The sequence below is a fragment of the Talpa europaea genome (assembly GCF_964194135.1).
Source record: "Talpa europaea genome assembly, chromosome: 2".
NCBI lineage: Eukaryota > Metazoa > Chordata > Mammalia > Eulipotyphla > Talpidae > Talpa > Talpa europaea.
This window is the reverse complement of record NC_140068.1, coordinates 121,106,804-121,250,982: the sequence shown is the minus strand read 5'-3', so window position 1 is coordinate 121,250,982 and position 144,179 is coordinate 121,106,804. Positions and strand designations below refer to the sequence as shown.

General features: G+C 47.2%; 1 protein-coding gene and 1 pseudogene across 2 annotated transcripts; one reads left to right on the top strand and one right to left on the bottom strand.

Moving 5' to 3' along the window:
- Positions 1-24,685: 24,685 nt before the first annotated feature.
- LOC311167582 (large ribosomal subunit protein eL21-like) lies at positions 24,686-25,299 on the bottom strand (annotated as a pseudogene). Its single transcript has one exon. The product of its transcript is annotated as a large ribosomal subunit protein eL21-like (transcript).
- A 36,299-nt stretch (positions 25,300-61,598) lies between these two features.
- On the top strand, positions 61,599-111,361 carry LOC311167661 (patr class I histocompatibility antigen, A-126 alpha chain-like; the record flags this gene model as incomplete). The annotated part of the gene is made up of 5 exons (XM_084228723.1): positions 61,599-61,836; positions 62,048-62,323; positions 62,899-63,174; positions 63,295-63,414; positions 111,294-111,361. The coding sequence occupies 5 exons, from the start codon at positions 61,599-61,601 to the stop codon at positions 111,359-111,361; spliced, it is 978 nt and encodes a 325-aa protein (XP_084084849.1).
- Between the last annotated feature and the right edge of the window lie 32,818 nt (positions 111,362-144,179).

Below are 144,179 nucleotides of genomic sequence, written 5' to 3'. Positions count from 1 at the left end.
ATCTGAGGAGAAGGGACAAAAAGTTCACACTTCAGGTTTTTCCTTCCTGGACACTGAAGCAGCCTCACTGACCATCCTCAGAATGAACATGACAATTGGTTTGGAGGGAGGAAGCACAAAGCCCAGAAACCAGCCTAGTCTGAAGAATCTGGGATAATCCGGTAGGAGCCCAGGGTAGGAGGATTCAGGTCTCTAAGGAGAACACAGACTTTTGCTCCTGACCTGGGTGGAGGATGAATAACAGAAAGGCAGGAGTCAGATCCAAAAATGTCCTCAGACCAAAAACAAGGCCTTGAAAGAGAAACTCATGGTTCCCAGGATGGCTGCTGGGTCAAACGGATCCAGGAAGAGTTATTTCAGGACAGCCTCCCCTCCCTCAGGAGAGACTGGATTCCTTAACCATCCAGAAAAGTGGTGTCTTCTGGGCGAGTCTCTCTCTAGCACAGAACATGCAACCCAGGGGGACTCTCCCTCTCTGCCCAGAAAGCAGCTGCTGTTCTGCCCATTATTCCATGTTCCCTGTGGGGCGCCAGGAGAGGGGAGGTCCGAGGCCTCGTGGCCCCTCTTACCTGTGCGCTGCAGCACCTCCTTCCCCGTCTCCAGGAGTTTGTGGAGCCACAGCTGTTATAGAGCAGCCCCGATATTAAACGGGTTCCTGGCTGTGGGTCCTCACCCGCGCGCTTTAAAGGGACTTATGAATACTCTACTACAGACACACACAAAAGGGTTAATAAAAGGTTTATTTACAAGAGGAAAGGAAATAAGGAAAATGTACAACTCAGGGAGAAAATAGGGAAATAAAGTCTTTAATGCGTCCTACCCGATCCGACGACCTGGAAACCCCAAAGTCACTCTCAGAGCTGACCGGACGCTGCTGCTGGCCAAGAGCCCAAAATGGAGAGAGACCCCCAAAGCCCACGTGTCTGCCTTTTGTATCCACCTGGCTGCTTAACCCCACCCTCAGGTCCCAGCCACCTTCCCTTTGGTGGTGATGGGATTTGGAGTTCCCAGTGTCTTTGGCTTTGACCTGGGGTGGGGGTGGAGTCCACAAAGCCTGTATGGAATTTGCTTTGGACCGCCTTTTCCCCCTAACAATTCCCCCCTTTCACTTTTTGCCACCATTTCCATGGTGATGAAGATCAAATATATGGAGGTTGGGATGGGAAGCACCTGCTCTGCACACTGTGCCTGACGCGCTCGGCCCTGCCCGCCGCCTCCCACGTGCGCTGGGTGATCTGAGCCCCCGAGTCCGCGGGGTCCAGGAGCGCAGGTCCTCGCTCAGGGAGATGGAATCCGCGCCGTCCTAGGCGAACTGGTCATACCCACCAAGGAGGTTCCCGTGGGGCCCCACTTCACAGCCACACATTTTCTGAGAGTGTGAGACCCTGAGCCCCGCCCAGCGGTCAGCCCCGAGGTCACTCCCTAATCACTCACCCCCTACCCTGAATAAACCTAAACTGAAAACGAATGGGCAGGCAGGAAAGTCCCGCGGGCTCTTCCCGGTGGAGGGTCCTGGCAGATCCACCAGCCTCGAGGGGTCAGTGGACCCTGAGACCCGGGACACCCTGGCCTTAGGGTGGGAATGGGGGTGACCTGACCCTGGCCCCGCTCCGCGAAGCTCACCGTCCTCGCTCTGGTTGTAGCGGCCGCGCAGGTCCCTCAGGAGCGCTTTGAACCACTGCGCGTTGTCCCTTTGGTTCTGAGTCTCCTCGTCCAGGTCCTCCTGCCCCACCTGCCCCACCCAGGGCGCCCGCGGCTCCGCGCTCTGGCCCGGAGAGTCGCTGTCGAACCGCCCGAACTGCGTGTCGTCCACGTAGCCCACGGCGATGTAGCGGGGCTCCCCGAGGCCGGGCCGGGACATCGTGGTGTAGAAAAGCCTCAGGGAGTGGGGGCCTGGGGGCGGGAGGGGAGACCCGGGTTGACCCTCCTCTCAGCGCGGGCCCAGGGCCCAGGGAGATGGGCCTGGAGGGGAGAAAGGGGCGGGGCCGTGAGAGTGAAAAGGGGCGGTGGGCCAAGAAGGGCCCAGACTCAGGGGCCCAGAGCACTCAGGGGAGGCGGGAGGGACAGAAGGGGCCAGAACACAAGGGGCCTGAAGGGGGTACAAGAGGTTGGGGAGGAGATGAGCCTTTCCTGGGGTCCTGCACCCGCGGGGGCTCCTGGCTCCTCCCTCCTGGGGCAACAGTGTCCAGCTGGACACGCACTCACCCGCCCGGGTCTCCATCAGGGCCAGGGGCCCCCAGAGCAGCAGCAGGAGGGGGAGGGGCATCACACCCCATCCAGGGGTCAGGGGAGAAGGAGTCCAGGAGAGTCCTTGGAGATTTTGTAACTGGAGCAGGATGATGCTGATTGTCTTCCCTTGACACCCCCCAGGAAATGGAGAGAGAGAATGGGGGTGAGTGTGGGGTCATCAAGGCTGCCCCACCCCACAGAGCCTGTGAGAGGGAGACATGATGCTGTTACAGTGTGACATCCACAGACAGGGGAGGCTCCAAATTCCCTTCCCCACCTTAGGGGGGAGTGGATTTGGGCTGGGAGAGGCAGCAGCCTGGAGGAATGAAGAAAACTAGTAGTATTTTCAAATAATTGTGAATATTGATACTAAATTAAAACTGTACACACGGTAGTTTCTCAAAGGTTATTTGCAAAGTAAAACCTGAAATAATATCAGGGAATATTTCCTATTCTGTTAAATGTCCATGGGCCTCTCTTGCATATTGGTTGGGACTTGTGCTAATGTATGATTTTTTAAGGTGATATGTTGTTTCACTAAGTTACATAGATTTTTAGTATTAATTACACTGGAATCAAATGATCAAAAAAGTTTTATTTTTTTAATCACAAATCCCAAAAGAAAAATTTGTGCTGTAAATTGTCAAGTAGTGATGCACTCAGTTTTTCATAATTCTGGTTTTCCCTGAGAGCTTATATTTTATCAGGCAAAGTTACTGTCATTTGTCGATTGTTGATTTTCTTCAAGAAACAGACACTCATTTTGAGGAAAGTGTCTGCTAATTAACCAAATTTAAATAACCTTAGTTTGTGTCATTCATCCCTCAGGTAAGATTGGTGTTGCCCACAAATAAAAAGAGTCTAATTCATCTCGTAACAAATATTTTCCTCAAGACACAGGGCTTGGGATGCCACAGAGGTGCTCTGTGTGTCCTTCCAGGTCAGCACACTAGATAATTTCAAATGTGGAGTTGAGGATGATGCAATAATGAAGACAACTTCTAATGCTTTTTTTCAGGACATTTTCAAGTGAAACTGGCTTTGATTTTGTTCCTGCAGGTAAGTGCTGGTGAAGAATTACTACTTCTGCAGTGGTACTATAAGCTCCACTCTTTTTTTTTTCTATTTTAAATATTTTATTTTATATAATTCTTACATCTTTTTTCATTTTTGCACAATGTGTGCATTTTCATTTTGGTTATATTCCCCATACAATTGCATCCCCCCCCTTATTTTGACTCTAGCTCCACTCTTACGAATTTTTACCTCAGCAAATGCCAAATAGTGAAAAGACAAATGGTGTCTAAGTGATGTTTTGAAACTAGTTTTACCTCATGGATCCCATGAAAGATTCTGGGTGACGTCAAGGGCTCCACAACCACACTTTGAGAAATGCTTTTCTCAGTCAACCAGGGAGCATCTCCCAAGTGTTCTCTGCCTTTGCCTCCTCTTCACTTCCCAGCATCCCTCTCCCTGGCTGGCTCCTGCCTCCCCAAGCTGCCTCTCCTGCAGATACAATGGGGAGCAGAGAGAGGACCCTGGAGACGTGGAGCTTGCACTGTCATGAGATATGGTCACTGAGCAAAGGTGACAAAGACACGTGTATACCCTACCTGAACCCTGTGCTGGGAGGAAGGAGTGTGTTTATTGTGAAAGCAGAGAAGCAGGAGCCCTAACAGGACCCGACCACTACTATCAATAGTATCAATAGTATCAAAAAATATATATGTTAAAAACAAATTAAGCATAAGGAAAAGATTTTATCTCTTCCCATAACTGTTACTCCCGCCCCTGACACACATGCTCTGGCCTCATAGAACCAGCCTGTCCCCTCTTCCTCAGCCCCCCTCCACGTCCTGCCCCAGCACCCAACCATACTGAGGAGGCCTGTAGCCTAATCTACAGCCTGGTCCTGGCCCCATCCTCCCCCTCATCGGCTCTTCCCTCATTTATTATGCGCTGAAGGTCAGGCCTCCCGAGATGTTCAGAAAGGTGTCCCCAAGACAGGCCACTTGGTGTGTGAATTATTTCCATCTGAGGTTCATCAGGGGTTCATCTTAAGAAACGGTTACCACTTCTAGAACTACCTAGTATGAAAATTGGTGCTCTTACCCAAAATTAGGGTTATTACCAGAAATAAGCTTTGTACCCGAGAAACTTCCCTATGTGTCAGTGCAAACATAGAACATCTGATCTTTGTCATGAGTCATCCTTTTTTTTTTTGAGATAAAACTATCTGGAGAAATGCACAAATCTTTAAGTACACTACTGTACTTTGTCAAGAACATTATGTATATTGTGCTTTTCTTCTCTTGGAAACAACGAACATTTAAATAATTGAATGATGTGTCTCACTTACCAGTACAATTTATCTGCCCTCCCTCCTTTTGAGTAACTGCCACAGTTCAATCTGAAGCCTCTCTGGCCCCTCCATTCTCAGCACGTTTCTGTGGCCACACGCTCCTTGGAACAGAGCCCAGGCCTGAGTCATCTTCATAGTTATTTATTTTTTATTGTATTTATTCAGATAACTTTGATTTTTCAAAGTTATTTTTCATATTTTTGGGGGGGGCTATAGGCGCAAAACTCCAAAATACATCTTATTGTCCCATATAAATGTGATATATCAATATATATATAAGGCTATTCATCTTTAACCTTTCAACATATAAGTTTATCTAACTCTCCCTTTTCCTTTCATCCACAAAACTATAAGTCAATCATAAGCAGCAGCTTAGCTGTTTTCATACCTTCACAGCCATATACTACCTTTTATATCCATGTTAAATATTCTAATTATCAGTTTTATTAGAGAAACTTGTATTTACAGAAAATGTCTGAAGTATAATTTCATTAGAGCAATAAATGATCGTTTCTTCTAGAAAAAAAAATGTCTGGAGTTAGATGAAAGACAAGGAAATAGAGCACCCCTGGTAGCACAGGATTTTAAGTCGCAGCACTATCAAGCTATCAGCAGCCACAATGGCATGAATTTGATCCCCAACCAGGGAGCTGGTCCACATGGCACAGCAGACCTCTCCTGTCTCGCATGCTGCTCCCCTCAGCAGTGTATTTCAGTAGATCTGCCTGTACTGCTCCCCCACTCTGTATCTAGTGACTCTTGTCACCCCTACACTTCTGGCCTATTCCCTGGTTCTTGTATGCATAAATAAATAAAAATAAATCTTTCATGAAAAAGAAAGACAAGAAAATAATGCTTTTACTTTATAATTATCCTATATGCAGTCACCCAAATCACATCAATTCCTTTATATGAGTACTATCTTAACATTGTATAACAAGTTATTCAACAGAAAATACACAAGCCAGAAACTTATAGCCTTAAACATCAAATTAACCATCAACTTTTCTTAATTTTTGAAGACCTAAAAATAAAAATCTTTCATATAACAGCATGAAAATTCCATACCTTTGTAAAGTGGTGAGACAGTCAAATTATTTCCCAGGTTTTAGCTGAAATGACCATCAAGAGTGCTCACATTGTATCCAGCTTGTTTTTGGGCAATTTGCCTTCTTGAGCCTAAGCAGAGGACAATATTAAAATACCTGAATGATTCCCACTGACACTGTGGTGTAGTGAGTGTCTGATTTTTTGTGACTCAAATAGAAAAGAGGAAACTTTCCACGGGGTGGGGAGAGTAAGAATCTCCCCACGAACACTGAGGAAATGAACTGGACAGAAAATCTCATTTGTAATTAATTACTGTTACCACAGCTCTGCAAAAAATGTTGGTCTGTGGTCAGATTTCCCCACACAAACTGAGAACATAACAGTTGAAACTGCTGCGTTGTACCAGTCCACCTCAGAGTCTGACCTCACAGATTTTCTGTCCCCCCTGGACTGGCCCCTGGATCCCCTTCTTGGTTTCCCTGCTCCTCCATTCAGTCACCACAGACATCGTCCTGGAAGCTGGGAAAGGCTCCTCCTCCATGTCCTGGAGTCTCACCAGCCACTGAGACCTGCCCTCCAGGCAGGTGCCCGACTGCGTGTTCAGACTCCTGGAAAGGAGTAGGAGCAGGACGAGAGATGCTGGGCGTGGGTAAGGGTGACTAAGCCACGGATTCTGTCCCATCCAACTGGTGGGTGCAGGTCACCTCCCCACCTGACAATTCCGAGACAAAAGGGGTGCCTTTCTGCTACAGTTAAGAGATGACAAAAAAGAGGAGTGCTTTTCCTGTCATTCTCTTGCAGGTGGGTAATGAGGCCTCCACTGCCTGCTCATCCCTGGGCTGTGTCCTCACATCTTCTGAACTCCTGCCTAGCCAGCTCGAAAACTAGAGAACAAAGAAATCCTGGCCAAAATTGGGAGTATAAATTTCAATTCTTACGCCACGACTGAGGCAGGAGGGAAAATGCTGGAGACTAAAGTGAGAGACTTACAGCAGCTGATGGGGAAGCTGCCTCTGTTCTCATGAGACCAAGTGAAACACAAGGACTTTGGGAAAGTAATGTAAACCTTCTGTCTCTCTAAAAGGGCCTGAAGCAACCAGGACATTTCAGCCTCAAGTGTCCAAAGAGACCACCCAGGGCCATGCCCTCTGTGCCGTCACACAGGGCGCTGGAAGAGGGACTGTCCCACTCTCTATAGAGGGAGGGGCAGCCCAAACCATAGGCCAGACTGCAGGACAAATGGACCATAAGCGTCTCTGGCTGTGAAGACCCCAGTGCAGGAGGAAAAGACCTTCTCTAAAGGAGCCAGAGGTGAGACAGGCTCCCCCAGGTACTATCTCTAAGGACAAGCCTCGGTGACCCCATAAATCACAAAGAGAGAGACACCTTCCTGGTGGATACAGGGGCCACTTGTTCAGCCTTGCTCTGATTTTCCACCCCAACCTACTGGTCAGCTGTCCTTTCACTGGCATCAATGCCAACCCAGGCCAGGCTGCTTGACAGTGCCCTCCCCTGCTCACTGCAAGGCCAATGTTATACACTGAGGGTTGATCTTGACTTCCTGTCCCATTCCTGTGGCAAGATCACATAACCACATTCCAAGCCAGCCTCCAATCAGTCGTCTACACAGCCAGTGTCCACATCAGGCAGACACGGCCTCTGCAACCACAGTGAGGATGGACTTTAAGGGCAGAGATGCCTAGAGACCCCTCTCCCCATGTGGACACTGCAGACATGGGGTAAGGTCACCCCAGGGCCCCATTAGAGCTGCTCTTCTATCCGAGGGAGCAAGTGACCCACAGACCCCCCTCCTGAAACCCACTTCTCTCCTGGGAGGAGAAGCCACACTTTCCCCTTTGCCTCCAGAGTGGCCATGAGAGGTAAAGAAGAGGTAAAGGAGCTCTGTGCGTTGTAAGATGGTGATAAATTGTTTCAGTACTCCTCATGAATAATAATGGCATGGGCCCCCCTGGTAGTGCAGGGGTTCAAGTATCAGCACTATCAAGCTGTCACCAGCCACTGCAGCACGAGTTCAATCCCTGGCCAGGGAGTTGACCCTCATGGCACAGCAGACCTCTCCTGACTCGCCTGCTGCTCCCCTCAGCAGTATATTTCAGTCAATCTACCTGTTCTGCTCCCCACTCTGTCTCTAGTGAATCCTCTCACCCCCCACACCTCTGGCCTACTCCCCAGTTCTTGTATGCATAAATAAATAAAAATAAATCTTTAAAAAATAATTATAACAAAAGGAGAAACTAAGCCACAGGTAGCTAACATGATCTGCCCCTACCTAAGGGCAGGGCCTGGGACTCCTGTTTCCATGAGTGACTCACTGACCTCAGTCTTATCTCTAGCGAGGGAAGAGGTCCTGGAGGGATGCACCTCACTCGAAGCTCTGGGTCCCCACAGGTGGGAACTATGGGAGTCTCTCTACTGAGTTACATGCTGCACCCTAGAACCTGGACAGCAGGCCCCTGTGCTGGGGCAGAGGCTGCTCCTCGCACACACCACTCATGGCGACACTGTGTTATGCACCCTGGGGTGACTGGAGAGTCCTTGAGTGAAAGGGAAAATTCTCTCTCTGCAGGAGGAGGGCATCTGGGTCCTGCGGATCACCTTCCTGTGAGTCAGTTCTGGGCTCTCACACCCCAGAAAAATCCCAAATTTAGAGGTGAGCTTGGATTTCGAAACGGACAGGTGACCATCACTAGTGCAGAAAAACAGGCTATTATATTTTTTCTTTTAAGAAATTTTAAAGAGAAAAGAGCCCCAATCTTTGGTTTTGGAGGACTCAGGCAGACCTGACCTTGTCTCCCGCCAGAGACACAGCTTTCCCACAGACGCTCATTAGAACCTGCTGAGAATTGGGCATCAGGGGTCCTACCATATTAGTCCAATGTTGGCATCAGTGAAGGGACAGGTGTGTTAGCCTCCCTGCATCACATCATGTGGGTCATGAGGGTAGAAGGTCTCTGTTACCTGCGGGTCCCCCAGATCTACCCACTGACGCCAGTAGGAGCCATGGCAGGTGCTCCAGGTCCTAATCACTGTCCATTTCCAGCCACAGCCCTCCCTCCCCACCCAGATCCTGGCCGTGCAGGGCGTCCTCACATAAGGAGCCTGGGTCTCTGGGAAGGGCCTATGAGCACCCTGAACCCCCAACAAAAACCTGGGTGCACGATGCTGTGCTGAGGAAGGAACTTCCCTTCTCACAGACCCAAGAACAGATGAAAACCCTGAGCTCAGGGAAAGGACTAGGCCAGGGCCCGGCCAGGCTAAGGAAGCCACCAGATGCATGTGAGCCAGCCTGTCTGAGTCTCAGCTGTCACCAGAGTGTTAGAACTTGGGCTCTCAGCAGAGGCAGCTGAGTACTGTTTTATGCTCTTCTTTTGAATTCTATTTCAAGTTCCTTCCCAAAAAAACGCCCTAGGAGCCCTCAGGTTCAAGCACGCCCTGTGCTGGGTCCCGTGCTGTCTGCACACGTGCTTGGGGGCTCACTAAGCACATCATCCCCAGGAAGGAAGACATGACAGGACAGGTCTCCCTCCCCCATGACGTGAGTCCTCTGCTCACTAGAGGAGGCAGCAGAGGCCCCTGAGGAGACACTCGGGGACTCTCCTTGGGCCGGGCTATGAGGGAAGGGCCTGCATGGACACCACCACCTTTCCCTGACATGTTACCTCCAGTTTCTTAAGATACAGCAGAAAGTAATCCAAATCTTTTCCTACATTTTCCAAATAAAAACACATGCTTTCAAAGCTTTGTGCTTTCCGGGGCTCCGGGCTGAGCTGAGTTGCTGGAGGCACTGATGGTCCCCCGGCTCAGCAGCCAGGCAGCATCTTCTTGAGGAAGCCCCTTGTCTCTTTACAGTTGAGGGTGCACAGACACCCCCTGGGAATGCTTCACCGGAAGGCAAATTCCTGGATGAGATCTTCCAAACAAAAGACCCCAATTCCCCGGGTGCCTCAGTCACGGTGTTGTCTGTGGAGACACAGTCTCATCCTGACCTTGGCTCCTCACCTTTGAGGATGATCCCCAGACAGACCTCAGTGTCAGGGAGCCCCAGTGACATAAGAGCCTGCGGTGTGAGGATGTGAAGCACTTTCATGGGTTGGGGGTCACCCAGCCGTCTCCCACCCAGCAGCACTGCTGCCCTCAGACCCATCAGGAAGTCCAGGTTCATCAAAAGGAAACCAACAAGTTCATGCTGCACCAGTCAGACTGACAGGTCAAAATCAAGGCTAATTGGAAGCAACCAGGGGCATGGATGGAACAAATAGAAAGCCCAGAAATAAAGCCACATATAAATGGACAACTAGTCTTTGACAAGGGAGCAAAGAATATGCAATGGAACAAGGACAGTTTGTTCAATAAATGGTGCTGGGAAAACTGGACCATCACATGCCAAAGAATGAAGCTAGACCACTACCTCTCACCGTGCACAAAAGTCAGTTCAAAATGGATAAAAGATCTGGACATAAGACCTGAAACCACAAAATATATAGAATATAGGTAAAACAAGGCATCCATCTCAGTAACACCTTTAAAGCCTCATCATCCAAAGCAAAGAAAGTGAAGGAAAAGATAAACACCTGGGATTACATCAAACTGAAAAGCTTCTGTACAGCAAAAGAGACATTAACCAAAACAAAGAGACACCCCACTGATTGGGAAAAAAATCTTTGCACTCCATACAACTGATAAGGGAGTGATCACAAAGATCCACAAAGAACTCACAGGACTCAACAAAAACAAAGTAAACAATTCAGTCAAGAAATGGGCAGAAGAACTTAAAAGACACTTCTCCAAAGAAGAAGTGCAAATGGCCAACAGGCATATGAAAAAAGGTACAACATCCCATATAATCAGGGAAATGCAAATTAGAGCTACAATGAGATACCACCTTACACCAGGAAGAATGGCACATATCAAAAAAACTAACAACAAATGCTGGAGAGGATGAGGTGAAAAAGGAACTCTCCTACACTGCTGGTGGGAGTGCAGATTGGTCCAACCACTGTGGAAAGCTGTCTGGAGGGTCCTCCGTCTGCTAAAAATGGAGCTACCATAAGACCCAGCAATTCCACTCCTAGGGATCTACCCAAAGGACACAAAAACATTGATTCAAAAGAACACCTGTACACCTATGTTTATTGCAGCACTATTTACAACGTGTAAGATATGGAAACCACCCAAATGCCCAAAAATAGATGACTAAATCAAGAAGATGTGTTATAGATACATAACGGAATACTGTTCAGCAATCAGAAAAGATAAACTCATGCCCTTCGCAGCAACGTGGTAGAGCTAGAAGGAATTAGGCTCAGTGAAATAAGTCAGAGGGAAAATGAAAAGTACCAGATGGTTTCATTTATAGGAGGAATATAGGGGAACCAAATAAGACATGGGGGGGGGAATAATAACAATACAAATGAGTATTGTATTTTTTTTTTGTGTGAGTCACACAAAAAAAAGAGAAACACACACACAAAAAAGAGAAACATACTGACACACACACACAAAAAAGAGAAACATACTGACAATTATAAACCAGAGACATCCTGCAGGGGAGGGAGTGGGGGAGGGATCAGAGGGAGGAAGGGAGGGAGTGAGGAGCACAGGGGACTGTGGTGACAGGGCACGGGTGCATTGGTGCATTAGTGAAGGAAATTTTATGGGGATTACACCTGAGGGGGAAAAAAAGCAAATTTTTCCATTTTAAAAATGGAAAAATTATGTAAAATATATGTAAATTAATTAATTTTAAAAAATAAAAATGAAAGTATCTTTACAGTAAAAAAAAAATCTTACCTCCAATCCTGCTAACAAATACAGTATCAATGCTTATCTGTCTGTGCTCCCATCCAGTGTGGCCATGAATACAAGGAGATTCATCTTGACACTATAGTGGGGAGGGAGGTGGGGAACCAGCCTGAGTTTATCTGAAAGCCTCTCCCTGCTGCACACGGAGGGTTACCCTGGGGAGATGGGAGAGCCCCAGAATGAGAAAGAAACAATAATTTCACCCACTCTAACATTACATTTTCTAGCAACTGAGGTAGACCCTGCTCCATCTCGCCCTCCCTTCCTGGACTGTGGTCAAAGGCTCAGCTCAGTAACTGGGGTGACCTGGGCCAATCCTGACCCTGGGCCAGGCCAGCAGGGCACACACTCCTCCCTCCCCGTGTGGGACTCCCTCCAGCTCTGCTCTAGAGAGAAGCTGCAGCCTACAGAGGAAATGAAATAGAGGAGCTTCCAGGCTGGAACTCCATGACTCTGAGGCCTGTTGGTTTTCTACAATGACCCCAAAGGAGAAAAGCTTGAAGTGAACATTGGGTACTGGGGGAGGGAGCTGTCAGGTGCAACCATATCCTAGCAGGGGACCTTGAGGGGGTCCTACCCAGCTCCTTCAGTTCCGTCCAACCATGACATATTTCTAAACTTCCTCTATTCTTGAGACCCAGTGCTTCTTCACATCCTGCTCAGAGACAGCTTCTTCACGGAACTGTAGTTACTGAGGTGTTGTGCTGACATTCTCCTACTCTGTGAGGCTTGAATTTATTTATGCTGGGACTTGATGTATAATTCTCCCCCATTTTCTTGTGTTGTGTGTCCCTTCTCTCCTGTCTCTCTCTCTCTCTCTCTCTCTCTCACACACACACACACACACACACACACACACACACACACCCCTCTCCTTGGGTACCAGACCCTCACTCAGCACTGGGGATACTCTGTCCCTCTGTCTCTGGTCCCCTCAGAGCCACCCTCTCTGCAGTGTCTCTACTCAACAGTATGTCCCTGCACCTCCTGCCTCTGACCTTGTGGGAAACCAGCCCCTCAACCTGCATGACAGTGAGGAGGTGAAGGCAAAGTCCTGAGGTCAGTGATTGATGGAGGCGACAACTTATCTTTCTTTTGCTGAAGACAGTTTCTTTCCCCAGCCCCCATTATTGTATTATTTCCATTGAGGAAACATCAGTTTACACACTGTATGTGTTAGAGGCACAGGGTCACACCTCCTCAGATGTTTGTTACCACTTCACACCCACCTAAGGGCACCCACAGTCTTCACTACCATCACCGGGCCCTCTTCTCACTTTGTTTCCTACATCACACCCACTCCCTCCCCTCCCACATAGCCTCATATTTCTAGAGTATGTTTTGGTTTAGTTTCATCTGTCCCTGCTTGGTTTCTTTATATTCCACTAATGAGTGACATCACTCAGCATTTGACTTTCTCATTCTAACTTATTTCATTTAGCATAATCCCCTCCACATCTGTCAATGTTGTTGCAAATTCAACTTTTTCACAGCTGAGCAGTATTCCACTGTGTCTGTCTAGGACCTCTTCTTAACCCACTCATCTGTTGTTGGGCACTGAGGTGTTTCCATAACTTGGTTATTATGCACAGGCTGCAGTGAGCACAGGGGGCTCATATCCTTTGGAATTAGTGTTTTTACCTCCTTTGGATAAATACCAAGGTATGGAATACTTGACCATATAGAAAGTGTATTTTGGATATTTTGAGAAATATATATATGCTTAGGGGCAGGACTGTGGCAGTGTGGTATCCATAGTAAAAGGAGGTTCTGTTACCAGGCAGGGTAAGGAAACCCAGGAGCCCCAAACCTGCCCACGCTAAATGGGTTCTGCCATCAGCTGCATCGAAACAAAACAAACAAGACATTTAATGGAAACAAACTTTAATACAATCACTGTGCAAGAGCGAGAATGAAGGGAAAGAATAGAGACTATGGTTTCCCAATCAAGCACCCAAAGTTACCCATCCCCTTGTGGGTCACCTCAGCCAAACAGTTTGGCCCAAAATAGGGACACTAAGGCCCAAAAACATGTCAAAAGTCTAAGGTGCCTTCCAATGGGGACTCATGGAGAGGGACAGAAAGAGCCAGACAAGTCTGGAAGGAAAAGAGCAAAATCAAAATCAATATAAATGCTGCCATTGTAATCTCCCCACAGGTCTCTCACCCACATCTGTTTCACGTGTCTCCTCCCATGTCTCCCAAGTCTCTGGCACAAGCCCAAGGCTGAGAAGCAATCACAGATTCTTCACCTGTTCCCAGCTTTGCTGTAGAGCCTAGAAGGGAAGGTGAAGACCCAGAACTGGGCATCTCACTGAGCTGTGTGCGATGTGGGTAGTTTGTCAGGCCATTTGGCTACAGCAGCTGTGGTTTCAATGCTGATTGTCTGGTGTTGTGCTGGCCCCTCTCAGCAGCTCCACTGACCATCTCGTGTTGTGACTTCTGCTACCTTAGTGAGTTGGATACTGGCCTATTATCTGGATGTCACAGCCTCCAGGCCATCAGTGGCAGGAAGATGTCCATTTGGGAGCAATGCCTTTTTTCAGGATAGTTTTGAACAACTTCAGTGGCAGGTGGATGCCATATTAGATGCATGTTGTTTAGGAGTTCAAAACACTGGACACTGCTTGGGGTGAGACAAACTGCCCTTATGGCCTCAGAGATTCTTTGTTTTTCCTGTTTGTTAAATAAATCCCATTATTATTGTTCTCTGAACATGAGTGATGTTGCAGTTGTGCAACCTCTGTGACTCTCGCCAGGTGCCAGCCTAGCAGAATGCCTTGTCTGTACCATTGGATCTCCTGGATGTCCATGGGTCTAGGAGCCATAGTTCAGTCATCCTGAGCACCATCAGAGTCCATGGATGATAGAGAAAAGCAAGGAATCAGTGACAGGAGAATCCTGACATTCCCACTCAGAATGTGAGGGATCAGGAAGCCTTGTCAACTGAGCAACGTGTCACCCTAGACTTTAAGATTGGCTTTTACCAGGCTGACAGGAGCCCATTAATTTTTCAGCCAAATAAAGGACAGAAAGTTTGTGAAATGTCTACAGCCTGTCTGAAACCCCCTGGGTAACAGAGAAATAAATCAGCTACACTGGAAGAGAGGGATGAATGGGGAGGAGAGAGAGAGAGAAAGGGAGTAAGGGAAGATAAGGGGAACCATTTAAATAATCCTGATGGGGATCTGAAGCTAGAGTGGGGTTCTGTGTCGGATCCTGTGTAGTGCTTAGTGAGAAATGATCCCAATGTCACACTTGGATCATCCATCTTCTACTGGGTCTCGGCATCTCCTCCACTGCTGAGGGTGGGGGATGATGGACCCAGCTGCTGGGAGATCAGCCCTTCTGTGCAGCTCCCGCATGGCCTCCAGATGATGTATGTGCCCAGCTCTTCACAGACCGCAGTCCCTCATACGACAACGATGACAACCAGACTTTTATTTTTCCAACTGGCAGATGGGCTAATCCCCTTGTGTGGTGTGGTCACCATTTTATCCTTCTGTTACAGGGCAGGGAGATGGGCACCCCAAACCTGCCTCCTCTAAATAGGTTCTGCCATCTGCCACATCAAGACAAAACATAGAAGATCTTTAATGGAAAGGAACTTTAATACCATTAGGAAACAATACAGAAAAGAAAAAAAAATACAGTTTCTAAATCAAGCACTCACAGTTACCCATCCCCTCGTGGGCAAAAGTCCACTCAAATGGAATTGGCCCAGAGCAAGGCCCAAAAGCCAGACATAAGTCAAAGGCATCTTCCAGTGGGGATCCACAGGAAAGGATCAGAAACTACCACACAAGTCTGGGAAGAAAAGAGCAAAATCAAAATCAAGCTAAAAGCTGCTGTTGTTATCCTCTCCATAGGTCTCTTGCCCACATCTGTTTCAACCAGTCCATGACCAAAAGGCAAGTGCAGGTTCTTCATGTGTCTCTCTGCTCCATGTGCCTCCTCCAGGTCTCCTACTGGTTCCATACTGCTTCCTTCCTTCCTCAGTCTCTTCTCTAGCTTCCTTTTTCTCCCTGCTCAGCATCACCCTCCTTTGGGTGGGGCAGGGAACCCAGAACTTCCCCTTTTCCTGGCGACCACCCTGTTACAGAACCAGGCCAGGGAGGGGCAAGGAAGCCCAAGTGGAGTTGGTCCTCAGGGAATATAGACCTTCGTTCCCTGATTACCCTAAAGCTCCACCTGTCTCTTTGTGATTGGTTACTTCTCTGTGGTCTCATTCACTGCCTGAATGTCTCTGTGCCCAGAACTGAGTGTCTGTGTCCCAGCCCTTATCTTTTTCTTTATCATCCTTGTTCAGGAATGTTGCCCTGGTGTGAGATTATCCCCTTGGAATGTGTTGCCCTTATCTCTGGAGCCTTCCTTAACTCTCCTGCACTGCCCTTGAGGCTGCCTAATTATCCCTAACTTTCCCTAGGACTCAGTAGCAGGCTGCTCTTGCTCTCAGAACTATTATGTTCCATTCCCTCTATCGTAAGTAATATTGTAACAGGGTGGTCCCCAGGAAAAGGGAAGTTCCGGGTTCCCTGCCCCACCCGAAGGAGGGTAGAACTGAGTAGGGAGAAGAAAGGCTAGAGAAGAGACTGGAGAAAGTAGGAATTAGGATGGGGAGCCAGAAGGAGATCTGGAGGAGGCACATGGAGCAGAGAGACATATCAAGAAACTGCACTTGCCTTTTGGTCATGGACTGGTTGAAACAGATGTGGGTGAGAGACCTGCAGGGAGGTTAACAATGGCAGCTTTTATCTTGATTTTGATTTTGATCTTTTCTTCCCAGACTTGTCTGGTTGTTTCTGATCCTTTTCTGTGGGTCCCACTAGAAAGTGCTTTAGACTTGTGTCAGGCTTTCAGACCTTGCTCTGGGCCAATCCTGTTGACTGGACTTTTACCCATGATGGGGATGGGTAGCCGTGGGTGCTTGATTTAGAAACTATATTCTTTATATATTATATATTATAACAATATATTCTATATTGTTCCCTAATTGTATTAAAGTTCCATTTCGTTAAGGTCTTACATGTTTTGTGTTGATATGGCGGATGGCAGGCACATTTTGATCAGGCACATTTGGGGGGGTCTAAGGTACCTCTTTCCCTGCCCTGTAAAAATATCACCTGTTGAACACGTAGGTGTGTTTAGTTTACTCCCATGTTGAAGTGTTTAGTTTACTCCCATGTTGAAGGTTTGAGGGAGGTAAAGGCACCTATTCTGCATGAATTAATTACTTTACTGGAGGGAATTGGCTTCCTCCTGTGGGTCCACTAAGAAATCATGGTGCTATATGCAAGAAGGTTTTCAGGGTGGATGGCATTTCCTTGTTCATGATTGGTTTTTCCTCACAGTAGATCTGCCCATTTGCACCCTTGCTCCCCACAGCTCTGGTCATTATGCATTCCTTTTCACCTCAGTGGTACATGAATCACATTTATCTAGATACAGATGGTGAAAATCATAGAAAACTATTGAAACATCAAATTTTCATTCAAACAGCAGGAGTAGGAGGCACATCAATATTGGGGGAAAACTTGCCTAAACCTAATGTCCCATCTGTTCTCCTCCTGGCTACCTCTTGGAGAAGACCTGGACCTAAATTGGGTCATCTGTACATCAGCTAATCTTACAGTAAATTCTTTGTTTGCTAACCAGTCCCTAGAAACTGGGGATCTTGAAATATATTGGTCCAGGAAACTAACACAACCTGGGACTGGGCCCTTCCATTTAATTATTATGGCTATTCTGGACACTAGAATCCAGGTTTAGCTGGTCCTTTATTAAGAATCAGATATCACTCTCAAATGTCTCCCTTAAAAAAGCATTTTGGACCATCACCTTAACCTTCCCACCCTCCCTCAGTGATGTTGAGGCGCTTATTAAGGCTAGATGTCTTGTATGGACCAGTAATGACACTACAGCTCAGGTCATGATCTGTACTTCTAGACCCTATATTTTTATTATGACCTCCAGAACACCTAACATGATGGTGACTACTTATTCTGCTTCTACCAGCAAAGGGTTAAAGGTGTTAACACCACCTTTCATGCGGATGCCATATGGTTAACCCCTCTCTTCACTCACCATAACATCACTAGCCTTAACATTACTCATCTGTTCCTTCTAAAACAAAGAGCTGAAGTCTGGCTGCCAGTTAATCTTACCCGTGAGTGGATTGAGAATCTGCTCTTGAACAAATTACCAGTGCTTTAGAACATGATCTTTCGGGTGTCCTCATAGCTGCTGTTATTGCTGCCACTGTTATGGCTGCTGCTGCTGCTACTGCTATAGTGGCCCACCTCACTCCATTCACACTGCACAGCAAATGAATCAATGTTTTCAAAATGTTACTTTGGAACTCCTGACTCAAACCACCAGTGATCAGGAAATCTTACAGTGACTGGATGCCTTCAAGACTGCAGCGTCCTGGCTTGGAGAACATCAACAAGCCCTCAGGACTCGCACCAGGCTTAGTGGTGATGCCCAGTACCAGTCAGTGTGCGTTACTCCTGTTCCTTTTACCACCACTTCCTCTTGGGAAGACGTCCAATGGCGCCTTCACGGTGCCGTCCACGATCATCTGGGATGAGATACTCAGAAACAAACTTCAGCAACAAATAGCTCAACTCCAACAAGAGGCAAAAAATGCCACCGTAAGCCATCTAAATCATCTAGCCCACTGGCTAAACCCAACAAATGGATTTCAGGTCTCAATATCAGAATATGGGGTCTGACTGGACTGGGTATATTATGTTTTCTTTCAGTGCTAAAGGCCCACTGTCCCTTGCTCGGGCAGACCCCAGACAAGCTGAGGCCAGGCTGACCCTTCTACAGCCATCACCATATCAATCCCTTCCTGACTCCTCTCCTGATTCTCATAAAACAAAAGGAAAGGACATGTGGGAACTTGGATTATTCTTTGCCTTGACTAATTTGTGCTTTTCAGAATATGAACAGGGAGAGTTTGAGATAAGGAACCTCTCTGGGCAAAAGTCCCGAGAGTCCTGTCTCAGCATGTGCTGAAAACAGCAATAGATGTTGTGCTTAGAAAAGCAAACCACTGACTCCCTGATTTCCCAGCCTTGGCTGGGCCAGCTGGTTACTAGTCCCCCTACATACTTGTGCATTCCCCATTTGTCTGCTTGCTTCTTTGATATTTTTTATTTTCTGTTTGATTCTAAATTAAAACGAGTCTGCCCTTGGAGCTGGGCTGCTCCTTCATGGTGTGGCCCCTCTAGGCTTCTCATTGTTCTGCACATGGACTCTAGGTAATCCTTTTTCATCCTGCCACACGTCATAATGAGACACACATTCACTGCTCAGTCTGTGATCTCTTATGAATATTTTCAAGCACAAAGAAAAACGGAAATAACAGTGCAGAGCACACCGCCTAGACCCCAGCATTAGCATTTGCCACATTTGCTTTATCACTTATCTTTATCCATGGATCTGTCTCTCTATTCATCCATCTTATTACTCTGATGCATTTCTTTTTTTTTTTTTTAAAGACAAATTCCTATTTATTTATTTATTTATTTTGAAGAGGCAAGCTTTATTTATTTATTAATTATTTATTTATTTATACAAGCACTGGGTACAGTCAGAAGCGCGGGAGGGTGAGAGAATTCACCAGAGCCAGAGCGGGGAGCAGAGCAGGCAGAAGGACCGAAGTACACTGCTGAGGGGAGCAGCGGGCGGCACGAGAGGTCTGCGTGCATTGCGGGACCCTCCTCCGGTGGCCAGGGAGCAGCCGGGGATCGAACCGGCGCTGTGGAGGCTGCGGGCAGCTTCGCAACCCAGCGCTCAACCGCTGCACCACCGGGGAGGCCCTCTGATGCATTTCAAAGTTAGTTGCACATGTCAGCACCTTTCATTTCTCAACATTTGAGCATTCCAATTAACAACTAGAGCTCAAATTGGGTTAAGAGTTTTCTTTGAGATAAATATTTGGAGAAAGGCACAAACCTTAAGTATACTATTAGAGGAATTTTGACCCTTGTCAAGAACATTATGTATATTATTCCGTTCTTCTCTTGGAAACAATGAACATTCGAATAATTTAATAATGTGTCACACTTAACAATATAATTTATTGGTCCCCCCATCTTTTGAGTAACTACCACAGTCCAATCTGAAGCCTCCCTGACCCCTCCATTCTCAGCACATTCCTGTGAACACACTCTCCTTGGAACAGATCCCAGGCCAGATTCATCTTCATAGTTATTTATTCTTATTCTATTTATTTGGATAACTTTGATTTTTCAACCATATATACATTTTTTAGGGTTTATAGGTAAAACTCCAAAATATATGTTATCACCCAATATAAATTGATATATCAATATATGATGTTATTCATTTTGATCTTTCAACAAATAAGTTATCTAATTCTCCCTTTTCCTTTCATCCACAAGACTATTTGTCAATCATAAGAGCAGTTTAGCTGTTTTCATATCTTTACAGCCATATATTACCATATGTATCTATGGTAATTTTTATTATCATTTATATTATTTTATTATCAGTTTTATTAGACAAACTTGTATTTACAAGCAATACCTGAAGCATCATTTCTTCTAGAAAAATGAATGTTTGAAATTAGATGAAAGACAAGGAAATAGGGCCTCCCTGCTGGCCAGGGGTTAAAGTGTCAGCACTGTGAAGGTATCACCAGCCACTGCGGCACAAATTGGACCCCAGCCAGGGAGCTGACTCACATGAAGCAGCAAACCTTTCCTGTCTCACCCACTTCTCCCCTCAGCTGTGTATATTACTAGATGCACCTGTTCTGCTCCCCACTCTGTCTCTGGTGAATCTCATCACCCCCTCCCCCCACACATAACTCTGGCCGACACCCAATTTCTTGTATATATAAATAAATAAAAATAAATCTTTTAGGGCCTCCCCGGTGGCGCAGCGGTTGAGTGCTGGGTTGCGAAGCTGCCCGGGACCTCTGCGGCGCCGGTTCAATCCCCGGCTGCTCCCCAGCCACCGGAGGAGGGTCCCGCAATGCACGCAGACCTCTCCTGCCGCCCGCTGCTCCCCTCAGCAGTGTACTTCGGTCCTTCTGCCTGCTCTGCTCCCCTCTCTGGCTCTGGTGAATTCTCTCACCCTCCCGCGCTTCTGACTGTACCCAGTGCATGTATAAACAAAAACAAACAAACAAACAAATAAATAAATAAAACATGCCTCTATAAAAAAATAAATAAATTTTTTTAAAAAAGAGCAGGAAATAATGATTTAATTTTATAATTAGTCTGTATGCAGTCACCCAAGTCACAGCAATTCCTTTATATGTGTAATACTTTAACATTACATAACAAGCTATTAACAGAAAACAAACAAGCCAGAAACCTTATAACCTTAAACTTCAAATCAACCATCAACTTTTTTTAGTTATTTGAAGACATAAAAATAAAAAGCATTTCATATAACAGCATGCAAATGACATACCTTTGTAAAGTGTGGGACAGTCAAACTATTTCCTAGGCTTTCACTGAAATGAGCATCAAAAGTGTTCAGATTGTATCCACCTCGTTTTTAGGCAATTTGCCTCCTTGAGCCTAAGCAGAGGACAATATTAAAATCCATAAATGATCCTCACTGACAATGTGGTGTAAATGGGGCTCTGGGTCTTTAGGCCTCAAATGGAAACGAAACACCCCCTGTACAATGACTGAGCGTGAGCAGTTGCTTCATGTCATTTCCTGTGGTTTGTTACTGCACTTTCTAGAAAAACAAATGAGTTTACTTTGTCTCAAGATTCTTTCTCTCAGCCTTGAGGAGATGCTCCCTGCTTTCCTGAGCCTCCCCGTCCAGGACCCCACAGATCTTCATGCTGGACAGGATGGTCTCTGTCCATGTCCCTGACTCGCGGTCATGGCTTTGCATCAATAATCTGTGACTCTTAAATCTGTCCCAAGTCCTGAGTCCCACCCACCTTTCCCCACACACCACTTGGGACATAACCCTGGAAACTATACTAGTCCTAGCCAGCCGAGTCTGCCCTCACAGATTTTCTGACCCACCTGGACAGGCCCCTAGATCCCCTCCTTGGTTTCCCTGCTCCTTTATTCAGTCACCACAGATATTGTCCTGGAAGCTGGGAAAGGTTCCCCCTCCGTGTCCACCAGCTCCTGAGACCCGCCCTCCAGGCAGGTGCCCAACTGTGTGTTCAGACCAGTGGAAAGGAGTCGGGACAGGATGAGACCTCTGGGCATGAAAAAGGGTGACTAATCCAGAGGATCTTTCCCCTCCAACTTGTCAGTGAAGGTCACCCTCCCCCCACAATTCTGAGACCCAAAAGGGGGTACTTTTTGGCTACAGGTCAGAGTTGACCAAAAAGAGGGTGCTTTTCCTGTCATTCTCATCCAGGTGTGTAAGGAGGCCTCCACTGCCTGTTCATCCCTGGACTGTGTCCTCAGATCTTCTTCTGAACTCCTGCCTGGCCAGCTCATAAACTAGAGAACAAAGAAATCCTGGCCGAAGTTGAGAGTGTAAATTTAAATTCTTACGCCACAACTGAGTCAGGAGGGAAAATGCTGGAGACTAAAGTGAGAGACTCACAGCAGCTGCTGGGGAAGCTGCCTCTGTTCTCATGAGACCAAGTGAAACACAAGGACTTTGGGAAACTAATGTAAATCTTTTGTCTCAATTTAAAGTCATAAAACAATAATTTATTTTAAATGCAACCTTAAAACAAATGTTTTCTTATTAAAGAAAATTACCAGGATCCTAAGATTACCAGGGCCCTGTGGGCCAGTTAAAATCCATTAGGGTGTCCCGTATACTCTGGAAAGTTTTGTCCTCATTGTCGTTCAACTCAAAGCATTTTTTAATTTCTTCTTTGATCTCCTCTTTAATCCAATGGTCTTCTTCCCGTAGTGTGGGTTTCAATCTCCATGAAGTGGGCAGGTTCCTTGCTTTCTTTTCATGGTTTCTTTCTTTTAAAAAAAAAAAAAGATTTATTTTATTTTTACAAGAGATGGGGTACAGGCCAAAGTCGCAGGAAGGTGAGAGGATTCACCAGAGACAGAGCGGGGAGCAGAACAGGCAGACAGACTGAAAGTACTGCTGAGGGGAGCAGCAGGAGAGACAGGAGAGGTCTGCCTCACGATGTGGGAATCTCCCTGGCCTGCCGGCAATTGACCCTCGCTGCAGAGGCTGAGGCAGCTTCACAGCTCTGTGCTCAACCAGCTGCACCACCGGAGAGGTCCCTCTTTTCATAGTTTATTTCTGGTTGATACCTTTATGATCAGAGAAGATAGTTGGAATGATTTTTATCTTAATGTATCTGTTGATGCTTGTCTTGTAGCCAGTATGTGATCGATTCTGAAGAATGATCTGTGCACACTTGAGAAAAATGTGTGCTTGGATATTTTTTTGGGTGCAGAATCCCATAGATATCTGTTAAACCCATAAGGTCTAGGTCTTTATTTAGGGCTCTAGTGTCCTTGCTCATTTTTTGTCTCTTCGATATGTCCATTGATGAGAGAGGGATGTTGAAGTCTCTATATATGCATTTTCTGTAATGTCTGTTTTCAGAGCTGGTAGTAATTGTCTTATATATGTTGGTTCTCCTTCATTTGGTGAGTATATCTTCACCCCCATGTTTATGGCAGCACTTTTTATAATAGGGGCTTGGGTTTGGAAACAACCCAAATGCCCAAATAGATGACTGGATCAAGAAGATGTGCTATATATACACAATGGAATACTATTCAGCAACCAAAAAAGATAAACTCATGCCATTCACAGCAACATGGATGAAATTAGAAGGAATTACGCTCAGTGAAATAAATCAGAAGGAAAAAGAAAAACATCGCATGGTTTCACTTATAGGAAGAATAAAGGGTAACCAAATAAGGGATCAGAGAAAAAATGATAACAATGAAAAAAAAAAAAACCAAACAAACAGGCGACTATAAGTCAGAGACATTCTGCAGGGGAGGGGAGGGCGAGGGATCAAAACAAGGGTGTGAAGAGCAGAAGGGACTATGGTGATGGTGCATAGGTGAATTGTTGGTGGGAGTTTTATTGGGACCACACCTGAGAAAAGAAAGCAAACATTGTACAAAAATGAACAATGATGTAATATATATATATATATATATATATATATATAATTTTTTTAAAGACCACTGGGGTAGGGACCTCCCTGGTGGCAAAAGGGTTAAAGTCTCAGCACTACCAAGCTATCAGCCACTGTAGCATGAGTTCAATCCCCAGTCAGGGAGCTGACCCACATGGCACAGCAGACTTCTCCTGTCTCGCTTGCTGCTCCCCTTAAGCAGTGTGTTTCAGTAGATCTGCCTATTCTGCTCCCCAATCTGCCATGGGTGAATCCTCTCACCCCCCACACCTCTGGCCTACACCACAATTCTTGTATGCATGAATAAAATTTAAAAAAAAACAACAACACTACAGTGACTGTAGGCAGCAAAGTCTCAGGGTAGGCTGTGTGCTGTAGAGTAGAAACTCCTGGAGTCTTTTGAGGCGGGAAGTTGTCCTCTCTTGCACCACTTTCTATTTATACTCTGACTGTCCATCTTAACCACAGGCCCAGGGCTCTGCTACTCCTGATCTCACTCATCATCTTGGAGGCCGTCCCGTATCCTAGACCTAAATAAAATCCTCAAGTCAGTAAAAACTGCTTAAAGTTAAATTAATAAAAGTTCTCCATGCTTCCACAAATAAAAAAACAATTCAAAATTTAGTAGTTTAATTAAAAACATATTTGCCTTAAAGTTATGATGTTGAGAATTAGTACTTGATTCTGTGTTTAAATGTGATTACTTAAAAAAAAAAAAGCTCATGGTATTCAGCAAAAAAAAAAAAAGTGATTAACCTGCTCTATGTCGACAAAGATAAATTTGCTTTTTGATGTTAATACCAAAACTTCTCTTTATGAAATTATATTCCAAAAGACAAATCCACTTATCATTACGTAAAGTTGTATTGAGTTATAAAAATTTGTTAAATATCTAAAATTATTTTATTTAAAATTACTAAAATTTCAGGTTTACATTTTGCTCCTTATTTTAAAGAAGCTGAAATTTTAATGTCATGTAACTGAAAGGACAAAACTTAAACCATGTGTTTAAGTGTAAGACATTCAGTGCAAAGGGATGATAGTACAATCATTGCTTCAATATTTTACAATCTAGAAAAAAAAAAACTAGGGTGTTATAAATTTCAACAGAGGTAAAGTAAAATGTGTGTTTTTAAAAAAAGGTTTATTTTTTTTCCAATGAATTACGATATAATTAAAAGTCTGCTTTAAATATTTTTTTAGAGAGGGGACACCACACCTCTGCTCAATTAGGAGAAACATTTTTATAGTCCAGATCTCTTTTATTTCTTTTTGCACACCTATCATGCCATGAATTCATAGGGAATAGGTTCTAGCAGCTCAGGCTCCTTCCCACAGGTTCTCACAAAGTGTGCTTCTCCAGGTGGCGCAAGCACCCTTCTCTTTGGCTTCCTTTTTCTTCTGATCATTTTCTTTCACCCGTTTCAGGAAGCTATCTCGGCTCTTAGAGTGCTTAATGTGCTCTGTACGAACATTAATTCTCTTTGCAAGAATCTTGCCCTTTACTTGCTTGTTTACAACAATGCCAACTGCATGCTGGGCAACATTATAGACTCTTCCGGTTTTGCCATGGTAACACCTGTGGGGCATTCCTTTCTGAACAGTGCCCATCCCCTTGATGTCTACAATTATCATCTTTCTTACAGATTCGCATGTATGGGGCCAGAGGAACAACTCCATGTTTTCTAAAAGGCCTAGAGAACATATAGTGGGTCCCTGTTCTCTTTCCCTTTGTGTTAGTCATTTTGGCGACTTACTGAGAGATGGCGGTTCAGGCTGAAAAGCTAAAAAAGGGTTTACTATCAAATTAAAACTCATTATCTTTGAAATAAAGTCCCATAAAACAGAAAAGCAAAAGAAAATATTTAAAGTTAAAGGCATCCTAAAAAAAATGTTATGTGGTCCTCTAACTCACTATAATAGCAATTAAATTAAACTTTAATATTTCTAGTGTGCTTATTGATACCAAACTTAAATTTCTGATTTGCAAGAAGAACTAAAGTATTCTTGGACTGTCTTTACTAATTTTTAATAATCTGGTCAGCATTGCTAAGCCTTGTCAGAAAAATAAGATCTGCTCTGGAAAATCTTTGTCACTCCAGGTAATTAAATATGTTATAAAAATCTGTACATTTCTTAATCCTATGCAGACTGCCATAATATCAAATATTCTAAAATAGTAAAGATTTTCTTTGAAAGTCTTGAAAGGACACCTAAGACATCTGATAAAGTAGTTTTTCTTGTGAAAAACAAATTGGATCAATTTGAGTGTATTAAAACCAGTAAAGAAACATTTATTACCATTTAAAAAATGGTTACATGGGCCTCCCCAGTGGCGCAGCATGTTGAGCGCAGCACTATGAAGCTGGCCGCAGCCTCACCAGTGTGAGTTCGATTCCCCACTGGCCAGGGAGATACCCATATGGCGTGGCAGACCTCTCTTTTCTCACCCGCTGCTTCCCTCAGCAGTGTTTTCGGTCCGTCTGCCTGTTCTGCTCTCCTTTCACCTGCCCATGCCTCTGGCCTATACCCCAAGTTCTTGTATAAATAAATAAATATTTTTGAAAAAAATGGTTACACATTTTCAGCATAAAAATATCCGAATATGAGTGATTCTAGAATTTATGAGTTCTTAAAACTTCATACTTTCTGGTGGGTGGTCCCTAGAACTGGCCTTAAAGCAGCGACCAAGTGATCACCTGCCTCCTTCAGGGAACACAAAACAATTGTTAATTTTGATTTTTACTTTATTATAATTAGTCTTTTTCCTGGTCCCTTATTTAGGTTTTCTAAATTCCTGCCATGAGTGAGACCATCTGGTATTTTTCTTTTTCTTTCTGGCTTATTTTGCTGAGCATGATCCCTTTCCAGCTCCATCCATGTTGCTGCAAATTGCATGAGTTTATCTTTTTGAATGCTGAGTAATATTCCATTGTGTATATGTACCACATCTTCTTGATCCAGTCATCTATTTTTGGGCATTTGGGTTGTTTCCATAAATCAACGAGCAACTATAAACCAGAGACACACTACAGCGGGCGAGGTGAGGAGGGAGTACAATCAAAATAAGGGGTGGTGGGAATTGTAAGGGGACTGTAACCAAGATGAAAATGCATACATTGTGCAAAAATGAAAAATGATATAAAAACATATAAGATTAAAATAATAATAATAATAATAATAAATGCTACTTTAAAAACAATTGTTAAGCCCTTCAATAATAACAAATGGAGCAAGGTTACTCAGGAGCCTGATAAAAATCCTGCATTATTTCAGGCTAGACTTGCTGAGGCCATAAAAAATATATACTAATCTGGCCCCAGGGACTGTAAAAAATGAAGCCATTCTAGCAGCCCCTTCATTAGCCAGTCTTGCCCTGGATCAAGAGCCTCAAACCTCTTTCTCACACTTTTGGGTATAAACTTCAAGGCCAATAGTAACAGGGAGACCAGGCAGACTAAAAAAGGAGAGGAAGAAAGAATCAGTATGTTGGCAGCCATTGGCAGTACCGCCACCTTAAACACCCCACACCCCATGTGTGCCCAGGGTGCTCAGGACCTCACCCGCTTAAAGAGCCTGAAGCAACCAGGACATTTCAGCCACAAGTGTCCAAAGAGACCTCCCCAAGGCCATGCCTTCTGTGCCATCACACAGGGCTTTGGAAGAGGCTCTCTCTACAGAGGTCAGACTGGAGGACAAATGGACCATAAGCTGCCTCTGGCTGTGAAGACCCCAGTGCAGGAGGAAAAGACCTTCTCTAAAGGAGCCCAGAGGTGAGACAGGCTCCCCCACATACTATCTCTAAGGACAAGCCTCGGCTTGACTCCAATGAGCCCCGTGAGAAATCAGCTTTAATTCCGAATACATGGAAGATAAGATTTAGCACATCTGGAATCTATGTTACTTTCCTGGGGTACATTTCCCTCCACCCCACCCCCCATGGACCCTTGCCTGGACCCTAGGGAAGCCTGCAGTGTGCGCAGCTGCTGTGTTCTCTCCTCCAGGGTCCACATGCTACGCCTTTATCCTGGGCTTGAAGGATTTAACCGCATCTGTGAGATTGAAAGGTCAACCGAGGTTTGGGCAGTTTCTACTCCAACCGTGTCGATCTCCCTCTCAGCGGTTGCCTTGCTCCTGGCTTTTACCCCAAATTTCCAAATGTCTCTCCATAAAGTCCCACCCTCAATATCTCAATCCAGTAGGATTTTTGCTTTTGACAGCCTGAGCTTTGCGGGAATGGACAAGTCATTAGTGAAAGGTGGAAACTCACCGATTTCACCAGGATCACTCTGTCTCTTTCAAGGCAAAAATACCTCTTGGTGTTGTGGCTTGGTATTGTGGTATTGTGGCTTTTCTAGCAGTTTTCTTGAGGCCCCCACACCTGGGCACAGTTTGTATTCAGATTTGGTTTCAACCCTTCTGCTCTCTCAGGTTTGTATTTCCCCTGGAATGTCTGGCTGCTCTGCTCTGCCCCTGAGACACTGGGCTGCAGTGTCTGTGGGAGAGGAGAGCACCCTGGGGTGAGAAGGCTGCACATTGCTGTTTCTACTCATTGCAGGAGCTCTTCAAGATGAAATTTCTTCCCATATTTCTGCTGTGTTGGTTTATTTTTCTGGTTACTTCAAATATTTATTTTTATACTTTTGTTCAATTGTAATTATTTTCTGTCAAAGACTTGCTCAAACTATTGTTTTGTACTTTCACATATCGATTTTCAAAATGTATTTCATACAAGGTTGTTCATTTTTGTGCAGTTTCTTCCCTCAGGTGTAGTCCCCATAGCTCTCCCACCACCCCAGCATCTGGGAATGCTCACCATAGCCGTGTGCTCTTCCTTCCCCTGTTTTGAAGCCCTCCTTACCCTCCCCTGCTGTATGACTCTGGTCTATAGTCAGCTTGCAACTTTTGTCTTGTTCTTGATGTTTTGTTCAGTTTCTCTACATGCCACATGTAAGTGAAGCCATCCTACATTTATCTTTGTCCTTTCTACTTATTGTGCCTAGCATAATCCCTTCCAGTGTCTTCCCTTTTGCCTCAAATAACATGAGTTTGTCATTTTTGATTGCTGAGTAGTATTCACTTGCGCATATATACCACACCTTTTTTATCCATTCTTCTGCTTGGGGTATTTGGATTGTTTCCATATCTTGACCATTATAAATAATGATGCAACAAACATAGGAGTGCAGGTTTCCTTTTACATTAGTGTGTCCTGGGTATTAGTGTAAATTCCTAAGAGTGGAATTGCTGGATCATATGGCAGATCCATTTTTAGTGTTTGGAGGAAACTCCCCACAGCCTCCATAGTGGCTGCACCAGTTTATATTCCCACACTTGCTGAACCTCTCTACCCTGCCATCAGCAGTCCCACTTGACAGAGGATTTGGGGGAGAAGGTCACAGTCCATGATTTAATTGTGTGAAACTAATGTGCATCCAGGCCTTAGGATCCCTGCTCAAGTTCTCAAACTGACATGAGACTGGACCAGGGACTGGGAAGCACCAAACCCACTCAGGAACCACTGACCGTGCACAGCCAGAATGACAGTGGAGGACAGTCCCTCTGGCCTCACTAGTTTGGAGGCAGCACCTGCAGACTGAGGATGTCCCTGCATTATCTAAGTCACCAGAAATACAGTCAAGTTTGAAAGGAGCCCTGGAAGTGGTTAGCTCACATCTGAACTGTCTCTGCATTTGTCTCATCTTCCCCAAACCATGAAATCACATGTGTCTCATCAATCTGACAGATGCTTGTGGGCTCTGACATTGAGAAGCCCCATTACTCATGGATTCTGGGCCTCTTGAATAGGGATCCCTCCACCTCTGAGGAGCACAGGCATTGAGAAGTGACTGCATAATCCCATGGGTCAGGAGCCTAATGAATACTGTAGCGCCAGGAAGGCACAGAGCAGTTTCTCTATGACCCAGACAGATGGGTAGAGGAGGAGTCTGGAGTCCTCAGTGGCTTCCTCAGGCTTTTACTGATCTTTCTACATCATTTGCAGTGAGGTGTACAGGTGCAGGGCTGGCAGGGGAGCCTTGGGGCCAGGAAGCTGGTAGGTGTCCCAGCCTCTGGTGAATCTTTACTGTTTCTGGGCTCTCTGGCATTCTCTTGTGGTCTCTCGGCTGGTCTCTACTGCCCTCTGCTGCATGGTCCTCTGTGACGCTGCCTTTATATGCTCAGTCTCGGCTCAGGCACTCATGCATGCCTGCACCACATTCCAGGTGCCACCATCAGGCACGTGTAAGCCCACAGGTGTGGATCACGAATGCTAATGGCAGGAGGGCGGGGAAAAACCTGATCCCTCCCATTCACCCTACAATCTACCCCCTCAGGGTTTTCTCCGTACAATCTACACAATAGTTTCCCTCTGGCGAATATGAGCACTGCAGCCATGACCCACAAAAGTAAACAATACAACTGAATATAGGAATGCAACTAAGCCCAGGGAGGGCACCAACCAAGGGGTAACAAGACAAGATTATTGTCGTCAGCAGATGATCCACCAATTCTGCTGCCAAAGGTTGCTGCAGACAGGACAGCTGATGAAGTTCTCTACCATTAACGCAGACTCAGAGTCTAAATGAATTTGCAGTAGGGGAGGCAGGGGAGAGCCATCGAGAGCAACTCTGCCTCTCAATCTCCAGCCCAAGCTTCATGGAAGATATGAACAAAGGATCAAGAAAATAGCACACAATTATGTTTGTGCTTATACAGATCAATAAGGTACTGCTGAAAACAAATTTCCCTGGTTAGCAGGGAACATGCACACACCCCAGCACGTCCTCAGAGAACAGGAGTCAGTTCCAGAGAGAAGGAATCAGTCATGGGAAGTTCCATTTACAGCACTTCTAATGTCCTGAAACTCCGTGTGCAGAGCAAGCAGGTGCTCTCCAAAAACTTCAGCTCCCTTTGAGGCAGCAACCTCCAAACAGATCCTCCTTTTTGTTTCCAAAGCAGAGTAAGCATAACTAGTTTCGGTAAAGCTTGTATGAATCTTTTGGTGTGGTGTTTTAAGTGATGCAGCAACTCTTGTATGAATGTGATAGAAGGGTCTGTTGCAACAGATCTGGAGTTCAACTGTAACCCAGGTGGCTACCAGCCGTTTGAGTATTAAGAATGTGATAATTACCCAATATGTCCAGTTAATACATTGTTGCAGATAAGAGACACTACAAGTAACATGATACTTGGAATAGGATGCATTGTAACTAACATGAACTTTTCCTGACAACAAAACATATGGATGAAGCACACAGGCAGAATCAAAAATTTTCTGTTGGGAAGGTCATGTTTATACGAGTTTGGGACCTTTTCCCGGATGCTGTAAGCCTCCCACACATGAAGGGGAGGTTGTACCAGACCCAGCTTTTAGATGGACTCTTTTTGCATAGGCCCGTGTTTCAGCCTTTATGGTTCCCCAAGTTCTCCTGGTTTCAGATTTTCTCAGTCCCCCCAGAGAGAGCAAGACACCGAGCAGTCCTAGGGAAGGGGGCGTTCAGTCTATCTGGCTACTTCCTCCTGGAAGGTGCGGAGTAGGGCAGGGCAGCCGGGTCAGAGCGGGTCTGTCCAGGGGGCCGGTGCATAGTCAGTGGACTGGAGATACCTGCAAGCTGAAGGTTTGTAGCTTTTAACCTGTGGGAGACAAAACTAACCAAGAGGTTCAGAATGCACAGACCAAAGAGAAGGAGGGCAGGAGTGTGGCAAGGGGCCAAGCAAGTTGGGAGTGAATTTTGGAGGGTCCTCCAAGGCAAAAAGAAACCATGAGTCTGGATGTAAGGGAATAAAAAAAAAATACATCTTTTAGGTCCAGGACTGAGACGAACTTTGAATCTTCTGGCACCTGGGACAGCAGCGTAACTTGATTTTAAGGGGAATGCTGGAAACTGCTCTCCCCAGCTGTGACCCATCAGACCAGACCTATGGGTCAATTTCTACACTTACAGGCAAAATAAGGGTGCATAAGGGAGCGGCCCGCTGTTCTGGCTGGTGAACAGAAAGTGAAGCACCCCCCTTGGCCAAGATATTTTGGCCCAGAAGCAGGGTTGGGCATTTAGGGGTCACTAGGAAGGTTGCAGAAAACAAAAGGAGTCCCAGAGGCACCCGGCAGGGGTAAAACACCTAGTAATAGTTTTTTTGGCTACCTCCTTAACTGTCACCCCATTAGATGTTAATGACAAGGGACAAGGTTGGAGGGCGGAGGACGTGGCCCAGGAGCCGGCAGAACAGCAGAAAGGCTGCTGCACGGTCTCCACCGCAGGGCGGGCCTGGGCGCGGAGGAGGAAGCGGGGAGGGCGGGGCCCTCAGAGCCTCCAGGGCCATCTGCGTTCAGAGCAGCCTGGGCCAGTGTCTTCCCCAGTGATGACCCTGACACTCGGGCGTGTCTGAGAGGCAACTGCCCGCTCTCCGGAAGCCACCGCTTGGCCGGGCGCTCTCTGGACACGCCCCGAGCAGCCGCACTGACAGCTCTTGCCCCCGCTCGTGAAGCCCCCCCTGAAGTTCTGAGAGCCGCCACCGGAGCCTCCACCTTGATATGGGCCTTTTGGGTCTTTTTCTATGCCTCCTCCTGATCCCTGCTGTGAAAGACTTGGGTGACAACAGTAAGGAGATTTTCCAATGGTTGTTGAGGGCCTACAGCCATTTTTTGTTATTTTTTCCTGATATTAGGGGCTGCCTGTAGATTAATTATCTTTCAGTAAATCTGGCCCTCATAGGACTCTGGGTCTATGTTTGTATATTTACGCAGTGCCTCCCAGTGGATCCAAGATCACCACGTCCCTTTTTTTTTGTTTTTGTTTTGCAAGAACATGTGAGTTTTATTATTAAAGTTTTAGCCTGGGCCTACCGAGGGAACTGCCTGGGCTCCTGCAATATACACACGAAAGAGCAATCCGGTGTTCTGGGTTGAGGCAAGCTCTGTCCATCTCCACCTGCTGCTAAAGTGACCTGTTGATATGCCTGGTGGTCAACTCGCCCTTTTTTTTTTAATACTGGAAAAGTCATCAATACAGAAGCCATTTTCGGGCCATCTGCAAAAATTGTCTTTTGTTCCTTCATTGCTTTGGCTAAGGAAGTTGAACCAACAACGTATTCCTTCTGTAAAGGATGATTGTGGGACCATTTATTTCTAGGGATTTTGCTTTCAGAGCAAGTTTCCCTTTCATTTAGTGTTGCTGAAGGTGTGGAAGGCTGAGAAATATCAGGTACCTCATATTTATGTTTAGTTTCCTTTTTTAAAGTTTCCTAGAAGGGTTCCAGAGCCATTCATACCAACACCCATGTTGAAAAATCTACAGTAGGGATTTTCATACCTTGTTCATGATGACTTTTCAAAGTGTCACCGATTCGTTGCCAAGTTCTACATCCAAAACACCTTCACCCGGGAACCATGGAGGGGTCTGAAGGACCCAATCTAATAGCTCATTTAAGCTATCGGTGGAGACAGCGGCTCCACTCTGTTCTAATAGGTATTTTAAAAGGCTTATATAATGACGATGAGCCGAATTCGGCCCCATTTGTTACCCAACCTGAGATAATCCCCTCTCGGTCAGTTGCGACCCATGACTATAGAGGAGCTAGAGAACACACTTACCACATGCACCTTCCTTGAGGTTCCAGGGTCTGTGACCCTGTTCAGATGCCACTGCTGCAGACAGGACAGCTGATGAAGTTCTCTGCCATTAACAAAGACTCAGAGTCCAAATGAATTTGCAGTGGGGGGACCTGGGGAGAGCCATCGAGAGCAGCTCTACCTTTTACTCTCCCAGCCCAAGCTTTCATTAAAGATACAAAAGAACAAGAAACCAGCACACAATAGTGTTTGTGCTTACACAGATGAATAAGTTACTGCTGGAACAAGCTTTTCTGGTTAGTGGGGATCATGCACACATGCCAGCACGTCCTCAGAGAATAGGGGTCAGTCATGGGAAGTTCTGTTTGCAGCACTTCTAACATCCTGGAGCTCCGTGTGCAGAGTGAACAGGTGCTCTCCAAATACTCAGGCTCCCTTTAGTGCAGCAGACTCCTGATAGAAGGTGCTGCTTATGTGATGGGGAACCACTCTTCACTCACGGCATCTGCTGTCACACTCCAGAAGCCATCAGCTTCCTGGCCTTCTCTGACTGTGGTCTCAGCCACAAGCCACACACCACATCAACCCCCTGGATGCGCTCATTCTGAGACTGATGACACAATCTGTACTCTTTTGTGGGTAACCACAAATCCCCAGGGGTACTCATTGCTGTCACTCCAACACTTGGCCTTCATAGCCACCAGAGTGACACGCAGACCCCTGCACTAAGGCCAGCCCATCGCACAAGCACATGGGTCGGGGATCCATGTATACAAGCTCCACATGCAACTTCTCTCTCGAGGCCACAGTTCTTTGGCCATGGACTCCACTATAGCCTCGTTCCCCATCCATCCCCCAAGGACGGTTCCTCAGCTCCTCACCCTTATTCAAAACAAACAGGGCATCAACCACAGGTGATTTTAAGAGGCCCCCCTGCCTTCTTTAGCATCTTTTTGGCTACTTAACAACTGTTCAGGGCTTCCCAACCTTCGCACCATTGGGCTCTCCACACTGGATTTTGAAGGACACATTATAAAGTGAACACTTTTATAAAGAAGGTTAAATGGGGTCTCCCTGGTGGCACAAAAGGGTAAGCCTCAGCACTATGAAGCAGTCCTCAGCCACTGCAGCAAAAGTTTGATCCCCGGCCAAGGAGATGACCCACATGGTGCAGCAGACATCGCCTGACTCACCTGCTGCTCCCCTCAGCAGTGTATTTCAGTAGATCTGCCTGTTCTGCTCCCCACTCTGTCTCTGATGAATCCTCTCACCCCTCACACCTCTGGCCTATACCCCAGCTCTTTTATGCATAAATAAGTCTTAAAAAAAAAAGAAGAAAGCTAAATGAACTAGAATAAAACTTAATCTTTATGATACAACTTTCATGCCATGATAATGGATTTCAGGACCAGCCCCCAAGTCACAGGATCAGGCTTTATATTTTAACAAGATCCTTCTTATTTGCATAACTGCTAGAGTTTCAGAAGCTCTGCTCTAGGACCATGATTCTCTAAAGTAGGATCCCCAGACATCTGGAGCTCATCTCAGAGAGAAGATTCTCAAGCTCTGTCCAGAGGTGCTGCATCTGGTTGGGGAGGTCCAGGAATCTACATTTTGACAATCATCCTAAATTTTCTGAAACCTCAGGTTTCAGAACCACTTTAGATGGTGGGGAATCGGGGTGAGATCTGTGTGGACAGTGATTAGGACCTGGAGCACCTGCCATGGATCCTACTTTCATCAGTGGGCAGATCCACTGACACCAGATGACACAGACCTTCCATCCTCATGAACCACACAGATGTGATGCAGGGAGGATGCCACACCTGTCCTTACACTCATCCAATGTGGGACGAACATGATAGGAGCCCTGAGCTGGTAGTTAGTTAACTGAGCAGGTTTTCATGAGAGGCCGTGGGAAAGCCGTGTCCCTGCCAGCATCACAGGCTCAGCTGTGCCCTGGTCCACAGAGGCCAAGGAATGGGGCTGTTTTCCCTGTGAAATTTCCTGAAAAGGAAAAATGATGGCCTGTTCTTCCTGCACTAGTGAACGTCACCTGTCCTTTTTGAAATTCAAGGTCACCTCTGTCGTTGGGGATTTTCATACAGGATCAGTTTGGTTTCTGGGGTGTGAGAGTCCAGACCTGTCGCCTGGTGACCCTCACAGCCCAGATGCCCTCCTCCTGCAGAGGGAGAGTCGGCCCTTTATTCTTAATGACTCTCCAGCACCCCAGCTTCAGTGCTCTCCTATGACAGTGTCACCACAGCAGTGGGACCCTGGCAGGGAGGGACCCTCACACCCAGCAGGAGGAGGTGAGTGTCCAGCTCCTCTGGACACTCACCCTCTGTCCTCCCTCAGGAATCAGGGGACGAGCAGGGACGGGGACTCAGGGTCCCAGCTGTGTCCAGGTTCTGCCATCACTGGCCCTGACAGTCTTTTCATTGATCACCCTCATGGGTATAGTGAGAATTACAGTGAAGGTCTATTTACCTGAAATCCTAACACTTTCTGGAAGTCATGACTTACATACCTTCACTTCTGTATTTAGTGTCACTTTCTCAGGACTGAGCAGAGAAAGAAAGTGTCAGGTGGGTGCAGGACATCACACCCTGCAGCAGGACAGTCACCAGTTCCAATTTCTGGTCATGTTAAAACAGCACAAAGGTGGGGGACAGGTCACTGTTTCTGGTCCTCACCCATGCGTTCACAATTGCAGGACAGCTGTCAGGTTCAAGGTGCAACAACAGGGTCTGTTAACAAAGAGACACTGCAAAAGGGAGGAGTGTCTAAGGCCATAAATGACCATCTGTCCTAACTCAAATAGTGTCCACAGTGCCCAGCTGTCCAAACAAATGCTACTCAGGTTTGGTGGTGCTGGCCCTTCAGTGAGAGCATGGAGCTCATAGGTAAGCAGTGGACAAGCTGGAGGTGATCACAGTGGCAGCAGGAGGTGGGGCTGTTCAGGTGATACTGCAGCAACCACAACAAAGTCCAAAGGCCAGGAGGACAGCACCAGACACTGGACTGGACAGTGCCAGATGTAACAGCACCAAGCGATGGTGCCAGAGGATCAGAGGTGGTGGACAGCTCTCAAAGGTGGCCAGCTACAGGTCAGCGGTGCTGGTCAGCAGACAATGGTGCTAGAGATGCCAGTGTCACAGCTCATAGAGATGCCACTGTGCCAACAGCAAACAGCCTTAGAGATGTTGGGCATAAGCCAACTCCTTTAGAAGCATGAGGGACAGGCCAATGATGCTCTCTGCAGGCGATGTTAGAGGCAGGGCTGTAGGCATGTGCAAAGTTCAGGTCTCAGCAAAGGTCTCAAAGGCATCAATATATGAGGTCTCAAAGTCTGCGGAGGTCTGAGCAGGTCTTTCTAGGTGTACTGACGAATCTGATCTATAGCCTCAAATCAAGTAACTCAAACTGGCTTGTATCCTCTTCAGGGTCCCAGCTCTTCAAGATGGATTGGTCCCTTTATAATCCCAGCTGTTTGATTGGTACCAGTCAAGCTCCAATCGGATTGGTCCATTTATGGCCCTGAATGGTCTCAAAAACTTTGAATGGCACCTGTGAGAGCTCGAATCTGATTGGTCTATTGGGAGCTTGAACTTGATTGGTCTGTTTACAATTCTGGCACCATATTCATAAGTGAAATGCCTGCCTGTATGTCAGATACCTGAGGTCAGGTAGTCTCACCCTGCAGTGCAGGCTGCTGCCACTCAGAATCCATCAGATGGCCCCACAGGCTGCAAACAATAAGGTCCCCTCTACCTACAGGAATCATAGTGGGAGGGGGCTTCAGGAGGGCCAGATGCTCACCTGAGCACCCAGGCACCCCTCCCCTCTATCACAGCCCACCAGGCCAGTCTCCCACCTGCAGCAGCACAGCCCAGGTCAAGGCTGCCAGAGCTCAAGCATGTCCACAGGCTGCACACTGAGCTTGGGGCCTGATACACCATGGGCCTCTTCTCCCGTAGCTTGTGTCAAACCTTGCTGCTGAAGCGGCCTCAGCAAAGCTGGTCATACCCCACTGCTTACAACAGGTTGCAGGGATCCTCACTTATGTAGCTCCTGGAAAATGATCACTGGCCAATTCTGCCCGCAGAGGACAATCTGCCCCCCAGAGGACAAACCCACTGGGGCTGCTATTCCTCTGGGGTGGCTCCTGCCAGCGTGGACAGCATGTGGCCCTCTGTGGGACAGGCCTGGCAGAAGCTGTGGCCACAGGAGGTGCTCCCAGGGGCCCCTGTCTCCAGGCAGATGCTTCAGGCCACCTCTGTCAGGGGTGTCCAGTTGTGGCCCCGAGGTCACTAGTGTCCCGCAAGATGGGTGAGGAAGGGGAACAAATGGAGGGCAGAGGAGACGCTCAGGGAGGAGGTGACCACACCTGCCCTGGTCAGACCACAGGAGCCTCCTCCCTGCCCCGCACACTCTCACCCTCTCCAGTCTCTGCTCCCCACAGCGGCCCAGGCCTTTCTCAACATGGACCCTCACCTGCCTTCTCTGCTCCCCACACCAGGCAGGGAGGGCTCACAGGGCCTGTCATCACCTCCACTTTCCCCCCCACCCCCTTTCCCTGCAGCCAGGGGAGCAGACAGGGGCTGAGCGTCCACGATGTGCCAGGCCCTGAGCTGAGACTCACAGGCATCAGCTCCCCACCCTCACCGAGTCCCTAACCTCACCACACGCAGGTGAGGAAACTGAGGCTCTGGGGGGGAGTCCCTGTGCAGGTCCCACCCGCGTGCTGGGGGGATGGGCTGGAGTGTAGGCCCAGAGAGAGGCCCACACCCCTCAGCACCTGCTGCAGCAGCTCCAACTCCTGCCCAGCCCAGCCCTGGACCCGCCCCGTGCCCAACACCAACACCCTGTCTCCTCAGGATGACTCACCTCCCTGTCACCTCCCGCTCCCCCTGGGGCTCAGGTCACCTGTCACCTCCTCAGGGAGGAGGCCCAGTGGCTCCCAGGTCAGGGGCCCCTCGCTCTGTACACCCTGGGTCCGTCTCCAGCTGGACTCTGAATTACAAACACAGAGTCCCAGGACGGCTCACTCTGTCTGGTGGATGGCACCCCAATATATGTCACTTGAGTTAAGAAATTAATAAGGTTATGCAAAGAGCAGCTCAGGAGGACTCTTGTTTCTGGTCATGGCGGGTTAGGACTTTCACACCAACCAACATGCTGAAAACAACCATGTATTTTGTTGCGATTTGCCCTGCTTATGCACACAGAGATTTCAGACATTTCCAGGGCTATGATGTGAAAAAGTGTCCGTATTCTGTTTGAGGAGAGGTCAGAAATTGGTCATTCTGTAGGTCTGCAGTCCAGCCTCTGTCATCACCTCCCCTCTCTCCCCACCCATCTCCTTCCACCACAAGAGCAACATCAGGAGGAATTTTTAAATTCAACTTAATAACATATGGCTACCTCGGCAGGTAGTGGGCCCTGGTCACTGAGAGGACCCAACCCTCACTCTGGATGTTTCCAGTGGATTGTGATGATGAGAAAATGAGAAAGGAACAATAATTTCACCTCCTCTAATGTTACACCTTCCAGGAGCTGAGGTGGACCCTGCTCCATCTCCCCTTCCCTTCCCGGACTGTAGACAAAGGCTCAGCTCAGGAACTGGGGTGACCTGGGCTAATCCTGCCCCTGGGCCAGGCCAGCAGGACACACACTCCTCCCTCCCCCTGTGGGACTCCCTCCAGCTCTGGTCTAGAGAGAGAGAAGCTGCAGCCCGCGGAGGCAGTGACCCCCTGGGAAACAGAGGGGCTGCCAGGCTGGAGCTCCCTGACTCTGAGGCCAGTGGGTTTTCTACAGTGACCCCAAAGGAGAAGAGCTTGAAGTGACTGTTGGGTAGTGGGGGACGGAGATGTCAGGAGTGGGGGTGCCACCACAACCCAGCAGGAGGCCTTGAGAGGGGTCCCTCCTTACATTCTAACCAAGAGAACAGTTATAAACTTGCTCCTTTTTGCCAGTCCTGCCTTTCCAAGCCCTGCTCAAAAACTGCTTCTTTTTTGAACTGTACCTGTTGGGGTGTTGTCCTCACATTCTCTACTCTGTGGGATTTGAATTCATTTATGCTGGGCTTGATGTGTAATTGTTCTCCCACTGTCTGTGCTGTGTGCCCTGTCTCTACACACACACACACACACACACACACACACACACACACACACACACACACACACACACACACACACGCTGCAGGGGGCCTTGTTGCCCCAGCCAGATAAGACACTGGCAAGCAGCGAAACTCAAAGGGCCTCACTCTGTGGAGCGAAGATTCCTTGTGCCTCACACAGTGGGGCTGAAGATTTAACATCCCTTCACTTTTTGTTCTTGGTCATGAAAAGAGAAAAATTTATCAGAAAAGTAAATTAGGCAATAAATTATAAGTATCAGCAGACTGCAAGCAATTGGCACGGAAAATTACCTGTTTAGAAATTAGTTACTACACAATTCAGCCCACCTGACAATGGGAGATGACTTATTGTGCATGCCTGACAAGCAATCCAGCACAACTATTATAGTAAGTCCTTCTTTTGCTTTTTTAGAAGTTCCTTTTTATTTAGAAGTTTCTTAGGAAAGTTTTTAAATGAAGTTAACTGTGTTAAGACGTTTCTAGGTAGAAAAAGTTCTGATAGCTGAGCAGCAGCTGGTCTCTGGCTGAAGGCCATGCGAATAGAAAAGTCTTTTGATGCTTAGGCTGTAGCTGATAGGCGCGTACTGGCGGCTATCCACTGTCTTAGGTAATTGTCTAGCTGAAATAATAAGTTTTAGTGTTAGGTTTGGTTTTTTATCTATTAACCTTGAAGGCTACTGTCTAGCTGGGACCCGTAGGAGCCTGTAGTCCATGGGAATAAAATATACTAATTGTTCCTGCTTTACACATGATAATGTATTTTTTTTCTGCTTACTAAAAATGAATAAAGACCTGCTGAGTCTCTCGGCAGAAGATACTTGCACCTCATCCAGTGTCAGTGTCTCCTCACTGCCTCACCCCCTTCCCCTCAGTCCTTAAGTTTCAGCCCCTTACAGGTCGCCGAGGCCATCTCATCCTTTCAGGAACCCCTGACACGACATTTTGCCAGCAGCTGGTCCCCGCCACATACACACACACTCCCCTCTCCTTGGGAACCAGACCCTCACTCAGCACTGGGGTTACTCTGACCCTCTGTCTCTGGTCCCCTCAGAGCCGCCCTCTCTGCAGTGTCTCTACTCAGTGGTGTCTGAGCAGCCCCAGGTGTCCCTGCACCTCCTGCCTCTGCCCTTGTGGGAAACCAGCCCCTCACCGTGCATGACAGTGAGGAGGCGAAGGCAAAGTCCTGAGGTCAGTGATGGATGGAGGAGACAATTTACCTTTTTTTTTACTTTCTTTTTTCCCTCATTACTGTATTATTTCTACTGAGGCAACATCAGTTTACACACTGCATTTTTTCAGAAGCACAGGGTCACCCTCCTCAGATGTTTGTTACCACATCACACCCACCTAAGGGCACCCACAGTCCCCCACCATAGTCCATGAGGCCCCTTTCTGCTTTGTATCCTGCTCTCACCCTCCCTCACCCATAGGGTCAATTTTTCATTAATAGTTCTACAGTTTTTTTGGTTTAGTTTCCTCTGTCCCTGCTTTGTTTCTGTATATTCCACATATGAATGAAATCATTTAGTATTTGACTTTCTCCTTCAAACGTATTTCACTTAGCATCATCCCCTCCACATCCATCCATGAATTGCAAATTCAAGGCTTTAACTTTTTCACAGCTGAGTAGTATTCCATTGTGTCTATCTACCGCCTCTTCTTTGTCCACTCATCTGTTGTTGGGCACTTAGGTTGTTTCCACAGTTGGTTATTGTGCACAGTGAACACAGCAGGCACATATCCTTTGGAATTAGTGTTTTTACCTCCTTTGAATAAATACCAAGGGGTGGAATGCTTGACCATGTGAGAAGTGTATTTTGAATATTTTGAGGAACCTTCATTCTGTTCTCCACAGGGGCAGGACTGTAACAGTGTGGCATCCATAGAAAAGGAAGGTTCCAGTTTTCCTGCCCCACCCCAGGAAGGGTGGAGCCCACCAGGAATGGAAAGCTAAAGGGGAGGTAGAAGCAACGAGGTGGGGAAAGGAGACTGGAGGAGGCACATGGAGCAGAGGGACGTGGAAAGAAGAAACCATGCTCTCTTCTGAGCTTTGGGCTGGGGCCGGGGACCTGGGGGACATGAAAAGAGACACGTGAAAGAGACAAAGACGTGGGTGAGAGACCCAGGGGAGGCTGACAATGGCAGCCTTTATCTTGATGTGGATTTTGATTTTGCTCTTGTCCTTCCAGACTTGTCTGGCTCCTCCTGCCCCTTTCCGGGGAGTCCCAACCAGAGGCGCCTTAGACTGTGGCAGGCTTTTGGGCCTCAGCAGTCCTGCTTTCGGTGAACCCTGTTTGTCTGGGCATTTCCCATGAGGGGACAGGTAACTTTGGTAATTTGGAAACTATTTTAACTATATTCTTTCTCTTCTCTTTTTCACCCTAATTGTCTATTGCACACTAATTATATTATCATTCTTTTCTATTAAGGTTCTTACACACTACAGTATGTTTTATCTTTATGCAACCAATGACAGTTCCCACTTAGATTGATCCGGCTTGAGGATCTGGGGAACCCCTTGTTCTGCCTGCTAACAGGAGCAGTCTCCACCCCCACCCACTATGTCCCAGAGTTCCTTCCCCGCCCCCACAATGGGTCATTGTCACAGGTGTGAGGTGGTATCTCATTATGGTTTTAATTGGCATTTTCCTGACAGCACATGGTAACACTGATCCATGTACTTATTGGCCACATGTGTGTCTTCTTTAGAGAAGTGCTTTTTTAGCTCTTGTTTTGATTGGGTTGTTTGCTTTCTTGTTTTGGAGTCATTTGTAGATCTTGGCTATTAATCCCTTGTTGGATATAGGATGTACAAATATTTTCTCCCACTCGATACTGTCTTTTGATTTAAACGATACTTTCCCTCACTACTTTCCCTCACTATGTAGAAGCTTTTTATTCTGATGTGACTCCACTGGTGATTTTTTTTTTTTTTTTGCTTTTGTTTCCTTGGAGCACAGAGGACATTATGGGCAGTGAAAATACTCTTTCATGAAGTTCTCACGATGGACACAGGTCATTATACGTTTGTCCAACACCCCGAGAACGGACAACACTAGAGTGAACCCAAAGGGAAACTACGGACTCTGAGAGGGGATGACGTGCGGGCCCCTCACTTGTAACACACGTGCCACTCTGGTGTTAACACGTGGTTTGGACGTGACTTGTGAAGTGTTTTATAAGTTGAGGAATTTAGCGTAATTTACTTTTTAAAAAAAAAGATTTATTTATTTATTTATATAAGAACTGGGGTACATGCCAGATGTGTGGGACGATGAGAGGATTCACCAGAGACAGAGTGGAGAACAGAACAGGCAGACTTGACGAAGTACACTGCTGAGGGGAGCAGTGAGCAAGGCAGGAGAGGTCTGCTGCGCCATGTGAGACCCTTACCAGCTGGCCGGGATCTAACCAGAGCTGCAGAGGCTGAGGACAGCTTCACAGTGCTGTGCTCAACCACCTGCACCACCAGGGGAGGCCCTAGCATAATTTACTTTTGAAAACATTACTTCTAGTGCATGCAAGAACATTTAAATCACACTCAAGGATTCACATAGATAAGTCATTCCCCTTCCCCAATCAGGTAGTATCTGCTCAAAACTAGTTGACAATTTATCACATTTCTTCTCAAAACAGTATATCCATGCTTCTGTCTAGACAACAGTGTTTGTTTTCCTGTCACCACTGGAGTTCAGGACACAAAGTGGGAGAAAACATTGCAAATCATGAATCTGAGAAAGGGCTAGATCTAGAATTTACAAAATAGCCCTTAAAATTCAGTATCAGAAAGAAATAACCCAATTTAAAAAAAGACAGTGAAGTAAATCAATGTTTCCGCAGTAAAAATGTGGACAAAAGGCCTTAACAGACATTTCACCAAGAAGAGACACAGACGACAAGAAAGAACATGAACAGATGCTCAGCATCACAGGGCACTAGAGAAAGACAAAAAGAACAACAGTGATGCCATCGCACCGAGGAGAGGCTGAAAACGCAAACCCTGCACAATACCAGGTGCTGCCCAGGGTGTGGACAACAGGATCCTCATCACCACTGGAGGAATACAAAACGGACCATCACTGTGGAAGGTACTAGACAGTTTCTTTGAAAACCAATGTAGGGTAAAGAGAATGTCAGGCTTTTCTGCCCTTCGGCCATCAGGATAGATGATGGATCCTTGTCCTGAATGCATGCCTGATGGCGGGCACCTGGAATAGGGTGTGGGCATAGGTAGATGGGATTCAGCTGAGCTAAGACTGTGCTTTTTAAGGGCGGCGTCACGGGAGGACGCCAGCAGCACCAGTAGCAGCAGCAGCAGCAGCAGAAGTCACAGCAGAAGCCGAGAAACAGCCAAGAAGCAGCAGAACGAACGCCAGAGAGTCCAGATAGAGTGAAGACTTGCTGGGGGCTGGGAGGCCTGCCAGCCTCCCAGCCCCCAGCCAGCACCCCTGCCTGCCATATGCCTGGTGAACCCCAAATAAAAAACCTGCAAAACTACTGAGGACTCTGACTCCTCCTTTACCCGGTCTGCATGGGATCAGAAAACCTGCACTGTGCCCAGTCCGGCCTTTACAACCAAAAAACCCTGATTATACAGCCCTGTGATCCAGGCCCCACTAGTTACCCACTAGTTACCTAATTTAAAACTTATATTTGCACAAAACCCTGTATGCATGTAAATGTTTATAGCAGAACACCCATAAGTGTGAGCTGCCCACAGTGACTAATTTCAAAAGACAACGGTAACTAAAGAAATGAAACAAAAAGAAGCTTTGCAGGAAGAAAGCTGGGAGACTCTACCTAAGCCTGGTGTTAAAGGTAAACACCCTCAGTGATCAGTCAGGGGTGCATGACTGCTTGGTGACTGACGTGACTGACGTGTTGAGTGGACAGTGGCCTGCATCTCTGTGGTCTGCTTTCCCAAGCCACAGTCCCAGTCAGAAAAAAAAAAAAAAAAAAACCACTTAAGTTGAGTGACAACATTCCTGAGCAGTGCTCTTTGATAGAGGCTAAGAGCAGAAAATTGAGGATGGAGGGGTCACAAGACCAGAAAGTGGAGGTGGGGGGGAGAAGGGATTAACATAGGCATTAAACCCAGTATAGAAAGGAATGATGCTTAGGGCAGCTGCTCAAGGGAGCACCAACTGCTCTGGAAAAGACCCAGATGCGCAGACCAGAGGTGGGATGTGGGGATGGAGCCATTGCAAAAAATCACACGTCCTTACAAATGAACCAAAGGAACCTTATTGCACCACAGAAGTAATTAATTTAACGACAAATGACAATTGCACAAAGGAAGGAGCCCTCCCAACTAGAACACTACCTCAGGGCCCTTTCTGCCCTGGGAAGACGCAGCTCTGCTCCCAAGTTTCCACCTGGGGCCTGCAGCCTTCTCCTCACACACCCGCCCTCCCCAGGGGCAGCTCCTCCTGCCTGCTGGTGTCTGCACAAGCAGCTACTTCTCCCCCCTCCTTTTTTTTAAAATATAATAACCTTCTTTTTTGCAGAGACTAAAAAGGGAAACACACTGTGTATGTGAAAGGGGGAATCTGGTGAAACTTTTCTCAGAGGTGACCCAAGAACCCCCAACTGTGACCTCAGCACCTCTCCCAAACATCACTCCTCCCCACTGTCAATGTTATATAAAAACAAGGAAAGTCAGAGAAACTGTCAGCCAGAGGCACATCAAGGAGACCTGGTTGGAACTGAATGAGGCAAACTAGATGGGATTCTGGAACATAAAATGGACATTAGGAAAACTAATGAAATTAAGCATGGAGTTTGGTGATTGTGTCAACATTGCTTCATCAGCTGTAAAAAAAAAATGACAACTTTAGTCATGTAAGATGTTAACCAAGTGGAAATGGTGTGGGATAAACAAGAACTGCACTACCTTTGCAACTTTTCTGTAAATTTAACAGTATTCTTAAAATGTTATTTTTTAATGTCCTCAATACTAAATAGGTTGTAGAAGGAAAAAACGATCTATTTTCCTGGTTCCCCAGGTTTTGTTATCCAGGGACAGGAGAGAGAGGACCTGGGGAGAAAAGCTGGAAACCTCACACCCAGGGCAGGCTCCGGAGTCTCCTCTCCACTGAGTCCTGCTGCTCTGACTCCTCACAGAGCATCTCACCCCAGGACAGGACGCCGCCCTCCAGGACCCCCAACTCTGCCCACCTCAGCCCCCGCCCCGTCCTGGCGGCTCCACCAGAATCCGGAGCAGCGCGGCAGCGCCCCCGTGTGGCCACAGGGCTGAGCACAGGAGCCCAGAGCCGCCCTTTCTCCTGCTCAGCCAGGCCCTCCCCAGGCTCCCTGGGCCCCCAGCGGCAGGACAGGGATCTGCACACAAGGGGGCGCCCAAGTCCAGTGTCAGTTTAAGTGCCCTTATTTTTAGCCTCCACTGGTCTCCTGGACATAACAACTGGCCCCTAGGTTCTGGGCAAGTACCAAATATATAGGTCGCCTCAGTCTCTTGGGATGGAAACTTAGATCCCAGGGTCCCTGTAATTTGTTTCTGCTTCTGCTTCCAAGGACCAAAGCCCCTTCTCCTGGGAATCACCTGACATTCTCCATCCTTGGATGAGGGGAGGGCCTAGCAGAGCCTCAGGGCACTGGCTAGGAAGATGGGGAGACTCCTGGAAAGAGAGCAGAGGATGGAAATGGGGACTTTAGGGGACAGAGGTGGAAAGGAGTGCAGGGGGAGCCAGAGAGGACCGGGCAGGGAAGGGGCAGCATAGGGGACGCTGTGGAGGGAAGGTCTGTGTGGGTGACACGGGCTCTCACTGGGGGGCTGGAGCCTCTGTTTCACCTTGGGGGACGCAGCAGTGCTGGCCTGTAACTGCCCAGGGAACTACGCACATCCGGGGCCTTGCCCGTCCTTGCAGGGCTGGTGACGGAGAGGACTGTAACGGGGGGTCCCCAGGGGAGGATCTGGGTTCCTGCACCACCCAAGGAGGGTGAAGCTGAGCAGGGAGAAGCAGCTGGAAAGGAGGCTGAGGAGGGAGGAAGCAGGATGGAGCCAGAAGAAGACCTGGGGGAGGCGCATGGGGCAGAGACACGTGAAGAAGCTGCACTTGCTTCTTGACCTTGGACTGGGTGACACAGACGTGGGTAAGAAATCCATGTGGAGGTGACAATGGCAGCTTCTATCTTGATTTTGCTCTTTTCCTTCCAGACTTGTCGGCCTTGTCCACCCCTTTCCTATGGGTCCTGCCAGGAGGTGCTTTAGACTGTGACAGGCTTTCAGGCCCTGCTTGGGCCAACCCTGTTTGACTGAACATTTACCCACGAGGGGATGGTGACTTTGGTGCTTGATTTGGAAACTTTATTCTTTCCTTTTTCTTTGCTGTACACTAATTGTAGTTAAGATCCTTTCCATTAAAGGTCTTACATATTTTGTCTTGATGTGGGGGATGGCAGAGAGATGGGGGAGATAGATGGTTAAGGGGAGTCCCCCTCCTTATCCAGAATATCCCCACTCAGCTCCTGAATGCTGGGTCATCAGGGAGATTCAGGGAGCCAAGAGGAGGGCAGAGCTAGGCCTGTGCCGCCCTGGAGGACCAGCCCTGGGGGCTGATTCTGGGCCTCCAGGGCCCCCCTCCCTGCAGGTGGGTCAGAGTCAGCTCCGCTCACAGCTCCAGGCTGCTGACAGCCCCTCTGTGCAGTGACCCTGCAGACACTGCTCTGGAGACAGTGTGAAAAATAAATGAACAGCAAAATTAAATGGAATCTGAAAACAGTAGAAATAATTTTTTAAAATCACATTCATTTTGAAGAACACTTCAGGGAATGTGGAATTTCCTCTGACAGCTCATTGCTATCAAGACTTGACTGTGACATGAGCTACTCTGGTCTCCGGTGTTTCTTGTGAGAAAACAGCCACTAATCACTTTATTGCTTAATTTTTGAATGGTTTGTACCAAATCACTTCCTACTTTGCACCTAAAACAAAGATCTGGCATCTCCACAGTCTCTGAGGGGGAGGCAGCAGGAGGGGCCTCACTCAGAGGCTCCAGCTCTGGGTCCCACGAGGCTGCGATGGGGACGAGATGTTGGCGGATCTGAATGGCCGTGATCAGCGTGGAAGGACCTGCCTCAGAGCTCATGCATGTGGCTCCTGGAGAAAACCCTCAGGTCCTTGTCCTGTGGGCGTCCCCTTAGCTGAGGGTCCACCGTGTGCAGGGAGTCACCACAGAGAGGGACCGGGGTTGGGGGGAGCCTGGTCGGGAAGTCTCAGCCCCTGTGAGCCTGACTCTGTGACGTGGCGCGTCCCTTCTGCTTCATTCTCCTCACGAGGAAGAGCCAGCAAGTCAGACACACTCACGGGGGGAACTGTCTCCCCTCCTGTGTATCCCAGAATTGGTGGAAAATTGAAAACCAACACAGTAGACCTTCTGGACACTCATTATTTCCATTCTGCCCACATGAAAAATAAGCTGCCTCCCACCCAAGGCCCCTAAAAGTCGCTCATATCACAGAAGCAGCGTGACGTCAGCATCTCATCACGTGACTCAGGACCACTCAGAGGAGGTGCCTTGAGAGCATCTGTGCAGTGAAGCCGTCCGTGCTCAGCTCCTCGTGGGCTGAGGCAGTTTCCTGCCCCACAAGCCCTGGATGTGGATATAGTGGAGGACAGACACAGGATACCTTGCAGACACATTTTTAAATATGTTTCTAAAGAGATATAACTTATGACCATCGAGTCACTTGTTGAAGGCTCAACCTCTCATGTCCTTTTGGTAAACACAAAACAGGGCAACCATCACGTTTTCTAGCTTGAGAACATCTCCGTCACCACAATAACCTTGTTTCCTGGGCCTGGACCCATGGGCACCACCCCCATCTCTCCCTCCCCAGCCCTGGGCACCCAGGAGCCCACTCTCTGCCTCTGGGGACAGACTGGAGAACTTCTCTCTAAACACATCCCAGGTGACTCTACTGACACAGACCTGCAGTTGGGCATTTGGGTTCCCCTAGCCCAACACATACTGGTACCCAGTAACGTACACCACTGGGTGCTGGGGTCACAGAGAACCACATGACCCCACCATGGAGGCCCTGCTGCCTGGGGTGTGTGAGGAGAAAAGGGCTGCAGTAGCTGCCTCAGAGGGGGCCAAGGACAGAGCCAGGGAGGTTCCTTCCTCACCAGGAAGGGGACATGGGAGCTGGGCCTTGAAAGCCAGATGTGGGCACAGGAACAGAAGTGGCTCAGGTGCTGAGGGAAGACCAACTACGTGACCTCAGCAGTTACTTTCTCTGTGTGACCTTGGAGATTCCTCCCCAGCACTCTGAACTGGGAAGTGATACTGTCCTGACACCCCTCCCCCACACCCTCTCAGAAACAAGGACATGGAGACTGAGGGGTTATGGCAGTGCCCAGGTCTGAACCCCAGCCACCTGGCTAATGCCTGGGCCTCTGGACCGACACCATCCTCCAAACGGACCAGGGGACCAAGGAGGCAGTGACCCTGGAGCCCTCACCACCCGCTCCAGATACCACACATTTCTTGCCTGGATTTGACTAAAGACAAAATGGCAATAGTAGCTCATCATTTAGTCACTTTTTTGTAAATGAATTGAACTTACTAAACAAAAAGGCACAGTGCCTGATTGTACCAAAAAATAAAACCCAACTTTATGCCTCTCCAGGACACCCATTGGAGCTACTAAGATAAACAAACAGGATTGAAAAGTTCTTAGGAAAAAACACAATTTAATTGGGGCATCCCCAAAATTGCAGGGGCTGCTCTATAAGATAAAATAAACTTCCAGCTAAAAAGGATAACAAGAGACAGGGATGACCATCATCTGATTAAGGAATCCTACATCAGGAAGACATAACACTCATCAATACACGTGCACCAAACAAAGGAGCAGCAAAATAGATAAGGCAACTATTAACAGATCTGAAAACAGATATGAGCAGCAACACAATGGTGGTAAAGAAATTCAAGACCCCACTTTTATCCAGGACACATCACCTGACAGAATCAGGGAAACTATAGCTTTAAGTGAGGAATTAGACCATGTGGGCTGAATAGATATTCACAGGGCGCTACACTCCAAAAAAGCTGAATACATATTCTTGTCAGGTGCACCTGGAATAGTCTCCAGAATACACCATTTGTTTGGTTATGCAAGTGTCATAAATTCATGATGACTTAAATGATATTGAAAGGTTCAGCACGGTAAAGAAGAGCCAGGCTAAGTTTCTCAAAGACAGGCAAAATTTGTTGTGCGCCAGGGGAAGCTTCATGGACCCAAGGTGGGGGTGGGTCGGTGAAGCCACACCCATTGTCAGGGGAAGGCAGGATAGGGGGAGGGAAGCCAGGCTTGCAGTGGGGGGAACTGGTTTGAGGAAGAACAGAGCTGTTTTCTGATGGTATCAGCAGGCCCTCATTGTCTCCCGCCCCTAGGTGGGCTTCCTCATTCTTGCCCCTGTATTGACCTTTCAAACAGCAGGGGCCCCAGCACACTCAACAGTGGCTGCACAGGAAGGCATAATGCATAATGCATAGACCCCTGCGGAGGGGGAGGAATTACTTGTACACCACACCCCTAAAAGCACAGACAGCAAATATCTACAACTGTTGGTGGGATAGGCCTGGGCGCTGCTGCCATCAGCACCAGAAAGCCACAAGCAGTGCCAGGAATGGAATCTACAAGCACTTTCACTTTTCAGATCACTGGCCATTGATCTGAGAGAATGGGGGCTGTCGCACCCTGAAGGCCCGTCCCCCCATCTCATCTCCAGCTGGCCTTGTTATAATCAGTTACACACAGACAGTCACAGCAAACAGCCGTCAGAACAGCGCATCACAACTGGTGCTCCTGTATCCAGCATGTTCAGGCCTCCAGACTGTTATCAGCCCCGGCCTCACCCAGACACTACACCGCCACAGTCAGTTTGCATGAATTCAACAGGAACAGAAATTATTATGCAGACCTTTTAATTTTGATTTGTTGGAACTTATACGAATCCTCAGACTGAGAGGTCCTAAAAGCCACGAGTCAGGGCTCAGGACCACGCCAAGGTCTCACCATCAGACGTGGCCTGCAGTACCTGTATCTTAGGGGAAATCCCTCTTGAGGTTTCCAAGACATCTGGGGTTTCTGGGCCTCACAAGGGATTGTTCTTTACACTCATGACAGACCTTTTGTATCTCTAAAACAAGTGCCAGGTTATTGTTTCCTTGTAGACTCTGAGATCAGTCTCGCTTCTGAAAACACATCATCCCAGACAAAACCTTGGTAAAATACCCATATTTCCAATTATCTATTAAAGAAAAGGGGAAACAGAACTTTATTGGATTTGTGAAAACAAACACTTTTTTTTTTTTTTTTATAAATTTTATTGTTATATTCCCCATACAATTGCAGCCCCCCATTCTGACCCCAATCCCTCCCCTCCCGCCCCCGCCCCCCTAAAAGTGTCTCTGGTTCATAGTTTTTTGTTGATTTTGATTTTCACTTTCTTATAGTTATTCATTTTCCTGGTCCCTTATTTAAGTTTTCTAGATTCCTGCTATGAGTGAGACCATCCGGTATTTTCCTTTTTCTTTTTGGCTTATTTCGCTGAGCATGATCCCTTCCAGCGCCATCCATGTTGCAGCAAATTGCATGTGAACAAACACTTTTTTAAGATATATTTATTTATGTGTAGAAGAGCTGGAGTGAAGGCCAGAGGTGGTGGAGGTTGCGATGGTGAGAGGACTCATCAGAGACAAAGTAGGGAACAGAACAGGCAGATCTACTGAAATACACTGCTGAGGGGAGCACCAGGCAAGACAGGAGAGGTCTGCCGTACCACGGGGGTCAGCTACCTGGCTAGGGATCCAGCTCAGGCCATCACGGTGTCTCTTCCAGGCGTCTCCTTCTATATCTCTAAGTGTTAGGGGGAAGGGATGTTCTGAGCTAATCCCACACAGGCTTTGTGGACTCCACCCCCACTCCAGACCAAAGTCATCAGGACATTGGGAAAGACAAATCCCAGCACCACCAAAGGGAAGGTGGCTGGGGCCTGAGGGTGGAGTTAAGCAGCCAGGTTGGGTAGAAAAACCAAACACGTGGGCCTTGGGGTCTCTTGCTCTGTCACTCGCCTCCTGGTTTCCTGGCTGCTGGCTCATGGCCAGCTCTCAGAGTGCCAGTTGGGATTCCAGATTGGTGGATCAGGTAGGACGCATTTAAAACTTTGTCTCCCACTTTTCTCCCTGAGCTGTACATTTCCTCATTTGCCCTTCCCTTGTAAATAAACCTTTTATTAACCTTTCCTGTGTGCCTGCAGTAGAGCATTGATAAGTCCTTTTAAGCGCGCGGGTGAGGACCCACAGTCAGGCACCCCGTTTTGTATTGGGGCTGCCCTATAACGTAAGTTCCCAGTTCCAAGTACAAAGCCAAGAAGCAAGGCAGTTTCTCCACACGTCTCTCTCCTGTGTGTCCTCCCGGTGCTCTCTGCTCTGAGAAACCTTCATGTTCTGAGCAAACAGTCCATCAGAACAGCCCGACACAGCTGACACTCCCAGTGTCCGTCCTGTTCAGCCCCAGAACTTGTCGTCAGCCTCCCGGTAATACTGACCCTGGTACATCAGAGGCAATCAGTGTCCAGCCTCCTCCTCTTTGGGGCATCAGCAGGGCAGGAATCTGTGTCAAACAAGAGCTTTAGTTCAAAGAAAACAGATCATGAGTCATATAGCATGTGCGTGCAGCCTGTGTGTGTGCAGGTTCCTGTACTAGGTATGGGCCCCTCCTCCCTGACCCCCTCTCAGAAGGACAGAGCTGAGGTAGAGCACAGGGCACTGTCTGTGGTTCTCACCCATGCGCTCAATTGCAACCACTCAGGCTCAGAGAACAACAATGAGGTTTCTTTAACATACAGGAGAGCAGGGAAATAAAGAGTTTCTAAGGCTTCCGTGACCAGCTATGTCACTCCAGTTAGTGTCCGCAGTGTCCAATAGTCCTAAATTAAGGCTGCCCATGTAGGGTGGTACAGTCCCATCAGGGAGGGCCTGGAGCTGGTGGCATAGCTGCAAGCACTGGGCCAGGCTCCAACTCACAGTGGCAGCGGGAGGTGCTCCCAGGAGGTGCTCACCTCTGAGGAGACACCCCAGCAGGCACAGCCACAGTCTCAACACCGCGGGACAAGAAGGAGGCAACAGCACCGTGAGGTGGTGCCGGACAGTCAGCAGCAATGACAGGTCTCAAAGGTGACCTTGCTGCTGTACCCCAGTGGGCAACATGCCCTGGGGTGGTGTGGTGGGGACAGAGAGCCTCTGCTGTCAGATTGGCTGCCACCTTTGTCGAAGACACTGATGGTGGCTGGTGGTAAAGTGCCCACATACTGTCAACCACTGCCATTCCCGCTGCTGGTTGCACAGTGGGCACAGCTGTCAGGGAGGACTGGGCCCTGTCCTCAACAGTGACCTCCTGCAGCCTGCCAGAGTGGGTGGGGTTCCATTCAAACCCAGCTGATGCCCCCCAGCTCTCATGCCTAGCCCAGGGAGGTGGCCTCAGTGAAGCTGTCTTGTGGCACCCACTGCAGGGCAGCTTTGGGGCTGCCCAGAAGCAGCTCCTCTGGGGGGCAGGGGAGGAGGAGCTAAACCCTAGGGGTTCTTTGCTTAAACCTGGCTTGCTCAGGGGGAGGGGCCATCTGAAGTCTGCCTGGCCCCTGGCAGGAAACCCCCCTCTGCCACTCTCTCTAGAGCTGTGCCCACCAGCTCCCACTTGCACACTCAGGGTGCCAGGGCAGGAGACCACCACTGCTGCTGCCAGTCCTTTCAGACTCCTGCTCCCACTGGCCTCTGGCTGTGCCCCCTGGGGCAGCTCCACCAACAAAGCCCGCATTTTCCCAGCACTCAGGGGGCAGGAAAGAGCTGGGTAAGCCACAGGGGTCTGGAGTCAGTGTCACACACTATACTATTATATACAAACATACACACATTCACACATATCTATTAATGCCTTTAGTAAATTTTACTTGAATAATTTCTGTTGTAAATTTGTATCAAATGAGTGAGAAATCCACTCAGGGATAGTGTCAAGCCCTTCATATCTCTACTTCACAGTCTGAAATGTTGGGTGGCATCCTGACCCCTTTCTCACACTCCAGATGTTACATTAGGAAATGCTGTAAAGTCTGTCTCTAAAAATATGCAGCTCCAATGACTTCCTATTATTTTCCTGATCACACCCCAAAAAGCTACCAAATTTTCCATCCTAGAATCTGTGCTAGTTTCCGACATTTATCTTCCACCTCTCACCTTCACCTCTTGATTCTGCACAGCAGCCAGACTGAGGCTTCTGAAGAGAAGTTGCACCATGTCACTCTGTCCAAAAAGGTCCATTGATAACACATCTTACTCAGAGAAAAGATTATGAAATCCAAACCAAACTTCAGTGACAAGCCTAAATATTTGTCAATTATTTCCTTTTATAGAAAAGGATAGGTTTTTCACTTTGAAACATAGCAAAAGCGCAGTTTAGTTAAAAATCCAGCAGCCAAAAATACTACTTGGCCATCAGGTTTCCCTTTCTAAATTCACTTATATTCACATAATTCTATGCTTATTACATAATGCTTTTAAAAATAAAAACCATCAAAATCTTTAGTTAAATAATACCACATCTGGACTGAATCATGGTAGTATGGATATTTTTTATAAATTCCAGTTTATTTATTCATTGGTAAAATGTAATATTTGACAATATTACCAGAGAAGAAGCTTCCTGTGTGTAGGGCGATGACAGTGTCATCACACCTGCTATGAAGTGGGTCATTTGCACAGTCACTACTAGATTATGGCAGAACTGCTCTCATACTAAGGCTTCCCCATGAACAAAGTATGACAAGCGGTCATTTCCAGACCAGTATGGAACACGGAGCTCACTCCTGACACCAGGCACCACCTGAATCCTGTATTTATGTTTCCATGTTAGGGTGTTGAGACTTGGTGCTATTAAGCACAAGGAGTTTTTCTTAATGAATGTGGTAGGTTGAAACAAAAGGTCCCCTCAATCATTTACTTTCCCTCCACCTTTTAAAAAATTATTATTTTTTTTTTAGATTTTATTTATTTATTTATTTATTTACACAAGCACTGGGCATAGTCAGAAGCATGGGAGGGTGAGAGAATTCACCAGATCCAGAGCCGGGAGCAGAGCAGGCAGAAGGACTGAAGCACACTGCTGAGGGGAGCAGCAGGCGTCAGGAGAGGTTTGCGCGCCATGTGGGGCCCTCCTCTGGTGGCCGGAGAGCAGCCAGGGATAGAACCAGCACTGCAGAGGCTGTAGGCAGCTTCGCAATTCAGTGCTCAACCGCTGCGCCACTGGGGAGGCCCTCTTATTATTATTTTTAAATATTTATTTTATTTATACAAGAACCGGGGAACAGGCCAGATGCGTGAGAGGGTGAGAGGATTCACCAAAGACAGAGCGGGGAACAGAACAGGCAGACTGACAAAATACACAGCTGAGGGGAGCAGCGGGCGAGACAGGAGAGGTCTGCCATGCCATGTGGGCATGTGGGTTGCTCCAAGGCCGATGGGGATCTAACCCACACTGCAGAGGCTGTGAACAGCTTCACAGTGCTGTGTGCTCAACCGCCTGTGCCACCAGGGAGACCCTTAAAAATTATTATTATTTTTTTAATTTTATTTTTTATATTCCCCATACAATTACAACCCCCTTATTTTGACCCCAAGCCCTCCTTTCCCAGCCCCCCACCCGCCATAGAGTGTCTCTGGTTCATAGCTGTTTGTCGATTTTGATATTTTCTTTCTTATAGTTATTCTTTTTCCTGGTCCCTTATTTAAGTTTTCTCGATTCCTGCTATGAGTGAGAACATCCGGTATTTTTGTTTTTCTTTCTGGCTTATTTCGCTGAGCATGATCCCTTCCAGCGCCATCCATGTTGCTACAAATTGCATGTGTTTATCTTTTTTGAGTGCTGAGTAATATTCCATGGTGTATATGTACCACATCTTCTTGATCCAGTCATCTATTTTTGGGCATTTGGGTTGTTTCCAAAGCTTAGCTATTATAAATAGTGCTGCTATAAACATAGGGGTGCAGGTGCTCTTTGGAATTGATGTTTCTGTGTCCTTTGGGTAAATACCTAGGAGTGGAATTGCTGGATCATATGGAAGCTCTATGTTTAGCAGGTCCAGAAATCTCCACACAGCTCTCTATAGTGGTTGGTCCAGTTTGCACTCCCACCAACAGTGCAAAAGAGTTCCTTTTTCTGCACAACCTCGCCAACATTTGTTGTTGCTAGTTTTTTTAATATGTGCCATTCTCACTGGTGTAAGATGGTACCTCATTGTAGTTTTGATTTGCAGTTCCCTGATAACAAGTGATGTTGAAGATTTTTTCATATGCCTGTTGGCCATTTGCATTTCCTCTTCAGAGAGGTTTCTTTTTAGCTCTTCTGCCCATTTTTTGACTGGATCATTTTCTTTGTTTTTGTTGAATCTCATCAGCTCTTTGTAGATTTTTGTGATGAGTCCTTTATCATTAGTGTTGTGTGCAAAAATGTTCTCCCAGTCGGTGGGGTTTCTCTTTGTTTTTGTTATTGTCTCTTTTGCTGTGCAGAAGCTCTTTAATTTGATGTAGTCCCAGCTGTTGATCTTTGCCTTCACTATCACTGCTTTGGGTGATGTGTCTGTAAAGATGTCTTTGATGTGCATATCACGTAGTGTTTCGCCTATATTTCCTTCTATGTATTTTATGGTCTCAGGTCTTATGTCTAGTTCTTTAATCCATTTTGAGTTGATTTTTGTGTATGGTGTGAGGTAGTGGTCAAGCTTCATTCTTTTGCATGTAGCGACCCAGTTTTCCCAGCACCATTTATTGAACAAATTTTCTTTGCTCCAATGCATATTCTTTGCTCCTTTGTCAAAGATTAGTAGACCATAAATCTGTGGATTTACTTCTGGATTTTCTATTCGATTCCATTGGTCTGTGTGTCTGTTCTTGTTCCAATACCATGCAGTTTTGATGATTATGGCTTTGTAGTATAGTTTGAAGTCTGGGAGTGTGATGCCTCCATTCCTTTCTTTTTTTTTTTTTTCAGGAGAGCTTTGGCTATTTGGGGTTTTTGATGATTCCATATGAATTTCATCAACAATTGTTCTATTTCTTTGAAGAATGACATTGAAATTTTTATTGGAATACCATAGAATCTGTGTATTGCTTTTGGTAGGATGGCCATTTTAATAATGTTTATTCTTCCAATCCATGAGCAGGGGATGTGTTTCCATTTTTTTGTGTCTTCTTCTGTTTCTTTTAACAGTATTTTATAGTTTTCTTTGTATAGGTTCTTTGCCTCTTTTGTTAGATTTATTCCCAAGTATTTGATTTTTTTTGTTTCAATAATAAAAGGGATGGTTTTTTTGATTTCTTCTTCTTCAGATTTATTGTGTGTGTATAGGAAGGCTACTGACTTTTGCATGTTGATTTTGTATCCTGCCACTTTACTGAGCTAATTGATTAGTTGAATTAGTTTTTCTGTGAATTTTTGGGGTTCTCTATGTATATTATCATATCATCTGCAAATAGTGACAGTTTGACTTCTTCTTTTCCTATTTGGATTCCTTGCATGTCTTTCTCTTGTCTTATTGCTCTGGCTAGGACTTCCAGTATTATATTGAAAAGCAGTGGTGAGAGTGGACATCCTTGTCTTGTTCCAGATGTTAATGGAAATGCTTTCAGCTTTTCACCATTGAAAATGATACTGGCTGTTGGCTTGTCATATATGGCTTTATGATGTTGAGGTATGTTCCTTGCATCCCGAGAATTTCAGACCCTTAATAATTATTGATGAGACAATATAAGTTATAGATTCACTGTCCGGAAAGACACAGTCACCTCTTATGTCACCCCTGGTATTTATGCAAGAGGTTGGTTTCTCTTGGTCTATCAGCATGACCAAGATTAGGAAGATACAAGGAAATAGATTTTTTTCCCCACAGAATGAACCAAAATAGTATCTCAAGGTGGACAAAGGGAGAGTTCAGTTTAGCTGGAGAGGAGTGTCACAGCTCAGGATGCTGGGCTGGATGTTTTGTACTTTTGTACTGGGGCCAGGAAGTATTTACAGACACAATAGGTGCTTTTTTTTTTTTTTTTCAGAGCCTGAGCCAATTGGGCTAGTTTTCAAAAATGCAGCTCAAGGGCATGTCCCATGGAATTGAGATAGAGCATTTTATGATTTCTGCAGCAATAAAAGAAAAGTACCCACAAGAACGGTGCAGAGACGAAGCAGGGGCATCCCCGTAGCTAAGTCGGAGGCCCTCCAGTCAGACCAGGACCATGCACCGTGGCCTCTTGATTGGCTATGTCAAGACTCAAGTCTAAGTAACTTACTAAGTAAGAGAAGCAACAGGTGCAACCAGAGAAGACTGCACCTGAAAACTGGTTTCAACTTTAGCATGCAGGAGAGAGGTGCACCCTTTTTCAAGACAAAGAGGAAGTTCCCATCCACAACAGGAAGGCGGTGTCCAACACCAACCCCTATCTACAGGAGGCGTCCCTCCTCTTAAACTCTAGCCGTGGGTGATGAACAGTCTCCTTGCTCACAGGGGTCTATTGGGCTTAATCACTCCCTTGCCAGCGTGACTGGAACACAATATATGGACCTATCTGTCTCACACCGAACACAAGGGGAGGGGTCCTGGACTTTGTGGGACTCTACTGGTGACCCCGACCCTGTCTTTCTACAAAGGGCACCCATTCCCAGTGTCTAGCGAGCTTATAGTAGCCACTCTCCTTGTCTGAGCATCACTGGGGAGGGGATGAGATGCCCTGTGAGCAGCCCTGGCTGCAGGCTGGGGTGGGGGGAGTGGAGGAGAGGAGAGGAGGCCTTGGAGCTGCCCTGTGTCTGAGGCGCCATCTTCTCTCCCCACAGCCTCTCTCTGCAGCCACTTGACCACACCCTGGAGACTGTAAAGCAGATGCTTTTCCTTTCCACTCCCTGTTGCTGGAGACCAGCCCCAGCTAGAAATTGTGTCATGGGTCTCAGAGAGGAGAGGACGGCATCGGCCAAGTTTCTCTCGCAGGGCTGAAGGGAAGTGGAGCGAGGTAGAAGTGAGGAAGACACAAGTATCGTACAAGTATCTCCTACTGAGGGTCTCAGTGGGTCTCCCCAATGCCCAGACCTTGTCAAGAGACAGTATGGGAGGCGCAGCCTGCTGCACCCTGTGCCACACTTCAAGTATTCAACAGTTAGAGGCACCATATTGATCAGTGCATATGTAGAACATTTCTTTCTTCCTGAACATTCTATTGGACAGCACAGCTCTTCATGCTTTGGGAGCATCAAGTCAGATGCATTAAACACATATAAAATCAAGGGGCCAATATTATCTCTCTTAAAGATGAGGTGAGGTCCCTGGATGGAAATACATATTAAGCAGGTGAAAAACAAAATAAAAAAAGATTATCAGTGGGTCTGGTGCCTCCAGACACTAACAGTCCCAGTTCCAAAAAGAAGCACCTGTCTCTCCACCTCCCTTCTCAGACTGAGCACTCTCTCATCATCTCTGAGGAATGAGTGCTCTTCCAGGGAGTCCAGGGGCAAAGCTCTAAGAAAAACTTAGGAAGCTGGAAATCCAAACCAAGGAGATGGCAGAGACTCTCCCTGGTTCACTGAGAAAAGCATTTCCAAAGTAGGTCTGTGGAGCTGTTGAGGTCACCCAGAACCTTTCACGGGATCCAGGAGGTCAAAACTATTTTTATAACATCTCTTAGACACCATTCACCTTTCACTATTTTGACATTTGCTAAGGTAAAACTTAGTAAAAATGGAAATTATAGTACCAACTGCAATAGTAGTTATTGTTCACCCTACTTTCTTGCAGGAAAAAAAAATCCAGACCAGTGTCACTTCAAAATGTCCTGGTTAAATCACAAAAGCGTATTTTCTATTTATCATCCTGAAATCCACATTTTTTAAAGGTCTGAAATGATGACAAGGAAGTGCACATAAGGCATGTCTGCTACAGTCCAAAGGGCCGTGTCCCAGAGGGAAAAATGTATGAAGTGAATTCACCTCTTCTTTTAGGCAATATCTTTTTTTTTTTTTTAAAGATTTATTTATTGATTGATTGATTGATTTATACATACATATATACAAGCACTGGATACAGTCAGAAGCGCGGGAGGGTGAGAGAATTCACCAGAGCCAGAGCGGGGAGCAGAGCAGGCAGAAGGACCGAAGTACACTGCTGAGGGGAGCAGCGGGCGGCAGGAGAGGTCTGCGCGCCACGTGGGACCCTCCTCCGGTGGCCGAGGAGCAGCCAGGGATCGAACCGGCGCAGCAGAGGCTGCGGGCAGCTTCGCAACCCAGCGCTCAACTGCTGCGCCACGGGGGAGGCCCCAATATCATTTTTAATTGAAGGAAGGAATGGCTAAAACCATGGTTACTTAGACTAGTTGAATTGGCAGAGACTTTCCTGAACATGAAGGTGAGTCTGTCCCTTTTAAAAATCAACTGATGCCACTTGTTGCCTTGATAAAATGTAAACTCCCAGAGAAAATCAGAAATATGGAAAATTGAGTCCTATCACTATAAACTTGACAACTTACAGTATGGACTAATTTTTCTTTTGGGATCTGTGGTAAAAATAAAACATGTGATTTTTGATAACTTGACCCCAGTGTTATTAACACTAGATAGCTGTATCACACGCAGTGAAACAATAGGTAACTTTTTTTTAAAAAATCATACAATTGTAAAAGATCCATTAATAAACAGGAGAAGCCTAGGGAGTTAATATAACAGAATAGGAAATATTCAATGACATGGTTTCAGGTTTCACTTTGCAAATAACCTTCGAGAAAATATTGCTTATATAGTTAAGATTTCGTATGAAAGTTGTAACAAAGTTGAATATTCATAATCTGAAAAGGTTATTAAAATATGCTAATATTAAAAAGGTTATTAAAATATTTAAAATTCCTACATATTTCCATGAGATTGTATATTTTTTCATAGATTTCAAACAAAACATTAAATGTAGAAGAAACTATGAAAATAAAAGATCTTCTAATGAGACAAAAATGACACAACAATATAAAATGTAAAATTTCCCCTCTTTTAATTATCCTTATATTGACAGAAAGTTATTTTCTTAAAAATGCTTTGTTAGGGTCTCCTGGTGGTGCAAGGGGTTAAGACTCAACCTAGGAAGCTACCTGCAGCCACTGCAGCATGAGTTCAATCCCTGGCCAGGAAGTTACTCACATGGTGCAGCAGACCTCTCCTGTCTAGCCGGCTGCTCCCCTCAGCAGTGTGTTCAGTACATCTGCCTGATGTGCTCCCCTCTCTGTCTCTGGTGAATTCTCTCACCCCAAGCATCTCTGGCCTGCAAGGCAGCTCTTGTATGCATAAATAAATCTTTTTAAAAAAATGCTTTGTTAGCATACATTGGTTATTAATATTCTAAAGTAAAGAAGTAATACCATCTTAAAAAGCCTCTATTCTAGTAAAGCAAATATTTAAAGCTATAACCCACGAAAAAATTATACGTGGGATCCTTAATAGTTTGTGAGACTGTAGAGACATCCTGAAAGAAAAATGTTTTGAGAATCGCTGACCCAGTTCCTGGGCCAGGACTCGGGGAGACGGTGTGACAAAGGTTTTGGTGCAGGAGAGGAGGGGTGTCGGGGTGTGGCTTTCAAAGTCTCACTACCCCAGGCGCTGTCTGTGGCGGGAAGGTGACTGTTGGGGCTTCCTCACCTCCCCAGTTTCAAGTGTCACAACCTGGGCGGGTCCTCCCTCCTGGATACTGGTGCGTCACCCCAGGGCTCACTCCCCATTGCCTGGAGGTCTCCAGAGCAGCCAATCAGCAGCCCCGCGGCTCCCGTTCCAAAGCCCTCGCCCGCCCGCCGGGACTCCGTCTCCCCAGCCCAGGTGGGGGCGCGTCCTGGGGGATGGGGGGCGCAGCCCTCCTGCTGCTGCTCGCGGTGGCCGCGGCCCGGAGGGAGACCCGGGCGGGTGAGTGCGGGTCGGGAGGGGACAGGGCGCTCCCAGAGGCGGGAGCGAGGGCGCGGGCGGGCGTGGGAAAGGCGCGACCTCGCCGCCGCCCTAGGTGTCCCCCCACCTCGGCCCCGCCCCGCCCTGGCCCCTTTCCGTCCCCCTGAGACCCCAGCCTCCTCTGGCCCCCCGAGTCCCGGCCATGTTCGTCCCGCAGCCGCTTTTCACTCTCATTCGTCTTTCACCCACTTTCTGTCTCGTGGGCGCCCCCTGGGACTCGAGCCCCCGAAGGGGAGAAGAATAGCCCGGGTCTCCCCTCCCGCCCCCAGGCCCCCACTCCATGAGGACTTTCGACACCACAATGTCCCGGCCCGGCCTCGGGGAGCCCCGCTTCATCGCCGTGGGCTACGTGGACGACACGCAGTTCGGGCGGTTCGACAGCGACTCTCCGGGTCAGAGCGCGGAGCCGCGGGCGCCCTGGGCGGAGCAGCTGGGGCAGGAGGAGTGGGACGAGGAGACGAGGATCCTAAGAGACCAAGCACTGCGGTACCGAGCGCAGCTGCACACCCTGCGCGGCCTCTACAACCAGAGCGAGACCGGTGAGCTGGCGCGGGTCCGGGCCGGGTCAGCACCCCCATCTCCACGGACGGGGGTCGCTCAGGGTCTCCCCCTCCAGGCTTCTCTGCAACCTGCCAGGGAACAGCCCGCGGGACTTTCACCCCGTTTCATTCTGTTTAGTTTATTCCCGGCGGGGGGCGGGAGGTCGGGGTGACCGCGGGGTGATCACGGGGTGACACGGGCCTGGGACAGGCTCTCACACCCTCCAGGGGATGTTTGGCTGCGACATGGGGCCCGATGGGCGCCTCCTCCGCGGGTACAGTCAGTTCGCCTACGACGGCGCCGATTACCTGGCCCTGAACGGGGACCTGCGCTCCTGGACCGCGGTGGACACGGCCGCTCAGATCACCAGGCGCCAGTGGGAGGAGGAAGGTCGGGCAGAGAGATTCAGAAACTATGTGGAGGACAAGTGCTTGAGGTGGCTGCGCACATTCCTGGAGCACGGGAAGGAGACTCTGCAGCGCACGGGTAAGAGGGGCCTGGAGGCCTCCCGGTCCCCCCCTGCCTGGAGTCACTGCGGGAAATGAGTCCTCTCTCTAGTCCCGAGAGGGGGACTCCCCTGGGTTTCATGTTCTGCACTAGAGAGACTCCCAGAGACTCCGGCTTCTCCTGAAGGGCAGTGAAGGGATCCAGTCTCTCCTGAGAAAGACAGACAGTCCCTGACACCACAAGTCACCGGGTCCTTTTGACCAGGGGCCTGTTTGAGAACCACGAGTTTCTCTCTCAGTCTTGTTTCTGGGCTGAGAACATTTTCAGTTATGTGATTCCTGCTTTTCTGTGTCATTCACCTTCCACCCAGGTCAGGAATAAAAAGTCTGTGTTCCACTCCCTCTGCTTCATCCTACCCTGGGCTTTCATCCTCATTCTAGAACTTTCTAGGGAATAGGAGAAGCTCATAGATTCCCCCAGATTAGCCTGTTTTTTACATTTTATGCTTCTTTCTGCCACACCAGTTGTCTTGTCCATTGTGAGGATGGTCTCATGAGGATTCTTCAGTGTCCGTGGAGGAAACACAAAGTTAGTTTTCTGATTTACCACCTCAGATCCCCCAAAGACACGCATGACCCACCACCCCACCTCTGAGGATGAGGTCACCCTGAGGTGCTGGGCCCTGGACTTCTACCCTGCGGACATCACCCTGACCTGGCAGCGAGATGGGGAGAACCTGACCCAGGACATGGAGCTGGTGGAGACCAGGCCTGGGGGAGATGGAACCTTCCAGAAGTGGGCGGCTGTGGAGGTGCCTTCTGGAGAGGAGCAGAGATACACGTGCCATGTGCAGCATAAGGGGCTGCTGGAGCCCCAAGTCCTGAGATGGGGTGAGGAGGGGGTCGTGGGCACAGAGGCTGTTCTCAGGGCCATTAGGAGCCCTTCTGGAGACCTTCAGAGAGTCAGGATAAGGTCTGGGGCTCAGGGTATGATCTTCCCTTCCCTTCCAGTGCCCCCTCCTCAGTCCTCCATCCCCACCACGGGCATCATTGCTGCCCTGGTTCTCCTTGGAGCTGTGCTCACTGGAGCTGCGGTGGCTGCAGCTGTGATGTGGAGGAAGAAGCACTCAGGTAGGGAAGGGAGTGGGGGATCTTGTCCACTGGGGGCTTTCATGTCCCAGGGAGAACTTGCCCTGCCTGGTTAATGGGAAGTACCATCCACACACATGTGTGTTGCCCAGAGGGCATTTGGTCCAGTCCCCCCTCACCTCCTTTCTTCATTTTTCTGAGTCCTGACCTGGGTCTTTACTCACAGTTCTAGAAACTCCCCTCTTCTGTAGGATTAAAAGATTCCTTTAGGTCTTCTGACCTGACTGCTCCCTGAACTCACATGATGTTTCTTCCCACAGAAGGACAAGGAGGAAGCTACACTCAGACTGAGGTAAGTGTGGATCACTGGTTTAATCCCTGAGCCCCTGGGACCAGTATAAATGGACTCCGTGGGGGAGTCACCCTCATCTGTCCTTCCTTTGGTCTCATCTCTGACCAGTTTCTGTTTTGTTCCCAACCAGGCAGCAGCAGTGCCCAGGGCTCTGACGCGTCTCTCAGCCCCTAAGCATGTTTTACAGTGAATCTGATGAGGCTCCTGTTGTGCACACCGTGGACAGCACCTGTATTGTGCAGAATTTGCATTTTCAGTCTCTCCTAGGTGTGAAGGTATCACTGTTCTTAACTGTGATATTGAGCATTTGTTCATATTTTTACTTTTCTATCACTACAGTTGCTGTTTGTATGGAAGTTTTGTACATTTTTACAGCTGAAGTACTGTTCATTTATTACATTATTTTTATCCTTATTAAAATTGGGTTCTTTCTTTCTGATCATTGAGCTTTAGGCATTATTTGTAGTTTAAATCCTTTATCAGATTTGTGATTTGCAAATGTTTCCCCCCTACTCTGTGACCTGAACTCCTTTACTGATGGGAAAACAAACACTATTGCCCAGACAGGAGCATGGAGATATATATCTGACTGGGGTGTTGGGGGTGGAAGGGAATGATTTATGCGTATCCTTGAGTGTTATTTAAATGTCCTTGTATGAGCATGAAATATGCCTTGTAAAGTAAATTACACTTCATTCCTCAATTTGTAAAACTCTTCACACATCACGTCATAAGACCAGACTGGCACGTGGGCTACAGGTGAGGGACCCGCATGTCATAGTCGCACAGTCATGGCTTCTCTCAGGGGTCACTCTGGTACTGTCCACTCTGTGGGTGTTAGACAGATGTATAATGACCTGTGTCCATCATGAGAATATCATGCAGAGTATTTTCACTGCCCCTAATGTCTTCTGTGCTCCAAGGAAGCAAAAGCAAAAAGAAACCAATGGAATCACATCAGACTAAAAAGCTTCTACATAGTGAGGGAAGCTATCGTTAAAATGAAAAGACAGTATCAAATTGGACAATATCAAATTTGCACATCATCAATCCAACAAGGAGTTAATATCCAAAATCTACAAAGTACTCCAATACAAGAGAACAACTCAAAACAGGGGCAGAGGAGCTAAATAGGTACTTTTCTAAAGAAGACACACATGTGGCCAATAGGTACATGGATAAATGTTTGTCATGTGCTGTCAGGAAAATGCCAATTAAAACCACAGTAAGTTACCACCTTAGACCTGTGACAATGACCCGTTGAACGGTATGAAGGAAAAGGAATTCTGGTACATGATGGGTGGGAATGGAGACTGGTCCTGTTAGCAGGCAGAAGAAGAGGTTCCCAGGACCCCCAAACCTGCACACTCTACATGGGATCTGCCATCAGCTGCATAAAGACAAAACATACTCTAAAGCGTAAGACCTTCAGTAGAAAAGAACTTTAATACAATTACTATAAAATAGAGAATCAGTGTGCAATAGAGAAAGAGAAGAGAAAGAATATAGTTAGAATAGTTCCCAAGTGAAGCACCCAAAGTTACCCATCCCCTCATGGGTAAATGCCCAGCCAAACAGGCTTGGCCCAAAGTAGACCCACTGGGACCCGAAGGCCTGCCACAAGGCTAAGGCACCTACTGGTAGAGACCCATGGGAAAGGGGCAGGAGGGGCCAGGTGAGTCTGGAAGGAAAAGAACAAAATCAAAATCCACATCAAGATAACAGCTGCCATTGTCAGCCTCCCCATGAATCTCTCATCCACGTTTTTGTCTCTTTCACATGTTTCTTTCCATGTCCCCAATTCCCCGGCACAAGTCCAAGTGAGAAGCAAGTGTGGTTTCTTCACAAGTCTCTCTGCTACATGCACCTCCTCCAGTCTCCTCTCCCCATCTTGCTCCACGTCTTCCTCCTCTTCCTTAGCTCCTCATCCCTGCTCAGCTCCACCTTTCCTTGGGCGGGCAAGTAACCTGGAACCTCTCTTTTCTATGGATAGCACATTGGTGCTGCCCCTATGGAAAAAAAAAGAAGGTTCCTCAAAATAGACCTGTCCCATGGTCAAGCATCCCATTCCTTGGTATTTATCCAAAGAAGGTAAAAACACTAATTGTGAGGAATATGCACCTCCTACAGTCACTGTAGCACTGTCACCATAACCAAGCAATGGAGACAACCTAAGTGCCCAATGGCAGATGAGGGGATAAAGAATACAAGCTATATACACAGTGGAATACTACTCAGCCATGAAAAAGAAAAATACTGACTTTGCAACAAGGATAGATATGGATGGGATTATTCTAAGTGAAATAAGTTTGAAGGAGAAAGTTAAATACTGGATGATTTGATCATATTTGGAATATAAAGAAACAAAGCAGGGACAGATGAAACTAAACCAAAACAGACTCTATATATATGACTGCAGAATTGAAGTTATGGGCTGGGAGTAAGAGTATGAACAAAGTAGGACGAGGGCTCAATGGACTGTGATGAAGACTGTGGTGCCCTTAGGGTGGGTGTGATGTGGTAAGAAACATTTGAAGAGGTGTGACCCTTGCCTCTGAACACATGCAGTGTGTAAAACAATGCTAGCCTTAATTGAATAATACAAAGAGGGGAAAAAGAAAAGAAAAAAGTAAATTATCTCCTCCATCAGTCACTGACCTCAGGACTTTGCCTTCACCTCCTCACTGTCATTTAGGCTGAGGACCTGGTTTCCCACAAGGGCAGAGGCAGGAGGTGCAGGGACTCCTGGGGCTGCTCAGATACTGCTGGGTAGAGACACTGCAGAGAGGGTGGCTCTGAGGGGACCAGAGACAGAGGATCAGAGTAACCTCAGTGCTGAGTGAGGATCTGGTTCCCAAGGAGAGGAGAGAGTGTGTGTGTGTGTGTGTGTGTGTGTGTGTGTGTGTGTGTGTGACACAGGAATGACAGTATACACAACATAAGATGATGGAAAGTCAATTAACGTCAAGCCCCAGAATAATTCAAATCGCACACAGAGTAAAGAGTGTCAAAACAACACCTCAATAAATACAGTTCCATGCAGAAGCAGCTTCTGAGCAGGACTGAAAAAGCATTGGACCTGAAGAAGAGGAGGAGGTTTAGAAACATCTCATGGTTGGCTTGAAGTGTAAGGAGCTGGGTAGTAACCCTTCCCCCACCCTCACCCCTGCTAGGATGTGGTGGCACATCCTGACAGCTGACAGCTTCACCCCTGACAGCTCCCTCCCCCAAAACCCAACGTTCATCTCCTTTGGCATCACCTGTATATGTACATATATGTATGCACGTAATCCCAGCTTCTTCTTAATTTCCCACCTCTTTGGAGGCATGTAGGAGGTTCCCATAGCTTGGCTACTGTAAATAGTGCTGCAGTGGTGACGGGAGTGCAGGTCCCTTCACAGGAGAGTATTTATCCTCTGTGAGGAGATCCTCAGTGTAGAATTGCTGGGTCCAATGGCAGAACCACATTCACTCTTTTAAGAAACCTCCGTACTGTTTCCATAAGGGCTGGCTCAGTCTATATCCAAACACAATGCAGGACTGCCCCCTTTTTTCCACATCCTTGCCAGCACTTGAGTTTCTGGTCTTTTGGATATGGGCCATTCTCACAGGTGTGAAGGTTTAAATCAGGAGATCATAAAGCCAGAAAATGTGGGCAAAAAGAAATCCTGTAACACTCAGGCCAACACAAGGCTGTATCACACTGTGAAAAAAAAATAATGATGAAGAAATTCAGGTGAACGACCTGAGTGTTAACATTATCAATGGTCCACTGCCTTCTCAAGATGTCCTCCTGAAAGCATCCCCATCTCCTAGTCCCAGCCTCTCTGTCTCAACCCCCACCCCACTGCAGTCCTCCAGGGTCTCACCTTTAGGGACTGAGATACACTTCGGAGCACTGGGACTGTGGCTGCCTGGGGGAGAACACAACAAAACTTGGTCAGAGATGACACCGGGGGAGGAACTAATGAAAGTGACTCCCCCATGGGTTCCATCTACACTGTCCCCAGGGGCTCAGGGACCAAACCCATGTTCCACACCTACCTGCAGCCTGAGTGTAGCTTCCTCCTTGTCCTCCTGTGGGAAGAAACATCATGTGAGACCAGGGAGCAGTCAGGTGAGAAGCCTAAAGGAATCTTTTAGTCCTGCAGAACAGGGAAGTTTCCAGAACTGTGAGTAAAGACCCAGCTCAGGACTCAGAAAAATGAAGAAAGGAGGTGAGGGGGGACTGGACCAAATGCCCTCTGGGCAACACACGTGTGTGTGGATGGTACTTCCCATTAACCAGGCAGGGCAAGTTCTCCCTGGGACATGAAAGCTCCTAGTGGACAAGATCCCCCACTCCCTTCCCTACCTGAGCACTTCTTCTACCCCCTCACACATGAAGCCACCTTTTGTCCAATGAGCACCTCCAAAGAAAGCCGAGCCGGAAATGAGGACCACGGCAAGGATGGAGAACTGAGGAGGTGGCACTGGAAGGTAAGGGAAGGTCAGACCCTGAACCTGAGGCCTCAGTCTGACCCTCTGAGGGTCTCCAGAAGGGCTTCTGATGCCCCTGAGTCAGCCATGTGCCCACATCCCCCTCCTTACACCATCTCAGTACTCGGGGTGCTATCAGCCCCTCATGCTGCACATGGCACGTGTATCTCTGCTCCTCTCCAGAAGGCACCACCACAGCCGCCCACTTCTGGAAGGTTCCATCTCCCCCAGGCCTGGTCTCCACCAGCTCCATGACCTGGGTCAGGTCCTCCCCATCTCGCCTAGGCCAGGGTTATGTCCACAGGGTAGAAGTCCAGAGCCCAGCACGTCAGGGTGACCTCATGCTCAGAAATGGGGTGATGGGTCACATGTGCCCTTTGGGGGCCTAGGTTGGAAGAATTGGAAATTTCATACCATGTGTTTCCTCCATGGACACTGAAGCAGCCTCTTGTGACCATCCTCCAGTGGACAGAACAGTATGCTTGGAGGGAGGAAGCACAAACCCCAGAAACCAGCCTGGTTCTGGGAGTCCGGGATAGCAGGTGAGAGCCCAGGGTGGGATGCAGGTCTCTGAGCATTTTGCTGCTGACTTGGGTGGAGGGTGATGACACAGACAGGCAGGAGGGAGATCTCCAAAAATGCTCTCTGACCAAAAAACAACATCTTGAGAGAGAAACTCATTGTTCCTACGATGGCTGCTGGTCAAAAGGATCCAGTGAAGGGTGATTTCAGGGATGGTCTCCCCTCTTTCTCAGGAGAAACTGGATTCCTTAACTGTCCTTCAGAAAAAGTAGGAGCCTCTGGGCCAGTCTCCATCCCAGAGCTGGAAAACGTGGCCGACAGCTCCCTCTCTGGCCAGAAGGGGGCGCTTCCTCACCATGATTCCATTGCCCTGCGGGGTGCGCGCCTCAGGGAGATCAAAGCCCCGCAGCCCCTCTTCAGCCCCGCCCTGCAGTCACCCCGTGGTCTCCCGCCCGCACCCGATCTCCCGCCCTGAATAATCCTGAACTTAAATAAAACCTAAAGGGGGAAAGTCCCGCGGGCTCCTCCCTGGTCAAGGGTCCTGGCAGGGGCCACGGCCTCGGGGGTCACGGGGCCCCGAGACTCGGGGCGGGGGGTGGGGCGGGCCCGCGCTGCTCCCCGGCCCGGCTCTGGCTGCGGCGGCCGCGCGGGGCCTCCAGGAGCGCTTGGAGCCTCCGCGCCGAGTGTCTGCGGAGCCGCGTCTCCTCGCCCGACACTCCCGCCCCGCCCGCCCGCCCAGGGGCCCGCGGCTCCGCGCTCTGGCCCGGGGAGTCGCTGTTGAACCCCGAACTGCGTGTGGTCCACGTAACCCCCGCGATGCACCGGGGGTCCCCGAGGCCGGGCGGGACATCACCATTTCTAAAAGCCTCAGAGAGGGGGAGCCTGGGGGCGGGGAGGGGTGAAGCCGGGCGGACCCTCCTCCCGGGGCAGGTCCTGAGTCCCGGGGAGATGGGGCAGGGGAGAAAGTGTCCAGGAGGGAGGGAGCTCCAGAGACTGAACAGGGGCAGCGGGTCCAGAAGGGGAAAGACTCAGGGGACAAAGGAGGAGGCAGGGTGGGGGGGCAGAAAGGGACCAGGACTGAGGGGGACACGGGGGTGACAGAGGGGCCTAAGGCAGCAGCTTCCTCTGCAGAAGCCTTTTCCCTCCACCCTGCTCTCACCAGCCCAGGGGTCTGTCTGGGCCAGAGCCCTGGAGAAAAGCAGCAGGAGGAGGGTTGGGGGCCCCATGACCAGCACTGCTGGGGTCTGGGGAGCCTCTGACTCTAGGCTGGTGGGTGGAGACTTACCTGGGCAGGCAGTGATGCTGACTGGTTCTCTGGGAACCTCCAGGCACTGGGGCCTGAGAACTGGGGAGGAGTCACAAGTGTCCAGGGCCCAGCACAGGTGGTGGAGACAGAAGTGAGGCTAAGGGGGCAGTGGGGTATCCCCAACAGTAACCTTCCTGCCCTAGACACAGCCCTGGGGCCTAGAACTATGAGAACCAGACTAGGGACCTGGGGCTTTGCTCTGGCCCCTCCTCTCCTCACCCAAAGCTTTGTCACCCTGTCTCCCTGATTCCAGGGCCAAGGACTGGATCAGTGATTCTCAGTTATTTTCCTTTCCAGATCCGTGTCCCGTCTTACAAATTTGGGAGGACTCCAAGTATAATCTTGTTTAGGAGGTATTGCTACCTATATTTACCTCACTGGGAATAAAGCTGTGTTTAATCATGTAGCTATTTCATTTAGAATAATAGTAATAATCCAATGCATGGTAATAGAAGTGTTCTTAAGAAAAATAACTTATATCTTAAAATAATCATGGCAATAAGAAGAGTGGATATTTTACATTTTTTTTTTATTTTTGCAATTGTCTTTCTTGTCTGTCTCATTAGAAAGTAGGATTTTCATGTTTCCTTCTGCATTTATTTTTTTTTAAGATTTTTTTTTTTATGCATACAAGAGCTGGGGTACAGTGCAGAGATGCAGGGTGTGAGAGGATTCACCAGAGACAGAGTGGGGAACAGAACAGGTGGACTGACTGAAATACACTGCCAAGGGGAGCAGCAGGCAAGTCAGGAGAGGTCTGCTGAGCCATGTTGGTTGCTTTCTGGCTGGCCTGGAATCGAACTCTGTGCTGCAGAAGCTGCGGACTGCTTCACAGAGCAGTGCTTAACCCCCTGTGTCACCAGGGAGGCCCTCCTGTATTTAGTTTGTGATTCTGGTTGACGTCTATGAAAAATGTATACAGCTTCACACAAATATGTTGTAGTAGTATTTTCACATAATTATGAATTTTCCACTTTGATACTAAATTAAAACTATACAGGCGGTATTTTCTGGAAGGTTATTTGCAAAGTGAAATCTGAAACAATATCATTGAATATTTCTTATTCTGTTATATTTCCGTAGTCCTCTCTTGCATATTGATGGGGTCTTGTGCTAATGTGTGATTTTTTTTAAAGAAATATATTGTTCCACTAAGTTATAAAGCTCCTCAGTGTTCATTACACTGGAATCAAATTATTTTAAAAAATTCATTTTATTTTTCACCACAAATCCCAAAAGTAAAGGTAGTGCTGGAAATTGTCAAGTTAATGATGGGACACAATTTTCCATAATTCTGTTTTTTTCTGAGCACTTACGTGTTGTCAAGGCAAAGTTACCGTCAGTTGGGCCTCCCTGGTGGCGCAGTGGTTGACCGCTGGGTTGCAAAGCTGCCTGCAGCCTCTGCAGAGCCCTTTGGATCACTGGCGGTTCTATCTCCAGCTGCCGGGGCGAGGGTCCCACATGGCGGGTCCCACATGGTGCGCAGACCTCTCCTGCAGCCCCCTGCTCCCCTCAGCAGTGTACTTCGTTAGTCTGCCTGTTCTGATCTCTGCTCTGGCTCTGGTGAATTCTCTCACCCTCCTGCGCTTCTGACTGTACCCAGTGCTTCTATAAACAAACAAACAAATAAATAAACAAATAAATAAATCTTTAAAAAAAAGTTACTGTCAATTATCAATTGTCAGTTGATTTTTTTAAAGGAGCACACATTCATTTTCAGGACGATGTCTGCTAATTAACCAAATCAAATAGCCACAATTTTTGTCATTCCTTCCTTCATGTGAAGATGGTATTGCCTACAAAAAAAGAGAAACAGTCTAACTCATCTCATGCAAATATTATCCATGGTAAATGGTAGTTGGGACACAATAGAAGTGCTCTGTGTGTACTTGTGTGTCATCATGTCAGGAACTGTAAAATGTGGATTTGAGGTTAATAAAATAATGAAAATAATTTTCAATGCCTCAGCCAAGACACATTGAAATGAAACTGGCTTGGAATTTTGTTTCTGAGGTAAGAAGTGGTGAAGAATAATTACTGCTATAGTTAGTAATATAAGCTCCATTTTTACGAAGTTTTACTTCAGCAAATGTCAAAATAGTGAAAAGGCCAATGGTGTCTAAGTGACGTTTTGAAAATAGTTTTACCTCAAGGTTCCTGTGACAGGTTCTGGGTGACTTCAAGGATTCCACAACCACACTTTGAGAAATGCTTTTCTCAGTGAACCAGGGAGCATCTCCTAAATGTTTTCTGCCTTTGCCTCCTCTTCACTTCCCAGCATCCCTCTCCTTGGCTGGCTCCTGCATCCCAAAGCTGCACCCCCTGCAGATGCAATGGAGAGCAGATAGAAGACTCTGGAGATGTGGAGCTTGCACTGTCATGAGAGATGGACACTGAGTAAAGGTGACAATGACACGTGAAAACCCAACCTGAGCCCCATGCTGGGAGGAAGGAGCATGTTTACTGTGAAAGCAGAGAAGCAGGAGCCCTAACAGGTTCCCTTCTATTATTTTAAATAATATCAAAAGATGTACAAAATATATTAAAAACAGGACCTCCCTGGTGGTATAAGGGTTAAGTATCGGTGTTATCACTGGGTAGGACTGAGTTTGACACCCTGCCAGGGAGCAACCCACATGGCGCAGCAGACCTCTCCTGTCTCACCCACAACTCCCCTCAGCAGTGGATTTCAGTGGATTGGTCTGTTCTGCTCTGTACTCTGTCTCTGGTGAATCCTCTTACCCTCTGCACCTCTGGCCCGCACCTCAGTTCTTGTATGCATAAATGAAGAAAATCTTATAAAAACAAAATAATAACCTGCAGCATCAAGTACAAGATCCATCTCAGACCCAGCAAACAGCAGAGGCTGGGGACCCAGTGGTGGAGTGGCTGCAACAAGACAATATGAGGGACTCAGTCAGCGGGAGTAAGGCTTTGTCTTCAAATGAGTTTGATGCCAAATTAGAGAGGGTCCGTCCACCACCCAGCACTGCTGGGCCATGAAGTCTGGGCTGGTCTGCGGCCCCAGTCAGCAGTCAGGCACTGCCTGGGAGACTCAAGGGATAGCTTTTAAGTTTGGCTTAATCTAGCCCTTTGTTTAATTTCTCTATATCTATACCTAAGTGACACATTTGTCTTTCTCCTTTAAGCTTATTTCAATTAGCTCTGTCTATGCTGCCCCAGATGGCATGAGTTTATGTTTCTTCATAAATAGTATTCTATTATCTATGTTCCACTTCTCCCACAGCTTGGCTATTATAAACAGTGCTGCAGTTATCACTGGAGTGCTGCTTTCCTTCGAAGTAGTGTAAAATCCTCTGTGGGTGTCCTGCCGCCCTAAAAGAAGTCAGAGTCTCTAAGAGCACCTGCTTACTCTACAAGGGGGGTCCAGGAGGTTAGAAGTGCTGCAAACAGAACTTCTTCCCCAAATTAACTCCTGTTCCCTGAGGACATGCTGACTTGTGTGCATGATCCCTAATTAGAAAAACTTGTTCCAGCAGTAACTTACTAATGTGTATAAGCATGAACACAATTGCACGCTATTTCCTTATCCCTTTGTTCATATCTTTAATAAGAGCTTGGGCCAGGAGAGTGAGAGGCAGAGCTTCTCTAGAGGGCTCTCCCCAGCCTCCCCCTGCTGCTAATTCATTTAGACTTCGAGTCCAGTTCAAAGCTGAGAACTTCTCATGGGCCGTCTGAGGCAGGTTAGATACCTTGGAATGGGCCTGCTGGGTCCTATGGCAGATGGTCAGTTAATTTTCTAAGAAACCTGGACACTGTTTTCCATGAGGGATGAACCAGTCTATATTCCCCAAATCAGTGCAGGACCTTCCCTTGTCTCCATGTCCTGCCAGCTCTTTTTGTGACTGGTCTTTTTGATATGGGCCATTCTCACAGGTGTGAAGTGGTTTCTCATTGTGTTTTAAATCAGGGGATCTTGAATGGATCAAGAAGATGGGGTATACTTACTCCAATGAGAATGCCCACGTTAAAAATGAAAAAAAAACAGAGACAACAAATGCTGGAGAGGATGTGGAGAAAAAGGAACTCTCCTGCATGGCTGGTGGGAATGCAAACTGGTCCAACCATTATTCAGAGCTGGGTGGAGGACTCTCAAATCACTAAAAATAGATCTACATAATGATCCAGCAATTCCATTCCTAGGAATCTACCCAAAGGACACAAAAACACTAATTCAAAAGGAAAACTTCACTGTTATGTTTATTTCAGCAATATTTACAGTAGCCAAGCTATGGAAACAAACTAATGCCCCCAAATCAACAAATGAGTCAAAAGGTTTTGGTATATTTAGACAATAGAATATCACTAAGTGATGAAAAAAGACAAACTCATCCGATTTGCAGCAACGTGGAAGGAGCTGGAAGGAATTATGCTCAGTGAAATAAGTCAGAAGGAAAAAGAAAAATAACAGGTGGCTTCACATATAGGAGGAATATAGGGGAAACAAATAAGACATAGGGGGAAAATAACAACAGTACAAAGCACAACAAAGCAAAGCAAAACAAAACAAAACAAAAAAGACAATTATAAACCAGAGACATCCTGCAGGGGAGCCTGAGGGAGAGGGATGGGAAGGAGGGAGGGAGGCACACAGGGGGCTGTGGGGATGGTGCACGGCTGCATTGGTGGAGGAACTTCTATGGGGACTACACCTGAGGAGGAAAAAAAAAAGCAAACATTGTTTAAAAAGGAACAATGATATAAAATATACATAAATAATTTATTTTTAAAAATAAAAATAAAAGAGCTTATACAGCAAAAATAAAAGTCTTATCTCCAATCCTGGTAACAAATACAGTAACAGTGCTTATCTTTCTATGCTCTCCTCCAGTGTGGCCATGAGCACAAGGAGATTCATCCTGAACACTATAGTGTGGAGGGAAGTGGGGGAAGCAGCCTGGGTTTATCTGAGACCCTCTCCCTTCTGCACATGGAGGGTTACCTGGGGTAACATTACATCTTCCAGGAGCTGATGGACCCTGCCCCATCTCTCCCTCCCTTCCTGGACTGTGGATAAAGGCTCAGCTCAGTAACTGGAGTGACCTGAGCTAATCCTGCCCCTGGGCCAGGCCAGCAGGACACACACTCCTCCCTCCCTCTGTGTGACTCCCTCCAGCTCTGGTCAAGAGAGAAAGTAGCTGCAGCCCATGCAGGCAGTGACCCCTGGGAAACAGAGGGGATGCCATGCTGGAGCATCCTGACTCTAAGGCCTGTGTGTTTTCTACAGTGACCCCAAAGAAGAAGAGCTTGAAATGAACACTGGGGGTTTGGGGAACGAGCTGACAGATGCAACGACATCCTAGCAGGGGCCTCGAGGGGGTCCTACCCAGCAACTTCAGCTCAGTCCAACCGCAACATATTTCTAAACTTCCTTCTATCCTGAGACCCAGTGCTTCTTCACATCTTGCTCAAAGACAGCTTCTTCATGGAACTGTACTTACTGAGGTGTTGTGCTGACATTTTCCCTCTCTGTGAGATTTGAATTTATTTATGCTGGGGCTTAATGTATAATTCTCCCCCATTTTCTTATGTTGTGTGCCTTGTCTCTCCTGTTACACACACACACACACACACACACACACACACACACTCCCCTCTCCTTGGGAACCAGACCCTCACTCAGCACTGGGGTTACTCTGACCTTCTGTCTCTGGTCCCCTCAGAGCCGCCCTCTCTGCAGTGTCTCTACTCAGCGGGGTCTGAGCAGCCCCAGGTGTCCCTGCACCTCCTGCCTCTGACCTTGTGGGAAACCAGCCCCTCAGCCTGCATGGCAGTGAGGAGGCGAAGGCAAAGTCCTGAGGTCAGTGAGTGATGGAAAAGATAATTTTTCTTTTGCTCAAGATAGTTTCTCCCCTCCCCCATGACTCTATTATTTCTACTGAGGTAACATGGGTTTACACACTGTATGTGTGCAGAGGCACAAGGTCACACCTCTTCAGGTGTTTGTTACCACTTCACACCCACCTAAGGGCACCACAGTCCTCACCACCACCAGCGGGGGCCCTTTTCCCACTTTGTTTCCTACATCACACCCACTCCCTCCCCTCCCACATAGCCTCAGTTCTGCAGTCATGTTTCTAGAGTATGTTTTGGTTTAGTTTCATCTGTCCCTGCTTGGTTTCATTATATTCCACTAATGAGTGAAATCACTCAGTATTTGACTTTCTCATTCTAATATATTTAACTTAGCATAATTCCCTCTACCTCTACCAATGTTGTTCCAAATTCAACTTTTTCACAGCTGAGTAGTACCCCATTGTGTCTGTCTACCACCTCTTCTTAACCCACTCATCTGTCGTTGGGCACTGAGGTGTTTCCATAGTTGGTTATTGTGCACAAGCTGCAGTGAGCACAGGAGGCGCATATCCTTTGGAATTAGTGCTTTTACCTTGGGATATATACCAAAGAATGGAATACTTGACCATATGGAAGGTATATTTTCGATATTTTGAGAAACCTTCTTTTTTTTTTTTTTGCTTAGGGGCAGGACTGTGGCAGTGTGGTATTCACAGTAAAGAAAGGTTCTGCTACCAGGCAGGGTAAGGGAAAACAGGACCCCCAAATCTGCCACTCTAAATAGGTTCTGCCATCAGCCGCATGAAAACAAAACATACTCTAGTGTATAAGATATTTAATGGGAAGGAACTTTAATACAATAACTGTGTAAGAATAGAACGAAGGGAAAGAATAGAGAACATGGTTTCCCAATCAAGCACCCAAAGTTACTCATCCCCTTGTGGGTACCTCAGCCAAACAGTTTGACCCAAAACAAGGACACTGAGGCCCAAAAACCTGTCAAAAGTCTAAGGCACCTTCTGGCGGGGACCCGTGGGAAAGGGGCAGAAAGAGCCAGACAATTCTGGAAGGAAAAGAGCAAAACCAAAATCAAGATAAATGTTGCCACTCTAATCTCCCTACAGGTCTCTCACCCACATCTGTTCCCAGTGTCTCCTTCCATGTCCCCCAAGTCTCTGGCACAAGCCCAAGGCTGAGAAGCAATCACAGCTTCTTCACCTGCTCCCAGCTTTGCTGCTGTTGGAGCCTGGAAGGGAAGGTGAAGACCTGGAACTGGGTGCCTCCTGAGCTGTGTGAGATGTGGGCAGTTGATCAGGCCATTTGGCTACTGCAGCTGCTGTTTCAATGCTGATTGTCTGGTGCTGTGCTGGCCCCTCTCAGCAGCTCCATGGAGCATCTCGTGTTGTGTTTTCTGCTGCCTTAGCGAGCTAGATACTGGCCTATTGTCGGGATGCCACAAGCTCCATGCCATCAATGGCAGGAAGATGTCCTTTGGGGAGCAATGCCTTTTTTCAGCATAGGTTTGAACATCTTAGAACACAACTGGACGCCATCTTAGATGCTTTTTTTTTAGGACTTCAAAACCCTAGACACTGCTTGGGGTGAGATAAACAGCCCTTGTGTCCTCAGCGATTCTTTGTTTTGCCTGTTTGTTAAATAAATCCTGTTATTGTTGTTCTTTGAACGTGAGCGATGTTGCAATTGTACATGCAGGTGAAGAACTCGCACAGTGACCTGTAAACTATGTGAGTACTGACCTTGGCCAGTTTTAGTGCCCCTTACCACCCAGTGTCATTTTTATTGGCCTCTTTTCCTTCCAGACTTGCCTGTCCCCTTCTGCCCTTTCCTATGGGTCGCCACCAAAAGGTGCCTTAGTCTTATTGTAAGCTTTCAGGCCTTGGTGGTCCTGCTCTGGGCCAACCCTCTTTGGTTGGGCATTTACACCAGATGCGATGGTGAATTTTGGTGTTTCATTTAGTAACTCTTTAACTACAGTCTTTCTGTTCTCTTTATTGCTCACCAAGTGTATTAAAGTCTTTTTCTTGAAGATCTTATGCATTAGAGTACATCTTTAAGCAATGGGTGGCAGAATCCATTTAAATGTGCAGGTGTGAAGGTCTTGGGTGCCTCTCATGCAGCTCACTAGCTGGACTGATACGGGGCAGCAAGGGGCACTAAACCTGGCCAAGGACACTGCCCAAATAGTTTAACAGTCTGAGTTCTTCCCCCATGCACACAATTACAAGACCACCCAAGTTCAGAGGACAACAATAAGGGGTTTATTTAAAAACCAGGGAAAACAAAGCGTTATTGGGACCATAAATGGCCATTTACTTCACCTTAAGCAGTGTCCAGGTTTTTAAAATCCTAAACACAAATGTTCCTAAGATGGCATCTTCCTGACACTGAGGGCCTGGAGAACGTGGCCACCACACTATAGGCCGGGATCCAACTCATGAAGACAGCAGAAGACACAACAGGAGATGCTCAGTGGAGCTGCCGAGATGCCCCAGCACAGCACCAGACAAGCAACACTCAAAACAGCAGCTGCAGCAGCCAAAAGACCTGACAAATCTCCACACTCAAATCTCAGCAAGGCGCCCGGCTTCAGGCCTCTCCTTCCCTGCCAGGCTGTAACAGCAGCAATACCAGGAATAGTTTCAGTCACTTGGCTACTTGCAAAGCCTCCAAACATTTCCTCTCTGAGGTTGGCTGCAGAAAGCTTCTCCAACATTCTTCAGAGACTTCTGGATGATCGATATGTGGGAGCAGAAATCACTGACCCTAGAATAGCTAATGATCCAAGAACACTGAAATCCCAGTTGTTGTCCTGGAACACTGACTGCCCAGGGCTGCTTCTGCAGTCCCTGATGTTCCTTATCAGAGTCTCCACCCCCACCCATACTTGGTATGCATTGTGCCTGGGCCACCCATCCTCACCAGCACCTGTAACAGTCTTGCTTGTCAGCCACGGGTCACAGGACCAGTCTCCATTCCCACTATAATGCAGCAGAGTCCTTTTTCCCACACCCTTGCAATACCTTTTGTTTCTGGTCTTTTTGATAGAAGCCATTGTCCCAGGTATGACAGGGTATCTCATTGTGGATTTAATTGGCATTTTCCTGATGATACATGATGATAATGATGGAGGCTAAGAGTAGAAAATTTGGAAAGGAGGCATCACAAGACCAGAAACTGGATCACACAGGGCCAAAAGCTAGAGGTGGGGGTAAAGTGATCAACAGAGTTGGTAAACTAGCTATAGATAATATCCAGAGCACAGATTGTGGGAAGGGATATGAAAATTGAGGGCCATTGAAAAAAAATAAAATCTCCTATCTTTTCCAATCCACTCAGTAAAGCCAATTAAAGAAATTCTTTAGTTGCCAACTGATAGCCAACTTCAGACTGCTATAAATCCCAAAGCCATCCGCTTAGGCGAACCAACTGAAGAAATCTCTAAAGCTCCTACTGATAGCAAGTGCCAGACTGCTGTAATTTCAAAGCCCAGATAGGAGGAGGGGAAACAGATCAGAGGAGGGGAAACAAAGATTGCAGGCGGGGAATGGGGACTGAACAATTAAAGAATCTCAGGTTCTTTCAAATTCCTCCTAGTTATTCAAATTTTAAAAAGCTAACAACTCCACAAAGGAGTGAGCCCTCCCAAAGAGAAGACTAGATGAGCACAGTCTCTGCACTGGCAAGAGGCAGCCCTCCCTCTGCCCACCTGTGCCTATGCAGGTAAGGTTTTTCACCCTCTCTCTCCCCCTGCAGGGCAGCAGCCTCCTGCCTGCCTGTGACCTGCACCTGCCAGGGCTTCTCCTCACTGACCTCTCAGCAGGAGCAGCTCTCCTCAATGCCGCCCCCCTGTGACCCCGCAGGCCTCCCTCAGCAAACCTGTCCCTTACGGGGTTGCTCCTTCTGCCCGCGAGTATCTGTGCAAGTGTCCTCTCCTTCCCTTCTGTAATAAACCTGCCCTTTTGAATAGAACTAAATGGCGCTGCCTCCTGGGGAAACTCCTCCTGTGCCACTGAAAGGGGAGCTCTGAGGAAACTTGCTCAGAGGTAACCCACTGGCCCCACTATCTGAACCCAACAGCTCTCCAAACCAATGTTAGCAGTAAGAAATCTGGGAAACTCCACTTTAGGTAGTGGAAGGCCAACACCATCAGTGATCCATCAGGTGGACATTGTCAGGTACAGTTCAGTAAGGTTAAAAGCCAAGTCCCTGCTCCTGGCCCAGCAGGGAGGTGTCAGAGGCGGGGATAGGTGAGGGAATGGATAAGGCTGCCTTGGGGATAGGCCATAAAACTGTCCACCATGGCCAGAAAAACCAGCCCAGCTCCAGGAAGGCAAACACACAGGCAGGATTCATTCTGTGTCACAGACCAGTGCCCGCCCAGACATCCCAGCAGACAGCTGGTGCAAAGTGCACCCCAAGTTAGAGAGCCCACACACACAGGGTATAGAAGAGAGTCTCAAATCCTCCTTCACATGCAGACCTCTCCTGTCTCCCCCTGCTCACCTTAGCAGTGAATTTCAATAAATCCCCCTGTCTGTTCTCCACTCTGTCTCTGGTGAAATCTTTCACCTCAGTGCCTCCAGCCTTACCCTGATTTTCTCCCACAATAGACATTATGTGCACTTATGGAGACTGTCACTCTCCTCTGTGGTCTTCTTTCCCAATCCCACAGTCCCATTCAAAAAAAAAAAATCTGAACCTGAGGGACAATATATCTGAGAGTACTCCTTGATGAAGGCTAAGAGCACAAAATATAGGATGGAGAGGTCACAAGACCAGAACCTGGAGGTGGGGTAGAAATGATGAACATTCTTGTTAAGGCAGCTATAGAAATTTGAAAAAATCCTTAGGCATCAACTGCTATAGCAAGAATGAGCACCAACCGCTAGAGAAAGTATCTGGAGGCTCAGACCACAGGTGGGGTATGGGGGTGGAGGCCACTGAGGAGACTCACCTGTCCTTACAAATGAACCCAGTCACACCATAGAAGTAATTAATGATAGATACAGTCCCACAAAGGAATGAGCCCTCCCAACTAGAGCACTACCTCAGTGCCCCTTCTGCCCCGGGAAGAGGCAGCTCTGCTCCCATGGCTCCACCTGGGGCCTGCAGGCTTCTCCTCACACACCCGCCCTCTCCAGCGGCAGCTCCTCCTGCCTGCTGGTATCTGTGCAAGCATCTTCTTCCCCCCCTTTTTTTTTCCGTTATAAACCTGTACTTTTGGCTATAACTAAAGATCTCTGGCTCATGTGGTAACCCACTATGTGCAACTGAAAGGGAAGCTCTCATGAGACTTTACTCTGAGGTGGCCCAACACCCCTGAACCCAACCCCTTTCCAAAACAGCATGACTTCTCAGCAATGGCGATGGTGAGAGGAGCATCAGCCAGAGAGGTGAGGGGACATGCTGGGAACTGAGCAGGCACCTGCATGGGGTTCACCATAAAATGGCATTAGGAAGAAGTCATGAATTAACTATGGGGTTTAGCAATTGTGTCAACATTGCTTCATGACTTGTAAAAAATATGTTAGCTGTGTAAGATATTACCCAAGTGGAAATGGTGTGGGGTAACAAGACTTCTACTACCTTTGCAACATATCTGTAAATGTAACATTGTTTTTAAATGTTATTGTTTAAATGCTCTCAATAATTAATAGGTTGTAGAAGGAAAATATAATCTACTTTCCAGTTTTCCCAAGGTTTGTAATCTAGGGACTGGAGAGAGGGGTTCTGGGAGAAAAGCTGGAAACCTCACACACAGGGCAGGCTCCGGAGTCTCCTCTCCTCTGAGCCCTGCTGCTCTGACTCCTCACAGAGCATCTCACCCCCAGGTCGCCACCCTCCAGGACCCCCAACTCTGCCCACCTCAGCCCCCGCCCCGTCCTGGCGGCGCCACCAGAATCCGGAGCAGCGCGGCAGCGCCCCCGTGTGGCCACAGGGCTGAGCACAGGAACCCAGAGCCGCCCTTTCTCCTGCTCAGCCAGGCCCTCCCCAGGCTCCCTGGGCCCCCAGCGGCAGGACAGGGATCTGCACACAAGGGGGCGCCCAAGTCCTGCGTCAGTTTCAGGGTCCTCATTTTGGGTTTCCATTGAGTGACTTTGGACCTGGGACACAACCAGGCCTTCAGGCAAAACAGCTGGTTCTTCGGTTCTGGGAATCCCAGATGCCCAAATATACAGGTTCCCTCAGTCTCTCTCTTGTGATGGAAACTTGGACTCCAATATCCCTGTAACTTTTTCCTGCTTGGGTTTTCAAGGATGAAAGAATCTCCCCCACCCCCCCAACCCTCCCCACCCAGGAGAGTCCCCAGTCTTAGAAGTACATAACCTGGTGAGGCTGAATCAGAAAGAAATAGAAAACCTGAACAGACCAATTCCAAGTAAGGACATTGAAATAGTAATCAAAAATTTCCCCCCAAAAACAAGCCCAGGAGCGGACATTTTCACTAATGAGTTCTGCCCAGCCATCGCCTGTTCTCAAGTCTTAAAAAAAAATGGAGGCCAAGGGAATCCTTCCCCATACATTTTATGAGGCCAACACTATCTTGATACCAACAAAAAGACATCACCAAAGAGAACAATATCCCTAATGAACATAAACACAAAAATCAACGCTATCTTACAAACTAAATTAAAAAATACATGAAAAGGATCACACACCATTATCAAGTGGGATTTATCCCAGCAACACAAGGCCCCAGTTGAAAGGGGCCCAGACTGGGATTGGGAGGAGAGACTGGTCTGCCGTTTCCACACTTTAAAATCAATCAGTGAGATTTCTGCTCATACAAGCTAGAACATCTATTATCAATAAGTCACAAAATAATAAATGTTACTGAGGATCAGGGTATAAAGGACCCTTTTGCACTATTGGTGGGAATGTAATCGGTGCCACCATTTTGGGAAACAATAAGGTGGGTTCTCAAAAAAATAAAATAGAATTTCCAGGTTATCTAGTAATTCCACATTTTGGCATTTATATGAAGAATATGAAAACACAGATTCAAAATGAGACAAGCCCCCTGTTTTCACTATAGCACTATTTACAATCGTCAAAGTATAGAACACCCTAGGTGATGGAGGGCAGATGAATGGAATAACAAAATGTGACATGTTATCACGGCTGTACATAGATATATGTATACACATGCACATACATACACCAGCAAGGGGGGCTTCACATGCCCTCTCCTGTGTTGTCCCCGTGGCCTCTCTCCAAGTGTTCTCTCCTCCAACAAGCCTGTGTCTTATGACTGATGCTCCTAAGTGGATGTTTCATAGCTGAATCTGTGTCCAGAAAGGTCGTGTAGCCCCGCATCTTACTCAGCAAAGAGGCAAAACCCTTCCAATATCAAGACCTACATGATGAGGGTGCACAGCCTCATCTCAGACACACAGACATTTCCATCCTGCTGTGTATGGGCTGGAGGTCGCCATGCCTGGACATCCCCACACATCTTCATGGGCATGTAGTGTCCATCAAGTCTCTTCTCAAAGGTCACCTTCTTAGGCCCACGCTGACCACTCAGGAAATAGCCATTTTACCTGTCCCCACACACGCACTCTGGGTCACTTTCCCCACCGTTCTTACCAAAAACTGGATGAGTCTGAAAATTCTTCTCTGACCAGATGCTCGTGTGAGCAGGGTCTACGCTGGGCCTTGTGGGGACAATGACAGATGCCTTTGTAACAGGGTGGTCCCCAGGAAAGGGGTTAGTTCTAGGTTTCCTGCCCCAACCAAAGGAGGGTGGAGCTGAGCAGGAGAGAGAAGAAACTGGAGAAGAGATTGAGAAGGAAGGAAGCAGGATGGAGCCAGAAGGAGACCTGGAGGAGGCACAAGGAACAGAGAGACATGCGAAGAAACTGCGCTTGGCTTTTTGTCGTGGACGGGGTGACACAGATGTGGGTGAGAGACCCATGGGGAGGTGAAAATGGTAACTTTTATCTTGATGTTGGTTTTGCTCTTTCCTTCCACACTTGTCTGGCTGTTTCTGATCCTTTCTGTGGGTCCCCACTGGAAGGTGCTTTAGACTTGTGACAGGCTTTGGGGCCTTGCTCTGGGCCAGTCCCGCATGGGTGGACTTTTACCCACGAGGTGATGGGTGACTGTGGGTGCTTGATTTAGAAACTATATTCTTTGCCTTTCCTGTGTTGTTTACTAATTGTATTAAAGTTCCTTTTCATTAAAGTCTCATATGTTTTGTGTTGATGCGGCAGATGGCAGAACCTATTTAGAGCAGACAGGTTTGCAGGGTCTGGGGTGCCCCTCTCCCTGCCCTGTAACACCTCCTGCTGCTGTCAGAGACAGGGGCTCCCAGAAAACATGAATCTTGATCTTTACACATGAGAAAGAACAGGTGTGCTCCAATAAAGCACAAAGAATAAAAGATAAACTATGAGACCTGAAGACCCAGCCCTGGCCTGAGGCTAGGTTGATCCAGCCACATGCAGCCTCCACCCACATCCTGGAGACAGGACAGGCTCTGAGACAGGTGGGCTCTGAGTCCCTATGATCACAGGTCCTGCTGGGACAACTTGCAACCTGATCATAGATCTGAGGCCTACAGCAGGGGGAAAGGAGAGAGATGGTTCCAAACAGGGAGGGAAGAGCACAATGGTGTAGTGATGGATAATGGGTGCTGTGGTGGCGAGAACTGTAAGGACTACATCTGAAAGAGAAATCAAATATTATACAAAATTTTAAAATGATGTAAGAAAACAAATGAATGGATTTAATTAAAAAAATTATCAATCATTGACAGCTAGAAAACAAAATTCAATAAACCAGAGGATATTGAAGTTACAAAATGGGGGTGAGAGAAATCCTATTGTTAGGGGGAAAGGATGTCCTGAGCTAATCCCATACAGGCTTTGTGGACCCCACCCCCACTCCAGACCAAAGCCATCAGGACATTGGGAAAGACAAATCCCATCACCACCAAAGGGAAGGTGGCTGGGACCTGAGGGTGGAGTTAAGCAGCCAGGTTTGGTATATAACCAGACACGTGGGCTTTGGAGGGCCCCCATATTGGCTCTCCACCAGCTCGCTTTGCCCAGCCAGCTCTCAGAGTGCCATTGGGTTTCCAGGTCTGCGGATTGTGTGGGACGCATTAAAGACTTTATTTCCCTCTTTTCTCCCTGAGTTGTACATTTCCTCATTTCCTCTTCCCTTGTAAACAAACCTTTATTAACCTTTTGTGTGTGCCTGCAGTAGAGTATTGATAAGTCCTTTTTAAGCGCATGGATGAGGACCCACAGTCAGGCAACACATTTTATATTGGGGTGCACAGTTTGGCACCCAATGTGGTTTCCAAGCTACACCAGTGGTTGACCAGCCCAAACTAATTTTCCTTGCATTGGTCACCAAAAGTGGAGTAGGTCTACAGTACTCACAGTGTAATCTTTGTCTCAAGTCTTGAAAAGTGCTTTTTCCCCATGCGTACAGCTCTTGTGGGTGTGTTTTTGACCCAAACATGGCCTCAACCATGAGCTTACACAGTTTTATCCCTAGCTTGAGTTCTTTCAGTTTTTTCAGGCCTTGAGTTTAAGTAGTCTTTTTCCGTTAAAAATTACCATCAGTTTTATAAATGTAAATAATTTGATAAAACCTGGTGTATGGCACATGATTTGACTTCTATATACATACATGGGTGGTTTACAAGCCATCCCTTTACAGTCCGTGCTTCTGGGTGTTTTTTTTTTGTAATGTGTGTAAGCGTTATTTGCTACATTCCTTGCTCTATGGGAGGTAGATGTTCTACTTCACATACTGAGAATGTGCAACAACAAATTCAGGCTCTTGATTTAACTATTAAGAAGAGTATGAGGGATGAAAACCGTAACATTTTTGAGTCAGCTTTTAAAAGCATGCAGGATCAAGCATTTAAAAGTATGCAGAACCAGATACAGGCCGCCCTCCATGAACTGGATATGGTGGAGTCTTGGCTGATGGCACAGAGAAGAGAAAAACCTTCCCCTTCCCATGAGGACTGCAAGAGGGCAGAGTTAGAAGAGGAGGAGCATCATATGTTAAATACCTTAAATACATCAGGACAAAGTCCTTCTCCATGTGAAAAGGCCCCTCCCAGGCAGACTCCTGAGGCTTCACAGCCTCCAGTGCTCTCTGGGGAGGAAGCTAAGATGGCGTCTCCTCCCCACACTAGATATGCCACCCATTTTGGCAGGAAGGGTCACCCTGAGGCAGGACAGTTTCCTCTTCACCAGATGCTGATTGGTGGCTTGAATGAACATGGGCGACCTGTTGGGTACTTTTGGTTGTACCATCCTTTTAGCACCACAGACCTCCTAAATTGGAGGAGCTCTGTCCCCTCATACTGGCAGGTTCCTAAGAGGATGGCAAACTTGTTTGCCTCTATCTTCGTCTCCCACTGCCCTAACTGGGCAGGCATACAGTCAATGTTACATACTTTACTAACTCTGGACAAGCAGAGAATGGTTTTCAGGAAAGCCTGGGAGGAGGCTGACCATCTCCACCAATAGGATAGAGAATCTCCAGAGCCAGAGATGGTTGTCCCAGTGGTAGATCCTGAATGGGACCACAACAATGGAGGAATGGCAATGTTAGAACTGTATAAAAAATATTTATTGGTAGGAATGCAACAGGGAATCTCCAAACAAAAAAATTTTAACAAAATATTACAACTTGAACAAGGAGCTAATGAGGATCCATCAGAGATCCTTGAAAGAATTATTCAGACATACACCAGCCACATGGATATAAACCCAGATGCCCCAGAAAATTCTCGTCTGATCACTATGGCATTCATCACACATAGTGTCCCAGACATAAAGAAAAAGTTAGGAAAGGTGGGTGGCATCACAGAGATGAGTCCGTCCCAGGTAGTGGACTTAGCATTTAGGGTTTATAATAACAGAGTGGACAGGAGACTGAAACCTGCGACTGCTTTCGTAAAAAGAGAGCACAGGAAAGAATTTCAGGGAAACAGTAATGGGCTGAGGCTTGACCCTAGGAAGAAATCAATGTATTTTCTGCAGGGAAGAGGGACATTGGAAGTATGGCTGTCTCACATTACAGGGAAGCGACAGACGCAATAATTACATAAGGCAGGATAGAAGACTGAGGACACCACCATATGATGATTCATGCAGGGGTTACAGGAGGGAATGTAGGAGTACACAGAACCAGGAATGAAGGAGAGAGGAAAGAAGACAAATGTTAGCACAGAGTAGAGCCTCAGGTGAAGACAGGAGGGAATATAGACAGAGTGGAAGGAATCTAGAGTCATGTGCAGAAGAAAGGAGACAAATGATAGTTCATGGAGAAGGTTAAGATGAAGAATAGGGGTTCCCGGGGCTCCCTTAGATCTGAAGAAGCCCATTAGAATAACCCACTCAGAGCCCTGGGTAACACTCGCTGTGGGGGATCATCTGATTGATTTCTTGGTGCGACATATTCAGTTTTGAATTCTAAATTGGCTAGAGTGAGCAAAGAGACTGTAGCAGTCACCGGGATTACAGGAAGGCTACAACAGAAAGCCTTCTTTCAACCTCTGGAGTGTCATCTGGGCACCACACAGCTCCAGCACAGCTTCCTGTCCATGGAAGAGTGTCCAATCCCTCTACTTGGTCATGACCTTTTAAGTAAGCTCAACGCAAGAATTATATTCTCACCCAAAAATCAGAGGCTTCACCTATTGCATGCTCTGCAGTTCCAGATGTTACTTAACAAGATGTTCCAACCGAAAGGTGAACTTTTACCTTCAGAAATTGTTGAATGAGGGCCACCCCAGTGGCGCAGCGGTTGAGCGCTGGGTTGGGAAGCTGCCCGCGGCCTCTGTGGCGCCAGTTCGATTCCTGGCTGCTCCCTGGCCACCGGAGGAGGGTCCCACATGGCGCGCAGACCTCTCCTGCCACCCGCTGCTCCCCTCAGCAGTGTACTTTGGTCCTTCTGCCTGCTCTGCTCCCCTCTCTGGCTCTGGTGAATTCTCTCACCCTCCCGCGTCTTCTGACTGTACCCAGTGCTTGTATAAACAAAACAAACAAACAAATAAATAAATAAATAAATATACATGCCTCTTTAAAAAAAAAAAGTAAAAAAAAAAAATTGTTGAATGAGTAAGTAAATGGGTATGGGCTGATGGCACCCCAGGACATGTGATAAATACAGAGCCTGTAAAGACAGAAGTGATAGAGGGGAGCAGAACCCCGAGGAGGAAGCAATACCCCTTAAAGGAGGAGGTCTTGAGGGGAATTGAGCCAGTCCTTCAATCTGGACTCATTCGGCCCTGCCGCTCACTATACAACACTCCGATTCTTCCAGTGAAGAAACCCCATAAAGGTGAGTACCATTTTGTCCAAGATTTAAGGGCCATTAATGACATTGTTCAGGATTTACATCCCACCGTGCCTAATCCCTACACCTTATTAACTGCCATACCTGGTGACTTTGGTTGGTTTTCCGTATTAGACCTGAAGGATGCCTTTTTCTGTATCCCAACAGATGTCCAGTATCAACTGCTTTTTGCCTTTGAATGGCAGGACCCTAAGTCCAAGAGCACTCTCCAGTATTGCTGGACTGTGCTTCCACAGGGGTTTAAGAACTCCCCAACTATTTTTGGGGAAATACTAGCCAGGAATCTCAGGAAGGTTCAATTAAACCAGGGTGTCTTATTGCAATATGTAGATGATTTATTGATTGCAAGTCCGGACTACGAATCTTGTCTGGAAAATACCATAGTGGTACAGTGGTACCATAGTGAACCACCTGGCAGAATGTGGCTATAAGGTGTCACCTAACAAGGCACAAATAGGTAAACAAATTGTAATGTATTTGGGGTTTGAAATTAAGAAAGGCAGACAGAGCCTGATGACGGAAAGAAAACAGGTAATTTCAGCCCTTAAAGTCCTCAGCAAACCGGTGACAGTTGCGCGGATTTTAGGTATGGCTGGGTTTTGTAGGATTTGGATTCCCAACTTTGGATTAATAGCAAAACCTTTATATGATGCTCCCAAAGGCCTGGACTCTGAACCTTTATTTTAGACTCCAGAATGTCAAAAGGACTTTGATGAAACAAAAGTAAGGTTGATCTCAGTACCAGCATTAGGGCTTCCAGATCTTAGGAAGCCATTCAGACTTTATGTACATGAGAGACAGGGCGTTGGCCTAGGAGTGCTAATCCAATTTTTGGGGCCAGACATGCAGCCTGTTGCATATCTGTCCAAACAATTGGACCACACCACTAAGGGATGGCCTCCATGTTTGTGTGCTGTGGCTGCCACTTGTGACCTTCTATACCATAGACACAGTGTATGCCAGCCTCTGTCACATCCAGAGTGGGAGCTATTTACAGATGGCAGCAGCTTCATGGACCAAGGCCATCGATGCACGGGATACGCAGTGGTGACGCTCTGGAACACCAGGGAAGCCAAGGATCTTCCAGCAGGTATATCGGCGCAAAAAGCCGAATTAATAGCCCTGACCCATGCGTTGGAACTCTTGAAAGGTAAAATAGTCAATATATTTACTGACTCCAAGTACACTTTTTTGATTCTCCACATGCACGGGGCCATTTGGAAGGAGCAGGGACTCCTTACCGCCAGTTACAAGGACATCAAATATCCATTAGAAATCCTGGCCTTGTTAAAGGCAGTAGCTTTACCATCACCTGTTGCTGTGATGCATTGCCCTGGCACCAAAAGGGTGGGTCTGACATGGCAAAAGGCAACAGGACAGCTGATCGTGTGGCTAAGGCCGCTGCCCATTCTGCCCTCCAGGGTGCACTCATCCCTCTTGTGGACCTGACTCAGTATGCTCCTGAATACACCGAGCGGGATGAGGAGAGAGCTCGTGCATGGGGATTTACTGAGTTTGACCCCAGCTCCACTTGGAGAGTAAACTCCCATGGGATGATACTCTTCACGGAGGCCCTGGTATATCCGATGCTAAAACATCTTCACGAAGGATCTCACCATGGGAGAGATGCCTTATTAGAAACAGTGCGCCCATATTGAAGGGACCATATTTGCATAAAATAGCACAACGGATCACCCGAGGTTGTCAACTGTGTGCCAGGAATAACCCCAAGACTGACTCCCACTCTAAAACCTTTGGGGTTCAATATCTGGACAAGAGCCCTTTTGAGGACTAGCAGGTGGACTTTACACAAATACCTAGAACAACAGGCAATTTCAAATACCGACTGGTTTTCATGGACACATTATTGGGATGGGTGGAAGCATTTCCCACAAAGACGGAAAAAGCTTCCGAGATGGCAAAACAGCTGCTGAAGGAGATAATCCCTCACTTTGGGTTGCCCGACTCTGTCCAGAGTGATAATGGGCCAGAATTTTTCTCTGACATTACTCATGCAGTAAGCAGTGCATTACAGATCAACTGGAAATTGCATGCTGCATGGAGACCACAGTCTTCTGGACAGATGGAAAAAATGAACCATACCTTGAAGAAAACCTTGGAAAAACTGTGCCAAGAAACACACCTTCATTGGGACCAGGTACTATCCCTTGCCCTCCTTTGGATAAGAGTGTCACCTAGAAGTGGGCTACAATTAAGCCCCTTTGAAATTGTGTTCGGAAGACCCTTCCAGGTCTCAGTTCTGAAAGCCAGTATGGATATAGCACAAGATTGCCGGATCACACAATATGTGAAATATATCCAGGAGGTTCTGGCAGTAATCCACAATTTTGCAACCTCAAGGATCTCTATGCCTCCTGATCAACCATTGTATCCCTTCAGACCTTGAGATCAGGTCTTACTGAAGACCTAGCAGTAGGGATGCCCAAAACCAGTTGTCAGAAAAATGGACTGGTCCCTATGACGTTATGCTGAGCACACATACTGCTCTGAAACTTGCAGGCATAAAACCCTGGGTACATCATTCCAAAGTTAAGAAAGCCCCAGGAGGAACTGACCCAGAGACTAAGTCCCACTGGTCTTGTGAACCCATTGAGGACTTGAAGATGTTTATTTAAGAAAAAGACAAGAAATTGAATGTTACTGACTCTTTTCCAGTTATTGTTACAGGATGCCCAAGGATTCACTTTGCTGAAGAAACCCTGAGAAGACTAACATGTTCTAAGCAGCCTTCTTCCTTTCAAAGTCTAGGAGACATGAAATAACATCTAGAATCACATATATGCTGGCAGTATTTTTTTTTTTCACACAGAAATGCTTTTAATCTTGATTTTGGTATTTCCTTTTAACTTTTTGTGTTTTTTTTTTTTTTTTTGTAACTTCGAGTTTTTTTCTGCTTGTTTTTGTTACTTTGGCCTATGAATGAAACTGCAGTTATATGAGATATCCCACGCGTGATACATGGCAACTAAAGAGCTCTCTGTGTTTATATGTTGTATGTCTGTATGTCCTTTCCTTGTGTCCTTGTCTTGGCCTCTAGTGGTTGACAAATTGGTATACATGGTACCCATAGACATTGGGGAGAAAAAGAAGAGTCTCCAGTTATGAGAAAAAGAAACTAAAGGTTATGGTTTGATTGTCAACATTGTACTACTGAACTAAGCCGGTGCCTTCATAAAGATTGAATATTGTTTCTGTTGTTTTTCTGATATTTATGGCAAAGCTTCCCAGAAATCTAAATTCAAGTACAAATTTGGTAGCCTGTCATTTGGCCGATGCAAGGAAATTTTGTGGAACCTCAGTAGAGCTTCTGAGACACTCCACAAAGTTTCTCCCTTACCTCCTGAGAAAGGCATTAGATGAATTTGTTCTATTTGGCTTAAAACTAGAAGGGAAATTTGGAGTAAAACTAGAAGGGAAGCTTTGTCACTTGGGAAAACGGGTAACACCTTGACCTGATATGTATGTACATTGTCAATGGTGATTGTCGCCTTGTAATATTGTATACTTCAATTGTTTATTGATAGAAGTTGTTTCTGGAGAAAATAGGGGAAAAGGCCTCAACAGATTCCTATTCACGGAACAGTTGAGAGTAAAAATTTCCTACAAAGGACTGAATAGACCTGGAGATTCACCTGATTTTTACTAAGTTTTGACATAATACTGGTAATTTTTTTGCATTTTGTTCTGAATTCACAAAGTTTTCTTGTTTTGACTGACCAGGATCTGCAGCAAGGTTGCGTTTTCTTTTTCAGCAAAGCTAATTTTTGTTTGCATTTTCTCTCCCCTTGATACCAACACGGCATAAAATAGTGGTAGTAATATTTACTACTTATCTTAGAGTCTGTTTTTGCACAACTTCCATAAGGATTTTGTCTGCTTAAACTAAAGTAATTGGACATGAGTTTCATTGTGTGGCTTTGTGTGGAGTTCTTCCAGGAAGTTGAAATAAGCTGAACCAAGAAGAGGAGAACCTGTTGCTTTGTTCAAATGGTTCCAGAGACCTCCAAAGAAGGTGAGGAAGCTGCCTCCATTGGCAGGATTGGACAACCTGGCAAATGAAAAAGTCCTGGTACCCTCGAGAGGAGGAAAGCCCAGGTGGACCAACTTTGTTCTTAAAGCCTACATGGACCGGATGTCAAGAGTTTGTGCTGATTCTATATGGAGTATCCAACAAAGCCAGCTAAAATTGCTGTTTAGTTATTCTGCCCTTTGATTGTATGCAAAAATGGGTAATATGGTTTAAAAGTAGATTTAGTTTGCAAACTTTTGCTATGCTGTTGAAACTATTTGGGATCAAGGTTGAAAGAACTTGTTTTTTACATAAGTTCAACAAATTTTAAGATTTTTTTCCCTGTGATTTTGACATATTTGCTGTCATTTTGGCTAATGCCTCCAGATGTTTTTTTTTTTTTGGTTTCCACTGATGAAATGTTTTTCCAGGAATGGAGGACTTTTGCTTTCCACAATGGACAATACCTGGAGAGACTGGTTTTCCATCACACAGGAACCCTGGAATATTTTCATCTGAGACTGTATCCCAGCATCCATATATTTGATCTTCATCACCATGGAAATGGTGGCAAAAAGTGAAAAGGGGGATAGTTGGGGGGAAAGGAAGTCCTGAGCTAATTCCATACAGGCTTTGTGGACTCCACCCCCACTCCAGACCAAAGCCATCAGGACATTGGGAAAGACAAATCCCGTCACCACCAAAGGGAAGGTGGCTGGGACCTGAGGGTGGAGTTAAGCAGCCAGGTTTGATATAAAACCAGACACATGGGTCTTGGGGGCCTCCTTCTTGGCTTCACAGTTCTGACCAGCTCTCAGCGTGCCATTGGGATTCTAGGTCCGTGGAACGGGTAGGACGCATTTACGATTTTATCTCCCTATTTTCTCCCTGAGTTGTACATTTCCTCATTTCCCTTTCCCTTGTAAATAAACCTTTTATTAGCCTTTTGTGTGTGCCTGCAGTTCAGTAAAATAAGTCCCTTTTAAGTGCGTGGGTGAGGACCCACAGCCAGGCAACCCGTTTTATATCGGAGTTGCCCGTAACAAAATCAGCAAAAATAGTATAAATCCTGGAAAAAAGAAAGAAAATACTGTGATTTCCAGAGAAAGGACTATGTTGTCACTCCTGCAGTATACATCTGGCCCAACACGGGTGTCAGGGTATCATTTCATAAGGTTAAAAACTAAGCTCTCACTCTTACCCCATAGTCATGTTTGAGAGACTTGAGCAGAGAAGGGCATCAATAAGGCTGCCACGGGAACTGGGCCACTAGACTGACCACCATGGCAGATAAACCAGCCCAGCTCCAGGAATGCAGAGGCAGGGCCTGCACATGTGTCTGTGTCAAAGGTCTGCACCCAAGAGCAGACACCCCAGCCGATAACCCGTGCAAACTGGCTCCCCAAGTAAGAAACCCTATGGAACCCTAGTGTAAAAGTCTCAAATCCTTCACACACAGCTGTATAGCTCCCTCTTGTCCCCTGTTCCCTTGAAGGGTATTTCAATAAATCCTCCTTTTCTGTTCTCTACACCATCTCTGCTCCACTCTTACACCCCCAGACCTCACGCCTCCCCCAGCTATGGTTCCACCACAAAGAGTGCCTAATAATGTTTGTTTAACTTAACTAACTCTAGCCAATCATTGCTTATATCACTGACCCTGAATTATTATTATTTTTGATATAAATGCTATTAACAGCATTAGCAAGCCAATATTGATTGGGCAATTAAGGACAAATGCACTGCTTTTCAAATTCTAAAAAGTTCCCTTATTTTCTGCAGATTGAGAGACCTGAAAAGGGAAGAAGAACACTCACATTCAGATCTTTCTTCACACTCTATGCCAGAAAAGCTGCACTTGAATGTTTACAAGTCATTGTTAGGGGGAAGTAATGTCCTGAGTTAATCCCATACAGGCTTTGTGGACTCCACCCCCACTCCAGACTAAAACCATCAGGACATTGGGGAAGACAAATCCCATCACCACCAAGGGGAGGGTGGCTGGGACCTGAGGGTGGAGTTGGGCAGCCAGGTTGGATATAAAAAACCAAACACGTGGGCCTTGGTCTCTCTCTCTGGCTCGCGATCGCTCGCCTCCTGGCTTCACCGCTCCTGGCTGGCGGCCAACTCTGAGAGCGCCATTTTGGGGTTCCTGATCAGCGGATCGGGTAGGACTCATTTAAAACTTTGTCTCCCACTTTTCTCCCAGAGCCGTACATTTCCTCATTTCCCCTTCCCTTGTAAATAAACCTTTTATTAACCTTTCACGTGTGCCTGCAGTAGAGCATTGATAAGTCCTTTTAAGCGCGCGAGTGAGGACCCACAGTCAGGCACCCCGTTTTGTATCGGGGTTGCTCTACAACATCATGACTGTAGAACAAGGATTGACAAATTTCTCTCTCTCTCTCTCTCTCTTTTTTTGTGAAGTGTCAAGGATTTAAATTTCAAACTTTATTTACCATATATTGTAGTTTCTATTGCAGCTGCTAAAATCTGCACTATAGCAAGGAGATAGCCAAGGGCAATTAACAAATGAACTGGCCTTTTTTTCATTGCATTTACAAGTTTGAACTTAGCCTGAGGGTGTCATTTCCTTGTTCTAAGGAAATCATTTCCCTTTTCTCCACAATTCTACATCTTTGGGTTTGCTCCATGAATTTTGAAGTGGATGTAATTTAAGGTGACTTAGGAAATTTACAACAAAATGTGGGTCTTTGAGCAACCCTCATCCATGTTGTAGATTCTGACTCCCATTTATTATAGCAAAAACTGTAAAGAACACACAGCAATCAGAATAAATGTCTTCTGAAATTAAGACCTTTAAATGTCCCTTCATAGGCCATCAGTTGATTCCATTGTTTTTTAAAAACTAACTGTTGAGGGAGAAAAAATTTAAAAAAAGGAAAAGGATGAGGATTGCCTATAAGAGAGCAAGTAAAAATATCTCAGAATAGCTTTTACTTTTTTATATATATATAAAAATGGAGTTTCAGAATTATCACAAATTTCATGAGCTCTAATAAACATCTTTGTGTTTCACTTCATTTTCTTTTAATTTTTACTGAAGTTCCACTGGTTTGTACCATTATATATCCATAGGTTTTGGTGTACATTGAAAATTAACATTTGAATAAACAGTTTCTATTCTTCACCATACAAGAATTCCTTTACCCAAATTCCTCAGCCCCTTTCCCACATGTAGCAAATACTTGGTTCTTACAGACTAAAATGTTGTTTTTGGTTTGTTTTGTTTGTTCATTTGTTTTATTTCTTTATCATCTATATAGGAGTGAAATTGTAACAGGGTGGTCCCCAGGAAAGGGGGGGGTTCCAGGTTCCCACCCCAGCCATGGGAGGGTGGAGCTGAGCTGGGAGAGAAGAAGCTGCAGAGGAGACTGAGGAAGGGAGGAAGCAGGACGGAGCCAGAAGGAGACCTGGAGGAGGCACATGGAGCTGAGAGACATGTGCAGAAACTGCACTTGCCTTTTGGTCGTGGACTGGGTGACAACAGCATGGGCGAGAGACCGGTGGGGAGGTGACAATGGTGGTGTTCGTCTTGCTTTTGATTTTGCTCCTTTCCTTCCAGACTTGTCTGGTAGTTTCTGATCCTTTTCTGTGGGTCCCCCCTGGAAGATGCCTTAGATCTGTGGCAGGCTTTGGGGACTTATTCTGGGTCAATCCCTTTTGGATGGACTTTTACCCACGAGGGGACTGGTAACTTTGAGTACTTGATTTAGAAACTATAGTCTTTGCCTTTCCTATATTGTTTCCTAATTGTATTAAATTTCCTTCCCAGTAAAGTCTCCTACGTTTTGTGCTGATGCAGCAGATGGCAGAAACTATTTAGAACAGGCAGATTTGCGGGGTCTGGGCTGCCCCTCTCCCTGCCTTGTAACAAAATCATATGGTGCTTTTCTTTATCCCTCTGACTTACTTTATATAGCAAAATATATATACTCTAGGTCAATCCATGTTGTTGCAAAGGGCTGGATTCCATCTTCTTTATAGCTGAGTAGTCTCCCACTGTATATATACATCACATCTTTTTTTTTTTTAATTTTATCATCTATCAGTGGGCTCTGAGTTTGTTTTTCTGTCTTTAGTGTTGTGAATAATGTTATGATGAACATGGTGTTCCATATAGCTCTTTGAATATAAGTTGTATATTTTTGTGTAAAGCTTGACAACTACAGAGAAGTCAGCTAGCTGGGTCATATGATATTTCTATTCTTAATTTTGTTAGGGATTGCCACACTATTTCCATGATTACAACAATTTAAATTTGTAACAACAATCTACAAAGATATTTTCTCTCCACAACTTTATCATCACTTGTTTCTTGTCTATTTTGATAATAACCCTCTTAACAGATAGGAGATGATGGCTCATTTTGCTTCTGATTTGCTTTCTGAATAGGAGAGGAAGAACACACGTTCATGCGCCTGCTGCCATCTCTGTCTCCTGTGGACAAGTCGCTCTTCAACATCTCTGTCCACTTTTTAATGGAGATATTTGTTCTTTTGGTGACGAGTTTAATGAGTTCTTTATAAAATTTCTGTATTAAGCCCTTGTCTAACATATGTAAGTATTTTCTCCAAATCATTAGCTTGTCTTTTTTTAATGGTGGTTTCTCTCACTCTATAGAAACTTTTTAGTTTAATATTGTCCCATTTGTTTATATTTGCTTTTGTTTCCTTTGCCAATGTAATCCGGTTGACAAAAGTCATCTCTAAGGCTGATTAAGAACTCAGTTATTTTTGTTTTTCTGTGTATTTTGTGATTTCAGAACTTATATCCATGTCTTTACTCCACTGTTTGTGGAAATGAAGACAGTTTCCTTCCCTAGAAAAGTAGGATAGATATTTCTGAAAACAACAAAAATGGTTTTACCTTATGATCCAGCACTTCCATTCTTAGATATCTATCTGAATTATACAAAAACACTAATATGAAGGGATATGTGTCCTCCTATGTTCATTGTAACAGTATTTTCAATACTAAAGTGATGTAAGTAACCTAAGGGTCCAACAACAGATGAGTTGATTAAGAAGATACGGTGCACACACACATGAATACTACTCAGCAACTAAAAAAAAAACCCACCAGATTAAATCTTACTATTTGCAATGGTACCAGAAGAGACTATGACTTAGAGAATTAGTTAGAAGAAAGGTAATACCAGAGAGAGTAAATGGTCTGCCCACAGATATAAAACTATAGCCTAACTTGAAAATAAAACAAAAATCTCTTACTTAGAGACCAATTTTTCATCACCTACTTAAAAATTTATGGGCACAGAATGACCTACATCATTTTTTTCATTAGACTGTTATTTCATTGCAATCTGGCTCAGTATGCAAACTTGTAATATAAAAAAGATAATGAAGAGCTATTTATTAAAAGAGATGGATAAAAGGGATCTGAAAATTATTATCCTTAAGGGCTGCCATGTTAAACCCTGCCATTTGTTATTTTCCATTTTGTTATAAGAAGAACAAAAGGTTAAATATTTTCATATTAGTTTTAACTTTGACAGTTACCAAAAAGACTCTTTTCAATTTCAGAGTCACTTAAAAACCAGAAAAGCTGTTCATATAAACCATGTAGTATATATTCCTTACACGTGCATGCCAATTAATTTAAATCTAAAACTTTCCTGTTACATGATTCATTGATCAGTAAAGACACATTAATTTTGTATTAAATTCTATATGGCCAATATTGCAGTGAGAAATTATTGGGAAAGGGACCTCGCTGGTGGCTTAGGGGTTAAGTCTCAGCTCTGTCACTGCTATGGCCTGAGTTCAATTCCCCACAAGGTAGCTAAGCCACATAGGGTGCAGCAGTGTTCTCCTGTCACGCCAGCTACTCCCTTTAGCAGTGTATTTCAGTACATCTGCCTGTTCGGCTCCCCACTCTCTCTCGCAAATCCTCTCAACCACTTCACCTCTGGTCTACACCCTAGTTCTTTTATGCTTAAAAAAAAAATACATTGGAAAAAGATGGCAGTCTTTGGAAAATCTGCAAAGCAGATCAAGGAGAAAAGACTTTAAATGAGAAACTATTTGAGAATAGTACAGAGCAATATGATGAAGGGATAAACATGGTAACTCAAACTAAAGCATAAACTAACTGAAGTATATTTATTTTGTGAATAAATCAATCAGCTAATTCTGTTACATTATATTCATTTATCAACTCTTAATCAACTTGTTTCAGTGTACTTCTGCTACCTTATTTAGTCCACAAATCACTATACAACAGAATACAACTTAAATACATGAAAGGAAACTCCATTATGGAAGTTTGTGGATGGCTCATGGCTACTCCATGCAAACACAGTTTGGGGAACCTCACCTCAGGAAACCACAGGAAACAGGTCTTGGACCCAAAGTCTCTACAAGGTTGGTGCCACAATATGCCCCCGGTGGGGAAGAGAAGTGTGCATGCATGAGCCACAAATCCATTGTCCTCCTGGAAACCGGGGCCCAGGTTCGTTATATAGGCTTATGACACAGGACTCGGGCCCTATTCCAAAATGTGCTAGGGATCAAACCCATGGCAATATAACCCTGCATTTCCATTACATTGTGAGTGCTCTTGCATCAGCAAATAATCTCCTCTTTTTGCTACCATAGAGGACACTTGATTTCCCTAGGGCTATAAGAATTAAGGAGTGATGTATTACCATCTCATCTATTTCTTCCTCTACCACTGTTCCCTATTGGAATGGCATTAAAATTAGCCAAATCAGACTGGAAAGTAAAGGAAAACAATGAAATAACTTCAGGGGACATAATTTGAGGAAATTCAAGGATTTTCTTTATTATTGATGCAGATGTTGGCTGTATGGATCAACTGAGGAGCAAACATTTTCTTACCCATGATCTAGATGTGGTATAAACAGAATTAGAAATTTCCTCCATATCTGAGGATTGGAAAGCTGATAGTATACTAGAGACTATGATTCAACTAAGAGGCCCACAGAGTATGACCTCAGTAATGGATCATAGCTTTTAGCAGTTATGTAAGCAAAATACCCCAAAACAATAATTAATATATATGTGTGTGTGTTACACTAGTTTATAACACTGTATAAATTTTTGGAGTACAGCTTCATACCTATTAAAATGTGTAATTTCACACCTCACACACCACCAGAGTTCTAATGAGCCTCCACTAACAGGCTTCTCCTAATACACCCACCCTCTCCAGAGGCAGCTCCTCCTGCTAATTGTGTTTGTGCAAGCATCAAGCATCGTCTTTTTTCCTTGTGTGTGTGTGTGTGTGTGTGTGTGTGCCCTCATGCCACTGAAAGGAGGACTCTGGTGAACTTTTCTTAGGGGTGACCCAAGAACCCCCATCTGTGACCCCAGCATCTCTCCCAAATATCACTCCTCACCAGTGTCCATGTTATAAAAACAAGGAAAGTCTGAGAAACTGTCATCCAGGCAAACTGGATGGGATTATTGGGCATAAAATGGACGTTAGCAAAAACTAATGAAAGTATGGCGTTCAATTATTATGTCAACATTGCTGCATTAGTTGTAAAAAAAAAAAATTCTGTACTCATTTAGGATATTAACAAAATGGAAATGCTGTGGGATAAATAAGACCTGTACAGCCTTTGCAACTTTTCTGTAAATCGAACAGTATTCTTTAAATGGTATTTTTTTAATAATACTCTCAATATTTAATTATAGAAGGAGAATTTTTTTCTTTTCTAGTTTTCCCAGGTATCACCGTCCAGGGACTGGAGAGAAGGATTCTCAGAGAAAAGCTGGAAACCTCACAAACAGGGCAGGCTCCAGAGTCTCCTCTCCTCTGAGCCCTGCTTCTCTGACTCCTCACAGAGCATCTCACCCCCAGGACGCTGCCCTCCAGGACCCCCACCTCTGCCCAACTCAGCCTCCTGCCCTGTCCTGGTGACTCCACCAGAATCTGGAACAGCGTGGCAGCGCCCCCGTGTGGCCACAGGGCTGAGCACAGGAGACCAGAGCTGCCCTTTCTCCTGCTCAGCCAGGCCCTCCCCAGGCTCCCTGGGCCCCCAGCGGCAGGACAGGGATCTGCACACAAGGGGGCACCTAAGTCTGCATCAGGTCAGAAGTCCTCAAATTTTCTTAGTCCTATGGACAAATGACAAAAGCAGGTTTCCAGATCATAACAGCTGATTCCCAGATTATGGGCTGATCCCCCAATTATGGAGTTTCCTTCAGTCTTGGATGGATCCTTGGACTCTGTTGTGCCCAAGGTCAGCAGACTCGGCGAGCATAGCCTCCAAGAATCCAAACAAAGCCGATGCAAATACAAAAGGGAATTTATTACAGACTCGAGTCCGGGCTCACGGCACCTACCAACACAGCGGCAGATACCGAGCGCGCTGAACAAAGGGAACAGGGATTTTATATAGGGTTACAAGTAGATTCCTAAAAATTAAATCATGTTGGCAATCATTCATTGGTTACACAGGTGCATTTCTTAACAACGGTGGGTACAGAGTTTCAGTTTTTGAGCTGATTGTTCACATCGAGATGCAGCTCCACTTTATGGCTAGTTTGACCCCATTAGTGGCCCGAATTGCTTGGCTCTATTTTATGGCTAGTTAGACCCATTTCACAGCTCCGCTGTGGCTGGCTGTCTCAGATAAGGCCAGAGTGGGGTAGGGGTCAAAACCTTCTCTGGAATGCAGTCTTTCCCCAGCAAAACCTAAAATTTGAAAATGGCAGTTACACAAAGCATTAGCTAAGAATACTTATGCTTGGTTCCACAGACTCCAGAGTCTCTGTACTTTGTTTCTGCTTCTGCTTCCAGGGGTGAATGCACCTCCACCTGGGAATTAACATTCAATTCTACCCAGGAGCCCAGGTCTTCCCCCAAGAAAAGGACAAGGTTCCAGGAACACACCAAGACACGTGGGCCGACCACCCATCCATGTCTGCAGCAGGGAGGAGCAGGAGTGATCACAGCCGGGGAGAGACCCGGGGAGCTGGTGGTGGTGTGTGGTGGATCATTGATGGAAGGGCCGCATCTAAGAGGAACAATAACTATAGAAAGATGACCCATACTGTAAGAAAATAGATAAATAAATACACATCTTTTAAAAATTTTCCATCCTTGAATGAGGGGAGGGTCGAGGAGAGCTCCCAGGGCATGACTAGGAATATGGGGAGGCTCCTGGAAATGGAGCAGGGGATGAAAATGGGGACTAGGGGATGGGACCCAAAAGGAGTGGTGGGAGCACCGGAAAGGGTGGAGCCAGGAAGGAGCAGCATCCGGGACACTGTGAGGGGAAGGTCTGTGTGGGTGACGCGGCTCTGGCTGGGGCTGGGAGAATCTCTGTCTCCCTTGGTGGGATTGCAGAGGGGCTGGTGCTGTTACTGCCCAGGGAAAATCACTTAAGTTTTGGGCCTTTCCTTTCCATGCAGTGCTGGTGTGATTCAAACACGCACACTCAGGCTGATGAAGGAGAGAGAGGAGGAGAAGACAGATGGTTAGGAGGCCCCCATTTCCTGAGCCACAACATCCTCCCCAACTCCTCAATGCTGGGGTGGCAGGGAGATTCCTGGAATCAAGAGGAGGTGATTCAGGGAATCAAAAGGAGAAAGGCCCGTGCTGCCCTGGAAGGCCAGCCCTGGGGCACAATTCTGGGGCTCCAGGGCCCTATTCCCTGCAGGCGGGTCAGAGTCAGCCCTGCTCACAGCTCCAGGCTGCTGACAGCCCCTCTGTGCCCTGACCCCGAAGACACTGCTCTGGGGATAGTATAAAGAAAACAAAACCGCAAAACTAAATGGGAATCTAAAAAGGGTAGAACTAATTTTTTAAAATCACATATTTTGAAGGACACTTCAGAGGACATGGAATCATTGTCCGACAGCTCATTGCTATCAGGACCTTGACCATCTCGTGAGCTACTCTGGCTTCCACTGTTTCTTGTGAGAAAACTGCCACTAAGTACTTTATCGCCTGAATATTTTACTGGTTTGTACCAAATCACTTCCTATTTTGCACCTAAAACAAAGATCTGGCAACTCGGGTCTCTGACGGGGAGGCAGCAGGAGGGGCCTCACTCAGAGGCTCCAGCTCTGGGTCCCACGAGGCTGCGATGGGGGCGAGATGTTGGCGGATCTGAATGGCCGTGATCAGCGTGGAAGGACCTGCCTCAGAGCTCATGCATGTGGCTCCTGGAGAAAACCCTCAGGTCCTTGTCCTGTGGGCGACCCCTTAGCTGAGGGTCCACTGTGTGCAGGGAGTCACCCCAGAGAGGGACCAGGAGGGGAGCCCGGGCGGGAAGTCTCAGCCCCTGTGAGCCTGACTCTGTGACGTGGTGCGTCCCTTCTGCTTCATTCTCCTCACGAGGAAGAGCCAGCAAGTCAGACACGCTCACGGGGGGAACTGTCTCCCCTCCTGTGTATCAGAGAATTGGTGGAAAATTGAAAACCAACAGAGTATACCTTCTGGACACTCATTATTTCCATTCTGCCCACATGAAAAATAAGCTGCCTCTCACCCAAGTTCCCTAAAAGTCTCTCCTATCACAGAAGCAGCGTGACGTCAGCATCTCATCACGTGACTCAGGACCACGCAGAGGAGGCGCCTTGAGAGCTTCTGTGCAGTGAAACCATCTGTGCTCAGCTCCTCGTGGGCTGAGGCAGTTTCCTGCCCCAGAAGCCCTGGATGAGGATACAGTGGAGGACAGACACAGGGCACCTTGTAGACCCATTTTTTAATGTTTTTAAGCAAATTTATTGAGATATAACTTTTGACCATTGAGTCATTTGTTGAAGGCTCACCTGTCATGCCCTTTTGGTATGTGCAGAGCAGAGCAATCATCCCATACTCTACCTTGAGAACATCTCCATCACCACAACAACCTTGTTTCCTGGGCCTGGGTCCATGGGCACCACCCCCACCTTCACCTCCCCAGCCCTGGGCAGTCAGAGCCTACTCTCTGCCTCTGGGGATTGGCCAGGGAACTTTACTCTAAACACATCCCAGGCAACTCTGCTGACACAGACCTGCAGTGGACATTGGGGTACCCTAAACCAATGCTTGCTGGTGCCCAGGAACATACTCCGCAGGGTGTTAAGGTCACAGAGAACCACATGACCCCACCCAGGAGGCCCTGCAGCCTGGGGTGTGAGGAGAGAAGGGCTGCAGTAGCTGCCTCAGAGGGGGCCAAGGGCAAAGCCAGGGAGGTTCCTTCCTCAGCAGGAAGGGGACATGAGAGCTGGGTCTTGAAAGCCACATGTGGGCACAGGAACAGAAGTGGCTCAGGGAGCTGACGAAAGGCCAACTACATGACCCCAGCAGTTACCTTCTCCGTGTAACCTTGGAGATCCCTCCCCAGCACTCTGTGAGCTGGGAAGTGATACTGTCCTGACACCCCTCCCCCACACCCTCTCAGAAATAAGGAAATGGAGACTGAGGGGCTATGGCAGTGCCCAGGTCAGAACCCCAGACACCTTGCTAATGTCTGGGCCTCTAGACCGACACCATCCTCCAAACTGACCAGGGGACCAAGGAAACAGTGACCCTGGAGACCTCACCACCCGCTCCAGATACCACACATTTCTTAGCTGGGTTTGACTAAAGACAAAAGCGCAGTAGTAAGTCATCATGTCATCACCCTTTATGGAAATGAATTGAACTCACCAAAGAGAATGACACAGAGTGACTGATTGCACCAAAAAACAAAACCCAACTTTATGCTGCCTCCAAGAGACAGGATCAAAACAGCCCCACTGTGGGAGACAGGTATAGGCCAGGATGCTTCAGGAGCTGCCCAGTGTGGGCAGTTCACACCCCCACTGCTGGAGAAGCCAAGACAGGGGGAGGATCCTGCAGGCGGGATTGTATTTTTTTTTTTTTTAATATTCTTCTTTTTTCATTTTTTAACTTCACTTTTCACTTGTAAACACTATTTGCTTCCCCCACTCCCTCAGGTGTAGTCTCCATAGAGTTTCCTTCTGCAAGACTCCTGTGCACCATCACCTCAGTCCCCTATCTCCTCCCTCCCTCCCTCTGGTCCTTCTCCTGCCTCCTGCCCTGCAGGATGTCTCTGATTAAGGCCTCTGACTTAGGATCCCGCACACTTCTTTGAGGATTCTGAGGCAAGAAGAGTGCTGCCGGAAGAACTAGACAATGACCAGGATGCTGCACCCCATGAGGATGGCGCTGAGCTCACCCCACCCTCTCTGGGAGAGTAAGGCCGTGCCCCAGAGAATGCAGCCTGTACAGGCCATCCTGAGGTCACACCAGGCCTGCTGGAGGAATGCAGGTTAAAGTGAGGGAGCTAAGGCAACAGCAGCTCTGCCTGGGGAAGTAGGCCCTGCAGGGGCCCATAGCACAAGCTGAGGGTGCTCACCTGACACCACCCCTCCAGGGACCCAGCCCCTCACCCTGTCCTGCCTGTCCACATCAGGGGCAGCTGACCATTCAGCACTGCTGCACCCCCAACCTCTCCTCCTCCACCTCCCTAGCCACATGCCCTCCTTTAACTTCTACAAGGTCTCCACCCACAGACACCTGGCCCTTCTCTTGTAGTTCCAAATCTTGGTCTCCTAATTCATTTCAAGTTATTTTCATGTATTTCCTCCAAGGATTCTTGTTCACTGTACAAATGCTAATAAAGTTGTTCTCCTCTTCACCCAAGTCGTCTACTCCTTTGATGTCCATTCCCTTCATCGGGCTGGCCTCCTCCTCACTGTGGCCTTGCAGATGACCAACTCCTCATTTAGCCAAACCACTACTGCCCAGTCCTCTTGTTATGGAGCAGCCCCGATATAAAACGGGTTGCCTGGCTGTGGGTCCTCACCCGCATGCTTAAAAGGGACTTATTAATATTCCACTACAGGCACACACAAAAGGTTAATAAAAGGTTTATTTACAAGGGAAAGGGAATTGAGGAAATGTACAACTCAGGGAGAAAATAGGGAAATAAAGTCTTTAATGTGTCCTACCTGATCTGGATATACAAAGGCACTCTCAGAGCTGGCCGAGCGCTGCGAGCTGGCAGAGAGTCAAAACGGGGAATCCCCCAAAGCCCCTATGTCTGGTTTCATACCAAACCTGGCTGCTTAACCCCACCCTCATGTTCCAGCAACCTTCCCTTTGGTGGGGATGGGATTTGCAGTTCCCAGTGTCTTTTGGCTTTGGTCTCAAGTGAGGGTGTGGTGGGGCTGAGCAGGGAGAGAAGAAGCTGCAGAGGAGACTGAGGAAGGAAGAAAACAGGATGGAGATTCAGAAGGAGACCTGGAGGAGGCACATGGGGCCCAGAGACACGTGAAGAAACTGCGCTTGCCTTTTGGTCGAGAACTGGGTGAAACAGATGTGGGTGAGACCCGTGGGGAGGTGACAATGGCAGCTTTTATCTTGATTTTGATTTTGCTCTTTTCCTTCCGGACTTGTCTTGTTGTTTCTGACCCTTTTCTGTGGGTCTCCACTGGAAGACACTTTAGGATTGTGCAGGCTTTGGGGCCTTCCTCTGGGCCAATCCCATTTGGATGGAGTTTTACCCATGAGGGGACGAGTAACTTTGGGTGCTTGATTTAGAAACTAGATTCTTTGCCTTTCCTGTATTGTTTCCTAGTTGTATTAAAGTTCCTTCCCATCAAAGTCTCATATGTTTTGTGTTGATGCGGCGGATGGCAGAACCCATGTAGAATAGACAGGTTTGCGGGGTTTGGGCTGCCCCTCTCCCTGCCCTGTAACACTCTAAGGCCCATGATGCCCTCACCTGCCTGCCACCTCTCTTCCCATTGCTGCCTGGGGATTCCCAGGGAAGGAGCCAAATAAATGGTGACTTTGGGATCATCCCAACCACACAATTGAGGTAACATACATGGTATCTGTTCATTTGGGTTAGTTGGACCTCTGTGGTGGCCTAGGGGTAAAGTCTCAGCACTGTCATGGCTGAGTCCTGAGTCGAGTCCAGGCCAGGGAGCCAACCCATCTATGGTGCATGTCTTGCTTGCATGTCTTGCCCACAGTTCCCCCCAGTGGTGTAATTCAGTCAATCTGCCTGTTGTGAATCACACTCTGTCTCTGCTGAATCCTGAAATCCCTCCACACCTCTGGCCTACACCCCAGTTTTTCCACACCCAAAGAAAAATGATTATTTGAGATCTCTTGAATTTTAGGTATACAGTTGAGTAGGGTAAATGACCAATAACTAATGAAATCAGATTTATATCACTATATCAGTGTAATCAGGACAGTATTACTATTGTATCCAACAGTCCATGTTCTGAACATGTGTCCATAGAAGAATGTAGTTTAGGAAGAGGGTGTCATCCAGAGTGGAGCTGTAATGGGATATCCAACTTCACAATTTCATTGAATAGATTGTCTATTATGGAATTACAATTATTAGGACACAAATGATCATTGTTGAATTATAGATGTCTTGATATCAGGTTGTATGTCATTGGGTAAACCTTGTGATGTGTAGATGGCAGCACATATTGCCGGATTTAGTCTGCAGATCTGGAAGCATCCAGTGGTTAATATTTGCAGATAACTCGCCTTTTGGGCCATGTTTCTGCTGAACCCTGTTGTCAAGCCCTGCAAACAGTGGCTCCGCATGGCCAGAGTTGGATCAGCAGCCCTCAGGGTTGGTGCCTGGACCGTGGCCAGAACAGCCAGAGCACAGAGCTGTCCTGTGCCTCCCAGCAGGCCCTCTGTTCAGGTTCTGTGCTTCGTGATAGCTCAACCCACGTGTTTAGATGGCGGTTCCATCAATAAAACCTTACCTCAGACTCCAGGGCCAAATTCAGGGCCTCCTCCCAGGGCCCAGTTTGTTCACATGCAATATGGATTGTGGCCGTCCAGGTCATTTTCATCAACATTCAGGCAACCTGGAGCCAGGAAGGGCCTCTGTCCCCATGGGGTGCACCTATCCCCTAACTCACTCTCACTGCCCTCACTGGAGAGCACAGGGCACACCCAGTCCTCCCCTCCCAGCAACCCTGCCCCACAGCCCCTCAGCTGTATGAACTCTGCCCGACCGGCAGAAGAACCCTGGAGTCTCCAACTTGTTCTCACGGGGATGCTGCAGGGCCTGGGGACTGTTTGATCACCTAAGGGGAGCTGAGCTAGAGTCAGCACCACTCGGGGAACCCAGAGAGAAACAGAGGGGGACACAGAACACTGGGGCAGAAACGGGCATGAAGAGAAGGACCGGGACAAACAGAGAAGGAGCTGAGGACGGACCAAAAAGGCAGAGAGAAAATCAGAGTCAGAGGAACACAGAGACAGAAGAAAGGGAGAGTCAGCTAGCGTGGACAGGACAGCAAGGAGCTAATCACTGTAGGAGTGGACACCCCATGCCTCGGGCCTCATCATCCAACCGTAACCCAGCCCTCAGTAAATAACACTGCCGGACAGGGTCAGCAGACATCTGCGAGCAAGGAGGGCGCCCTGGGAACACTGTGGCCGGCACTCGCAGGATGTGTGTGGCTCTGGCCCTTTGATTCGGGCCCACAAGACCCCTGTAGGGCACGGCCAGAGAGGAGCAGGGCTGAGTTTGGGTGGATTCCACCTCTCAGGAGAACAGGCACACCGGGTGGGAGATGACTCTGCCCCCAGCAGGGCTGGCCGAGCCTGGGTGAGGCGTGTGCAGGTGCCCTCCCCAAGGGGGAACCCTCCAAGTGCTGTGAGCCTGACACCAACCACCCTCCAAGGGCAGCAGAGAGGAGTGGCCCACTCCCCAGGACTGCCCCAGGGAGAGGCTCCATACTCTGGAGCTCCTCCAGGCCCATGGAAGACAGAAGCTTGGAGTTGCTGATACTGCCGGGCCTGCTCCCTGGCAGGGAGGATGAGCCACGTCAGCAGCCAGAGGGCAGAGTACCCAGCAGGGGCCCTGGCTACGTCTGGCCATCCAAGGGCTTGGGGAGGCTGTGCTGCTGTCAGTGTTGTGGACTGGGCCTGGCATGGAGGGTGAACAGGAAGGGCCCAGGTAGCCATAGGGATGGGGGAGCATCTGTCTGAGCAGGAAGTCCAGAGAAGGGGACCCAGGAAGTGACATCACCTCCATGAGATGACACGGCACAGAACTCAGAACGCTGGTCCCCAGGCAGCTGGGTTCTGAACACAAACTCTACCCGGCTCACGTTACTGGTATTCCTGGTCCAGGCACCATGCTTTCTTGCTATATGCCCAGGTCCCCCCACAGTGACCCAAAAAGAGGTCCCTGAAACGCATGTCACCTTCTGCTGAAAGGCATGAGGAGCCTGTGACGACGTCTAGGCCAGCAGGCGGCACTAACCCTAAGGATATCAGGGGGGCCCTGGGGACAGGTCAGGCCACACCAGGGCTCTGATAACCCCACCCCTCCCTTTCCCCCATGAGTGCAGGTGTGCGAGCTGTGAGAGTGAGTGTGTGCGTGCTCAACGAAGGAGGGTCTGGCCCACCCAGGAGGTGTGTGATGTCTACACCAGGACCAGCCTGGATGGTGGTGGGACCTTGAGAGTCATGGCCGCTCCCTCTTGCCCCAGCTCGGTGCTACCCAGCAGGTGTCTGTTTGCTCCCAGAAGGTGCTCTGTGTCCAGGAAACTGAGGAGGCCCAGGGAGTGCATTTCAGCAACAGGCCTCCCTCAGCCTAGTGTGGGATCCCACCCAGAGCAGAGCCCAGTTTGAAGCGCACCCCCAACATTGAGCTTGCTGCACATGTCCATAGGAACTGGCTGGAGTCCATAAAGCCCATGGAGGAGCAGCCCAAGTGTGAGTGGCCTAGGCTGGTGCCCTGGCTTGACTGGGAGGGGTAAGGTCAGGTGCCATGGGAGGAGACAACACGGGCTGGATTTGGACCCTAAGCAGTATGATCTGGGACTTGTAGTTGCCAAATGTAGGGAACGAGACCCCCAAGGACCCACTATCCTGGCGGGTTGGACACCAATAGTCACCAGGGGTCCTGAAGGGACAGGAGAATCTGTTTCTGCATATGCGGTTCCAGAGCAACAGGAGAGCCCAAGCAGGCCTACTGAGTCAGGCAGAGAATGCCCAGGATGATCCTGGTGCCTCTGAGGTCACTGAACCCCTGCACAGTCAGCCTGAAACTCCCCAGAGTTCCCCAGGAGGTCTCCAACATGCTGAACTAATACCAGCCCTGTTGGGGAAGCCAGGCCAGGACCTACAAACTGCAGGACAACCTGGTGGGCACAAACTCACACCACCAGTTTGTGGGGAGCCAGGCCCTAGCCAGGCCCTAGCCAGGCCCCAGCAGTGCATGCTGGCATTGGTGTGTTCATACGAGCCCCACTGAGGGAGACAGGTATAGGCCAGGATGCTTCAGGAGCTGCCCAGTGGGGGCAGTTCACACCCCCACTGCTGGGGCAGCCAAGACAGAAGCAGGAGCCCGCAGGCTTGATTGTATTGTTTTTGATATTCTTCTTTTTTAATTTTTTACATCATTTTTCACTTGCAAACACTCTTTGCTTCCCCCTCACCCATCAGATACAGTCCCCTAGAGTTTCCTTCTGCAAGGCACCCGTGCACCATCACCGCAGTCCCCTGTGCTCCTCCCTCCCTCCCTCTGGTACTTCTTCTGCCTCCTCCCCTGCAGCATGTCTCTGATTAAGGCCTCTGACTTGGGATCCTGCACACTTCTTTGAGGATTCTGAGGCAACAGGAGTATTGCAGGAGGAACCAGACAATGACCAGCCACCTCTGGCCAACATCCTGAAGGTTCAAGAGAGGGTTCTAAGCCAGCAGCAGCCCTGCCTGGAGAACCAGCCCCTGCAGGGATCCTGCAGCAAAATAGAGGGTGCTCACCTGACACCACCCCTCCAAGGACACGGCCTATGGCCCTGGACCTGCCTGTCCACATCCAATGCAATTGGTGCCTCCACTCAGCACTGCTGACCCCAAACCTGTCCTCGCCCTCCTCCCTAGCCACATGCCTTGTTTAGCTTCTATCGTGTCTCCACCCAAGACAACTGGGTCTTGTCTTGTTTTCAAAATCTTTTGGTTTTAATTGTTTCAAGTTGAGGTTTCATTTTCTTTCCATTCATGTTTCTGGTTCATTGTGGAAATACTAATAAAGTTTGTTTCATTTCACCCAAGTTGTCTAATGCTTTGAAGTCCAGTCTCTTCATAGGCCTGGCCTCCTTTTACTTGCAGAAAATCATCTCCCCAGTGGAAACACTTTAGCCAAACCATTCACTTCCCTGGCCCTTCAATTCCCGATGCCCTCACCTGCCTGCTGCCTCTGTTGCTAATCCTGAGGGGGGATTCCCAGCGAAGGAACCAAATAAGTTGTCATTTTAGGAATTTCCCAAATACACAATAGAGGTGGTATACATGGAACATGTAAATTTGGGGTTGTTGGGCCTTCATGGTAGCCTAGGGGTAAAGTCATGAGGAAAGTCATGAGGAGCCTGTGTCGACATCTCAGGCTACCAGGCAGCACTGCCCCTAAGGTAACTAGGGGGACCCTGGGGACAGGTGAGGCCAGGCCAGGGCTCTGATGCCCCCCCCACCCCTCCCTTTCCCCCTGTGAGTGTGGGTTGCAAACTGTGAGAGTGAGTGTGTGCGTGCTCAACGAAGGAGGGTCTGGCCCACCCAGGAGGTGTGTGATATCTACACCAGGGTCAGCCTGGATGGTGGTGGGACCCTGAGAGTCATGGTGCTCACTCTTGCCCCAGCTCGGTGCTACCCAGCAGGTGTGTCTGTTTGCTCCCAGAAGGTGCTCTGTGTCCAGGAAACTGAGGAGGCCCAGGGAGTGCATTTCAGCGGCTGGCCTCCCGTACCCCCTCCCATTGCCCTCCCATAGCCCTCCCATCCCTGTGGGATCCCACCCAGAGCAGAGCCCAGTTTGAAGTGCACCCGCAACATTGAGCTTGTCACACATGTCCATAGGAACTGGCTAGAGAACATAAAGCCCATGGAGGAGCTGCCTGAGGCTGGTGCCCTGGCTTGACTGGGCGGGGTAGGGTCAGGTGCCGTGGGAGGAGACCACACGGGCTGGATTTGGACCCTAAGCAGTATGACATGGGACTTGTAGTTGCCAAATGCAGGGAACAAGACCCCCAAGGGCCCACTATCCTGGGCTGGTCTCCTCTCAGGCTCTAGCATGTGCAACATGTCTGTTGCAAAGTCTGGTGTGCGGCTGATTGTCCTCTTGCATCTCTAGCGCCTTCTCCAGGAGTTAACAGGGCTCCCCTGTAGCCCAGGGGACAGGCCAAGAACCCAGCCAATTTGCTGATTGGAAGCCAACAGTCACCAGGGGACCTGAAGGGACACTAGAATCGGCTCCTGCATGTGCGGTTCCAGAGCAACAGGAGAGCCCAGCAGGCCTGCTGGGTCAGACAGAAAATGCCCATGGTGATCCTGTGGGCTCTGGGGTCACCAAATACATCAAGCCCATGGAGGAGCTGCCCGAGGGTGAGTGACCCAGGCTGGTGCCCTGTCTGGACTGGGAGTGGTAGGGTCAGGTGCTATGGGTAGAGACCACACGGGCTGGATTTGGACCATAAGCAGTATGAGCTGGGACTTGTAATTGCCAAATGTAGGGAACTAGATCCCCCAAGGGCTCAATATCCTGGCCTGGTCGCCTCTCAGGGTCTAGCATGTGGTCTGTTGCAAAGTCTGGTGTGTGTATTTTTTTATCATTATTTAAATGGTGACCAAATTTCATATAAAACTAAGGTTTTATTAAGTTTAAGAATGAGAATTTGTTAAATAATTAATATCACTTTCTCTAAAAATCATTGAGCTTGCAGGTTTACTTTTTGCTTCTAATTATAAGAAAACTAAAATTTAATGACCTCACCTAAAAAAAATTAAGACAATTAAAATATGTGTTTCTGTATGAGTTATCCAGGATAATAGGGTGGTCCCCAGGCAAAGGGGAAGTTCCAGGTTCCCTGCCCTACCCGAAGGAAGGTGGAACTAAGCAGGGAGAGAAGAAGTTGCAGAGGAGACTGAGGAAGGAAGCAGGATGGAGCCAGAAGGAGACCTGGAGGAGGCACATGGAGCCAAGAAACACATGAAAAAACCATCCTTGCCTTTTGGTCGTGGACTGGGTGACACAGATGTGGGTGAGAGACCGGTGGGGAGGTGACAATGGCGGTTTTTGTCTTGATTTTCGTTTTACTCTTTTCCTCCCAAACTTGTCTGGTTGTTTCTGATCCTTTTCTGTGGGTCCCCTCTGAAAGGTGCTTTAGACTTGGGACAGGCTTTGGGCCTTGGTCTGGGCCAATCCTGTTTGGGTGGAATTTTACCCACGAGGGGACAGGTAACTTTGTGTGCTTGATTTAGAAACTATATTCTTTCCCTTTCCTGTATTGTTTACTAACTGTATTAACGTTACTTTTCATTAAAATCTCATGTTTTCTGTTGATGCGGCAGATGGCAGAACCTATTTAGAGGAGGCAGGTTTGTGGTGTCTGGGCTGCCCTTCTCCCTGACCTCTAACAGATTCTTTGTCTTTTCTGTATTGTTTACTAATTGTATTAAAGTTCCTTTCCATCAAAGTCTTACATGTTTTGTGTCGATGCGGCAGATGGCAGAACCTATTTAGAGCAAGCAGCTTTGGGGGTTCTGGGGTGATCTTCTCTGGCCCTGTAACAGACTGACTACTGACACCTCCTGGAAGACAAGTGACAGGGCCCAAGGATGTTGTCAGCTCCCCAGTGACGAGGTCTCTGTGGTTGAGCCTGGGGTAATCCTGGATGTCACTGGCAAGATATGAATTTTCTGATTGCTACGAGAGCCGCATAATCTGTACCACCCAGCATTCTGGACCCAACTTCCCCTCCTCACAAAATATAATAGGAATGGCCTTGATGGCGGACAGAATAGAAAGACTGGAACGGAGGTGCCCTAAGACCATAGCTGACTCACAAGGAGGTGGGGATAGAGGGTAATAGCATGACCATTAACCCAGCTGTAGAGGTCGTGACCCTTAGGCACCAGGGCCTTATCACAAGGCATGAGACCCAAGCAGGATCAGATGCTCTAGGGAGTGGAGCACAGACCAGAGGGAAAAGATACAGAGATTGGGCCCATCCTGGAATCTCCACTCCCCATCCTGGTATCTCCGGTCCCTCTTGGATTCTGCGTGGTTATCCAAAATCAGCAACCAACTGACGGCTCACAAGGAGTGACCCCCCCAAACAGAAGAGGACTGTGTCTGTAAAGTCTCTGCACTGGCTCGGGGCAGCACTCCCTCTGCCCACCTGGGACTGTGCAGGTGCCTCTTCTTACCAACTCTCTCCCTCCGCAAGGCAGCCGCTTCCTGCCCACCTGTGAACTGTCAAGGCCGCCCGCCAGCAACCATGCAGGCCTCTCTCAGCAAAACCTGCCCCTTTCCCTAATAAACCTGGTCTTTAAATGTAACTACCATCTCTGTCTCGTGGAGAAACTCGCCCGGAAAACTCGCCGCGTGCCACTGACAGGGGAGCTCTGCAGACACCTTTCCCAGAGTGAACCCCAGGACCCCGCTGTAACGCAACCAACACATTCCCGGTGGGTTTATGAACGGTTCTAGCAGCCATATGTTCTTCACCATTGTTTGTAGTCGCCGGTCTCCTCCGCACACTCCACTGCCCTCCTCCACCCTCGACACCGCACCCCACCCTACTCCAGGTGCCGCCATCAGGCCTGCGTTCAGGCCCGCAGGGTTCGGTCATCTCTCCTAATGGCGGGAGGGCAGAAAAGCCTGATGCTTTTTACCTTACCCTACAATCCACCCCCTCATGGTTTTCTGCCAGACCATCTACATATAGACAATTTTGTTTCTTAGCAAACATAAACAACGCAGCCATGGCCCACAAAAGTAAATTGTACACATCACACTATAACAACAAAAGACAACAGAACACAAGTTAGTCCAGGCAAGGTACCAACCTAGCGGCAAAAGACATTTATTGGCACCAGCAGATGATCCACCAAATCTGCTGTCGAAGGCACTGCAGCATGCAAGGCGGGAACTAGCTTATTTAACTCATGATAATCTACCGTCATGTGCCAAGAGCCATCGGCTTCTTCACCTGCCACACCGCCGAATTGTCGGGGCTGTGGGCAGAACGCACAATGCCCGCTTTCTCCAGTTCTGATATTGTGCCCGTCATTTCCTTGTTCCCTCTGGACAACCGATATTGCTTGGTATGAGTCACTCGCCTAAGGACTGGCAGTTGTATGGGCGGATGCTTAGCGTGTCCTCTCACCACTGCCTTTACCACAGGCACTCTAAGGCGAAACACTCCGGCTGTGGTCTCTAGCCATAAGCCACACAGTACATCCACCCCCAGGATGTACTCCGGGATGGGCGATACATATACTTTATACTCTTTCAGGGGTAATCGCCCAATCCCCAGAGATAGTCTCACTGCTGTCACCTTGACACTCTGGCCTCCATAGCCATCAATACAACAAGTAGACCCATGATATCTTCCTGGATTTCCACAGAGCACAGTACATTCTGCTCCTGTGTCTACCAGAGCTAAAACGCTTTGCATGTTAGTTGGGGACCAGTGGATGGCAAGCTCCACATGTGGCCTCCGGTCCCCGCCCGTCCCCTGTGCACAGGTTCCTTGGCCCTCACCCTACTGAAGGTGATCAGGCCATTACCCGAGGATGAGGTTGGCAGCAAATGGTCTTCCAGGCGCAGGGCGTGTGCCTGAGGCCTGGAGCTTCCAGGCTGCACTTGACCAGCAGTCCTTCTCATGGGCGTGACCCTCTGGTCTTCTTGCAGCTGCTGCCATAATTCCAACAAATATGCATTGGGCTGTGCGTGTATTTTAGTGCTATCTGCACCTGCTCTCACTAAATCTGTCCACATTTGGTTACGGGTGACTTTAATAGGTTCTTTGATGCCAAGAGGTTTCCTTTCCCTCCTTGGCATTCCTTTTGACTTTTCAACAACTACCCGTTTTCCCTTCTGAGTTTGAGAGTGCCGGCTCTCTACTTCGCCCAAGCTGGCTATCATTCTTGTGACGTCGTGTATCTGACGTCCCACATAGGGTGCTAGAACTGCCAGGAGGGATCCAAATGAGGATGAGGGGGCATTCTTTAATACCAAGTCTCTCATCCCTGCTGTGAAACATTCGTCGTCAGGACCACAGGTATTCACATAAAACATGGCCTGCCACATCCCCAATTCCCGAAGGACCTGTACCAGCTCGGCGTACGTCTGTCATCTGCTTACTGTGTCCGGCACGTCTCCCGCATCAGCCCATACTGTCTGTATGGCAGCCATTATCCATTCCAGGTGGGTGTGGTTGCCCTGGCAACACCATCGGCTGTTCTGCAGCCTCTGTTGCAAGGATGGGTGTAAAGTCAGTCAAGTATGTCCATCTCTTGTGCTGTGCAAATAATCCCATCCACCCCCAGTCCCCTAAACGTAGCAGCCAGGCTGCCAAGGGTTTCCCCTGGTTTCTGGTGGAAATGTCTGCCCAGGTCCACCAGTTCTGCCTGGGTGTATGGTTGATAGGTAGTAAATTCTGTCATTTGTGGTGGTCCAGCAGCCTGACCCCTTGGGGCCATAGGTCACTGCTGCTTCATTTTCAGAGTCACCACCGGGCGGACCCAGAGCATGGGACCAGCCTCCTCCTCCTCTCCATAGGAATCTGGCATCTCCAGCATTGCAGGTTGGTTTGCCATTAACGGCTGAGATTGGGGCAAAGGACAAGCCTCCCTCTCCTTCCTTTCTGAGTCTGCATCTCCGGAATGGTGGGTTGGTTTCTCTGAACTTCTTCCTCCAGAATCCTCAAATGTTGTTGCAGTTTCTGCATCTCTTTCCGCATCTCATCTCATACTTGCTGGACTCTAGATTGCTCTTTCTGCCTGGACTCAAGCAGAGCTGTGAGAAACACCCATCCCACGGCTCCTGCCGCCTCACGGGCACTGCATGCATTCAGGGTTTCTTCTATTTCATACAGGGCCTGTTCCAACTGCCCCGCCGATCCATCTACCTCTGGCCATTCCTGGGGAGGTGCCCACTTGGCGAGGAGGTTGGCCACGGAGTACCATCTGCTCTTAGCCAGCCACCCGGCAATCCCTCCAGAGGTTCCAAAGGGTTTCGTCTGCGTAGAGCCGTCCTGCTTTGAACTGTCCTTCTGTCTACGCCAGTTGTAACGCAACCAATGCATCCCGGGTAGGTTTATGAAAAGTTCTAGCAGCCATATGCTCTTCGCCATTGTTTGTAGTCACCGTCCTCCTCTGTACGGGGTGGAACTGGGTGATCTCTCGCAACTTGTCAAAATTAACCGCCTTGGAGACTGGCTGCTGCTTGGAGTCTGGCTAAGAGGCAGGGGATGAAGCGTCTCAGCGAGCCCTGCCCCCGCGACCCGCGTCAGTGTCAGTCTGGGATTCCCAGCCAGGCTCCTGGCGGGGACCTGCTTCAGGGCCTGGGGGCATGGTTGTGTCAGTGAAGTGGCCTCGAGCAGACTGAAAAACAAGTTCTCTGTGATTAGAGGTCAGGGTGGAAGAGAGGATAACGTGTAATCATGACATCGAAGGTTATAGGTGTAACCTGAGGTGTAACCTTGGGTAAGATAACGAAATTCTTTGGTGTAGGTAGTGGGGTCCTTAGTGAAACAGCCGAGATGCTTTTCAATCTGGGGGAGATCAGACAGAGGGAAAGGATCGTGGACTCCATCTGCTCCTTCAGTCCCCGCAACCTCCCTAAGGGGACAAAGAGGACGACTGTGAGAGCAGGTGTGGTAGCTGGGAGGTGGAAGTGGGGGCAGGCCTGGGGAGCTGAAGGAGGTGAAGACTGAACATCTAGAGGATCAGAGAACGCAGAAGAGGGGTCCGGAGAGGGCGAGGAGTGAGAGGAGTCTGGAGACTTGGAAAGTACGACCGGTTTGCAGGAGGGAGGGACGGGAGCGCACGAGAAAGCAAGCCTGGACATGAGGGACCTGACCATGTTCCATTGCGGTGACAGAGACTGTTTAGGTCTGTAAGGACCATGAAATGGAAAGCGCCATGTCCCGGCCAGTGAGAGCCATTCTCCAATGGGCACTGAGGCCGGGCAGTGTTGCAGGAGAAGACGAGACGCTGAAGCACAGATCTGGCCTGAGTCCCAGCGGATCGAGGTTTGAGAGAAGGCATCCCAGAGGGGTGGCCGGGTTCGGCTTGGAATGTGTGAACCCCATTGTAACAGGGTGGTCCCCAGGAAAGGGGGAGGTTCCCTGCCCCACCCAAGGGAGGGTGGAGCTGAGCAGGAAGAGGAGAAGCTGAAGAAGAGACTGAGGAAGGAAGCAGGATGGAGCCAGGAGACCTGGAGGAGGCGCATGGAGCCTAGAGACACGTGAAGAAACTGCGCTTGTCTTTTGGTCGTGGACGGGGTGACACAGATGTGGGTGAGACCCGTGGGGAGGTGACCATGGCAGCTTTTATCTTGATGTTGATGTTGCTCTTTTCCTTCCGGGCTTGTCCAGTTGTTTGTGACCCTTTTCTGTGGGTCCCCACTGGAAGATGCTTTAGACTTGTGGCAGGCTTTGGGGCCTTGCTCTGGGCCAATCCCATTTGGATGGACTTTTACCCACGAGGGGACGGGTAACTCTGGATGCTTCATTTAGAAACTAGACTCTTTGCCTTTCCTGTATTGTTTCCTAGTTTTATTAAATTTCCTTCCCATTAAAGTCTCCTATGTTTTGTGTTGATGCGGCGGATGGCAGAACCCATGTAGAATAGGCAGGTTTGCAGGGTTTGGGCTGCCCCTCTCCCTGTCCTATAACACCATGGCTAAGTGGGCTCCTCTCCCCAACGAATGGGGGTACAGACTCAGGAACGCAGCGTCTCACCTCCTCATCTAACCTATGGGGGCACAGGCCCCGAATCACGGCGTCCCACGACCCGGTCCTGGCCTTTGGAATGGGGGCAGGCGAACGAGGGGGACGTCTCCACCGCTAGGTTGTCGCCTGGACTGGGACACTTGGGTGGCACGGGCGTCCCCAAATCCAGAACCAGGAGCAATGGGAGTCGGCTGGCATAGGCCCGTGGTTTATGGAACAGTCGACCTGGATGGGGGTAAGGAGAGGAGCCGGATAACCAGGGGTGAGGGCCTCCTAGGAAGGAGGGTCAGGCAGTGACTCACCCCAAGGATCAAGGCCGGTGGTGGATGTGAGGCGTCTGCCATGGAGAGGAGAGGTCCCAGGGACGGGAAGGTGGCCCCAGAGCCAGTGGACACAGCCTTCCAGGTTTCGGGCACCAAGACGAAAGGTTTGGCGTGGCAAAGAAAAGGGGAGCCAGGCTAAACTTTCTCAAAGGAAGGGAAAATTCATTGCGTCCCCGGGCGAGCTATGCTCACCCAGGGTGGGGTGTCCCTGAAGTCACGCCCGTTGTGGGGGGAGATGTCATTTCATAGGGTGAGGAGAGGTTAGACAGGAAAACTGGGTTGGTAGCGGGGGGGAAACAGGTTTAGGTGGAACAAAGTTGTTTTTTCGTGGAGCCGAGTTGTTTTCCCCTGCTTATGGCTTCAGTTTTGGTTTGATGGAATCAGGGGTACTGGTGTCAGGGCCATCTTGTTGTTTGTATGTGGGCTTCCCCATTCCTGGCCCCTGCATCGACCTTTCATACCAGCCTTTTGTTGATAGGAAAAGGGGCGACGGTTCTTTCTTTGGCTACTTTCTGCTGGATGGGTGCGAAGACCGGGGTGGGGGCTCAGGCCTGGTTATGAGAAGGTCTTTGCAGGGACACGAGGATATAGGTGGAGGAGTTGGTTAAAGGTGCTACGGGGCGGGTCTTGGATCCAGCATTGGATGAAATGCAGTAAGCATGGGGCAAAAAAGAAAAAATAAGATCAGGATCAGAGGCCCTGTGAGTGCTAATACCTTGCCTGAGGCTGTGCTGATAGGAATCTCCAGGCATAGACAGAAGAACTGGAAGTGGCTTGAAGTGATTGGATTAGAAACAGAGGAGGGAGAGTCAGAGGGCCTCTGCTCTGTAGGCTGAGTGGAACCTGGACCAGGGGCGCAGTGATGCGTGCCCGAGTTGGGCCCATGTGCTTGCATACATACTGCTTGTCCACAGGGACCAGTTTGACCCTGCAAAGCTGATGCCAGGACGTGTTGCCCAAGACCTTGACAGCCGTTGGTGTAGTCAGGATGATCGTGTGTGGACCCATCCACTTTGGCGGAAGTGGTTTTGGAGAGATGGCTTTCAGAAGAACCTGGTCTCCAGGACACAGCAGGTTGACAGGTGCATCAGGGGACGGAGGCACAGGTTGTGGCAGACAACGGTCTGTGTGTTCTTGGAGCAGCTGTCTGAGCAGAGAAGTATGAAAAATATCCAGCCAACAGTTTAAGTTGGACGGGGAGCTCATGGTTAGTAAGAGGAGGTCTGCCATACATCCATACAAGGGGGCTAAGGAACAAGGGGCCACAGGGAGTGGCTCAGAGGTGCATTAAAGCCAGTGGGAGCAGCTCCACCTAGGATTTGCGCAGCTCAGTGGTTAGGTGGTCTCTGGTCAGACCATTTACCCGCTCTCCCTTACCAGAGGATTGCGGTCGGGAAGGAATGTGTAGTTCCCAGGTGACGCCCAGGGAGGAGACCTGTGGAGTAATCTTTGAGATAAAGGCAGGTCCATTGTCTGACTGGTGATGGTGTCTACCATAGTAAGAAGAGGGTGTTATCTGCGTTAGGGAGTGGAACACCCGTGAGGCCTAGCAGGATGGAGAGTCGAGGATTGGGAGAGGGAGATGAGAGGGTCTTTGACACTAGGGCTTTGCTCTAGGGGTTCTGGGCCAACCTGGGCCAGTCCAGTGACCAGTTGCTTATTTCTCTAAACAAATGGATCCCACAGTAAGAGGATGGCAGCCCTGCCTGCGCGCACTTGCGGCAGCTTCTCGTCTCGCTAGACAGGCTTTAAAACCCACACTGGGCCAACCTGTAAAGGTTAGTTCTCCACATCGGCTCCAAGACCTGCTCTCAGCCTGGTGAATGAGCCTGAGCAGGTCCTGGAGCCAATGTGGAGAACTAACATTTACAGGTTGGCCCAGTGTGGGTTTTAAGGCCTGTCTAGCGAGACGAGAAGCTGCCGCACGTGCGCGCAGGCAGGGCTGCCATCCTCTTACAGTGGGATCCATTTGTTTAAAGAAATAAGCAACTGGTCACTGGACTGGCCCAGGTTGGCCCAGAACCCCTAGAGCAACTCCCTGTTGCTCATCTGTCTATAACAGGAATGGCTTTCCTGGGTCTGGGAGAGCAAAGGCTCATCTCAGAGAGCTTGGCCTGGATAAAGCAGAGAAAACATGGTGTAGAAACAAAGAAACGCATCATCATGATCACTGGGCCTACTAGGGGCAGGATCCATGGCAGTAAGGGAGAGCTAGTCCATGTTTGGATGTCCTGGCCCCAGCTTCGCTGACGAAATATCGATCAGAGGGGGCTTTGCTGGTCAGATGAGCAAGCCCATGAATGTGTTGGAGGAGGGGGAGACACCTGAGTACACACGATTTCTCACCAAAACCTCCCTCTCAGACCTTCAACACTTTCTTTTGCTTGCTTTCATTCTAATGCCATTTCATTTTACCCATCTGGCTTTACATAATCTTAAGGCCCTTCAGAATATCCCTCTTCCATACATTTCTTTTTTCAAACACACATACCTCACTTCACTTGCATTTGCCAGACTTAGCAAAACCTTAGTTTTCTAAGGGAATTGAACATCATCTAAACAACGATGAAAAAACACAAATTTTAGGTAGACAGCCCCTGTAGCTTTTCATTCCTGTCCCCAGTGATTTACTTGGCAGAGAATGGTGTCCAAAGCCTGCATCTGTTGGGTGATATTAATGTTTCCAATTTGGCTAAGGTCACCCTGCAGGGTTTGAATCCAGGGAGGAGGAGGGGTGGGTGGCCATCTGGATAGGATTTTTTTTTTCCATAGAGGCATGTTTTTATTTATTTATTTGTTTGGTTGTTCGTTTTGTTTATACATGCACTGGGCACAGTCAGAAGCGCGGGAGGGTGAGAGAATTCACCAGAGCCAGAGCAGGGAGCAGAGCAGGCAGAAGGATCGAAGTACACTGCTGAGGGGAGCAGCGGGCAGCAGGAGAGGTCTGCGCGCCATGTGGGACCCTCCTCCTGTGGCCTGGGAGCAGCCGGGGATAAAACCAGCGCCACAGAGGCTGCGGGCAGCATCGCAACCCAGCGCTCAACCACTGAGCCACCGGGGAGGCCCTGGAGAGGATTTTTAAAAGGGGAAATTCCAGCTGGGCTGACACTGTGTAAGAATCCCAAGCTGCAAAAGTTTGAGGTCACAATGGACACTTAGGCGTGCTCACTGCGGGACTGAGACTGATCGTAGCCTAGGGCTTCCTGGTGTAAGATGTGCGGATTTTCCAGCTGAGCAGGTCGTGGTGGAGTAAGGTTGGTCTGTGGATAAACTCTGTCCACCTTGAAGAGTCCTGTTTGGATTCTAATACACTGGTCCCCGAGTCTTTCTTAAGGGGAGCTAGAGAGCCTCTCTATCTGCTCCTTGCAATCTGCACGTTTCACCACCTGGGCCCAAGCCTTTGCAAGAGCTCCTGCACCCTCTGTGCCATCCCTGTGCCCAGGATAGAGCAGCAGGTCTCTCCCAGCAAGGGGGCAGTACGGTCCTCAGGGAACTGAGCCTATGATGGGGGAGAGAGGCCCAGGGTTTCCTGCCTCTGGCCCTGGCCACCCACACAGCCTCATACCCCTCCTGGGCCCTGTACCTGCTCAGCTCTCCCCAACCCCTCCACACCCCACCACTCACCCGCTCTGTTCCCCTCCAGGTGTTTCACCAGTTCCGTGGCCCTCCTGGTCCTTTACCTGCTCTGCTCCAGGGACATCTGTGCTCCAGGGACATCGTTTTGCCCACATTTCTGTGCTGCAGTCCTGTGTGTCTCATGCTGCTCCTGGCCCCTGTGACTGGGCCCAGCCCCTGAGCCTCTCCAGAGCTTCAACCTTCCCTGGTGTACTCCTGTTCCCCATGGCCACTGAGTGGTTGTGCTTTGGGGGTGGGGAGGCTTTTGTCTGGTGTGGTGCTATTTTTAATCTTTGTTGTTCTGCAATTCAAATGCTGCACAGCAGCAACAAAATTTCAGGATAATTTCTAATACCCTGTCTCTGGCCCTGATGATTGCTGAAGGGGCCACTGCACTGGAAGGCCAGCCACGTCTTGGGGGAGGTCTTAGGGGGGTGCTGGAGGCCTGTGGAGCTGGACAGATCATGCTGGCCCTGCTTTCCTGGTCCCTCTCCAGCTGGGGGGCCTGTCTCAGTGGTGCTGCCGTGCTCCCCAGCGTCCTCCAGCTGGAGGACTGACACCGAGGTGCTGCTGTGCTCCCTGGTGTCCTCCTGCTGGGGTCTGGCCACAGAGGTGCTGGTGTCCCCCCAGGCGTCCTCCAGCACCGGGCCTAGCGCAGAGGGTCTGCCCTTCGGGGCGTCCTCTAACAGGGAGCCTGGCCCTGCGGCGGTGGTGTGCTTCTGGGCATCCTCCAGCTCAGGGACTCCTGCGGAGATGACCCTGGTGCCCGGGGTGGCATCCTTTCCCCTCTTTTGGACTTCCTGCTTTTCCAGGATACCCGGCCTTCGGGCATTCCCCGAAACCTCCGGTTACGGGGTGCTGTCCTTGGAATCGGGGTCACCGGGCTCCCAGAAGGTGACGTGCTTTGGCACCCGGAAGGTGACGCGCCTGGGCCGCTCCTGTGCCTCCTCCTCATAGTCCTCCTCCCCCGCCTGCTTCCTGGAGCGGAGGATCAGGTAGGTGGCCATGACCTCGTCGTACTTGTCAGCGTCAATGGCCTCCCGAATTTCCTGCCTCTCATAGCCCAGGCGCTCCATAGCTTTGATTATGGCCGGGTCCTGGGGGCTGAGCCACGGCTCGCTGAAGGGCAGGAGTCCCTCGCTCGTTTCTGCGACCCAGGGGTGCTGCTGGATGCACTCCAGGGGGCGGCGCCTCCAGGGGTCCTTTCCAGCATTTTGGCCAGCAGGTCCTGGCACTGCTCCGTGAGGTAGTGGGGCAGCTGGAGGTACGCGCCCAGGACGCGCACCCTGACCGCCGGGAGGTGGGGCGCCCTGAAGGGCAGTTTGCAGGGCAGCATTCTGTAGAGAAGGACGCCCAGGCTCCACACGTCCACCTTGGGGCCATTGTAGCGCTGGCCAAGGTAGACCTCGGGGGCCCTGTGTTCTGGGCGACAGCAGCATGTGCTCAGCGCCCGGTTGAAGGCCTGGACGCTGAGCCCAAAGTCCACCAGCTTCACTTTTCCCTCTCCGGTCAGCAGAATGTTCTTGGGCCTCACATCCCTGTGCGCGATGCCCTTGGCATGGCAGTGGCTGAGGGCCGCGAGGATCTGCCGAAAGAGCGGCCGGGCCTCGCGCTCGCCCAGGCGCCCACGCCTGTCCAGGAAGTCCTGCAGGTCCTCCCCCTGCACGTACTCCATGACGAGCTGCAGCTCCGGCCTGGTGTCCACCACCTGGAAGAGCTCCACGATGTTCGGGTGGTGAAGGGCCTTCATGCACCCCATCTCGCGGGCCAGGAGGCGGAGGTCGGGCACCTCGGACTTGCGGACCCCCTGACGAGCACCTTCGTGCCCGTGAGCACGTGCAGCGCCAGCGTCACCTTGGCGTGGGAGCCCCGCCCCAGCTCCCGCAGCGCCAGGTAGCTTTGCCCTTGCCGTCCCTGGGACATAGCGCCTGTGCACTTGACTAAGCTGACCACCCTCACCAGCCCTGACTGTGCTCCCAGCCCTTGCGCTACCTCCACTGACAGCTGACTCTCCTACGATATGAACAAATGGACTATTAATCTAGTATTAATAGTACTCAGAAAGTATTCACTCACCTCACTAAATACTAACAATGCTAACTTAACTCTACCAACAATACTAACCTCACTCAGCTTACTAGCAATACTAACTACAACACAAATAAATGAAACCACACAAACAAAAAATGACAAATGAGATGTAAACGTAAAAATATGATTAAAAATAAAATAATTAAAAACCAACCACTAAATTTAAGAATAAAACAGAACAGCAAAGACCAATAGAACAACAGAACAAACCACAATTAGAAACTAAAAACTGAAAAAACAAACAAACAAACAAACAAACAAATCAAAATAAAAACCCAGAGAAACGACAAAGGGAAGAAAGCACAAACAACGAAACAAGAACAGAAGGGAAAATGGGAGAGACCACTCGAAAAATAAAAATCACAAAACTAAAAACTGAAGAAAAAAATAAAGAAAATTAAAAAAAATAAAAGCCAATAACAAAATAATAAAGGAAAATAAAAAAACAAATAAAAGGAAAAAGAAAAAAAAACTATAAGCAAATACAAAAAAAACAAGGAAAATAAGGGAAAAAAACACAGAAAGAAATATAAAATAACTAAAATAAATAACCTATAGAAATAATTAAATAAATAAACCAATAAATAAAACAAAAGAGAACCAAATACCCCAAAACACGCTCTCTCTCTCTCTCTCTCTCTCTCTCTCTCTCTCTCTCTCTCTCTCTCTCTCCTCATCCGGAGTGCACAGGTCACTGTCCAGAGCTTCCCGGCTCCTGAGGACACAGGCGCAGTCCGGGCGGGCCTGATGCAGGCGGTGCCGGTGCCATCACAAGGGCTCTTTGTGGCGTCAGAGCCACAGGCCACAGCCATTGGCAGAGGGAACCGCCAGCGGTTTCTCAGCCTTAAGGAAAAAGCTGCCGCTTAACGACAACCCTTGGAATGCCCGAGAGGCCCTTTCATTTGTCCCGAGCAATCCCGTCCTGGGTTTTGGCTTTTCCAGGCGTCCCCATCCTGGCCCCGCCTTGTGCAGATGCTTTACTGTCGCGCTCACACTGTGGGGAGAACAGCAAACAGGGGGCGCAGGCGGTTGGGCGCGCGCTGGGGAGCTGTCCACAGCCTCTGCCGCGCCCGCGAGGGTCCATGTGGCGCGCAGACCCCTCCTGCCCCGCCCGCTGCTCCCCTCAGCAGTGGATTTCAGTCAGTCTGTCTGTTCTGTTCCAGGCTGTCTTTGGGGAATCCTCTCACCCTCCCACGCATCTGGCCTGTACCCTGGTGCTTGTATAAATAAAATACATCTTTAAAAAAATTAAAAAAAAAAAAAGGAGGCACAGTTACTACTGTTGCAATGAACTAGTAAGGTTTAAATTCTAAAATTTTCAAGAGGTAATTTCAGGATTCTTTTTCAGCCTGTCTTTCTTTTTTGGGGGCTATAATTGTGTCATGCAGTCAGTTTAGTAGAAAAATAACATTAAATAATAATACTATATGCACAAAAGTTCCTTTGAGAAGGAATATACTAACAAATCCAATAGGTCATAACAATACCAGTGTGTTTAAAAACTAAACAAAAATGTTAGGAAATTCAGAATACTTTGTTTTTTAGGTTGCTTTTAACACTTCAACCAAAATAAAGTGATTTAATAGTGATAAATATCAGGAAGTATAAGTATCATTGTTTTAATTCTATATATATTACATATATCAATATGTGCACTTACAAATATATTAATATCTGAGGAAGGAGATTTAGAGAGGTTAATTACTTTTTCCAAGGTTACCTATATATGATATTCACTCAAAAGAAACAATGACTAATAATTGAGAAACTACACTGTACTTTTGTAGAATTGATAGTGTTCTAGTGATCAAGATATAGAGAGACTATTGTGATAAAACCGACTTTTTAGTGGCAGGGAATAAAAGCAATATAAATAAGTTTTAAAATATCCAACAGAGAAATAACAAATGGCGATTGGATCTGTACAAAGGATCGTAACAAACCAATTGAATTTTCAATGCCATTTAGGATAACATCAAAATATGAAACCCTTAAGGATATTTTTAATAAAATGTATGTATCTGTAAAGCTATGAAAACATTATTCTTTCATGGAAATTATAAGACTTCAATAAATGACAATATGAACTCTATTGACAGACCAGGATGCTTACAGCAAAGTTTGGGAGAAAGCACAATTGCAGAGGGGAGCACAGAGAGGCAGAAAGGACTGAATCACGCTGCAGGAAGAAAAAGGAGGTCAGTGTTTCATGTGGACAAAGGAGAAGGAATTGTGAGACAAGGTCAAAGATATTCCCAGAAACTAGTCACTCAGAACTTCCTAATTCAGGGTGGTGGCCTGAACGTCATGATAATTGTGAAAACGGAGAGAGGTGTTGGAGCGTGGAGTGAATTGAATAATTTGTGTTTGAGAAAAATCTCTTTGCATTGGGGAAACTAGATTGTAGGAGAACAAGAATGCAACAGGAAAACAACCGAGAAACTTGCAGTAGACAAAGAGAGAGGAGTGGGTCAGAGTGGTAAGTTGCTTAGGATGTTAGCTAATAGGGCTGATTTGGATGGATATAGAAAGTGAGGGAAAGACAGAAATTAAAGATGCTGCCAAACTTTCTATCCTGAGCAACTTGGTAGATGTAATTGCTATTTGCTTTTTTTTTTTTTTTTAAGATTTATTTATTTATTTATACTAGCACTGGGTACAGCCAGAAGTGTGGGAGGGTGAGAGAATTCACCAGAGCCAGAACGGAGACAAAATAGGCAGAGTGACGAAATACACTGCTGAGGGGAGCAGCGGGCACGACAGGAGAGGTCTGTCACACCATGTGGGTCCCTCGCTGGTGGCCGGGATCGAACCGGCGCTGCAGACGCTGTGGGCAGCTTTGCAGCCCAGTGCTCATCCGCTGCGCCACCAGGGGAGGCCCGATATTTCTATTCTTAATTTTGTTGGGGATTGCCACACTATTTTCCATGATTGCAACAATTGAAATTCCTAACAACAATCTACAAAGATTTTTTTCTCTCCACACTTTACCATCACTTGTTTCTTGTCTATTTTGATAATAACTCTCTTAACAAATAGGAGATGATCGCTCATTTTGCTCCTGATATGCTTTCTGAATAGGAGAGGAGAAACACACGTTCATGGGCCTGCTGCCATCTCTGTCTCCTGTGGACAAGTCGCTCTTCAACATCTCTGTCCACTTTTTAATGGAGGTGTTTGTTCTTTTCGTGATGAGTTTAATGAATTCTTTATAAAATTTCTATATTAAGCCCATGTCTGACATATGTAAGTATTTTCTCCAAGTCATTAGCTTGTCTTTTTTTTAATAGTGGTTGCTTTCACGCTATAGAAACTTTTTAGTTTAATATTGTCCCATTTGGGGCCTTCCCGGTGGTGCAGCGGTTGAGCACTGGATTGCAAATCTGCCTCCAGCCTCTGCAGCCCCGGTTCGATCCCCAGCCACCAGGCAAGGGTCCCACATGGTGCGCAGACCTCTCCTGCCGCCCGCTGCTCCCCTCAGCAGTGTACTACTTCATTCTGCCTGCTCTGCTCTCCACTCTGGCTCTGGTGAATTCTCTCACCCTCCTGCGCTTCTGACTGTGCCCAGTGCTTGTATGAATAAATAAATAAATAAATCTTTAAAAAAAAAACTGTTAAAAAATTTAAAAAGAAAATATTGTCCCATTTGTTTATATTTGCTTTCGTTTCCTTTGCCAATGTAATCCGGATGACAAAAGTCATCTCTAAGGCTGATTAAGGAACTCAGTCATTTTTGTTTTTCTGTGTATTTTGTGATTTCAGAAATTATATCCATGTCTTTACTCCACTGTTGGTGGAAATGAAGACTGTTTCCCTTCCTAGAAAAATAGTATAGATATTTCTGAAAATACAAAAAATAGTTCTACCTGATGATCCAGCAATCCCATTCTTAGATATCTCTCTGAAGTATACAAAAACACTAATATGAAGGGATATGTGCACTCCTATGTGCACTCCTATGTAATAGTATTTTCAATACTAAAGTTCTGGAAGCAACCTAAGGGTCCTACAACAGATGAGTTGCTTATGAAGATACGGCGCACAGCACACCAATACTACTCAGCTGCTAAAAAAACCCCACCGGATTAAATCTTGCTATTTGCAATAATATCGGTAGGACCGGAGGAGACTATGACTCACAGAATTAGTTAGAAGAAAGGTAATACCAGAGAGAGTAAATGGTTTGCTCACAGACAAAACTATAGCCTAACTTGAAAATAAAACAAAACTCTTACTTGGAGACCAATTTTCCATCACCTACTTAAAAATTTATGGGCATAGAATGACCTACATCTATTTCAAACATAGTGTTTTTCATTAGACTGTTCTTTCATTGCAATCTGGTTCAGTATGCAAACTTGTAACATAAAAAGATAATGAAGAGCTATTTATTAAAAGAGATGGATAAAAGGAATCTAAAAAGCATTATCCTTCAGGGCTACCATGTGAAACCCTGCCATTTGTTATTTTCCATTTTGCTATAATAAGAATGAAAGGTTAAATATTTTCATGTTAGTTTTAACTTTGACATTTACCAAAAAGACTCTTTTCAATTTCAGAGTAACTTAAAAACCAGAAAATCTGTTCATGTCAACCATGTAGTATAGAGTCCTTACACATGCATACCAATTAATTTAAATCTAAAACTTGCCTGTGACATGATTCATTGATCAGTCAAGACACATTCATTTTATAGTAAATTCTATATGGTCAACAATGCAGTGAGAAATTATTGGAAAAGGGGCCTCGCTGGTGGCTTAGGGAGTAAGTCTCAGCTCTGTCCCTGCAATGGCCTGAGTTCAATTCCCCACGAGGGAGCTAAGCCACAGAGGGTACAGCAGCCTTCTCCTATCATGCCTGCTTCTCCCTTGAGCAGTGTATTTCAGTACATCTGTCTGTTCTGCTCCCCACTCTCTCTGGTGAATCCTCTCAACCACTCTACCTCTGGACTACACCCCAGTTCTTCTATGCTTAAAAAATACATTGGAAAAAGGTGGCAGTCTTTCTTTGGAAAGTCTGCAAAGCAGATCAAGGAGAAATGGCTTTAAATGAGAAACTATTTGAGAATAGTACAGAGCAATATGATGAAGGGATAAACATGGTCACTCAAACTAAAGCATAAACTAACTGAATTATAAACATTTTGAGAATAAATCAATCAGCTAATTCTGTGACATTACATTCATTTATCAACTCTTAATCGACTTGCTTCAGTTTACTTCTGCTACATTGCCTAGTCCACAAATCACTATACAACAGAATACAACTGAAATACGTGAAGGGAAAATCCATTATAGAAGTTTGAGGATGGCTCACAGCTAGTCCATGCAAACACATTTTGGGGAACCTCCCCTCAGGAAACCACAGGAAACAGGTCTTGGGCCCAAAGTCCCTACAAGGATGATGCCACAATATGCCCTCGGTGGGGCAGAGAAGTGTGCACCCATGAACCACAAATCCATGGTCCTCCTTGGAACCCGGCACCCAGGTTAGTTATATAGGCTTATGACACAGGACTCCGGCCCTATTCCAAAATGGGCTAGGGATCAAACTCATGGCAATACAACCCTGCGTTTCCATTACATTGTGAGTGCTCCTGCATCAGGAAATCATCTCCTCTTTTCACCACCGTGGAGGACACTTGATTTTCCTAGGGCTACAAGAAAATACTTAAGGAGTTGATGTATTACTATCTCATCTATTTCGTTCTCTATCGCTGTTCCCTATTGGAATTTTAATTTGGCATTAAAATTAGCCAAATCAGACTGGAAAGGAAAGGAAAACAATGAAATAACTGCAGGGGACACAATTTGAGGAATATTTTCCAGGACACAATTTGAGGAAATTCAAGGATTTTCTTTGTTATTGATGCAGATGTTGGCTATATAGATCAACTGAGGAGCAAACGGAATTAGAAATTTCCTCCATATCTGAGGATTGGAAGCTGACAGTATACTAGAGACTATGATTCAACTTAGAGGCCACATAGTAAGACCTCCATAATGGATCATGGCGTTTAGCGGTTATGTGAGCACAATACCCAAAGGCAATAATTAATATATATATATGTGTGTGTGTTACACTAGTTTGTAACACTGTATAAATATTTGGAATACAGCTTCACACCTATAAAAATGTGTAATTCCACATCACACACACCAACAGATTTCTAATGAGCCTCCACTAACAGGCTTTTCCTAACACACCCACTCTCTCCAGGGGCAGCTCCTCTTGCCAATTTTGTTTGTGTAAGCATCATCTTCTTTCCATTTGTGTGTGTGTGTGTGTGTGTGTGCCCTCATGCCACTGAAATGAGGACTCTGGTGAAGCTTTTCTTAGAGGTAACCCAAGAACCCCCAACTGTGACACCAACACCTCTCCCAAACATCACTCCTCACCAGTGTCAATGATATAAAAACAAGGAAAGTCTGAGAAACTGTCATCCAGGCAAACTGGATGGGATTATTGGGCATAAAATGGACATTAGCAAAAACGAATTAAAGTATGGCATTTAGTTATTGTGTCACCATTGCTGCATTAGTTGTAAAAAAAAAAAAAAATCTGTACTCCTGTAGGATGTTAACAAAATGGAAATGGTGTGGGGTAAGCAAGACCTGTACTGCTTTTGCAACTTTTCTGTAAATCGAACAGTATTCTTTAAATGTTATTTTTTAAAATACTCTCAATATTTAATAGGTTATAGATGGAAATTTTTTTTCTTTTCCAGTTTTCCCAGGTATCCAGGGACTGGAGAGAGGGGTTCTGGGAGAAAAGCTGGAAACCTCACACACAAGGCAGGCTCCGGAGTCTCCTCTCTTCTGAGGCCTGCTTCTCTGACTCCTCACAGAGCATCTCACCGCCAGGACGCCGCCCTCCAGGACCCCCAACTCTGCCCACCTCAGCCCCAGCCCCATCCTTGAGGCTTCACCAGAATCCGGAGCAGCGCGGCAGCGCCCCCGTGTGGCCACAGGGCTGAGCACAGGAGACCAGAGCCGCCCTTTCTCCTGCTCAGCCAGGCCCTCCCCAGGCTCCCTGGGCCCCCAGCGGCAGGACAGGGATCTGCACACAAGGGGGCGCCCAAGTCCAGTGTCAGGTCAGAAGTCCCCAAATTTTCTTAGTCCTGTGGACAAAGGACAAAAGCAGGTTTCCAGGTCATTACAGCTGATTCCCAGATTATGGGCTGATCCCCAAATATAGAGGTTCCTTCAGTCTCGGATGGATCCGTGGACTCCAGAGTCTCTGTACTTTGTTTCTGCTTCTGCTTCCAGGGGTGAAAGCGCCTCCTCCTGGGAATTAACATTCAGTTCTACCCAGGAGCCCAGGTCCTCGCCCAGGAAAAGGACAAGGTTCCAGGATAACGCCAAGACCCGGGGCCAACCACCCATCCACGTCTTGCAGCAGGGGGAGCAGGAGTGATCAGAGCCGGGGAGAGACCCGGGGAGCTGGTGGTGGTGTGTGGTGGATCATTGGTGGAAGGGCCGCACCTAAGAGGAACAATAACTATAGAAAGATGACCCACGCTGTAAGGAAATAAATAAATAAATATACATCTTTTAAAAATTCTCCATCCCTGAATGAGGGGATGTTGAGGAGAGCCCCCAGGGCGTCACTAGGAAGACAGGAAGGCTCCTGGAAATGGAGCAGAGGATGAAAATGGGGACTAGGGGATGGGGCCCCAAAGGAGTGGTGGGGGCACCAGGAAGGGTGGGGCCAGGAAGGGGCAGCATCAGGGACACTGTGAGGGGAAGGCCTGTGTGGGTGACGCGGCTCTGGCTGGGGCTGGGAGAGTCTCTGTCTCCCCTGTGGGACTGCAGAGGGGCTGGAGTTGTAACTGCCCAGGGAATCACTTAAGTTCTGGGCCTTTCCTGTCCGTGCAGGGCTGGTGTGACTCAAACACACACACTCAGGCTGATGAAGGAGAGAGAGGAGGAGAGGACAGATGGTTTGGAGGACGCCCCCATTTCCTGAGCCACAACATCTTCCCCAACTCCCCAATGCTGGGGTGGCAGGGAGATTCCTGCAATGAAGAGGAGGTGATTGGGGAATTAAGAGGAGAAAGGCCTGTGCTGCCCTGGAGGGCCAGCCCTGGGGCCTGATTCTGGGCCTCCAAGGCCCCACTCCCAGCAGGCGGGTCAGAGTCAGCCCTGCTCACAGCTCCAGGCTGCTGACAGCCCCTCTGTGCCGTGACCCTGCAGACACCACTCTGGGGATAGTATAAAGAAACAAAACAGCAAAATTAAATGGGAATCTAAAAACGGTAGAACTGATTTTTTAAAATCACATATTTTGAAGGACACTTCAGAGGACGTGGAACCCTTTTCTGACAGCTCATTGCTATCAGGACCTTGACCGTCACCCGAGCTACTCTGGCCTCCACTGTTTCTTGTGAGAAAACAGCCACTGATCACTTTATCGCCTGAATATTTTACTGGTTTGTACCAAATCACTTCCTCCTTTGCACCTAAAACAAAGATCTGGCGTCTCCACAGTCTCTGAGGGGGAGGCAGCAGGAGGGGCCTCCCTCAGAGGCTCCAGCTCTGGGTCCCACGAGGCTGCGATGGGGACGAGATGTTGGCGACTCTGAATGGCCGTGATCAGCGTGGAAGGACCTGCCTCAGAGCTCCTGCATGTGGCTCCTGGAGAAAACCCTCAGGTCCTTGTCCTGTGGGCGTCCCCTTAGCTGAGGGTCCACCGTGTGCAGGGAGTCACCCCAGAGAGGGACGGGGGGGAGCCCGGGCGGGAAGTCTCAGCCCCTCTGAGCCTGACTCTGTGACATGGTGCGTCCCTTCTGCTTCATTCTCCTCACGAGGAAGAGCCAGCAAGTCAGACACACTCACAGGGGCACTGTCTCCCCTCCTGTGTATCCCAGAATTGGTGGAAAATTGAAAGTTGAAAACCAACACAATAGACCTTCTGGACACTAATTATTTCCATTCTGCCCACATGAAAAATAAGCTGCCTCCCACCCATGGCCCCTCAAAGTGTCTCCCATCACAGAAGCAGCGTGACGTCAGCATCTCATCGCGTGACTCTGGACCATGCAGAGGAAGCACCTTGACAGCATCTGTGCAGTGAAACTGTCTGTGCTCAGCTCCTCGTGGGCTGAGGCAGTTTCCTGCCCCACAAGCCCTCGATGAGGATACAGTGGAGGACAGACACAGGGCAACTTGTGGACCCATTTTTTAATGTTTTTAAAGCAAATTTATTGAAATATAACTTTTGACCATTGAGTCATTTGTTGAAGGCTCACCTGTCATGTCCTTTTGGTAAGTGCAGAGCAGAGCAATTATCCCATACTCTACCTTGAGAACATCCCCATCACCACAACAACCTTGTTTCCTGGGCCTGGGCCCATGGGCACCACCCCCACTTTCCCCTCCCCAGCCCTGGGCAGCCAGAGCCCACTCTCTGCCTCTGGGGATGGGCTTGGGAACTTCTCTCTAAACACATCCCAGGCGACTCTGCTGACACAGACCTGCAGTGGACATTTGGGGTACCCTAACCCAATGCATGCTGGTGCCCAGGAACATACTCCACAGGGTGTTTAGGTCACAGAGAAACACATGACCCCACCTAGGAGGCCCTGCAGCCTGGGGTGTGTGAGGAGAGAAGGGCTGCAGTAGCTGCCTCAGAGGAGGCCAAGGGCAGAGCCAGGGAGGTTCCTTCCTCAGCAGGAAGGGGACATGGGAGCTGGGTCTTGAAAGCCAGATGTGGGCACAGGAACAGAAGCGGCTCAGGGAGCTGATGAAAGGCTGACTACATGACCTCAGCAGTTACTTTCTCCATGTGACCTTGCAGATCCCTCCCCAGCACTCTGTGAACTGGGAAGTGATACTGTCCTGACACCCCTCCCCCACACCCTCTCAGAAACAAGGACATGGAGACTGAGGGCTTATGGCAGTGCCCAGGTCAGAACCCCAGCCACCTGGCTAATGTCTGGGCCTCTGGACCGACACCATCCTCCAAACTGACCAGGGGACCAAGGAGGCAGTGACCCTGGAGCCCTCACCACCCGCTCCAGATACCACACATTTCTTGTCTGGATTTGACTAAAGACAAAAGCGCAGTAGTAAGTCATCATGTCATCACCCTTCATGGAAACAAATTGAATTCACCAAAGAAAAAGACACACTGTGACTGGTTGCACCAAAAAACAAAACCCAACTTTATGCTGCCTCCAGGAGACAGGATCAAAATAGTTCTTGGGAAAAACACAAGAAAATGGGACACCCCAAAATGCCATAAAATATAAAATAAACTTCCAGCTAAAAAAGGTAACAAGAGACAGGGATGACCATCATCCGATTAAGGAATCCTGCATCAGGAAGACATAACACTCATCAATACACATGCACCAAACAAAGGAGCAGCAAAATAGATAAGGCAACTATGAACACATCTGAAAACAGATATTGGCAGCAGCACAGTACTAGTAAAGAAACTCTACACCCCACTTTGATCAAAGACACATCACCTGACAGAAAATCAACAAGGAAAATTTCCTCTAAGTGAGTGTTAGACCCCAAGGGCTAAATAGATATCTACAGGGCACTGCACTCCACAGTTCTCTCAAGTGTATAGGGAATAGTCTCCAGAATAAACCACTTGTTGGGTCACAGAACAAGTGTCAATAAATTCATAATGACTGAGCACACTACCACATGACAATTGGGTTAAGGGGGAAATCAAAGAAGAAAATTAAAAATACTTTGAGACAAATGACAACCTATCAGTGTGCACAGCACAAGCAGCACTAAGAGGGGAATATAGAGCAATTCAGGCCACACCTGGAGTCAAGACAGCTCAAGGAAAGAATCAAACCTTATGCCTAAAAATAGCTAGAAAGAACAAATGAAACAAAGAGACAGTAGAAGGAAAAATATTAAAGCTGAAATAAATGAAACAGAAATCAAAGGCATCCAAAAATCAATGAAACCAAAAACTGGTTTTTGACAAAAAATAAACAAAACAGACAAATATTTTGCTATACTTTCAAGGAGGAAAAAAGGGAAAAAATTCTAATAAATAGAATAAGATATGAAGGGGAGACATTATAGCAGACATTTCAGGAATAGAGAGGATAATAATAAAATACTAATTATCTATATGTCAATTGATTGAATAACCTCAAATAACCTAGAAGAAACTGAGAAATTCTTAGAAGTAGACAACCTTCTGAGACTGAGTCAGGAAGATTCAGAACAAAGCAACTGCAAGCAAAGATACTGAAACACGAATCAAAATTTTCCCAAAAAACAAAGCCCAGAACCAGACATTTTCAGTACCTTCTACAAAATCTTTAAAGATGAACTAACACCTGACTCCTCAACTCTTCAGAAAAATAGAAGAAACGGGAACACTGCCATCACATCTCATGAGGCCAGCATTCCCTTGACACCAAAAGCAGAGAAGGACATCACACACAAAATAGAAAGCTACAGACCAATATCCCTGATGAACACAGAAGCAAAATTCCTCAACAAGACCTTAGCAAACCCTGATCCAGCCACATGCTGCCCCACCGACATCCTGGAGACAGGACGCCCAGGTGGGGTCTGAATCCCTGTGATAGCAGGCCCTGCTGGGACAGGTGCTCCTGAAGGACAGGGACAAAGGAGCAGAGAGATGACCCTGAGGAGTGACCCCATCAAAGCCCACGATGCACTGAGCCCCGACTGGACACAGCCCCCATTCCCCTTGGCTCCTCACAGCCTCTCCCGCCCCTGACCTGCACAGACTCAGCACAGCAAATGCATGCAGTTCGGGCTGGTCCTTGTGGCTCCTCCCTATATCCTGTTAAATTTTTAAGAATCTTTTCAATTAACCCATCAAAAAAACAATCCAGAAAAAAAAAAAGTTTCATGTCTGGGTGTCTATTTTCAGTAGGGAAGTAGACATTATTCCTCAGGAAAACACAAAGTACAGGCAGGAGTGGAGTCAGCCCCGCCTCTGCAGGAGCAGGAAAGTCACCAGGGAGAGACACAGGTCAGTGTGGGGAGGGGCCAGATGGGTGGGGTTGGGCCCATCTCCCCACCTCCTCACGTTATGCTGATAGGAACAGACACATGAGGACGGCCTTTGCAGCAAGAGAAACCAGAGGGTCTCTTATTGAAGGAGCGTTGGTTACATCACTGCTTATACTTTAGAGGGTAGGATCACCCCGTCAGGTGCTGTCACTGCAGCACACCCACACCTGAGCTCCATGGTCCTCTGGCAGCGTCCACTGTGCTCCCTTCCCGCTTATTTTCACCCTTCCCACTGCCCCTCTGCCAGCCCCTGCTCTCCATGCAGACTCCAAGGGTCAGTGTGTGTGAGCGTGTGTTGTTAAATACTCCCCATAATCAACTTTTATTGGTTTCACATAAATAGCTAATAGTTTGCAAACCATGTTTTTCCAATATATTTATGTTAACATGTACAAATGTATTTATTAGACTTTTTGGCAGCGGAGGTAGGGAAAAAGAAAAAAAAAGTGACACTGACGATGTCAAAGCTAATCTTCAGTGACAGGGTAAACTCTTGGCCATTGTTGCTCTTCTAAGACAGTTACGTATTTATAACCTCAAAACATGTCAAAACTGCAGTGCCTCAGTTTACTTTAAAAAAACAATAGTGAAATATATTACTTGGGCATCACATTTTCCTTTCTACATGTATATACATTCACATAATTTTACACTTATTACATAATGGTTTTTAAAAATAAACATTGACATGTTAAACTAAATAATCCCACATCTGATAAATCATGATAGTGTCATTTTTTAAAAATTCCAGTTTATTTATTTGTCAGTAAAATGTAACATTTGGCAATGTCCCCAGAGAATTGGGGGGGCAGATGAAATATGAAACATTCATTTGCATAGTCATTACTCGATTCTGTCAGACCTGCTGTCACATTGCAGCTCCCCCTCGAACAAAGTACTGCAAGTGGTCATCCCAGGCCAGCACGGAAGACGGAGCTCACTCCTGACACCAGGCACTACCTGTCACTGTATTTGTGTTCCTTGTTATGGTGCTGAGCCTTGGTGCTATTAGCACAATGAATTTTCCTTAATGAATGTGGTGGGTTAAGGCAAAAGGACATAACCTGGTCCCCTCAATCATTTATTTTCTCTCCACCTTTTTAAAAATTATTGATGAGACCATATAAGTTGCAGAGTCACTGGCTGGAAAGACACAGTCACCTCTTAGGTCACCCCTGGTGTTTACGCAGGAGGTTGGTTTCTCTTGGTCTCTCCCTCCCTGCTGACCATCCCTCAGGAGGGCCCTCAAGGTGGAGTTTCAAATGCTACCATCACTATGTCTCCTGGATGGGTATAGATTATTTTCCCTTATTAAAAATATGTAATCATTGGGCAATAATCTGCTCAGTCTTTGTAAACTCTCCACTGAATAATTTCTTACTTTTTGGGGGGTCGCTCCAGTGGCACAGCAGATTGAGCATATGCTGTGAAGCAGTCTGTAGCCTCTGTAGTGCAGGTTCAATCCCTGGCCAGCCAGGGAGATTCCCCGATGGTGCGGCAGATCTCTCCTGTCGCTCCCGCTGCTCCCCTCAGTTGTCTGCCTGCCTGTTCTGCTCCCCACTCTGTCTCTGGTGAATCCTCTCACCCTCTCACACCTCTGACTTGTACTCCAGCTATTGTATAAATAAAATATAAATCTTAAAAAATAATAATTTCTTATTTTTTACAACTTCCTGCTGGCTACTATGCTTTTTTCTCTCACCTTCCCTTCAAAGGGGGAAGGGTTTTGAATGAGCCTCCAGTTCTACCGCACAAGGTAAAATATTGTCCACAGTTGTAGTTAGAGAAGAGGTGATGGTCTGTATGATGAGCTGAGTCATTGATAAAAGGCCTTCAGATTTGAGGAGACAGAAATCACTGTCATGAATGGAAATTGTGCAGACATTGACCGAGATGTTCAACCTAAATAAACCAGCTGGTTTAATGGTAAGATGAAAGGGTGGACTCTGAAGAAAGCCATCCACAGGGTGAAGACCATGACTTTCAGGTGAAGAGGATCTTCCAGAGAGGAGGTTCATGGATTCCCTTATCTCTAAGTCTATAAAGAAAGCCTCTGTGAATCCAGTAGATCAGCATGTTGGTGAGAAAGAGGACAGATCATACAGGAACAATGAGTTGAATCCAGCTGTTCGAAACTTTCCTATGTTGTCATGTAATTTGCTGCATTCTCTCAGCTCCACAGAAGCAGTGACATGGTGGGAATAATTTTTTTTGATATTTTTTATTTAAATTTTATTTTTATATTCCCCATACAATTACAACCCCCTTATTTTGACCCCAAGCCCTCCTTTCCCCACCCCCCACCCCCCATAGAGTGTCTCTGGTTCATAGTTGTTTGTTGATTTTGATATTTTCTTTCTTATAGTTATTCTTTTTCCTGGCCCCTTATTTAAGTTTTCTAGATTCCTGCTATGAGTGAGACCATCCAGTATTTTTCTGTTTCCTTCTGGCTTATTTCGCTGCGCAGGATCCCTTCCAGCTCCATGACATGGTGGGAATACTTAATCCATGGTAATGACCTAACAGTAAACATGATTCTCAGTAGAATTGATTCTACAAATATTGTGGGTGGTTCATTAGGAAATGACTATAGTCATAATGACAACAGTCCACTGAATCCTCAGAATGTCCCTCTCACATCTCTCTCTGGTGTGTCCCAGGGGATGAGAGACATCCCAGAGTCCTGGGGACTGTTTCTGCTGAGGAAACACAAAAGAGAACCTGGTCAGAGGCCAGAGATGAGACCCTCGGAGGAAATGATGAGGGTGACAGTGAGCCTCCAGTGGGCTCTGAGACCTGGGACGCTGGTCGTGAAGGACCCACCAGATGGGGGACTGCTGTCAGCTACAAGCAATGATTCTCTATTTTTCTCAGCATGGTTATATGGGAACTATGAACAAGGACCTCTGCATTTTATCGTAAGTCAGAGAAAGCAAAACAAACTTGCCTCGCATGCCATGCGCGTGAGCTCACACACACCACATATGTGAACCCTTGGGCTTGTTGGACATGCCTGTCCTTGTGAGCCTCTGTTGCTAAGTTACCACAGAGGAGACTTCCAAGGACAAAGCGAGTTCGGGGTGTCCCTCCCAGGCTGTTTCCCCCCTGGTACATGTGCGTTTTCTCAGCGTTTCGGTCAGCCCTTCCCTTGCCAGCCTCAGGTCACCTCTCGATCATCCTCATGCAACATCCCCCCTTTCTTTTTCTTTAAAAAGAGGGCTAAGATCTTTGAGGTGGAGTATTGTTCACTCATGGTTCGGCAGAGGAAGGAGTATCCTACACAAAAAATAATCACACATATTAGTACAACAATCACAGCACTACTAACGCTATGGGTCATGCTCTGCATAAATGATTGTGAGTCCATTCCCTGAAGTGCCTCGGCTATTCCTTGAGCCAGTCCCTCATATGTTTCCTTGGGTAGATCAAGCAAAAAACAATCCAACACCTGTTGTTGAAGAGCATGAACATCCAAGGACATATTACCAGAGATACTGTCAGGTGGTATCGGATTGCCTGCCAGAAGTGGTTCAAACTACTGTACTGCACTGGAGTCACATAGCAAGCTGAGACATTCCAGTCACAATGTAGCATAATCTGATGTTGAAGTGCTACAAACTGGCCACCTAGCCATTGAACAGCTTGTTGTAATTTGCCCAGGCAACCCTCCAGTTCCTCATCCAGGTGAACGTGAGGCTGCCAAAGCTGCCTGGAATCCTTGTGACCTTGCATTCCAGCTCATAGTCTGCAGCAGTGGAGGATTAGGGACATAGATCCAATAAAAAGATTCTGCACCAATTACCTCCACAATAGCCATCATTTCAAAAAACAAAATCACAGAATTTCAAGGTTTCTTTGTATGGGCCACCACTCTCAGCTTGATGCACCAGCTTCTTCAACTGTCCCCATGTTGGAGGATCTGCCTTATTGCTGTTGAAAGTGGGGTTGGTCACTGCTATCAGGCTCAAGCTGTTCATCTCCTGAGTCAGAGGCTTGAAGTGGAATCTCCCCCTCTTGGCCATAACGAGGCTTAATCAGTTTTGAAGGTAACCACTGCTCTCTGGCTTCCAGACCTGGAGAAACACAAGTAAACCCTCTTCCCCAGGTGAGCACCTCTCCCTTTTCCCACTGATTGGTCATCTCATCTTTCCACCAAATGGGCTGTTTTACTACAGCCACTTCTGAATGCCAATGCTTTTTAGCTGCAGAACAGTCAGTATCAGCCTGCAAATTTAAAAAAATTAGAGTAATAAGTGCTTGAGCAATCAGTGTAGCAGGGGACTCTCTCCCCCTTTTTTGATTTTTAAGGGCAGATCCCAGGACGTAGTCTTAGGAAACAGTTTTTTGCAGGGTTTTGTGTATGTTAGAGAATAACAGTCTGCCACCAGTATTGTCCATGAAGTTCCAGTATTGACAATCCTTCATTACTGGAAATTAGTTAGGCCATGCCAAAAAAGCATTAGAAGGCATTAACCAAAACAAAACAGTAAATATGTCAAATCACAGGAAAAAAGAAGCAAAAAGAAAATTCTGAAAACTAGTTTAACTTATTTAAAAACAAGTTTTCTCCACCTTGATTCCAATTTTATATAACAGTACAGCAAAATATTTGTGAACTAAATTTACTTTTAGACCAATTTGCCTATTTTGGCATAAAATCACAAGGCAGAATAACCAAACAGCAATTTTTGATAGCTTTTTTGGAATACTCCAAATAGGATCAGATGGAACTGCTAAAATAGGGTCTAAAAATAGGCTTCAGGAACACAGCTGGTCTCCCCAGACTCCACCTGGGCTTTCCTCTTTTCGAGGGTACCAGGACTTTTTCTTTTTCCGGGTTGGCCAGTCCTGCCAATGAAGGCAAGCTTCCTCATCATTTTTGGAGGTCTCTGGAACCCTATGAACAAAGCAGCAGTTTCTCCTTTTTTTGGTTCAGCTCTATGTCAACTCCCAGGAAAAATTCCACTCAAAGCCACACAAAATGTAAATACAACTTAGCTAAAACCTAGTAAAAATCAGGTGTAACTCCAACAGTCTATGCAGTCCTTTGCAGAAAATTTTTACTGTCAAAAGTTGCATCAATTTGAATCGATTGAGGCCTTTTCTCTTTATTTTTTGTAGAAACCATTGAAGTACACAATATTGCAAGGCAACAATAACCATTGACAATTTGCATACATATCAGGTACTGAAAGATTTTTGCCGGAGGCCAGCTCCAGCAAAATGTCATGTCAAGGGTCCCCACAGGACAAGATGGCATCAGCAAAGTGGAGGGATGAGGGGATGAGGGAATGAGGAGACACAAACACTTGATAGGGTGCAAGTATCTCCTGCTGAGGGTCTCAGAGGGTCTTTATTTATACATCAGAATTTTTTTATTTGATCATTACATCATGCATTATGTCATTTACATTGTGTCAGAATTTATTTTTGATCACTCAGTGCACAACCCATTTCTTAATTTTCCTAGTCTATGATTAACTTGGTTACATATTTTCCTAGGTGATGTATGTTATTCAGAAAATAAAAACAGGTGCTACACACTAAGTGATTTATGCGGTCAGGCTAGGTAAATAAAACAAGGCTAAGCAGGGATTGTAAGATTGAGGGCGGCCTCCTATTTTCTATATAGAACCTAAGGTTTCCCGGTACCATGGGAACAGTATATGGTGTGTCTTTCTCAGACCATTTTGCCTCCCCTGGTGCCTCAGGGCCTTCTCTTCTGGTTCCAACAGCTCTATCAAATGTGGCTTGTTAAAGAACTCAATGTTACTCATGGTAACTGAGTTACAAATTGGAGGATGTGGAGAATCATTGGAAACCGTTTCATTATCAATCATGTTGGAAGGCACTTTTCTTAAACTACTGAGGTGTGCATTACCGAAACTGGCATTGATGCCAGCACTCATTGTGTTATTCTGGAGCTTATAGAAAACTTCCATGGTTTCAATAACTGCCACAACCGAGTGAAAAGAAGTAGCTGGAGCCAGCTAAGGAGTTTTCTGACGTTTCAGAAATTTCCCCCATGCCCGGACCTTGGCAGACAGCATGAGTAGCACGGCCTGCACTAGATTTTGTTTTAGAAAACCAATATTAACATTTCTGTACATGCCAAAGTTTTACCATTTTCCAAGTGACAATACTTCCCTTTCAGTGTAACTTTATTAAGTAGACCAAATAGTACAAATTTATCTAATGTCTTTCCCAGGAGGAAAGGGAGAAAGTTTGTGGAGTGTTTCTGGAGCTTTACTGAGGTTCCACAAAATTTCCTTCAATTGATCAAATGAGAGGCTACCAAATTTTACTTCAATTTAGATTTTTGGAAAGCTTTGCCATAAATATTAGAAAACAGCAACAACAACCATATTTAATCTCTATGAAAGTTCCAGCCCTAAGTATAATATTGACATTCAAATCATAACCTTTAATTTTCATCTCAAAAACCTTAGTAATTTTTCAGACACTTAAAAGACATTATGTACCCAACATCATTAACCCAGACAAGAGCTAAGGTTATACCCAATGCGAGTTTATAAGTACATGTTTTAAAACAACCCATTGGATTAAAACTCAGTTACTTTTAACCAAAAATTATTCCAGCTGATGTGTTCCCAAGACACTAAGGTATCTAAGAAAGTTTAGTTGTAGCTTTAGTTCCTGTTATGACTGGAATTCCATTTTGCAGGGCTGTTAATAAAACAATGGCACATACCAAGTTTTTCTAGGCTGGCTAATAATCAAACAAGCATTAGGCAGATTAATAAAAACAAGAAAAATCAGAGTAACATATAGATACTATGTACATTTTTCATATACATGTGACTCAGTAGGAAAGACAAAAGTACCTTTTATACCAGAAGTTTCTTTTGAAATAAACACATTTAAACAGAGTAAATTATTAATACTTAACATTATAACTTTAAAGCATATATGCTTTGAATTATATCATAAGATTTATAATTAATCCTCTGGAGGTAAAAAACAAAACAAAACAAAGACAGTTACAAACAAACAGAGAGTTCTTGATATTCATATTCAACTTTGGTCATGTGTATAAATTTTAAGAGATATTTATTTTATCAATATTTGTGAAGACACTGAGAAACCTGTTAATGATTTAATTTTAGTTCTATAACAATTCTTTTAGATCAAACATATTTTAAATTTGTATTTTTAAGAGTGACTCTGGCTTTGAAGAAGCTGTGCACAGAGAATTTACATTAGTATTTTAAGACCTGAAAAAAAATTCCTTCAAAATTGTAAAAGAGCCTTTATAAAACATCTCAAACAACCTAGTTTTTGAGATGCCTTAGCTTCTCATTTATGTTTGATATTCTCAATTACCAAGTTTTTTTGTTACACTTTTATATTAAGAAGGTTTTTAATGAGTTAAAAGCCAAAATCTTTACATAGAATATGTGTCCAATCTTAATTATTACTAAAGACCTTGGGCTTGAGACTACAACAGTCACGGCAGTTTTTACTAACTTTTTTTAGATAAGAAATTTTTTTTGAGTTTATATTTTAAAGAAATGATCCTTTGGCTTTAAGTTGTTATTGTTTTATCTCACCAAGAACAAGCATATTTTTAAAAGATTTATTTATTTATTTATTTATATAAGAACCAGGGTACAGGTCAGATGCACGGGAGGGTGAGAGGATTCACCAGGGACAGAGCGGGGAACAGAACAGGCAGACTGACGAAATACACTGCTGAGGGGAGCAGCGGGCAAGACAGGAGAGGTCTGCCACGCGATGTGGGACCCTCGCCAGCCAGCCGGGATTGAACCAGTGCTGCAGAGGCTGCGGACAGCTTCACAGTGTGGCACTCAACCACCTGCGCCACCAGAGGAGGCCTTGAGAACAAGCATATTTTTAAGACAAAAAAGAGCAAGTAAGTAAATTTAAAAGTTTTTACTCAAGCAATAAGCATTTTGTAGGAGACACAGGGAAATAGGATTTTTTACCTATAGAACAGGCCAGAATGGTGTTTTAAGGTGGACAAAAGGAGAGTCCAGTCCCCCACAGCAGAAAGGCAGCAGAGACCTGCCAGTGATCTCAACACTGGAGAAAAAGTCCAGGCAGCTGCTTGCTGAGACTGGGGTAGCCTCCACCTGTCCACCACAGTGGGTTTACATTATTTTAATAAAAAC